The sequence below is a fragment of the Tamandua tetradactyla genome, chromosome 20 (assembly GCF_023851605.1).
Source record: "Tamandua tetradactyla isolate mTamTet1 chromosome 20, mTamTet1.pri, whole genome shotgun sequence".
Taxonomy (NCBI): domain Eukaryota; kingdom Metazoa; phylum Chordata; class Mammalia; order Pilosa; family Myrmecophagidae; genus Tamandua; species Tamandua tetradactyla.
The window spans coordinates 30,289,040-30,433,218 of record NC_135346.1 but is presented as its reverse complement, the minus strand read 5'-3'; the positions used below and the strand labels follow the sequence as shown (position 1 = coordinate 30,433,218).

The following is a 144,179-nucleotide window of genomic DNA, read 5'->3' as shown; positions in this document are numbered from 1 at the left end:
AATAACTTGGCTTTGTTACTCTGCATATAAAGGTAAATCATTTTTGTTGGAAAAGAAAATAAAAGGAAAGAAGAGGAGAGAAGAGGGGCGAACAGAGGGGAGTGAGGGAGCAAGAGAGAGGGAGAAAAAGAGAGAATGAAAGAAGGAAGGGAGGGAGAGAAAGAGAGAGAGAAAGAGAGGAAGAAAGAAAGGGAAAGAGAAGGAAAGAAGGAAGGAAGGAGGAAAGGAGAAAAAGAAAGAACGACGAATGAATGAATGAATTCAGTCATCACAGAAATATGTGATGAAGGAAGCAAAAGCTCTCAGGAATCTCACCCTCTAGAACAGCTGGGAGACATTTCCACCAGAACCATTTCAAAGCAATTGTGTGCAGTTGTTTCCTCACAAGGGGGATTTACTCTGATTGCTTGTTCAAGGAAACCAGGAGGGCCTTCGGGAGAATGACCATGAGAGATGATCAAGTTCATGAAAGGCCATCCAGTCCCCTCCTGTCCCTCTCTGCCCCCCACCCCACCCCAGCCAGGCTTTGTCCAAGGCTTTCCTCCCACTCTGTGCCTGGTAACCACTTCCCACTCATCAGACTCCATGAGAGCTTGGCGATGAGTCAACATTCAACAACTCATTCATTCACTTGTTCCTTCTTTCCTTCATTCTAACATACTGGCTGAGCACCTAATATGCGCCAGTCACTGCAGACTCACAGGAAGACCTTGGAGAAGAAGGTAGACACAGCTCCTGTCCTCATGGATCTTATGTTCCAGGCAGAGAGACAGACACTAACCACAGAATTACCCTAATGCATATTTCAGTCACAATTGTGCTAAGGGCTCCGAAGTGGAAGTGTACATGAGATGAGACAGAACCTGGCCAGGCAAGCTTCCCTGGGGAAATGAGACCCGAGGGATGAGTGGCAGCTAGGTTCAGGGCAGAAAGAAGAGCAGTGTTAGCAGAGGGAACTACAGAGGCCTGGAGAGGTCAGCGTGGCGCAAATGCATCGTTGGGGACACCAGCAGACCATAGGGCAAAATGACAGCTCTCCAGGGAGAACGTTTTGGGGAATTTTGCCACTGACCTTGTAGCCTCTCTTCTGCCTTCTCTTGGAATCCTTCATCCGAAACAGAAGCCACCCCTGCAGGGGCTGGAAGCATGGAATCTGAAGTCAAGCTGATGTAAACCCATCCAACCTGGGCTCAATCATTCACAATGTGTGTAACAAAGGGCGATGAATCTATGCCTCTTTTTCTTCACCTGTAAAAGGGGTATAAAATTGCGAAATGACCTTCCAGGGTTGTGGTAAGGATTAAACCAGGCAACCCATGTAAAGTCATGTAAAGTTGGGCTCACAATATCTGGCAAACCAGCAGTGTTCAGCGCCTGGTGCTGTTTCTGGTGTTGCAGATGTTAACATTAGTAGGTGCTCCAGGGCCTCTGACCCTGGAAACTCAGTCTCTATATGGTCAAATACGGAGCTAACAAAGAGCTATGTAAGATTTCCCAGTCTCTAGATTCCTGTAGACAAGAGACCAGGCAATGACTCTGTTGGAATAACTTTCCTTGAATCCATCAAGCATGTTTTGGAAATGGACTCATGTTTGTCAGGGACACAGGCAGGAAAGTGCAGGACAGCTAAGACTCAGGAAGGTTCCTTAGATGACAGATGGGTTGACATCACACCTCAGTCCTTCCCCACCCCCCACCCCCCACTGCCTCTCCCTCTAAAGGCTGGACTCACGTCCAGAGGATTCCAACCATGCTGTCGGTAATGAGAGCCCACTATGTCCTCTCTGGGCTGAAGAGTCACGGGTTCTGCTTTCCCCAGAAAAGCACCTTTGCTCCAGTGTGAGAATGCCTTTGGACTGATAAAGGCTTGCCGTGTCCAGTTATGGATAGGAATATTGCAAGGGGGTGAAGCTATTTTTTGCCACATGCTCTATCTCTCCAGCAGGCACAGTGACATTGCTCAGGATCCAAATAGCCCCAGCCATAGAAAGGTCATGGAGCTGAGCCTGGAAGGCCTGGCTCTCAGAGAACCAGATTGGGGGCTCAGGGATTATTTGCATCACAAGTTGGGGTCCTAGGACTTTGAGCTGTCATCCCATCCATCCTGCTGCCCCAGTCCCAACCCACTGTCTACAGGACTCTTGTTGAACCAATTCCCCTCTGGGCCCAGAGTCTGGTGGCAACCATTTATTTTTAGCCTATGATTCCCCAAGAATGCGGGTGGGCCCTTGTGATGGAGAGAAAGAGAAGAGGGAGGGGGGAGAGGGACTTCACAGCCTGGCCCAAGCCCTTGGCTCAGCCCAGAGTCAGCCTCCTACAGGGACAGGGCCGAGGCCTCTCTGTTCTTGGCCCACTGCTGCTTAGGACTAGGTTAGATTCAGGTCCTCCTGTTCCCCTTTTCTTCTTCCCTGAAGGCCCTAGGCACCTACAGGCCTTCGGTTCCTCTTTCTGGCCATCCCCGTACTCTTAGTCCTTTGGGTTCTTGGACTCAGCAGAACGAGATTCCTCAACACCTGTCTTCCTCTGAAAAGCTATCCCTGGGCCTGTCTCCTTAGGCTTGCCTGCCACACGGTAGGTGCTTAATAAATAAGGACAGACCGAAGATTGGGTTTCACTGTTGCTCCTTATAGGCAAAAGGCCAGGAATAACAGAAAAACCAATACGATAAATCATAAAAGTTTAGAGGGTGCAAGAGTAGTTCAGTGGTAGGGTTCTCGCCTGCCATGCAGGGGACCCAGGTTTGATTCTCAGTCCATGAACTACCCCCAAAACAAAACAAACAAGGGTGATGCAATGGTGGCTCAGTGGCAGAACTTTTGCCTGCCATGCCAGAGACCTGGGATCAACTCCCAGTGCCTGCCCATGCAAAAAAAGAGAAATAGAATCTACTTATACTTTTGGGTGCATGGATGGTTCAGTGGTAGAATGCTCACCTTCCATGCAGGTGACCTGGGCTCGATTCCCAGACCATGCACCTAAAAAAATAAGCAAGAAAACAAACAAAAATTCAACAAATGGTGCTGTAATAACGGGATACTCACATGGAAAAATAATGAAATGTGACTCTGCCATACAGCATACAAAAAAAAAAAAGATTTAGAAACTCTTACACAATCCTTAAGTCATATTCTCTGGTCACTAGTTCCTGTCTGTTTTCTGAGAAGTTCTCTGGAGCCCCCAAGCCCTCCTCTTCGCCTGTGTGATCCTGGGGGAAAACAAATCTACCCCCTTGCCCTCTTCAGTTCTACCTTCAGCCTTCCTCTACCTTTCTCTCTAGGATGCCCAGCCCAGCTTGCATGAGAGATCAGCAAAAGGGACATGGTTAGACTGAGCTGGCTCAGATCCTGGTTCTCACCCGTGGCAAGGAGCCCTGCCTTCTGCAGGTGCATGTAAAGCTCTCTTCAAGGGTTGATAGGATAGCAAGAGTGCATATAAAATGACTGGCACAAATGTAATAGGCTAGGCCCTTGATATTGGGGCTTGTCTTTATGAAATTTATTCTTGCAAAGAAGAAGTTAAACCTGCTCAAGATTACGCCTTAGAGTTACCCCCAGAGAGCCTCTTTTGTTGCTCAGATGTGGCCTCTCTCTCTAAGCCAGCTCCACAGGAGAACCCACTACCCTCCCCCTATGTGGGACATGACTCCCAGGGGTATAAATCTCCCTGACAACGTGGGAGTAAGAAAGCCTTCTTGACTAAGGGGGAAGAGAAATGAAACAAAATAAAGTTTCAGTGGCTGAGAGATTTCAAATAGAGTTGAGTTGTCATTCCGGAGATTATTCTTATGCAGTACATAGATATTCCTTTTCAGTTTTTGGTGACCTGGAGTAGCTGGCAGAAAATACCTGAAACCATTGAACCGTATTCTAATAGCCTTGATTTTTAAAAAATTTTTATTGATAAAACAACATACAAACACATACATTCTGAGCATACAAACATTCCATATATGTTGTATAATTTATGGCTCACAATATCTTCACATAGTTGTATATTCATCACCATGATAATTTTTTAGAACATTTCATCACTCCAGAAAAAGAAAAAAGAAAAAGCTCATACATACCATACCCCTTACCCCTCCCTCTTATTGACCACTAGTGTTTCCATCTACCCAATGTATATATATTTTTTAATTTTAACATTTGTTCCCCCTATTATTTATTTTTAATCCATATGTTTTAGTCATCTGTCCATACCATAGATAAAAGGAGCATCAGACACAAGGTTTTCACAACCACACAGTCACATTGTGAAAGCTATATCATTATGCAATCATCTTAAAAAACATGGCTACTGGAACACAGCTTTACAGTTCAGGCACTTCCCTCTAACCTAATACACCTTAAAGTTAAAAGGGGCTATCTATATAATGTGTAAGAATAACCTCCAGGATACCCTCTCAACTCTGTTTGAAATCTTTCAGTCATTGACACTTTACTTTGTCTCATTTCTCACTTCCCCCTTTTGGTCAAGAAGCTTTGCTCAATCCCTTGATGGTGAGCTCATTCTAGGATTTCTGTCCCACATTGCCCAGGAGGTTACACACCTGGAGTCGGGCCCCCGTAGAGAGAGAGGGAGGGTGGTGAGTTCGCTTGCCATGTTGGCTGAGTGAGAAAGGCCACATCTGAGCAACAAGAGAGGTTCTCTGGGGGTGACTTTTAGGCCTAATTTTAAGTAGGCTTAGCCTATCCTCTGCAGGGATAAGTTTCATATGAACAAACCCCACGATTGAGGGCTCAGCCACCAATAGCCTCGACTTTTACCTGTGATTGTGTAACTGTATAGCTTTTAAGGTGTCACTATGTGATTGTGAAAACCTTGTGACTGACCATTCCTTTATGCATTGTATGGACTGATGAGTAAGAAAAAAAAGACAAAAAATAAATTGGGGGGGGAGATGGAGGGATGGGATGTTTGGTATGTTCTTTTTCACTTTTATTGTTATTTGGGGTTTTTTTTGGAGTAATGAAAGGTTCAAAAATCGATTTGTGATGATGAATGCACAGCTATATGATGATATTGCGAAAACTGATTGTACACGTTTGATGATTATATAGCATGTGAATATATAATACATCTCAATAAAATTGCACTAAAAATTTAAAAACAAAGTAAACAGGAGTAAGTCGCGCAAAAAAAGTTGGAGAAAGTCATTTCACATGACAGCTTTAGATGTCATGATCTTTGCAATATACCTTTTGAACTTTTGGAGAAAACATGGGACTAGATGCTAATAAAACCATTAAACCATTTTTTTTTAAATAGGTGCTTAGTTAGTAACCTGATGGTTTTATGGTCCTTAAATAAATGGTGTAGGAAAACTAAGCCTTCTTTTTAACATCTTCTTTCGTGCTATTTGTCAATGCCTGACCATTCCTCATATTTGTAGAGTGCTTTCCTATTTTAGAAAGCACCTCCCATTAGCTCCTCTGATCCCACACGCAACCCCTTGAGAAGGCCCGTGTCATTATCACACGATTATTCCCATTACGCAGACAAAGCAACTGCTGGTCCAGAGATAGAGAGGTGTGTCCAAAATCCCACGACACCCACCTTGCCACCATTGTGTCCTGGTGCCTAACGCAGGCCTGGCCACAGTAGGTGTTAAATGCAAAGCAAAACTCTCTGGAAGGAGCAGCCTATCCAATATTGCCCTGTTCCTCATCTGTGAGCTGGGGACTAACGCTGTAGGATATACACAGGAAGTTAAAGTTCTAATTTTACAACAAGGGCCAGAGGGGGTGAGACATTAATAACTCAGACCCTTTCCCCTTCTCCCCAGAACAGGGTCCAGCCTGTCCTTTCAGGAGGGTAACTGCCAGCGCCTCTAACGGGAGCCAGGTGCACGCCTTCCCTGACGACCCCTACACGGGGTCTTTAAACTCCTCACATCCGGGACTCTGGTTTCCCCTCATTTCGCCTGCTGGAAGCCAAGTTCAAGAGAGGAGAGCAGGGCCTGTGTGTTTGTGTTGTGGGAAGGAAATCCCATAGGAAATGGATTAGGAATGCTTTCGTGACTGAGGTAGCTGAGGAAAGCATTTCGATGCTCTGAAAATATCGTTTTAGATTTTGAACTGAGAGCGATGTTAAGCTCTCTGGACTTTCCTTTTTCCAGAGTAGAAACTAAAACTTTCCTCTAATTTTGACACCACAGGGGAAAGATGCCGCTGCATTTGGAAGAGATAGACGTGGGGAAAATTAAAATATGTGCAATCTTTTTTTTAGGTCAAAAATCATTCTATTAATTTAGGGACATAAAAAATGTATTATGTATAAGTTGATTTCCTCTGCAAATGATCACAATCAGTACATTACATTTCAAAGTATAATCCTTCAGACAATAATTATATGACTCTGGTTTACTTTTAGTTAAAATTTTTTTAATGGAGTTACCTCTGCTAAATTATAGGGAATCTCTTCAGCTTGCCTATTGATGAGAAGCAGAAATCACCTACACTTGGCTTAAACAAAGCCTCTAATATTTTCAGGACTTAGAATTTATAAAAATCCTAACACGTCTTTAAGAAAGTTGCTAAGACTGTGTAGGAGGAAAATCTCCAACCCCCTGATGACGGCGCTTCATTCGGGACTGATCTCATCAGTGGAAGCGTACATTGTATTTGCTAGTAACCACTGATCACAGTTTTTCCCTTTGGAATAATTTACAATGCCTTTATTTTTTTGAAATTGGGCTCACTATGTCACAGAAAGAGAAAATGGAGGAAATACTACCAAAAGCTGGCCTTTACGGAGCGCCTACTAGGTGCTATGCACTGCTCTGAGGCTTTTCATATATTGACTTATTTAATCCTTACAGCTCCCCATTTAACAGATGAGAAAACCAAGGTCCCAGGAGCAAAGTGATTTGCCAAAGGTCCCACCATTACCAAGTGGCAGAGTCAGGATTTGAAGCCAGGATGACAGCAAAGCAGTGGACAGCTTGGGGGAGAATGAGGCTCCGGGCAGTTCTCATCCAGTCAAGTCGCCTCCTCAGAGTGACTCAGGGCAAGCGACCCCCCTCTAGCCTCACCATCCCCCAAAGCACACGGAACCCATCCTGTACCAGGTCCCCCCACATCAGGAATGCTTGTGTGACAGGTGGCTGAGGAAAGCATACCTATGCTCCTAAAATACCATCTTAGATTTTGAACTTAGAGCAATTTTAAGCTCTCTAAACATTCATTTTTAAAGCGTTCTTTCTTTCCTCCCTTTTTTAGATTATGAGGTCACAGGGGAAAGAAAAGCCAATTTCCAATCTCTTGCAACTCCACAGCTCTCACCTGGCCCGGCTCTCATTAGTCTGTCTGGAGGGAACCTGGTGAGGAAGCAGAAAAGAAGAGCCGAGTGCGAACCTTCCCCGTTCATTTGTTCCTTCAAAGGATGCTTCGTGCGTGCGTACTCTGTGAGAGGTGTGGGCATGCCCAGCAAAGCTCTGTCCTCATGTGGCTTGCCCTTTAAGGTGAAGACAGACAGACAGAGAGGACACGAGTAAGCAAAGAGGTGGATTAAATTAGGGATTTGGTGATAACAGCTCCAAAGGGAACCCTCTGTTTCACAGAGTTGGGCAATGCCTGTGACACCCCAGCCGCAGGGGGCCTGGGAGGGGGGTGGGCCAGGACACACCCACCACCACCAAGGCCGGAAGGGTGCAGGAGGAAGCCCTCGAGAAAGGGAACGCCGAGGTCTCAGTCTTGCAACACTGGCGATTCCCTGGGCCACAGAGAGGTGGCTTCCCCTTGCTGACCCTCCCACAGCTTCAGATTCAAAACCTCTGTACGGTTTGATTTTGTGACATTATTTCAGGAGAGCAAAGTCTAGGTGGTAGTGTTTGGACAACTAATCTTTGGGGAGATTTCTTTTTCAGGCTTAATTTCTTTAAGGAACCCAAAGTGTCCTTGGAATTATATGGCCACAGACCTACCCGCACCCCTCTACCCCACCCTCAGCCACCACGAGGGGCCGGGGAAGGATGAAGGTGCGGGCAGCTCCGGGGGGGGCTGAAGGCAAGAGCCGCCCCTCCCTGGCCTCCACCTGGGAACACCTGGAGCCCTCTTTGCACCCACGAGACCCTCCAGTCCTCACTGTGGGAGGAGGGAGAGGGGGGCACCAGTTCAGAAGCCTGTTTTCAGGAGCAGAGCAGGCAGAAGCTGTCCGTCTTACAGATGAGCTCCTGACCCCGGATTCACTGCTCTTTTTTGCTCTCTCAGCGTTTCCCATCCTTCTGTCACCCAAGTGCTGCCCTTGGTATTTTCCCCATACCGCCCATTCCCGCTGTATCCTTGTTTATTGAATATATTTTAATTTTCTAATTAAATTTTTTAAGAAATGTAATTATTTTCTCCCCACCCTTAGCTTAAATGCTTTTGTTTAAACACAAAACTTTGCGTCACTGCCATGATGGGAACTCTGGTTTCGCTTACCCTAAACGGAAGGAGGCCCTAAAAATAAATGCTGTCAAATATATGAAATCCCACCTGGCGCCTGCAGCCTGCTGAAGGCCCTGAGCCTGAGGCCTGCTCTCTCCGTGAACAAAAGGGAGGTTCACAAGCCCCAGAAAGACACTCAACACAGCTGGCACCCAGCTGGGCTTCTCCTTGGAGGACTGAAGGAGAATCGAGCAAGGAGCGGGCTTCTCGCTGAGGATAAGTTCCGTCCTGCTCAGCCACCTGCACAGCCAGCAGCAGATTTGTCTCGCCCTTAGGAAGCCCCTCCACCAAAGGGAGAGGATTCACCCTAGCAGCTCGGAGGTCCCCAACCCAGCACCCCCACAGCCACCCACGCTGTCCCTTGCAAGTTCCTTGGTCTCTGCCATCCCCGCTGTCGGGCCTCAGGCTCCCACCTGCCTCTTGGACCCACACACTGGCTCAGCCAGGTGTCAGAGCTCTCCTGTACTGAGGCAACCTCCTCCGCACTCCTTTGTCTCCCCTCCTACCTGCCTTTGAGTCATCCTTCACACCCAGCCCAGGTGCCTTTCTGAAGCCCGGATCTGATGCCCTTACTTCATGGCTCAAATCACCCCACCAGCACCTCCCATCACCCTCAGGACCCTCTTAGCAGGTCTCCCAGGTCCTGCCTGCTCTGCCCTGCCTCCTCCCTCAGTCCTTCCCGCCTCCCGCTCTAAGATCTAAGCCAGGTTGGAGCCCTTCATTTCCTTTCCAGGCTCTCTCTTGACTTGGGAATTTCGTAAACAATGTTCCCTCTGCTTGAAGCCCTGCTTCTCGCTGTCACCCACACATTCCTCCTGTCGCGGCTTAAATGTCACCTCGCCTGGCAGCCTTTTCTGCTGCCCCCTCCCAACACACACTTTGAGGACCCTGTTCTTCCCTGTTTTATACTCTGGTGTGATTGCCCCATGCCCACTTGCAGCTCTAGCGCAGGACCCAGATGGGGCCAGGACTATGTGGGGTCCCATAAATGCTTGTGGATGGACTAGGGGGTGGGAAAGTATTAGTTCTCCGTACATGCCAGTGCCCTCTCCCACTTCCTACCTGCCCTGCCCTTTCTCTTCACTAACTAAATTCTACCAGCCTCAAGATTCCCAGGCAGTTCCCACCACTGAAGCCATCCTCATCACTCTAGCCCACGCAGAATTCTCCTTCCTTTGAAACCCTATAGCATCTGTTTTTGAATGAATTAATGAATGAATGGGACAGTTGATATTATACATTGAGAAAATTATGTCATTTCAAACTCACATGTACTGTAACCACTTCTGCTTTCTAAGACGGAAGGCATAATTCCTATCAGTGGGAAAATGAATCTCTGTATTATCTCCTTCCTTGGACGAACTGATGGGAGAAGAAGAGACAATAGGCTGAAATCGCGATGACTCTCAATTTTTCTTTGCAATAAAAAGTGAGATCCTAAGAAGGACTCTTTCAAAAAAATGTCATTGAATACATAGTAGGTGCACGTGGGGCGAAGGCAAATGGTCTTTCCTTAGCACATCATATCGATGAGTTCTTGGATATGCAAGGAGATAGGTATAAAGTGGGGTGGAAAATCCATTGCCCTGAACGATGAGGGAAACTGCATCTCTGGGAGAATCCCAGGTATGGGCCTAGAAAGTGGACTCGCGAGGGTAGGGAGCCCAAGTGTCCAAATGGAAGACAGGGTCTGCAGAAGGAGGTGGCCAGGGAAACCTTGGGGCTGGCCAGCAAGGACCTCCAGGCCCAGGGCTGGCCAGTATTTCAGATACCGTTGCTTGCCTTGTGGATCATACTTAGCCATCGGTAAATTCTGCTGCACTTAAATCTCTACAGGAAGGGTTTAGGGGGACAAATGAAGAAAAAAGGTAGCTCCAGTTGCCCTGGAACTAAAGCAGCCTCAGCAGGGAGCAGGAAGCTAGGGTCTGATGGTGCAGGGAGGACAGAAGCCCCTGGTAAGCTGCGCAGCCTTGGGAGGGTCTCAGGTTTCCTGCAGGAGGAGGGATGGGGCTCCAGCCATTTTTTTCCACCTCAAAGAGCATATGACCTCAGCTAACATTGGAGTTACAAGGAGCCTTGCTTTATACCATTATCTTTCTGTTTATTAACTCTAAGCATACCTAATTAGACTGTAGGCCCTATGAAGCCAGGGACTGGGTCTCACTTATTCTTCTTGTTCCATGCCCTGCGTAACAGGGAACTCAGCACTGAAACAATCTTGAAGATAATCTATGACCCCTTTTTTGAGAGAAGGATTGTGACCAAATGATTCATATCTACTCCTCATGTACACACAACACAGACACACTCACACTCACACTCACACCACTTGCCTCCCAGAGTAGCCCAAAGGAAGGGCAAAGAGCAACTGCCTGGGCTGCCAGGAGCTCTGGGTCCCAGCCTGGCTCTTCCACCAATGTGCCGCTTTGAGTAGTAACCTTTGGGCAAAGACCTCAACTAACTCAGATTCTGTTTCCCCCACGCCCTTTAATCTACAGCCCAAGGAGGCATAAAGCAATCTTTATGGCTGGTGTACTCGCTGGTTTATAGGAAGTACAAATAAGGCCGTTTCTAAATAATTCCCAAATTGTTCAGATGTGAAGGTTGTAATGGGCAGAGACTGGCATTGGCTGGGGTGCTGGGCCAAGCGAGATTGTCAGAGGCCTTTGCAACTGCTTACTGAGGCCACACTGGTTTGGAACCAGCTCCAAGTCAAATATACTTACAAAGAGAAGGTCCAACCACCCACCTTAAGGGCCTGGCCTGGCAGTCAAGCTGCCTCCACCAAAGAGATAAGGAAGCAAAGACACAGAGAGGTTAACACGATTGTGTGAACATCAAAAGGGTAGTCAAGAATTAACCCCATTAGCCCTATACCTAATTCCTGGCTTCTTTAAGGTGCCAAGGGACTGAATTTCTGCCCCCTCCACGGGAAACATAGTTCTGCAAATGAGACCACTATTGTAATGGAAGTGCAAACTTTTAGGGCTTGTGGACAGACTAAATAGCCATCAGTCCAGCACCCGAGATTCTTGACATTGTTCAGTTTAAATTTTTGGTTTTGACTATCTATGATTGAACCAGAACCCTCGTGGCATGGACCAACTTGACATTTTACTGGGCCCAAATTTAAATCACTGTGCTGGGTAGCACTGTGGCGGAAATGATTACCGGCCAGTAAGTGAGCCGAGCCTGCTGCCCTGTGGTTATATTTCAACATTGCTTTGCTGTTGTTACTTGTCACATATCCTGGAATTTCCAGTAGGTTATTTTTAAAAAAACATTGGTTTTCTATAAAACATGGTTCCTTGAAAACTAAACCCACTGCTTGTGTTGGTGCTGGAAGGAAAGAGCGAGAGAAGTGTAAGTATGTATTGGTTCTTAAGCCAGAAGATAGGATGCTTTGGGTAAATCAAAGAGTGGAAGATCAAACTCAAAAAGGACTCAGATCCTAAAAAGTGACAAAGTCCATCTAATTCTCTAAACAGTAATAAGAAAAGGCAATTTATAAAACCATTTCAAGCAAACAAAAGCAACAACAGTAGCAAAACAAGTCTTCAGTAAACAAGAGAAACTCTAGAGAAGTTGTAAAAGCATTTGATGTGTACTGTGAAGATGGAAGATGGAAGCTCTCAATGAAAATGGGCTTCTGGAGTAAGGCAAAAATTTTCACATTTACAAATTTAGGGCTCTCAGAGGTCTCCAGGTGTAAATTTGGAGAACATCGGAGAACCCACTGGAAAGACTCAGCCCACCCCCATTGTTCTAGTTTGCTGGCCGGAATGTAATATACGAGAAATGGAGTGACCTTTTAAAGGGGGAATTAATAAGTTGCAAGTTTACAGTTCTAAGGCTGAGAAAATGTCCAAATTAAAACAAGTCTATAGAAATGTCCAATCTAAGGCATCCAGGGAAAGATACCTTCGTTCAAGAAGGCTAATGAAATTCAGGGTTTCTCTCTCAAGTGGAAAGACACATGGTGAACACGGTCAGGGTTCCTCTCTCAGCTGGAAGGGCACATGGTGAACATGGTGTCATTTGCTAACTTTCTCTCCTGGGTTCCTGTTTCATGACGCTCCCCAGGAGGCGTTTTCCTTCATTTCCAAAGGTCGCTGGCTGGTGGACTCTTTGCTTCTCGTGGCTATGTCATTCTCTGCTCTCTCAGAATCTCCCACATTCTCCAAAATGTTTCCTTTTTTTATAGGACTCCAGTAAACTAATCAAGATCCATCCAAATGGGTGGAGACACGTCTCCACCTAATGCAGCTTAACAACCACTACATCTCCAGGGAGATGATCTAATTACAGATTCAAACATACAGTATTGAGTAGGGATTATTCTGCCTTTACAAAATGGGATTTTGATTAAAACATGGCTTTTCTAGGGGACATACTTCCTTTCAAACCAGCACACCCATCAACCTGCTCATCCTTCAATTTCACCCCCAATCCCAGCCCACCTCAGTTGGGACATCATGACGGTGTGTCATCTAGTGGTCAAAATGATTACTGCAACTAACTGTACCGGACTTCAATCACTCACTTTTTCAATATCCAGCAAGTTGTTATTGTACCCTTGGTGCTGATGGTGTAGTAGAGAATGAGATGGACGTGGTCTGTCCCTCAGGGGCCTCATATTCTAGAGGATGAACCAGACACAGTATAAATAGGAGCATCAGGACACGTTACAGGGTGCTACGAGAGCACAGAGGAGGGGACACCTAAGCCAGATGCCCTAGAGGAAGTGCCATCAATGCTGGAACCTGAATAAAGAAAAAGCAAAGGAGGGGACAGGAAGAAGTATTCCTGGCAGAGAGAACAGTGTGCCTAAAAGCAAGGCATCAAAAGGCACGACCAGCTTGTGGAGGGTCTTTAAGTTTTATTAGGAACTTTGAATTTCAGCCTTTGGACTATGAGAGCCATTGCTTTTCAGGGGGGAAATAAAGAAAGTCTATGGAATTCAAATTTCTTCCAGATGCTGGGTTACACCTCTTACCTCATAGAGGCTGTACCCTCGCAGCCCAATCTCTGAAGAGTGGAGCAACATTATTCTTTAATGTTTTGTTTTCTTCATAGCCATGAGTTACCCATTCCTCATGCCCCTGGTCTCCCTTTTCCTTTTCTCAGCGAAGCTGGCTGGCTGGGACTGTGCTAACTCCTAAGCCAGTTGTCCTAGAACAAGGTTGGGAATTCCGAACGCCTTTGGTGGGCCAGAGTCCTTGGTGGGAAGACAGCGGCTACTCTAAAGATGAGATCCCGAGACCCTAGTGGACCAGCATCTTCTGGGGCATTTGTTAACGATGTAGCTTCCCAGACTCCATCCCAGACCCACTCAGTCCTCTTCTCAGAGGAAGGGGGCCCTGGGATGGGTGTCAGGACCCCAGAACACCCTGGAACTCACTCAGGTTGGGATCACTCGCGCAGGGGTCAAGAGCACAGGTCTGGGATCAGTTCCCACTCACGGTCCAGCCCTAGCCCTTCTTTATCCTCTACAGGACTAGGCTGTCTGAAGGCCAGCGAGTTCATCTTCCCGAGCCCCTGCTTCCTCTTCTTAAAAATGGAGACAAGAATCATAGAACCTGTACCAAATGGCTATCGAGAGGATTCGATGAGATTATTCGTGTAAAGCATGCGGCATCGAGTCTGGAGGACGCACTCCATGGACATTAATGAATAAAAACCAATCACGTCTGGGATTACATCTCAGTCACACATGGGCATGGGGGCTCACCACAGCAGGTGTGATTCGTCCAGGGACCGGAACCTAAGACGAAACGCCTGGAGGAGCAGGCTGGTTGCTGAGGGGAGGAAAGGATGTCTCCGTGTCTGGGCATGTTACCCAGATGGGAGGGTGAGAGCCAGCCGTCCAGAGAAGCAGTTTGCCTCAGGGAGGTCCAGGAAGAGTAACAGAGGACCCTGAGTGCCCGGCCAAGTAGGTGGAAACAAAATCTCCATGAAACGTTCTGAGAATCTGATACAAGGCTTGGTTCTGACAACTCTGTGTAGCAATCATGACTTTTGCCTCCACAAAACAGCCTAAGAAAGGCTTCTTGAACAAAAGGGGGAAGAGAGAAATGAGACAAAATAAAGTGTCAGTGGCTGAGAGATTTCAACAGAGTTGAGAGGTCATCTTGGAAGTTATTCATATGCATTATATATATATGGTGTATTGGAGTGGCTGGAGAGAAGTATCTGAAACTGTTGGGCTGTGTTCCAGTAGCCTTGATTCCTGAAGACAATTGGATAATGATATAGCTTTTAAAATGTGACTGTAATTGTGAAAACCCTGTGTCTGATGCTCCCTTTATCCAGGGTATGGACAGATGAGTAAAAAAGTAAGGACAACAAATAAACAAATAATAGGAAGGGGGATACAGGGTTTAAAAAAATGGGTGGATTGCAATGCTAGTGGTCAATGAAAGGGAGGCTTTTCTTTGGTCTTTTTTATTTCTTTTTCTGTTGTGATGCAAATGTTCTAAAAATGATGCTGGTGATGAATACACAACTGTGTGATGATATTGTGAACCACTGATTGCATTGGACTGTACAGTGTGTGAAAATATCTCAATAAAAATATTAAACAAACAAACAAAAACCAAGCCTAAGCAAAAAAAGAAATTTGGGGTTCCTTTAACTGAAAAGGTCAGGGGTAGATATGGGCTTCAGTGAGAGCTGAATCCTGTTTCAAGAATGCCATCAGAAACCAATCTGCAATCCATGGCTCTCCTTCTTTCTGTGTTAGCTCTCTCCTCAGACAGGCTTGCTCTTAGCAGCTCTAAGCAGAGCTCTATCTGCGGCAATCCTAGCAGAGACAGAAGATATCTTTCCCACTAGCTCTAGAAAAAATCCTAAGGCTGACTTGGCTTGTCTTGGGTCACACGTCCATCTCTGAACCAGTCACTGTGAGAAAGGCATGGAAGTTTCGACTGGCCAGGCCTGCATCACAGGTCCAGTCTTGGATTCAGGGATTGTGAAACATTCTACTCCCTCTCCCCAGCCAGCCCCCTTCCTCAAAGTAACCTCAGCTAATGAAATATTTTCCTACGTTTGTACATCCTAATCTCTTCAGATGTTTTTTTGTTAACCATTTTGTGAACGGTTTTGTTAACCTTCCTAATCTGTTCACAGGTTTTCTGTTAACCATTTTGTGACTACGTCCAAAACTTAGTCACAAAATGGCTATTTATTCACAAAAGGTACAGAGTGAAAACTCCCCCTCCTTCCTCGGTTCCTCAGCTGCTCAATTTCCCTCCCGCAGAGGCCGGCCAGGGCCACCGGTTTCTAGTGTTTCCTTCCTGCTAGGCTCCGCCAGGAGTCAGCAAACCTGTTCTATAAAGGGCCAGATCGTAAATATTTTAGGCTTTGCAGGCCATACAGTCTATTGCAGCTAAACAACCCTGCAGCACAAAAGCAGCCATTGAGAACATGTAAAATGAATGAGTGTGGCTATGTGCCAATTAAACTTTATTTAGGGACATTGAGATTTTAATTTCATGTTATTTTCATGTGTCATGAAATATTATTTTTGTTTTGATTATTTTCAATGATTTAAAAACCTATAAACCATTCTTAGCTAGTTGGCTATACCAAAACAGATAGGACGCTTGTGGGCTGCAGTTTGCCAACCCCAGGTCTATGCAGGCAAAAAAGAAGTATGCACAAACATCCTTTCCCCTCTTTTCTACACAAATGGGAACAGGCTACGCACGCTGTTCAGTGCCATATTTTCTCACTTTGCCATATTTCCATATTTTTACTGTATCAGCCTATACAGACCCTTATTATTTTTGCCTTAGACATGGTTTTACATTTTATTCCATAGTAATATTTAACCAGTCACTTATTGATGGGTATTTAGATTATTCCCAACCTATTGTTATTATAAACAATGTTTCATTGAATAACCGTGTGCATATTTGTGTGTGTTTAACCAAAGATATTGCTCTGTAATTTGCCTTTTTCATTTATATATCTCAGAATTTCTTCTACATCATTATATAAAGATCTCCTTTCTTCTTGTTAAATGTTGCTTAGTAAGCCAGAAATTGATGTAGCCCAATTTAGCCATTCCCCATTGATGGTTGTCTAAGTGGTTTCCAACTTTTTACCAGTACAAGCAACACACCAATGTACATTCTTGTGTGCACCAACCTGTGCATAGAGCAAACATTCCCTGAGGACTGCCTTAGAAGTAAAATGTTGCTGGGTTAAAGGGTATGCCCACTTAAAATTTTTGGAGCTAAGACAAATTACCTTCTGCTCATTTTACTACATCCATGCCAGCTCTGGATATTAGCCCTCTTCTTGGTGCCAAAAAGCATCTCATTTTCATTTCTCTGACCAATGTAGGTTGAGTATGGGGCCACATCTGGGCCAGGAGCTCTCCTCCTCGATGGCACCAGAATGCTGCCCCAACATCTGTGTGTCTTCCAATGTGCCTAGCATGGAGCTGAGCGTTTTGTAGGTGCTGACGGATGAGAACGGCATCATGGCACTGTAATTTTAGCAGTCCTGAATGATGAATATGTTCTGAGGCCCTGAAAAAAAGTTGCTGTGTCTTCTTAATCCTCCAAGATTTCATTGTAAATGCTAGAGCTTCTGTCTGAGCTGCATTGTCATCTGAGCCTTGAAAAAAATCAGGAATCCTCGGTCGAGGGAATTATTCTCAATAACCAGCCAAAAAACGAGACATCTGGTCAGGCTGGAACCCAGAAGTGTTATGAAACAGGTCCTAGGACCCCAGAAAGCAGGTTTTTCTGCTGAAATCTTCCTGATATCATTACTGAAACTGACCAGAACAAGACCTTAGGGGTCAATAAAGCCACCCCATTGTAGATATGGGGAGGCCAAGGTCCCAGTCTGGGAAGTGATTTGCTCTGGGTCACATGGCTAATTAGGGCTAAAGTTGAGTTTGGCCCGGGTTCTGAGTCCAGGCCAGTGCTCTTTCCTGGAAACACGTGGAATCAAAGGATTCTCCTCCTTGTTCCTGTGCCCCTAACTAGAGACCATGATCTTTCCCAGAAGGCAGCATGGAACAGGGATTAAGGGCCCTGGTTATAGAGCCAGAAAGTCCTGGATTCAAATCCCAACTCTGCCTCTGACATCTAGTTACTTAACTCTCTGTTCCTCAGCGTCTTCATCTTTAATACTTAGGGATAAGAAGTATTATACTTAGGGATAATAAGTATTATTATCCCAGGACTCTATACATCTTTAATATTACCTACCTCACTGGGCTATATCAGGTTTAAATTCACTAAATACATTGCCTGATGTATAGTAAGCCCTCAATAAATCGTAGCTATTATTTTCTTCCCTCTAGCTCTTCTTTTGGATGAATCACTGTGAGGGTGCAAAAATTAATTTATCACAGGGTTCCAACTCCAGCAGTTGGGTGGGTTACATGTCCCTCTTCAGCTTGGCTCAGGTTACTGCCTCCCAAGTGATTCCTCTAACAATCCACCAGTGTCAGCAGAGACACTGTCACATCCTTGCTTATCTCCGCTTCGTAAATTAGAAGGAACTGAGAACAAGAGTCCTTTCGGACTCAGGGGCTCTCTCAAGCTCGTCTGCCCGTTATAATTTTTTGAGGAACATTTTTTTTCTTTTGTCTTTTTCCAATTTTATTAAGATAAATTCACACCTTACACAAACCATCCAAAATATACGATCACTGGCTCATCGCATAGTTGTGCATGCATCCCCATAATCAATTCCAGAATATTTACACTACTCCAGAATGGAAATAAAAGTGAAAAATAAAACCCAAATCCTTCCATACCCCTCTTCTCTCCTTATGGTTGGCCCTTAGTATTGGTGTAGTAAGTTTGTTACTATTGATGAAAAAATTTTTAAATGTTACTGTTAAACTACAGCCCATAGTTTGCAATAGCTATGTTTGTCCCATATATCCCTCTGTTATTATTTTTGTAGTAGTTCATGCAAGAACTTATTTGCATACATGAGTTTCAATCAAATTCACCTACCAGTACATCACTATTACTTATAATCCTAATAACAAGCTACCGTCTCCTCTACTCATTCCCCAAAACTTAATTTCAACCTCATTAACAATTCTGTTTATATTAGGTAACTGCTCCCTTTTCTTTAGCTTCTGTCTATCTCTAGCTACCTTATAGTCTACAACTTCAAGATGAGTTTACATGTTCTAGTTAATTCACATTAGTGAAATCATATAACATCTGTCCTTTTGTGTCTCGCTTATTTCATTCAGCATTATGTCCTTAAGGTTCATCCATGTTTTCATATGTTTCTGGACCTCATTCCTTCTTACAGCTACATAAAATTCCATCATATGTATATACCTCATTTTGTTAATCCACTTGTCTGTGGATGGGCACTTGGATTGTTTCCATCTTTTGGCAATTGTGAATAATGCCGATATGAGCATGCATGTGCAAATGTCTGTTCATGTCCCTGTTTTCAGATCTTCTGGTTATACACTGAGTAGTGGAATTGCTGGGCCATATGGCACCTCAATATTTAATTTTCTGAGGAACCGCCATGCTGCCTTCCACAGTGGCTGTACCATTTTACATTCCCACCAGCAGTGAATAAGTATTCCTATTTTTCCACATGCTCTCCAAAATTTGTCATTTCCTGTTTATTTTTATAGTGGCCATTCTTATAGGTGTGAGATGATATCTTAATGTGGTTTTGATTTGCATTTCCCTAATAGCTAATGAAGATGAGCATCTTTTCATGTGCTTTTTAGCCATTTGCATTTCTTTTTCAGAGAAATACCTATCCATATCTTTTGCCCATTTTATAACAGGGTTGTTTGTCCTTTTATTGTTGTAAAGTAGGATTTCTTTATATAAACTGTCTATCAAGCACTTATCAGAAAAATGGTATTGCCGGTTTGAATTTGTTGTGGACTCCAGAAAAGCCAAGCTCTTTAATCCTCATTCGCTATTGCTAGGTGGGAGCTTTTTTATTGTTTCCATGGAGATGTGACCCACCCAATTGTGAGTGGTAACTTTTGATTAGATGGTTTCCATGGAGATATGGCTCCACCCCTTCAAGTTGGGGTTGCTTACTGGAGCCCTTAAAAAGCAAACCATTTTGAAAAAAGCTTTAAAGCCCACACAGCACAGACCTTTGGAGATGAAGAAGGAAAACGCCCCTGGGAGAGTTTCATGAAACAAAAAGCCAGGAGAAAACTAGCAGACTTCGTCATGTGCCCTTCCAGCTGAGAGGGAAACGCTGAACTTCATCGGCATTTCTTGAGTGAAAGTAACCTCTTGTTGGTGCCTTAATTTGAACATTTACACAGTCTTAGAACTGTAAACTTGCAACTTAATAAATTCCCCTTTTTAAAAGCCATTCTGTTTCTGGCATATGGCAGTCTAACAGCTTGCAAACTAGAACATACGATTGCCAAATATTCTCTCCCATTGAGTTGGCTTCCTCTTCACCTTTTTGACAAAGTCCTTTGAAGCATAGAAGTGTTCAGTCTTGAGGAGTTCTACTTGGGGAACATTTTCAAAAATCCTAATGACTAGGTCCCATGTCCCTCCTTTATCCTGATAAAATTGGTTGGGAGAGGAGCACAGGTTCCCAAAAGATTTCCCAGGTGTTCTTATTATAGTCAGGAGTGAGAACCACTGGTTTACAAACTTCCTCAGAATTGCCTGGAAGGCTGGTGACCTTCCTTTCACTAAGCTTGAGGTAAGGTCTGAAAATCTGCATTTCCTTTTTTTTTTTTTTATATTTTATTGTAAACCTTAACAAACAAACATACAAACATTCTTGACATACAAAAATCCTATATATGGTGTACACTCAGTGGCTCACAATATCATCACATAGTTGTATATCCATCACCATGATCATTTTTTTTGAACATTTGCATCTATCATGAAAAAAGAAAAAAGAAAAAACTCATACATACCATACCACTTACCCGCTCTCTCATTGACCACCAGTATTTCAATCCACTCAATCTATTTTAACCTTTATTCCCCTATTATTTGTCCATTTCTTACCCATATCTTCCACTCATCTGTCCATACCATAGATAAAAGGGGCATCAGACACAAGGTTTTCACAATCACCCAGTCACATTGTAAAAGCTATATGAGAATCTGCATTTCTAAAAGACTCACAGTGATAGCATGTCACTGGTCCAAAGAACACACCTTGTTAACTGTTCTAGTTTGCTAGCTGCTGGAATGCAATAGACCAGAAATGGAATGGCTTTTAAAAAGGGGAATTTAATGAGTTGCTAGTTTACAGTTCTAAGGCCAAGAAAATGTCCCAATTAAAACAAGTCTAAAGAAATGTCCAATCAAAGGCATCTAGGGAAAGATACCTTGGTTCAAGAAGGCCGATGAAGTTCAGGGTTTCTCTCTCAAGTGAGAAGGCACATGGAGAACACAGTCAGGGCTTCTCTCTCAGCTGGAAGGGCACATGGTGAACATGGCATCATCTGCTAGCTTTCTCTCCTGGCTTCCTATTTCATGAAGCTCCCTGGGAGGCGTCTTCCTTCTTCATCTCCAACGGTCACTGGTTGGTGGACTCTCTGTTTCGCGGTGCTGCAGCATTCTCTGCTCTCTCTGAATCTCTCTGAATCTCCAAAATGTTTCCTCTTTTATAGGACTTCAGAAACTAATCAAGACCCACTCAAATGGGTGGAGACATGTCATCCCCTAATCCAGTTTAACAACCATTCTTAACTAAATCACATCAACCAGGGAGATGATCTCATTACAGTTTCAAATATACAGTATTGAATAGGGACTATTCTACCTTTGAGAAATGAGATTTATATTAAAACATGGCTTTTCTTAGGGGGCATACTTCCTTTCAAACCAGCACATTAACCACTGGTGAAAATGAACCTGAGTGGACCTCTATGTGCTTTCCCCTTCCCAACATCCTTTTCCCCTCTGGGAAGTGCTCCTGCCTTGCCTTTGGAGAACTTCCTCATCCCTCAGACCATGGGATTTCCAACTTCAATGGTGGGAATATAAGCCAAGTCTAGTCAAACATCTATACCCCAGCTACAGTGATGGATTGGCTCAGAGAAGGGCATGTCACTAAAGACAGTCCAATGATAATCAGCCCTGGGACTTTTGTTGTAATCTTGGGAAGAGGATCTAAGTTGATAAAAAGTAAGTTGGGAGTTTCTGGAACCATCTTGTCTTTGCATGAGAAGAACCTGGTAGAGGATGAAGCAGGCAAAGGAAAGCAGAAGAGGCTGACAGAGACCAAATCCTGAAGTCATCCTTTTAATCTCTGGAGCCAGCCAAGCCCTAAAATTTTCACTTACATGAGTCAATAAATTCTATTTTTGCTTAAACCAGTTTGAGGTGGGTTTTTGATATGTGCAGCTCCAAGCTCCTTAGAAAATGGGGCCTCTAAAGTCCCTTCCCAAAATGCTCTCCTGGTTACTGCTTTCATCAGCTAATGATGTTCAAAAAGTCTCCAGGTGGCTAGACGGAAGTAACTGAAACTGTTGAACTGTGTTTTAGTGCCTTGATTCTTGAAGAAGACTGTGCAACTACATAGTTTTACAACGTGACCGTGTTGTGAAAACCTTGTGTCTGAAGCTGATCCTTTTATCCTGAGTATGGACAGAGGAGTGGAAAAAAAAAAAGCAAGAATAAATAAATAATAGGGAGACAAAAGATAAAAATTTGGATAGATTGAAATACTCTGGGTCAATGAGAGGGTGGGATAAGGAGTATAGGATGTATGAGGTTTTTTTTTCTTTTTATTTCCTTTTCTGGAGTGATATAAATGTTCTAAAAATGATCATGGTGATGAATACACAACTAGGTGATGATATTGTGCACCATTGTTTGTATAATATGCTTGGGCTGTATGTGTGTGGATATTTCTCAATAAAAATTTTTTTTAAAAAGGCTCCAGGATTACTTAGAGGTCATGTAGTCCCATACCTCCTTGTTCATATAGGGAGACCAGAGGGTAGAAAGCAGAAAGGATTTGCCCTGAGTCATGCATATGGCAAAGTCGGCTGGGATATCAGCTCTGAGCTCTGTCAATAAATACCCCATACCAGTGGGATGATAACAGCCAACAGTGCAGTCCTGGAAAAGAAAACTTAGATCATGTGTTTTACTGACTCAAGATGAGCAGAGGAAGGGCTTGACTTTGATTGTAGGAGGCCAACCATGGGGGGCAGGAAGGAACCAAGGATGATCTCTGCTCTAAGATAGCAGAGGAGGGGCAATTTTCCATGATGAAACTGGGCTGCTTTCAGGAGATGCAATGGATGCTATACAGCCCCCCAAACAAGAGTGATTCACTTTTGCAGACTAGAGAGAGTAAAAGTTAGGGGAGCTGATAATAGTAGGAATAGTTTGTAGCTGAGCTTGGGTACTGGTTCCAACCCACCTACCCTAGTCCTGTTGGAGTGCCTGGGTAAAAAAGCAAGTGTGTGTGTGTGTGTGTGTGTGTGTGTGTGTGTGTGTGTGTGTGTGTGTGTGTGTATAAAGAGCTGTAACACTGGGAGCCCAGGCCTATAGAGTGACCACAGTCATGTAATAGAGGGACCATAGTTGTGTAAGAGACATCTATTCCCTTTTCCAAGTCCCCCTAAGAAACCACTGCAGAACCAGCCACATGGAATGTGCCTTGATCAATGAAGTGGTTTCATCAGTTGGTAGGAACTACAACTGGGGCTGGGCTTATAGGTATTGGTGACAATATTTTTCCAGGCTCCTAGAGATGTAGTACTAGAGGGGGACAGTCTCTAGGCAATCAGGCTACCTATTTTCAACCGCCCTCTCTCACAATGATATAATCCAATCAGTTGAAGGCTTTTAAGGAAGAAAAGAGACTCTTTTCACTGCTTCTTCAGCCATGAAGAGTTCATCCAGACCCTTCATCAGAATTGCCAGCCTCTCAGCCTGCCCTCCGAATTTTGGACTTTTCCATTCCCATGATTATGTGAGACCTTTATAAATCTCATATTGATGCATGTCTCCTGTTGGTTCTGTTCCTCTTGAGAACCCTGACTACCACAATTGGTCTCTGGAGACCCTGTGTCTCAGAGACTGTGGCCCATGACAGACTCCTCAAGGCCCCTACCATGTGACCTCCGTCTAATTTCCCAACCTTATCTCCCATTACTCCCCTTTACACATACACATCCTAGCCAAAGGATAGCATAGTTCAGCTTTTTCAAAATGCATGCTATATTAGTTGCCTTCTGGTTGCAAGAGGCAGAATGCCAACTCAGACTCAACCAAGGAAAGGAAGTTTATTGGCTCATCTGACTGAAATGTACAGGACTGTGTGGCAGCAAGCCCAGTCAGATCCCGCAGCTTAGAATCTCTCTGTTTCTGTCTCTTCACTGTGTGCTAGCTTCGTCCTCAGACCAGCTTTTCCCAAGGAAGTTGTAAAATGATTGCTGAAAGCACCAGACTTAAATCTTGCAACTCAGCAACCCCAGTGGAGGTAGAACTTCTCTCTCCAAACAGTTTGAGCCCACAGCTCAGGACTTGACTCTCACTGAACAGACCAGGGCTAGTGTTCACCCCAAATCAAGTCCCGAGACTAGAGTCATCAAACACAGTGGTTGACTAGGCTTAAGTCACATGCCCCAGGGTGCAGGGGAGGAGACCCCATAAGAGTTGTGGGTGCCATGAGAGTCAGTGCCACTTACCTCCCATGGCTTGAGAGCAGGGGCGGTGAGTCCCTAAAGGACCAAGTAGGTTCTGTGATTAGAAGCAAAAGAGATGGGTGATGGGCACCAACAACATATGCCTTCCATTACACATGCTGTCCCAAGCCTCACAGTAACCCAGAGAAAATGCTATTTGTCCAGTGGAGGACAGAGGGAAATAAAGCTAGTTAGAGCACCTCCAACTGTTCTGAGAGCAAGTCCTGTGTGTCTTCAGGACATCTTACCATCTATGAGAGAGGACAAGAAGAAAGGATAGGGAGCCAAGAGGATGATTTTGAACTTTGCCTGTTGACCTCGTAAGGACCATGACTAGTGGAAGGACAGAAGACTCTGGATCATGGTCCCAGAATCATGGAGTGAGGCCAAGGAGTTGGAGAGGAATTGTACAGCAGACATTATCCAGCAACCCCAGCCCCCTTCTTTCATTGGAAGAGACATGAACTGTGCAGATGTCCACTCCACCTAAGCCCCAGGGGTAAATCATGACTGTCCAAGGCCTTCTGATACTCCCACCCCCTGCCAACAATGGGACTCAGTGTGGACCTGTGATGCAATTCTGGCCAACAACATGTTGAAGGCTTTGGGGAAAGTGTTCCTTCACTGATAAAGGGAAACACACAAGAAAAAACAGACTATCCTCCTATGCTGGAAATTGTTATGTCTGGAACTGCAGCAGATATCTTGTAACCAAGAAGAGAGCCTACATGGGGATGAGTTGACACCCTGAGGATGGCAGAGCAGAGAATTGGAAAGAAACTAATCCCTTAATTATGGCCTCAAAGCATTGGATTAACAAGTCCTGGAGCCGCCCTACTTCAATACTTCTTAAAATATGCTGTTGTAAATTCCTTTATTGTTTAAGTCAATTACAGTGGAGTCTTCTCTTCCTTGAAGCAATAAGAACACTAAATGACCCAAATAGGTCTTGCTTATTGGGAAAGTCTCTGAGGAGAAAAGGAATTTTTCAATGCTAGTGGAATGGTAGAAAGAGGATGAGCTTCGGAGCCTCATGGTCCTAGATTCATCAGTTACCAGATGTGTGTGTCCTTGAACACATTAATTTATCTCTCTAGGCCTCAATTTCGTCATCTGTAAAATGGGAAGAATAACTTGTACTTTATCAGGTTGTTTGAAAGATTGAGACCATGCATAGGGTACTTGACATACAATAATGATGGCCATTTATAGAAAGATTATTTATTATTATTAGATTATTTATTATGATGATGATGGTGATCATCATCATCAATTTATTTGGATTCCAACATTATTGAATTTATGCTGATTTTCAAAATTATATTTAAAACAAGAAGCTAAAACTAAAGTTTTATGGAGTGAGGAAGACTCCATAATATATATCTTGCAAGGAAGCCTTTAGAATTCAATTTAGAAATTGTATTAGTTACAGTTCTCTAGAGAAACAGAATCAACAGGGAACACTCGCAAATATAAAATTTATAAAAGTGTCTCATGACCATGGGAACACAGAGTCTAAAACTGAAGGGCAGGCTGTGAAGCCGACAATTCTGATGGAGGGTCTGGACGAACTCCACAGGAGAGGTTCACCAGCCAAAGCAGGAAGAGAGCCTGTCCCTTCCGAATCCTCCTTAAAAGGATTCCAGTGATTAGATTAAGTATCACTCATTGCAGAAGACACTCCCCTTGGCTGATTACAAATGGAATCTGCTGTGGATTCAGCTGATGTGATCATGATTTATTCTATGAAATGTCCTCATTGTAACAGACAGGCCAGCACTTGCCCAACCAGACAAACAGGTACCACCACTTGGCTAAGTTGACACATGAACCTGACCATGACAGTCTACCCCTTGTCAACTTGGCAGCTAGACATATCACCTTAAACCATACCTAATTTCTAAATAAAAAAAAATAAAACACACATTTTTTCCTTTCACCTAAAAATACTCAACTGTCCTGCATATAACTGGAAACACATTAAATCTCTCCAGAATAGGGTGCAAGTCTTTGGGTAATATTCATTCTTAAACTCGAAATCTTACAACTTAAATAGTATAACAAGAACAAAACAGCATTACAGTCTTCGTTTCTGTAACTGATCACATGGTCGTACTTCATATTTATCACTACCTTCTTCCACTACCCATTCCATTTTCCCTTTACCCTCAGCAATCACTTCAGCTGGCCATGGTTCTTTGCCTGGTAGGGTGACCCAAACCTTCATTTTTGAAGTTTGAGAGCCATTGGTAGTCTTGCCTGGATTGGGTTGTTGCAGTTTTCCATTGATTTTAATCACAGGGCATGGTAGTACTAAAAGATGCCCTAGGGCATCTCCTATATTCCAAGAAAACTCTTCTTTACCTCCATTGTGCAGTTGCATCCCTATTTTCCCTGATAGTCAGGGTCAATCACCCCAGACAATAATGTAAATCTCCTTCTCGGCTTGTTTATCCAGGGGCATAAGTAGCTCAAAGTGACCAGGTGGCAGTCTTAGATTCCAGTTCAATGGAATCATTTTTGTTTCTCCTGGTGGAAGTACTCCCCCTTTTGGAACTAAAACCTGTAGACCAGCAGAGCTCAGGGTTGCAGGGACAGGAAGCAAAAACTTTCCTAGTGGATCACTAGGGGTAATAGTGAGTGGTACCACTCCCATTTTCACCTCGTAGTTCCTGAACCCATGGATCCTCGCTATGGGAGAAACAGCACCATTCAATGGATGCTGATTCAGAGCATATACAGCTTCCTGGAGAATATTACCCCTGTCTTTCAAGGTATTGCCACCTAGTTGGCACTGTAATTGAGTTTTCAAAAGGCCATTCCACAGTCCTATCAATCCAGCTTCTTCTGGATGATGGGGAACATGGTAAGACCAGAGAATTCCATTTGGAATACCATGACGATGCATAAGGCCACAGATGGTAGTTTTGTACCATCTGTAAGCGCACAGATGGTAGTTTTGGCAGAAGCATTGCATGCAGGGAAAGCAAATCCATATCCAGAGTATGTGTCTATTCCAGTTAGAACAAATCACTGCCCCTTCCATGAAGGGAGTGGTCCAATGTAATTAACCTGCCACCATGTAGCTGACTGATCACCTTGGGGAATGGTGCCATATCAGGGGCTAAGTTTGGGTCTCTGCTGCTGGCAGATTGGGCACTCAGAAGTGACTGTAGCCAAGTCAGCCTTGGTGAGTGGAAGTCCATGTTGCTGAGCCCATGCATAACTTCCATCCCTACCACCATGACCACTTTGTTCATGAGCCCATGGGCAATGACAGGAGTTGCTGGGGAAAGAGGCTGACTGGTATCCACAGAATGGGCCATCTTATCCACTTGATTATTAAAACCTTTCTCTGCTGAAGTCACCCTCTGGTGCACATTCACATGGGACACAAATATGTTCATGTTTTTAGCCCACTCAGAAAGGTCTGTCCACATGCTTCTTTCCCAGACCTCTTTGTCACCAATTTTCCAATTATGGTCTTTCCAAGTCCCTGACCATCCAGCCAAACCTCAGCAACAGCCATGAATCAGTATACAAATGCACCTCTGGCCAGTTCTCCTTCCAAGCAAAATGAACAACCAGTGCACTGCTCGAAGTTCTGCTCACTGGGAGGATTTTCCCTTACCACTGTCCTTCAAGGACACCCCAGAAAGGGGTTGTAGTGCTGCAGCTGTCTACTTTCGGGTGGTACCTGCATATCGTGCTGAACCATCTGTAAACCAGGCCCGAGTTTTCTCTTCCCCAGTCAATTCACTGTAAGGAACTCCCCAAGAAGCCATAGCTCTGGTCTGAGAAAGAGAAGGTAATGTGGCAGGAGTGGAGACCATGGGTATTTGGGCCACTTCCTCATGTAACTTACTTGTGCCTTCAGGACCTGCTCTGGCCCTATCTCATATATACCATTTCCTCTTAACAGTAGAGTGCTGCTGCACATGCCCAACTTTATGGCTTGGTGGGTCAGACAACACCCAGCTCATGATAGGCAACTCAGGTCTCATGGTAAGTTGGTGGCCCATGGTTAAGCGTTCAGTCCCTACTAAGGTCCAGTAGCAGGCCAAAAGCTGTTTCTCAAAAGGAGAGTAGTTATCTGCAGCAGATGGTAAGGCTCTGCTCCAAAATCCTAAGGGTCTGCATTGTGATTCTCTTATAGAGGCCCGCCCAAGGCTCCAGACAGCATCTCTATTTGCCACTGACACTTCCAGCACCATTGGATCTGCTGGATCATACGGCCCAAGTGGCAGAGCAGCTTGTATAGCAGCCTGGACCTGTCACAGAGCCTCCTCTTGCTCAGGTCCCCACTCAAAATTAGCACCTTTTCTAGTCACTCAATAAATGGGCCAGAGTAGCACACCCAAATGAGGACTATGTTGTCGCCAAAATCCAAAGAGAACAACTAGGTGTTGTGCCTCTTTTTTGGTCAGAGGAGGGGCCAGATATAGCAACTTATCCTTCACCTTAGAAGGGATATCTCGATATGCTATATACCACTGGACCTAGAAATTTCACTGAGGTGGAAGGCCCCAGTATTTTTGTTGGATTTATCTCCCATCCTCTGACATACAAATGCTTTACCAGTAAGTCTAGAGCAGTTGCTACTTCTTGCTCACTAGGTCCAATCATCATGATATCATCAATATAATGGACAAGTGTAATGTCTTGTGGGAGGAAGAAACGATCAAGGTCCCTGAAGACAAGATTATGACATAGGGCTGGAGAATTGAAATACCCCTGAGGTAGGAGAGTGAAAGTATATTGCTGACCTTGCCAGCTGAAAGCAAACTGTTTTTGGTGGCCCTTACTAATAGCTATTGAGAAAAAAGCATTTGCCAGATCAATAGCTGCATATGAGGTACCAGGGGATGTATTGATTTGCTCAAGCAATGATACCACATCTGGAACAGCAGCTGCATTTGGAGTTACCACCTGGTTGAGCTTACAATAATCCACTGTCATCGTCCAAGACCCATCTGTTTTCTGCACAGGCCAAATAGAAGAGTTGAATGGGGATGTGGTGGGAATCACCACCCCTGCATCCTTCAAGTCCTTAAGAGTGGCAGTAATCTCTGCAATCCCTCCAGGAATCTGGTGTTGCTTCTGATTTACTATTTTGCTAGGTAGGGGAAGTTCTAGAGGCTTCCACTTGGCCTTTCCCACCATAATAGCCCTCACTGCATGAGTTAGAGAGCCAATGTGGGGATTCTGCCAGTTGCTCAGTATGTCCATTCCAATTATACATTCTGGAACTATGGAAATAACTACTGAATGGGCCTGGGGGCCCACTGGACCCACTGTGAGATGGACCTGAGCTAAAACTCCATTGATTACCTCGTCTCCATAAGCCCCCACGCTTATAGGTGGACGAGAGTGATGTTTTGGGTCCCCTGGAATTAACATCACTTGTGAACCAGTGTCTAATAATCCCCAAAATATCTGATCATTTCCTTTCCCCCAATGCACAGTTACCCTGGTAAAAGGTCATCAGTCTTCATGGGGAAAGTTTGGAGGAAGATTAATAGTATAAATTTGTGGCAGTGTGACAGGGTTCTCCTCCAAAGGGACCTGGCCTCTCCTTCATTCAAGGGGCTCTGGGTCTATAAACTGTCTCAAGTCTGGAAATTGATTAAGGGGCCGTGACTTCATGTTTTTGTAATTCAGGTTACACTTCTGTTCACTTGACCTAGAACTCTTGTTTATACAGCTTGAACAAAAATTTAGTAGACTGCCCTTCTATTATATTTCTAGGTACCCCATGATTTACTAGCCAATGCCGCAAATCTCTGTGAGTCATATAATTTTGACTCCTGCTTTGAGTTTTCTGTCTATTATAATAGCCACATCTACCCTGTCTTTGGCAATTAAGTGCTGCCAACTCGGGATTCAGTCATCCCCATTGTGTTTAAGGCTTCCAGCTCAGTGACAGCAGCTCCTACAGTAATATCTGACCTACAGAGAAGTGCAACTACAGAGTTCTTCAGGGATGATGGCACTAGTCTCACAAATTTATTTCTCACTGTTCTGGTAAAAGGTGCATCCTCCAGACATTCCTGGCCTGTAAGAGCATCTTTGCATGATAAATCCACTCTAACATTCCAATCTCTCTAAGCCTCTGGATCCTCTCATCTACATTATACCAGGGTAGTTCTGGCATTTCAACCTCAGTAATGTCGGCCACCTTTTGATCCATGTTTCAACCAACCATCCAAACAAACTGTTAATACGTTTTCTAACCCCTCGAGCTATAACATTGAATGCAGAATCTCTGCTTAGTGGGCCCGTATCAATAAATTCAGCCTGATCCAGCCTTATATTCCTCCCACCATTATCCCACACCCTTAACATCCATTGCCACACATATTCCCCTGATTTCTGTCTATATAAATTGGAAAACTCACACAGTTCTTTTGGAATATAATGTACCTCCTCATGTGTGATACTTTGTACCTCACCTTTAGGGCCCTGTTGGGACTTTAGTCTAGTTAAAGGTCTGGAAGAAATGAGAGGTGTTGGGGGTGGGTCATGAAAAGAATTAGAAATATCTTCCAAGCCATTTGCTTCAGGGCATTCATTTGCAATGTCATCAGGATGAATCACTCCAGGGCTAATCCCTTCTGGAGGAGGTTGGGTGGCCAACTCCTTAAGGCAGGCTGGAGGTGGGGTGACTGTGTCCTCAGGGCAAACTATTACAGGGTTATCTAGAGAAGACTCAGCATGATCTAGGATTTCAACCTCATCCCCAACATCATTATCAATCCATATGTCACCATCCCATTTTTCAGGGTCCCACTCCTTTCCAATCAATGCCCTCACTTTAATGGCAGACAGCATGTAACATTGAGATTTCAGTTTATGTTGTAAAGTTGCTATCCTAACAATAAGATTCTGAGTCTGATTTTCAGAGATCTCAAGTCTACAGCTACAGGAAATAAGATTTTCCTTCAGGATACTCATAGAAACTTCTACATCTGTCTTATGGCACTTAAGCTTCTCATTTGAGGCCTTAAACCCATCCCTTTCACTCCTTAATGTATCCAGTGTATCTAACAACAACCAGCCAACATCTCTATACCTCTATTTCCACAACACTCTGTAAAGGTGTCAAAAACACATCCCCCAGAGCCTGGCTTCATACAAGTGAAGCATTAGGAGAATTGAATGGTGATATTTTGACTATCTCTTTTGCCAACTCACTCCATGGATTGGGAGTGTCATTCTGATTATGGGAATCAGAGTCCTTAGTGCCTTTGAGTCCAGTCAGAGTAGAAAGCCATTTATAAATACTCATTTTTAAGATTCTGTTTCTTAAGAACCACTTCTGGTTCCAAGTTGTATAGTTAGGGTTCTCTAGAGAAACAGAATCAACATGGAACAACACTCGCAAATATAAAATTTATAAAAGTGTCTCATGTGACCGTGGGAACACAGAGTCCAAAATCCGCAGGGCAGGCTGTGAAGCCAACGATTCTGATGGAGGGTCTGGATGAACTCCACAGGAGAGGCTCACCAGCTGAAGCAGGAAGAGAGCCTGTCTCTTCTGAATCCTCCTTAAAAAGTTTCCAGTGATTAGATTAAGTATCACTCATTGCGGAAGACATTCCCCATGGCTGAATACAAATGGAACCAGCTGTGGATGCAGCTGATGTGATCATGATTTAATTCTATGAAATGTCCTCATTGTAACAGACAAGCCAGCACTAGTTCAACCAGACAAACAGGTACCACCACTTGACCAAGTTGACACATCAACCCAACCATGACAGAAATATATGGCAGTATGTGAATACAATCACACCTGTAACAGTGACTGTTATTAAACAAACAGAGAAGCTACAAATGTCAGAGAGGATGTGGAGAAATTGGGACACTTATGCACTGCTGGTGGGAATGTATAATGTTTTAACCACTCTGGAAGAAAGTTTTTTGATTCCTTAGAAAACTAAATATCTAGTTGCCCTATGACCTGGCAATACCACTACTCAGTATATACCCAGAAAGGCTAAAAACAGTGACACAGACAGACATTTGCAAAATGATCTTCATAGCAGCATTATTTACAATTGCCAAAAGATGGAAACAATCCAAGTGCTCATCAACAGAAGATGAGTGGGTAAAGAAAATGTGGTATATATATATACAATGGAATATTATGCAGCAGTAAGATGAAATGATGTCCTGAAGCATATAACAACATGGATGAACTTTGAGGACATAATGATGAGTGAAATAAGCCAGACACAAAAAGACAGATAGTGTATGCTTTCACTTTTATGACCTTGGTAAAGGCAAACTCAGAGGCTTATAATTCAGAATACAGGGGACCTAGAGATACACAGAAGCTAGAGATGGGTGAATGGTTAGATAATGAAGTTGAACTTAAATGCAAGGGAATGGATAGCTCTAAAGACAGTTCATTAGTGGGTTTATAATATTGCCATATTGAAGGGGAACATAATTGAAAGGGGTTCTATAGAGCCATGTATCCCACCAATTAATACTACAAATATAAATTTTTGCATGGACTACTTCCAAGGTATCAAACTTGTATAAAGAGTAAATAATATCAGGGTAGAGGGGGGAAACAACTATTACATGCCATGGTGTGTGTTTAACAGGAAGACAGCAACAGTGCCACAGCAATACAGAGGTAAATAATTGGGGGGAGGAGGAACAGGGAGAGGACAAGAGTTAAGGGGAGATTAGGATTTTCTAATTGGTGAGGGAGTGTTTCTTGGTTATTTTTTTCTTAGGAGTAATGAAAACTGTATAAAACCGAGTGTTGACGATTATGCAACTAAGTGAGGATAATGTGAGACATGGACTGTTGACTTTGGACATTATACATGATGCCCAATGGGTGGAGGTGGCTGAAGGACACAATGGCAAATTGTGGTATATACATATAATAGAAATATCGTGCTGCTACAGAAAGGAAAGAAGTGGTGAGGCATGCAACAAGTTGAATGAACCTGGGGGACATTTTGTGATGCAAATAAGCCAAAAACAAAAGAGCAAATATTGTATGGTTGCATTTAGAAAATCTTTACAAGAAAATTTTGACCTAGACTGTAAGCTCTTATAGCAGTCACATTTAGTTTGGAGCTATAACTGTTATATCTAGATTTAGAGAGGCTGTGCTATATATGTATAACCTGGTATTTCCCTGGAACTTTGGGTACCTGTGTGACACCTAAAGCTGAGAATTGGAGTTCTGCAGGTCTAAAAGTTAGCATTGACACATTCAACAACGGTTAAAGAAATTGAAAAAGGCATCAGGCTTCAATTAGAGATAAGAATGAAGCCAATCGGCACTTCCGGGTCAAGATGGCGGCTTAACAATGTGCACAATTTAGTTCGTCCTCCAGAACAACTACTAAATAACCAGAAAGAGGAAACAGTACAGAACAGCTCCTGGGGCCATATCAGTGACCAGACACACACAGCATACCCCAGTCTGGACCAGCTGGACCGGCTGTGAGCCCCCCCAGAACCGTGCGTTCCCAAAGCTGCAGTGGCCGGCGCCCCTCACCTCCAGGCTGCTTCCCAGAGGGGAAAGGAGAGGAACTTTACCAGCAGCAGGGACTGAGCATAATCAAATGCCAATTGTGGAATTAATTAACAAATTTTGACTATTAAAAATAGGCCCCCAGCTTAGGTGAACCTGGTCAAAGCAGAGGTTGCTCATTTTTGCCCCGGCACCAAGTGGGCAGGGCTGATGGAAAAAGGGGGAAAAAAAGAAGGAAACAGAGGTTTTTGTGGCTGTGTTTCTACAAAGGCTTGACTGCCATTGGATATAGTGGCAGGACTTCTCAGGCTGCAACTGGCCCAGGCATAAGCAGAAGTGAGCTCTTTTGGGGGCTTGTCTGGTGCCTATGCCTTCCCCAGGGGAGGGGTGAAGCCCAACTCAGGTGGAATCCCTCCCTTAAGGAATTCAGACCCCAGGGCTTCGTAATTTGAAGCCATTAAAACCAGCCTACAACCTCTCTGTCTCCACCATGCCCCCAGCTGGGAGAGTCCGCCAAAGTTAAAGGTACCGCATCATCTTATGCTGGTGGGAACTGCAGGCAGACTAGCGCCACATACTGGGCAGGATAAGAAAAACAGAGTCCAGAGACTTCACAGGAAAGTCTTTCAACCTGCTGGGTCTCACCCTCAGGGAAAACCGATGCAGGTGACTCTTTCCTCCTGATAGGAGGCCAGTTTGGTCTGGGAAAATCTGGCTGGGGTCTATAATATCTAAGCAAACCCTGCTCAGGGTGTGTGGGGGGGAGGGAAAGGCACCATACAAGCAGAGCAATAAACAAGAAAACAAGGACTGAAAATATCTCCTCTGTTAAACAGAACTTAAGCTAGAGGTCCAGATAAAGCTGAACTGAATGTCAAAGAACAGATAGACAACAAATTCATCCAGCAAGAAAACCCCAAGTAAAAGAAGTGAAAGCAATCCCCAGAATCAACTAATTAAGGTAATTAAATGCCTAGATGCCAGCAAAATATAACAAATCACACCAGGAAAATTGAAGAGATGGCCCAGTCAAAGGAACAAACCAACAATTCAAATGAGATACAGGAGCTGAAACAATTAATTCAGAATATATGAATAGACATGGAAAACTTCATCAAAAACCAAATCAATGAATTGAGGGAGGATATAAAGAAGGCAAGGAATGAACAAAAAGAAGAAATCGAAAGTCTTAAAAAACAAATCACAGAACTTACGGGAATGAAAGGCAAGGTAGATGAGATGAAAAAAAACAATGGAAACCTACAATGGTAGATTACAAGAGACAGAACATAGGATTAGTGAACTGGAGGACGGAACATCTGAAATCTGGCAAGAAAAAGAAAATATAGGGGGAAAAATATGAGCAGAGACTCAGGGTATTGAAAGACAATATGAAGTGCATGAATATACATGTTGTAGGTGTCCCAGAAGGTGAAGAGAAGGGAAAAGGAGGAGAAAAGCTAATGGAGGAAATTATCACTGAAAATTTCCCAACTCTTATGAAAGACTTAAAATTACAGATCCAAGAAGTGCAGCATACCCCAAAGAGAACAGATCCAAATAGACATACTCCAAGACATTTACTAATCAGAATGTCAGAGGTCAAAGAGAAAGAGAAAATCTTGAAAGCAGCAAGAGAAAAGCAATCCATCACATACAAGGGAAGCCCAATAAGACTATGCACAGATCTCTCAGCAGAAACCATGGAGGCAAGAAGACAGTAGGATGATATACTTAAATTACTAAAAGAGAAAAACTGCCAACCAAGAATTCTATATCCAGCAAAACTGTCCTTCAAAAATGAGGGAGAAATTAAAACATTTTCAGACAAAAAATCACTGAGAGAATTTGTGACCAAGAGACCAGCTCTGCAAGAAACACTAAAGGGAGCACTAGAGACAGATATGAGACAGAAGAGAGGGGTGTGGAGAAGAGTGTAGAAAGGAAGACTAGGAGTAAAGGTAAAAAGAAGGAAAATTAGATATGACATATAAAATCCAGAAGGCAAAATAGTAGATGAAAGTACTACCCGTACACTAATAACACTGAATGTTAATGGATTAAACTCTCCAATCAAAAGACATAGTCTTGCAGAATGGATTAAAAAGAGGAACCATCTATATGCTGTCTCTACTCAAAGGACATGAGGGCAAGGACACAAATGGACATTTACACACCAATGTTTATAGCAGCATTATTTACAATTACCGAGAGATGGAAGCAGCCAAAATGTCCATCAACAGACGGTTGGCTAAACAAACTGTGGCATTTACATAAGATGGAATATTATGCAGTTGTAAGACAGAATAAAGCTATGAAGTATGTAACAACATGAATGGACCTTAGGGACATTGTGCTGAGTGTGATTAGCCAGAAACAAAAGGACAAATACTGTATGGTCTCACTGATATGAACTGACATTAGTGAATAAACTTGGAATATTTCCTTGGTAACAGAGACCATCAGGAGATAGAAATAGGGTAAGATATTGGATAATTGGAGCTGAAGGGATACAGATTGTGCAACAGGACTGAATATAAAAACTCAGAAATGGACAGCACAATATTACCTAACTGTAATACAATTATGTTAAAACACTGAATGAAGTTGCATATGAGAATGATAGAGGGAGGAGGGCTGGGGCATAAATGAAATCACAAAGAAAGGTAGATGATAAAGATTAAGATGGTATAATCTAGGAATGCCTAGAGTGTATAATGATAGTGACTAAATGTACAAATTTAAAAAATGTTTTTGCATGAGGAAGAACAAAAGAATGTCATTACTGCAGTGTGCTGAAAATAGATGGTAATTAATATTTTAAAATTTCAACTTATGTATGAGACTAAAGCAACAAATGTTTATTTCGTACAAATTTATACTTCAACTAGTGCATCTCCTAATATAACTTATGTAGATAGTTGGTTGAACACCTTAAGTACATGGAACTTTGTATAGGACATGAGATTTTGTTGGTTTGTCCAGGTGATGCCCTGATGAATCCCAGAGTGATTTGATAAGTGAGTGGAAAAGTATTTGCAAAGTCCCCTTTGGGGAATGGTGAGAACGGGGGAAAACTCAACTTCCCCAAGTTGAATTCTTGATATTCTCACAAGCAGTGTGGGCAACCAAAGCTATAGGCAGAGCCCCCAGTCTTGGGGTTTGTTCATATGAAACTTAACCCCACAGGGGAGAAGTCAAGCCTACTTAAAACTAGGCCTAAGAGTCACCCCCAAGAGTACCTCTTTTGTTGCTCAGATGTGGCCTCTCTCTCCAGCCAACACAGCAAGCAAACTCACCACCCTCCCCCTGTCTACATGGGACATGACTCCCAGGGGTATGGATCTTCCTGGCAACGTGGGAGAGAAATCCCAGAATGAGCTGAGATTCAGCATCAAGGGATTGAGAAAAACTCTAGAATGAGCTAAGATCCAGCATCAAGGGATTGAGAAAACCTTCTCAACCAAAAGGGGGAAGAGGGAAATGAGACAAAGTGTCAATGGCTGAGAGATTCCAAACAGAGTCGAGAGGTTATCCTGGAGGTTATTCTTACGCATTAAGTAGATATCACCTTGTTATTCAAGATGTAGTGGAGAGGCTGCAGGGAACTGCCTGAAAATGTACAGCTGTGTTCCAGTAGCCATGTTTCTTGATGATGATTGTATAATGATACAGCTTTCACAATGTGACTGTGTGATTGTGAAAACCTTGTGTCTATGCTCCTTTTATCTACCTTGTCAACAGATGAGTAGAACATATGGAATAAAAATAAATAATAGGGGAAACAAGTGTTAAAATAAATTTAGTTTGAAATGCTAGTGATCAATAAAAGGGAGGGGTAAGGGGTATGGTATGTAAATTTTTTTTCTGTTTTTGTTTTATTTTTCTGTTGTCCTTTTATTTATTTTTCTGAATTGATGCCAATGTCCTGGGAAATGATCATGATGATGAATATGCAACTATGTGATGATATTGTGAGTTGCTAAGTGTATGGTAGAGCGCAATGAGCATGTGTCAGGAATGTTTGTGTTTCTTTCTTGTAATTTTTTTTAATTAATAAAAAATTAAAAAAAAAAAAAGAATGAAGCCAATCAGGTTGGGACTAAAGTAAACCAGAATATAGGGGTAAGGAGGACATTGTCTGTATTTTAGAACTTTACCTACTGTCTAAGACCAAAGGAAGAGAGGTTTATTTTGCCCAAAACCTCAATTTTCTGTAGCACATAATTTAACTCAACTTGTCTAAATAGATCATTTAAACAACCCAAACACATGGAGCGCAGAACAGGAATGAGGACTTGTAATTCTGTATTGCTTAATGTAATGCCCAGATATATCCCAGGATATGTTGGGGCAGATAATCAAAAAGTATTGACAAAGTCCCTTGAGGAATGGGAGAAAAAATATGGAACTATCAAGCTTTACCACCAGGGAAAACCCTAATAAAGTCTCAAACATTAGGGACTCTCAAGTCAATAGGTCAAGCCCTTCAATCGTGAGGCTTGCTCTTGTGAAGCTTATTTATGTGGCGGAGAAGCTAAGCCTACCTATAGTTATGCCTAAGAGTTACTTCCAGAAAACCTCTTTTGTTGCTCAGATGTGGCCTCTCTCTCTCTCTAAGCCCAATTCTGCAAGTCAAATTATTACCCTGCCCACTACTTGGGACATGACATCCAGGAATGCAAGTCTTCCTGGCAATGTGCGACATGACTCCCAGGGATGAGCCTGGCCCTGGCACCATGGGATTGACAATGCCATCCTGACCAAAAGAGGGGGGAAGAATTGTAACAAATAAGTTATCAGTGGCTGAGAGAGTTCAAATAGAGTCAAGAGGTTATTCTGGAGGTTACTCTTACACAAGCTTCAGCTAGATATTGCTATTTACCATAGTTTGCCAAACCCCAATCAAAATGAGTCCTGCTAACCCTAAAAATACCTAGGATTCTATATAAGATTATACAGATGCTATATGTGCACTATAATCACTTTCCAGAAACATACAACCTCCTGGACCAGTAAGCCCTGAAATGCAGAGGGGCCAGCCTCTCCAGAACATCAACTAATTCCATCCCTTTATCCCACATTAATGACAGCCTCTTCCAACATGAAAAAGTTAGGATGAATATAGCCCAAATACTTTTAAAGATTAGGAGAAAGATCAAAGGAAAAAGTAGCATTATAACAGAAAAGATAGGATTTAACAAATAAGTATGATTGATGATTCATTATATTGATATTTCTGTTACTCTCCAGTGTCTTGAAGCAACAAGAAGTAAAAACTTAAAGTTGTGGAATTGTAACCCATACAAAACTCTGCAACATGTTCTATAATTACTTACTATAGTGTGCTTTGAAATTTACTGCTTTTTTGTATATACATTATTTTTCACAATGAAAAATAAAACTAAAAGAAAGCAAAAATAATTTCTTTGAAAACATATAAGAAAAATAGTTTAAATTTTGGGTTTTTACAATTACTTTAATTTACATTTTTAATTAAACATGTTCAAATTGTGCATATATTGAATACAATCACATTTTGTTTAATTTATTAAATCATAACTGTCACAATTATATGTAGAAATTTAATCTCAAATTATGTGAAAGTTTATTAAAAGCTATTACTGATTTTACTTAACTGAAGGCAAGAAAAGTAAATTGTAGAAAAAAGTTTTTAAAAAAGAAATATATGGCAGTGACATTACAAAACGAATGGTCATAAGGCAAAATAGGGTCTTAGGGAAAATACACTTAGCTCAGATAGTATATGACTTTCATTATTGCTAGGTCTCTTCACCACAACAAAAAGCAAAGTTAAACAATAGTTCACTATTCAGGTTGGAAGGATTGCTTTTATATGTACTTTACTGAACCAGGAGTTCAGTGATGTCCATTGATTAATAAAATGATGACATCAGAATTTCCTTAGAAACTTTCAGAAATAATCAGTTTCCCAGATTCCATCAGTGGAGAGCATTACTAATAGGTCTGAGAAGGGGTCTGTGTACTAGTTAGGACTCTCTCAGTTGCAAATAGCATAAACCCAACTTGAATTGGCTATAGCAAAAAAAAAAAAAAAAAAAAAAGTTAGTATTGGTTCTTGTAGCTGGATATCCCAGGGAGAAAGCTTCAGGCCTGGTTGGATCCAGGTGCTTACACCATGTCACCAGTTGTGTCTATCTATTTGTCTTTCTCTCTGTATCTCTGTCTCATCTCTTACTGTGATTTACTTCTCTGTTAGCTTCAATCTTAGCCAGCAGCTCCAAGCTGGTTGCTGCCAGCCTAGGGTCTCCAAGAAAGAGTGCATTTCTTTCTTTATAGCTCTGACAAAAGTCCTGACACTGCCTCTCCAAACCAAATTGGCTCCTGGACTGATCACTCTGTCTGTAATTGGCCAGGCATGGGGAACATGCTCACCCCTGGAGTATCAGGGGACTGAGTGGGGTCACCACCCAAACAGTGTAGGTTGTATGTGGGGCAAGGATGACTCTAAAGAAATATAGGGGCTATCCATGGGGGGAGAGGGAATGGATACTAAGCAGGCAAAAACACATCAGGGCTCAGAATCTTTGTTTCTTGTCATCGACCAATTGGTTCTGACTCAGGCAGGTTTGGGTATATCTGCTAGGTAGATCACTGGTTTGGGAACTTCTTGGAGCTGTGGAATCCCTTTCTTCCTAGGAAATCTTAAGTAGAAGCAAGTAAACGAAATAGACCAAAAAATGACCATAATGGAAGGAGGGGTTTCGGAGCCTCCCATCAGACCTAAGCAGCCCATAGTTTACCCCACACTCCTCTGTGCTCTCTTTATAGACCAGTGATTTCATTGCTCACTCAGGCTCTTTGGGCTCTGCTTCCCCTTCTCTGCATTTGGTGTGACAGGGGGCAGGGGGCCTCAAAGAGCTCGTCAAATGCTATCCCCACCTCTGTCCCCTACCCCTACACTAGAAGCCAGTGCCAGATGGGTAAATAGGGACAAAGGACCAGTGGCTGGCTTGGAAGGTGCGTCAGACATGCCACATTAGATGCTTCTGGCTTTGAAAGCCCATCCTGGCCTGAGGCCAAATGGCTTTGTGAGCTCTGCAGAGCTACTGGGCTTGGGGCTGCGTGGGCGCTGATGACCTGCCTGTCTGCCAGTGACGAAGGGGATGGCGGCAGCGCTGCATCGGTTGTAGCAGAGGGAGATGCTACGGGGACACACTGGCTGGGGAGACGTGATGGAGGATGAAGCCAATTTCACACTTTATTAGTCAGTGCAGGGCCAATTGAGGCCATCCTGAAACTGGGCTGAGGCCCCAACTCACCCTCCTCCCTTTGCCAGCAAGAAACTCTTAGTGAAGGAGCAGTATTTTTTTTTCTACTCAAAATCCCACAGCATTCAAACAAGGGGTTTGTATCCCTTTTATTCTGCAAAAGAATGCTGCAGTCTAAGGGGCATGCTGGGAAAACAGAATCAAAGGTAAGCAAATTGGAAGGGCCCTTGAGCCCTGCTGTTCACTCACTCACTCATTCATTCATTCATTCATTCATTCATCCATCATCCTTTCAACAGATACGTATTGGGAGTCAACTACATGCCAGCAATCTGAACTTGGAGCTAAATGTAAAAAACAAAAAGACCCTTTGATGTCTTCATGGAACCCTCATTCATTCATTTGTTCATTCATTCAACAGTTTTTTGCTGTGGATACAGTGTAAACAAGACAGAAATAGTTCCTGCCTTCATGGAATTGATTCAGTGGGAAAGACCCTCAAGCAAAAAGGCAATTTCAATAGAGGGCAGGAAGGACCTGAGTAGAGCTACACACAATAAGAGCACCTGAACCAAGCAAGGAAAACTTCCTGGAGGAAGTGACATGTCACTGAGATTTGAAAAAGGATGTAGTTGGGGTGGGGAGTGGCATGGGGATGGGAGTTCCACCTAGATGGAAGAACATGAACAAAAGAGGGCAGAAGGAGCATGTACAAGATTCAGAGCACAGAATTCAATGAGGGGTAGGGATAAACAGGTGCCAGACCACCATGAAGTCACCGACATAAACCATGGAAGGAGTGACATGGTTGGGTCTGTATTTCTGAAAGCTGACCCTGGTGGTGCCATGTGAAGAACAGATCTGCCTCAGTCAATTCCCAGACTTGAGATAGTCTATAGACCAGAACCCCTTGAATGAGGGGAGGCCGGTCCCCTTGGAGGACCTGCTATGTTGACAAAAATGTATACTGTTAATCTTCCTCCCAGTCTTCCCCAAAAGAAGTCATTGTCTTATTTAGAGATTAAGTGTGGTTTAAGGAGCTATTTATGGGTGCCAAGTTGACAAGAGGTAGACCGTAATGTTTAAATCCATGTGTCAACTTGGTTAGGTTATGGTGTCCAGTTGTTTGGCCAAGAAAGCACGGGCCTGATTGCAACTGTGAAGATAGTTTGTGGATTTAAGTCATCGGTAAGTTGATTGCATCTATGGCTGAGTACATCTACAATCAACAAAGGAGATTGCCTTCAGCAATGAGAAAAGTTTCATCCCATGGTGAAGGTCTTTAAGGGAGAACTGAGGATTTCAGTAGTCAAAAAGAAATTCTATCTCTACTTCAGCTAGCCAGCTTCTCCTGGGGAATTCACTGAAACTTCCATTGGAGTTAACATGCCAATCCCCTAAGTCACATGAGCCTATAGTATTCCTATAGTAAATCTCATATTTACATATATCTCCTGTCTGGAGAACTGTAACTAATACAGATGATAAATGAATAGCAAGAAAATAAGAGGGAGTGATAAATTCTACAATGAAAATAAGACAGGTTGATGTCCTAGAGAGAGTGTCTGAAAGCTGCCCAGACTGAGTGGTCAGGGAAGACATCGTTGAGGAGCTGATGTCATGCTGAGACCTGCATGGCGAGAAGCAGCAGTCTCCGGAAGAGCTGGGGGAGAAGCATACCAAGGAAGGGAGTAGCCAGTAAAAAGGTCCTTAGAGTAACTGACAAGTAGGAAGAAAGCAAGGAAGCAAAGGTGGCTGTAGCGTGCCAGTCAAGGGGGAGGGTAATACAAGATGAGTGGGAAGGCACTTGGGACCCAGACCACACAGGGCTTTTTAGGTCAGAATAAGGAGTCTGGATTCTGTTTAGCTTTAAGAAGAGGAGTGATAGTCTTTAGCTTCCTTTTTCGAAGAATCCCTCTGACTGCTCTATGGGGAGTGGACAAGGGGTGAGGGACAAGGGTGGGAACAGAGAGGCCGGGCAGGAGGCTCCTGCAGTGGTGCAGGAGAATGATGGTGGTGGCTTTGTCGGCCAGATAGAAAGAAGTGGACCAATTTCAGAAAGCTTTTGAAGGTTGACAGGACTCACTGAAGGACTAAATGAGAGGGATTGAGAGGAAGAGAGAAATCAGGGAAGAGTACCAGGTTTGGGGGATGAATAATTGAGTGGATGATGGTGCCACTTACTGAAAGGCGACGACTGAGGGAGAGGTGCTTTGGGGTTGCAGTAGGGTGGAGGGAGGAGAAAATCGAGTGTTTTGCTTGGTCTGACCATGAGCAAATGGGTACCAAACACTTCACATGGGGTCTAGCAGAGAGAAATCTCTTCTTGCCAGATCTCTGTTCACTGAACATCCCTTCCCTGACATTACCCATTTCTACCCCTGGGGCCCTTCCTGGTGCTGATGGCTTCCCTGGATGAGGGCCCAGAGCCCAGGGCAGGGAACAGTCTCACTCTAGAAGCAAGGCCAGACCTGTCCTGGCAGGAGTGAGAGTTGGGAGTAGGAAAGGACCCAGCTCTTTCCTCTAAGATTCACCTTTTTATTCCCCTTAGGGTTCTCTGTACTCTTGTGGCTCCACCCCCCACCCCACCCCCGCTGCTCTTTCGTGTTCAGGGACCTCTAAGACAAGATGAGTTTCCAAAAGAACTTTACTGCCTACTGAGGAGACAAAACAAGCCGACAGCCACCGAGACTCCAACAGCGCAAGTCGAGATAAGTTTCCAAAGCCCAGGTGTCTGATTTTGCAACCCTGATTCTTTGGCCCCAGACTCCTCACCCTCCTTCCTTGCCCTAAGCTTCCTGCCTCTCTCTCCAGTCACCATTTTGCTTTCCTGAAACCATCCCTTCAAAAGCCAGTCTAATGGCCATTCTGGCCCAGAACCGAGATGGCAAGAGGTTTCATTTTTGATCAGTGGCGGAGGCTGCCTGGAGCTTTATGTTGAGAGGGACCCGGATGCCTTCTCAGATTCTGCCTCCAAGAGTAGTACGATCAGCACATGGGAAGAGACATAGCTGCAGGTTGGGTATTCGCTGACTCCCTTAAAGGGTAGCTAATGACATGTGAAAGACTATTGGTAGAGGACATGATATAATTCAAATTTAAGATTAATTTTATTGCAAAATAAGATGTTACATACATAGTTCAATGCATTTAGGAAAACAGAAAGCATATGATCTTCACAATACAAACCACAAAAAGAAAATCTAGGCAAAGTACTTCAGGCTGGAAGTTGTGATTCTCAGGATGAGGGTGAGATATGCATGGCTCCTAAGTGGAATATCATAGCTTGGAATCTCTGGCCTAGAAGGTGGGGACAGCTAAGGTAGAGAAGGAGGGGAGATGAAGAGAATGGACATTGGGGTTTCTTTCTGTTGTCAAAGGGGTGAGAACATGTTCAGTTTCTTTGTGTGTGTGTCTGTGTGTTTGCATGAGTGTCATTGTGTTTGCATTTTAATTTTATGTTTGTTGTTCTGACCCATGGTTTTGGGGGGGCATTGGGAAAGGTATGGGGGTAAAAAAAATTGTAATAAAACATTTAGAAATTTGAATTTAAAAAAATGTAGGCGATAGGTGCACTCACAAAATTCCTACCATGGCGGCAAGGCTACACACAACTGCACTGTCAGCAGATTGTGAGAGATCTCGAGAGACTGAAGTAAAAAAATTCAAGATGGCCTACTCCAGTCACCACAGAGTATTTGAGGACACAGTCTACGTTCACAGGGGAACGTTTAGCCTATTAAGACATCTGCTTGCTTTCAGCTGTGAAAGAGTCCATGCAGTGAGGGGGTATTTTTCAGAATTCCAGGTGGTAAAGAGTCAGGAATGCAGGCATTAGGGGAAAAGCTGAAGATGAGCCTAGAGAAGGGAAAACTCTGGTGTGGCATCACTGCCTGCAAAGTCTGATAGGAATACTGGGGGAAGAGGTAGCAAAACTGGCTTGTGATCAAGGATCAATCATATCTTCAGCACTTAATACATCCCAGCGATGGTGCCACAAGCTTCCATGCTTTATCCCACTTAGACATCCCAACAGCCCTTTGAGGTAAGACTATTTCCTGGTTTACTCAAAAAGAGGAAAGTGAGGTTTCAGAAAGATTAAGTAACTTATTTAATAAGGTCAAACAGCTGTTAAGTGCATAGCTAGCATTTGGACTCTGGCATTTCGCATGCGAAATCTGGGTTCCTAACCACCACCCTGCCAGACCCCCTCCCTCTTCATCCCTCAGTTTTAAGGCTCAGCCCACCTTGGTCCCTAGGACCAATCCTTTCCCCAAATGGGGGCTTGGGGGGTGATTTAAGCAGTTTTAGGCCAGCACCAGAACTTAGCATGAAGTCCCCTAGGCTGCTACCTGGACCCTGACTTGATGCCCAGTTCTCATCTCGAAGATTTGATTAATCGGAGTCCCCAGAGCATTGTCCTTGAACTCCAGTCCTGTAACTGGACCTTGCTGCCCATTTCCTGACCTGACCTTGATCTCTGTCCTTCCTGGACACTAGGAGATGCTTGCCCCAAGTGCCCCACTGGGACTCTGGCTGCCTGCTGGATACCTGCTATGGTCCCCCACATCCCCAAGGAGTGTGCCCTGGAATCACCGTTCCCTCCCAACCTCTCTACACCTTCACCTGGCTCCACTCTTTTTCAGCTGGATCTGTGTCCCCAGCCCTGGCCCCACCCCAGAGGAGAGGTCTGGGGCCCGGTCCCCACTGCCGCACCAGTGTGTCCTGTGAAATGCCTGCAGAACAAGGTCCATTACGGCTGCTCATGTTGAGATTTGTGCTTGTTAGTTGCTGTTGTTGTTTGTTGTTTTTGTTTCTAACTTGCAGCTTTTGAGGACGTCGTATGTGCCAGGCACTGCGTTAAAAATGTCAAATAAATTCCCTAATAATCTTCAAACAGCCCCATGAGTACTGAACAGGAGCTGTGGTTATAGTTATTTGTGCACTGGTCTGTGTCCAGGCCAGAGGCTCTGCTGATGTCCCTGGAAGCCCCGAGACCCCAGAATCAGGACCAGCAACCTTTTCCCTGACCAGAAGCTCCACTCCCACTTCCCATCAGAATATCTGGAAGCATATGGCCCCATTCTGATGTGGCAACAACTGGTAGAGCCAAGCAACTGCAGCACCTTGCAGGAATGTGCACTTGCAGGTCCAACACAGTCCCTACCACTCTCTAATGCCCTTCCTCTCATTTGCACTACTCCCCAGCCCCCTGGGCATTATGACCCCACTCCCACCCTCTCCCTCAGCATACTGATAGCGCCCTGCTGCCACCTGGTGGTCAGAGTTCACATCTCCTAATTGCTCAGCACACAGTGAAGCCCCAAGTGATCCGCCACCATTCATATTCGTTGTCTCATTTAATCCTCTCACCTGCCCTGTGGGAACAGGAATTGTTGCACCCATTCTACAGAAGAGAAAACAGAAAAGGTAAGTCCAGAAAATGCAAATAAGAAAACAGATGAGCACTAACACCCTCTGAATTGTACACTTTAAAAAGGGTGAATTGCATCTCAATAAAATAAATTGAAAAAAAGAGAAAAGCAGTTGTGCGAGATGACATGGATGGATTGTTTAGGGTCCCAGCCCCTTGAGATATTGCTGAGTGGAATCCAGGTCCTTCCTGACCCCCAGCCAAGAGCATTACAGCTCTGACCTGCTCCGGCAGGCCCTCAAATGACTTCCAGGCCTGGTGGAGGAAGTCCAGGGCCCTTGGAGTGGCCAGAGCTCTGCAATGAGTGGGGAGGGCAGGAGAAGCTGGGTCTTCATCAACCCTCTTCACCTAATGAACCCATGATAAGTGAGCTTTTTATTTGCAAATGGTCAAGCAGGCCTTGAACTCAGGTTTTCTGAGGCCAAAGGCTGGGTGGGCACTTTTCACTGCAATGGGCTGCCTCCCCGAGCCTGAGAAGGCGTCTTTCTTGCCTCTGCTTTCCCCAAAGCTAACTTATCCCACAAGGCCCAGTGCCACCTCCTCCAGGAAGCCTCTCTTGGCCACTTCAGCCCTTCCAAATCTCTCCCTTGTCTGAGAGCCTGGTGTGTGGCATCCTTCCAGAGCCAGATGACCACCTAGGGCTCAGCTGTCTTGTCTCCCAACTAGCTTGGAGATTCCATAAAGACAGGGGTTGTGCTTCCATCCCCAATGGGATATTAATCTAGCCCACATCTATTGAGCCTCTATCACGTGAAGCCCGGTGGCAGCTGTTCAGGGAGACTCTGGGATGAGTCAGAGCCCCTGCCCTCATGAAGCAAGCAGTCGCCTGTGGGCACACTGGGCAGACAGCCACAGCCTAATGATCTTCCAAAAATACATTCCTAATCCTGTCCCCCTCTGCTTCAAACCCTTCCGAGGGTCCCCAGGACCCTCAGATGATGCTGACCTCTCTAACACCTCTCACTACAGCCGTCATACCCCTCTACCCACCAGGGCTGTAGCTGTACAGCAGTTCAGTTCCCCGACATGCCGCACATGCTCTCATCTCTGGGCTTTTGCATGGCCCTCCCTGCCACCTTGACCTAACCTCAGCCATTCCCCGGGCTTCATTTTGCAAATCACTTCCTCCTCAGCCCCCAAGTCCCGGTCAGGGGCTGGCCCCTCCCCTGAGCTCCCGTGGCACCTGTTATTGCCCAATCTTAACACCTTCGCTGCATGTAATTGCCTGCTGCCCCGTCTGTCGCCCTCAAACTGTGAGCTCTGAGAGACCAGGCCTCCATCTGTCTCTTTTCTTACTCTATCCCCAACAGCTAAAGCCAGCCCCTGGAGGCACCTAGGATGCACAGGGAACACTTAGTAAGTGAATGAGGTGCCATTTATATATACAGTAAGTGTTCAATGAATAAACAGCACACCTAGACATCAGACTACCCAATAGTTAGAGCCACTCAAATTGCAGAGACGTTTCATCTTTGAAGTCCTTTATTCCCAGCAATTTATGCTGGTCAGTCACTGAGCTAGTGGCTCATCATATTAGCCAAGAATTCATCTTTCTTTGACATTATGAGCTGGTCTCCCCATCCCAAACTGGGTTGGGGCCCTTGGTTAATGAGGTTTTGCTCCATCATGAGGAACAAGGGGCCCCCTTGTGAATCAGTCTAAAGCAATGGCTTTAGGCATTCAGGGGAGAAAGGCACTTTACACAGAAAATTCAGGCCATTCTCCATTTCTCAATATGCATTTCCTCACCCTTCAGTGACTTTAAATCTCTTCCCCTAGTCTACAAGAAACTATAACCCACATGCCACTGAATAAGTTTTTATTTGCCCTTCATGAGATAGACTTGGTTCTGAGTATATTGAGTTGTCTCCCTCATGCCCACAAGAACATCCAATTTGTGTTCAGCTCCCTTTTATTGGCACTTAATAAATACACATTCTGGGACCTGACTGAACTGGTTATCCTGTTTCAAACTGCCTCAAAGCTTCCTGTTCGGCAGAGGCCTTTCGAAACATCTAGTACAAAGCTCAAGCGGGACAAGGGCTAGTTTACAGCTTGAAGCCGTCTCTGACCCCCAGGCCTATCTCAGGCGGCCATTACTGCATCTCCAGGGCACAGGTCCTCAACCCTGACTGCACATTCGAGCCCCTGGGGAGCTTTCTACATTCCTTAGGCCCAGGCCACACCCCTGACCAATGACATCAGAATCTCTGGAGTGGGATCCTGGCTTCAGTAGTAGCTCAAAGCTCCCCAGGTGACTGCAGGGAGCAGCAGCACAGAGAGCAGCTGAGCTGCAGCCCGTGGCTGCTGCACCCAGCAGGTGCTCAGTAAGCACTGGTGGAACCCCAGATGGACTGCCTGCTTTATTTTCTGCTCCCCTATGCTTCCTGTTTTTATGGGAAATCTCAGCAGGAAAGAGAAAGCAAAATGAGTCCAGTGTATCTTGTAAAGCAGATTTGGAGCTGGGAAAGGGATTGTGGGGCCGGAGTTTCTCTTGCAGTATGCAGGGTATTCGTGCTTTAACAAGCCCAGAGCAGGTCAATTAAAAACTGACACCGACACATATATAATTTCTAAAAGCCCTTCAAAAACAAGAGCTAATGGCTTTAGGCACTACAGTTACATAACATCGAAATGCTCTTGGAAATAAATTTGAACTGCCACCTGTTTTTACACACTGAAGCTTAGGTTGGTTTCAAACTTAGTAGTTTACACAAAAGCCTATGCTGGATCTCCTTTTTTCCCTTCTGTGAAGCTTGCGTTGGCTTTTAGCCCAAAGCCACAACAACCCAGAGTTAATGATCCCACAGCAACTGCACCCCAAATCGCTCCAATGGGTCCATCGTCCTTGAATTTTTTTTTGAGGCGCATCAATTTCCCAGTTCTAGAGAGGGATGGCAAATAGGTTTGATCTGGCTTACCAAGTTCAAGAGACTGGCCACCTGGAGTGCAGTAGGGAGATGGGTCCTGAGATGGCCCCTGGGTTTATGGGAAAGGGCACCTCGTTGATGAACAGTGTCTGCCCTGGCCACGGGAGCAGGGAGTGGCACAGGCGAGCTTCCACCTGCAGGCCTGGGCCAGGTGATGGCTGGTGCAACCTACCACCAAAGGTAATTCACATCGGTTTCTCACTTCACAGTTTACAAGGAGCCTCCGCATCTTTAGCCTCAAGTCATTCTCACCCTAGCCTGATGAGGAAGGCCTTTGTGGTGGGAAACCTGAGGTTGTGTACCCATCTAAGTTCCCACAGTCAACCGATATCATGTCCTCTGCTCCTCCAGGCCCTCCACAGCTTCCTGGAGCCACAGGGATTTCCCCCTGGCTTCCCTTCCACCCAGAAACGGGAAACCTACCTATGCCATTACCTAACCTCCTCCACCCAGAAGGCATTTACTCATCCACTTCACCCAGTTTCCTCTATGATTTGCATGCCGCTTTGTCTCTTCAGAGAAAGCAGCTACAGTGCACAGCTGCTGCCAACAGCCTCACGCACCTTCAAAATCCCCTTCGCTAAACCAGCCTCTGCGCTGGCCCACGCACACACCAGAACTGTGACTGGATCACACCCTGCCCAGAGCCCAGCTAAGAGTCTCCTGGGAGCCCCGACACTGCCACAGCAAACCGACAGGCTCCCCTTTGAGAGGGTGCCCAGAGGTTCACTGCCCAGATAACTCGGCTCCCAGCACCGAGAAATAAAAGGTGACTGCTCTGCTATGGTGTGACCTGATGTGGTATCTAGGAAGCGAACTGTCAGGCCAAGCAGCTTGTGACTTCCCTAGCCCCCTTCCCTGAGCCCACACAGCAGACAGGTAATATTCACCTGGGTAACCTATCCCAGGGGCAAGCAAAGGAAAGATTGGCCTTACACTGTGGGCACAGCCGGGCCACTCGGCTGGGTCTTGCCGGCCAGGGTGCTGTGACCCCAGGTGAGAACCACACCCTCCTGTGGACATCATGGGAGCTCCTGGCTGGGGCCTGGGAATACCACCCATGCCAGGTACTCTGGACGGCCCACCCACATCTTCTGGCTGCCTCCTGGGTGCTCTTTCTCCAATCCTGACTTGACCTTCCCTTCCATACCCATCTCTCCTTTGTTCCTTTTCCCTCCCAGGGTTATGGTCCATAAGCCTGCCCCAAGCTGGCGGCACTGTGAGCTCCAAGAGGGCACCCTAAGAGGGCAGACTCCAGCCCCATGGAGCTGGACTTGGGGCCCTGGCCAGGAAGCTGGAAGGCACATATCCCCTTTGTCCGTTCACTTCCACGAGGCTCCACTCCGTATTTCCCTTCTTGTCCTGGGCCTCCAGGACAGTCACTGGCTGGCCTGCCTGCAGACTCACTTCATGGCTGCTTCTGGCCACAAAGGGGTACACTGCCACCACCTGCAACAAACGGGGAGCAACACAGAGGTGGTCAAGGCAGGAAGACAAGACAAACCCAAACCACAGAGGCAGTTCCTCCAGGTCCCTTCCCACCTGCACTCGCCCCACTGCTGGCCACACGTCACCTCCTAGTGCATCCTGTGTGCTAAATAGAAGACAAATTCTATTACTGCTGCCGCTGATACTCACCATGTGGCAGGCACTGTTCTAACACTTTCCCTGGTTTTGGTTTTCACGACAATTCTATAGTTCTATTTGCCCCAGGTTTCAGATAAGGAAACAGAGACTCAGAAACATCAAGGACAAGGACATCATTCAAAATCACAGAGCAGAGCTGGAACAGGAGCCCAGGCCTGTCTGACCTCCGAGTGGGAGCTCTCGAGCCTGCTGCTCCCATCTCACCGAGCAAAGGACTCAGCGCCCTTTCCCCAGAGCCAAGGGTTTCATCTGCCCGGGTCAGTTTCTCACCATAGAACAGAGACAAGGGGTTGGGCCGGCGACTTGGTTACATTTTAGGAAAGGCATCGAATTAAAGAAAAATTTGGATAGGAGGACATTTGTTAGGCCAATACGCAACCACTCTGGGACTCAGTTTCATCATCTGCAAAATAGTAGTAACGACATTCTCCTCTCAGGTAACAGTGGGAATTGAACGAATGAGTGTGTGGATAAGGCTTCACACCATGCCTGAAACATGCTAAGGGCCCAGTAAATGCAGCCTGCCTCTTTATTTTCATCGTTACTGTTACTATTAGCCTAGCCTCAGGAATAATAAGAAGCAAGAAAGGGGGTGGTTCCACACGAGTCCTAGTGAATCTCGAGGACAAGGAGGAAACAGCTGATGTGCTTGGACAGATGAACAGCTGAGACTGAGGCAGAGGCCTCCACCTGAGTTTCTTTCGTAACACAGGAACCCTGGGCACTGCCCCCTTCTCTAAAGATGGGCACAGGAGGAAGGGCCAGCTCTCCCCTTAGTTTCTGCATTTGCACCCTGGCTGATGGGCAGAGGTGGGACTGGGCAGTACATACCTCTGCCCCGCCCCACCCAGAGAGGCAGAGGGTGGCTCGGCGTTCCCTTCCCATCTGAGCCCCCCAGTTCCCAGAGGCACCTCCCACATTAGCTGGAGCTGGGCTGTGGGGGGCGACCTTATTTCATTCCACAAGGAGGCTGGGGTTGGGGTTGTGTCGGGCAGTCGAGCCTTCTAACAGGCTCCTCGTGCAACCATCACTTCCATCTAGTTGTAGAACATTTTCATCACCCCAAAAGGAAACACAATGCTCATTAGCAGTCAATCCTCATCTCCTGCTCCTCTCCACCAGCAGCCACTAATCTACTTTATGTTTCTACGGATATGCTTATTCCAGACATTTCATAAAATGCAATCATATAATATGAGGCCGTGTGTGACTAGCTTCTTTCACTGAACATAACGAGTTCAAGGCTCATCCATGCTGTAGTAATATCAGTACTTCATTCCTTTCTCTGGCTGAAAAATATGCCACTTTGTGGACAGACAACACTTTGCTTATCTACTCATCAGTGGGCAGATGTTTGAGAGGTTTCCACTTTTTGGCTCTTAGGGATTATGCTGATATGAACACTCAGGTACATATTTCCCTCCACCTTCAAGAGACAGACTGACCTCCTCACTCAGGCCACAGGGTCCTGCTGGCCTGGCCCCTGCTCCCCTCCCCCAGCTGCATCTTGCTCCACGCTACCCTGCCTCTTCCCAGCCACACCGGCTCCCTTCGGGTCCACATGCACCCCTTGTCCTCGCCTGCCCCTGGGCCTTTGCATGTGCTGTGCCCTCCCTCTCTGGAGAGCTCTTCCCAGCCTCACCCCAGCACACCTCCTTCATCAAATCAATTCCTACTCAACCTTCATATTGGAGAAAAATCATCATTTTCAGAAAAACCTTTCCTGGACCTCTTCCACAGCTAGGACTGAAGCAGGTATCACTGTTACATTTTTACAATTATTCAGGTGATCATTTTGTTAATCACTGTTTTCCCCACTCCCAAATCATAAATTTGAGGAAGGCAAGAATTTATTTTTGATTGATTGGTTTATTTTTCATTTTTGCTCATGATTCTATCTCGCACCTAGCACAGTGTCAAGCAAATAGTGAAGGAAGGAAGGAAGGAATGGCTCCCACTTGCCCTGCCGGTGGGGTGGGGGAAGGAGAAGTTCTCTGTTGTTGATGAGGTGGGTTGGGGGTAGCACATTGGAATCTGCACCAGGATCCACTTCTCCTGGTCCCACCCTAGCCAGGACGCTGGCGTGGCCCTCCATCAAGCCCCCCGCCCCACCAGGGGCAGCCCCTCCCGGTGAGAAAAGTGCACACCTAACAGCAAAGGAAGATCAAAGCCGCTGTCCAGGTGGCCGAGAGGTGCAAGCCCCACCCTCCCCCAGACTCACCTGGGTCACGGTTGGAACAGAGGGGGCTGGGAGCAGGGGGGGCTCTGGAGTCGGCTGCAAATCCTCCTGCGGCCCCACCTGCCTTCTCAGCTGCTCTTCACCAGAGATGACACGGTACAGCTCCAGCTTCCCAGCCGGCACATACCCCCGATGTCCTAGGGGATATGCGGGAGGTTAGTCCTCATCCCTTTCAGTGACAGGGAAGTCGTGGGTGCAAATACCTCCAACACAGCTGCTACACTAAAGGTGACCTGAAAAGCTCGCCTAAGAGTCCCCTGCTCACACGCCCCACAGCAAACACTCACGGTTTCTAGCTTCTGCACCAGGAGAAGCTCATTCCTTACCGAGCAGCAGGAGGCACATTCCCTCCTGAGGCAGCCTGTTCCACTTTGAACAGCTCTGACAGAGGTAAATCCTTCTTCCTTTCTCTGGTGTGAAAACAGCTTTCCTGGGCTACACCCCTCCCCTCTCGGGGGCACCCAGATCAAGGCTGTTTCCTCTCCCCAGGATGGCCTTTCCCAGGTGGCAGAAATTGCCTTTCTCCTCTCCAAGCACCCCCAATTCCTTTGAAGGCAGCACCTACACCAGGGCCCACGTGGCTGCTATTGTTACGAATGGTTTTCCCTTCCCAAGAGCTTGCTAGGTGCCAGGACGGCATTTAATCACCTCGTTTTCATGTCAGCTCTGGTATCTTCATGTTACCTTTGAGCTATGAGGTGAGAGAGGCATAGTAACTTCCCTGAGATCCTGCAGTTGGGAAATTGTCAGAGCTGGGATTCAAACCCAATCCTCTTGAAGCGCCAGGGGCCTGATTCACTGTTTTCCCAACTTGAGTCATGGCAGTACCTTTTCATGATTTCTGCCTGATTTGCACTGCTTTCTTAATTTTAAAATGGACTCACTTTTCAAAACTTAGTCATGTCTTATATGAATAAATATGTGATCAAAATAAAATCATGTATTTTATGGACTAGTTATATATATATACTTAATACACATTAAAATATCTAAGTAACAATTATATGAAAAACTGTCTGTAGGGGGGATAACCGTCCATGGGTCCCCTAACAATAATCGTGTGGGACACACACTCTGCTTTAGAAAACACACCACTGGGCCCACAGCCCTCTCCTCCTGGGTTCCTGGTGCCACCTTGCCTGCCACCTTGTTACACTAAGGCACCCAAGGGGTGACTGGTGCAGAAGACAGAATAATCACTCCCTTCTCCTGGACCTCAGGCTCCTGTTTCTGCAGCTGGGACCCAAGCATTCCTTCTGTGTGTTTATCTCCAGCTTTCAGGGTCATGCTGAAGTTCTCTCGGTATTGTCTGCCTACCTCGCTAGTTTATGAGGTCCCCAAAGCAGGATCCTCTTCTCGCACAGCATCCAATACACAGTAGATGCTTGGAACAGATGTTGCAATGAAAGACCGAATTCTTCTTTTTGGCATCTCATGCACTACTGAGTCACACTAAGTAGTAGACTGTGCCTCAAGCCCTGCACCTGTCACATGTGCTCATTCCCTTCCTGAACTTGCACAGTGATACTCTGGCCCATAAAACTGAGCTTCTGATGGGCAGCTTCCCCAGAAGGAGGAGGGCCCACCAGCTCCCACACACACCTCCGGTGTCCACCAGCCAGCGGCCACTGTTGCCTTTGGTATCCTTGTTTTGAAGCAGGGCCACGATTTGGCCCCGTGGCAGGGTCAGGTCCAGCGTCCCAGTCCCGCTGATGCTGCTTGTCACCTGGTACAGCTTTCCCAGGCCATACCTGCTCAGGAGGGCCTGCACTTGGCGCTCAGCCCCCGGAAGGAGTGGCTGGAAAGAGGAGGGACAGAGACAGACACAAGTGCTCGTGTTGGTGTGTCAAAGCCAATGTTCACATTTGCCCAGGCACTAAGAGCCAGGAGTCCTGGGCTGGTCCTATCTCTGCCACTGTCGGATGGGTGATCCTGAGCAAGGACCTACCCTGATGGGGCCCCAGTTCCTCACCAGTCGATGGTTGGATCAGATGAGACATGCATGCTTCCTAAGTGACCTCTAACTCTACCTCTAAAAGCACTTCCAGGTCTAAACTTCTGGGATTCTCTAAAATTCTAATTCAAGTTCTAAATTTTCTGTTACAAAACCCCTAGGATTGGGCCCTCCATTCTCCTCATAATACCAAACCAATTTATCCTGCCTACAGGAAAATGCCTCTTAAGGTCTTTCAATCCCATTACATGGTGAGTTTTGTGCAAGCAGCATATTCAGTCAGCATCTCCAGCAGCTGCAGAGGCCCCACACATGGGAAGGAAGAGATGCTAGTTCTTATTCCATTAGCTTTTCATCTACAAGTATTTATTGAGCACCTATCATGTATAAGGCCTCGTGAACGGTGTAGCAAAAACACAGGAGAACGTTTTGCCCTGGTGCAAAATGTCATATTGCTGGGGAGAGTGATTCAGTGGCATTTTCAGCTCATCCAAAAATCTCCTGGCATTTTCTTTGCTTCTTCATTCACTGCTTCCAGCAAAAGCATCAATAGGAAGGGGCCTTTTAGTACAAATCAAGAAGAAACTAAAAACGTTAAATCTATTCCCAGTAGACAGTCAATTCATGTCTTCACCATCTTCTGTATGGTTTTCTATGGGGTGGGGGGTAGGCAGAGGCACCTTCGGGAATATCAGGGCACAGCCTCTGCCATAAACCCCTGTCCATACGGACACCGCGTCACGCTCGAGAACCAGGAGAGCCTGAGGTTTTTAAATAGGTCCTTAAACAGGCAGCTGGGGTAGGGTTTTGCTGAGCACAAAAAGCTGGAGTGTAGGAGACATTTCTTTCTTTCTGCAATCTGGCAGGCCCCGACCTGTGCCAAGAGCAGCGGCGCCCCCTGGAGGGATGCCGGGAAAGCATGTGAAGATGACACCACGCTCTTCTGTGCGGGGGGGCGGGGGGGCCTCACTCCCAGTGGGTTCTATTCCCTTAGTCCAATGGGGGGTACTTGTGGGGGTGGGGGGAGGCAGGGGAGTGTGAGTCTCTTCCCCCAAAGTTGCAATCTACCTGCAATGTGCAGCAGGATGGTGGATGTGTTCATTCGTTCCTTCTTTTTGTTTTTCTGTGTTTTCTGCTCTTTCTAGAACAACATGGATTGCTTTTGAAATAAGAAAAATGTTGTAATTTATTTTGAGTGGAAAGGAGGATCCCGTACTGTCTGGGAGGGGCTGCTCGGTTCTGCATCTTCTGCCCCTGTTGCAGGGCCCACGGCACAGCCCACGACGAGGCTCAGGCAGTGGCTCTGAGCTGGGGTGGCAGGGGGCACGGCCGGGGTCCGAGGGGGGACCAGCCTCCACGCCCTGCCGGACACTCAGACCGGATGGGCTCCAACGCTCCCTCACTCTGCCGGGCTCTGCTGGGCAACTTTCCTCGTCTCTCTTGTGTCTCTAGGGTCCTGTTCTCCCTGTGGGGAATCTTGGGCTCCTTTCTGACCCTTCACTTCACCCCGAGCCACACCTCGCCCATCACCAAACGCACAGGCTCCGTTCTCACAATTCCAGACTCTGCTCCACCGCGGAGCTACAGCAGTACACTTCCCACAGCGACTTCAGTTTCTTCTGCATTCTCCTTTTTATTATTATTAATATTTCTTTCCTTTTTAAAAATTATTCTTTCCTTCCTTTCCTTCCCTTCTTTCTCTTCCTCTCCTCCTTTCTCTCTCTCTCTGTTACTTCGGTTACTTTTAAAACGCATATCACTTAGATACACTCTTCAGATGGACTGGAAGTGACTCTTTTCTCATTTTTAAAGAAAATCAGTTTCTATAAAAGGCATTTTGCTAGTCAAAGCCTTTTTTAACCATCAAGCAGATGAAATACTACCCTTTACCATCAAAAAGCACCATAGCAAAAAGATAGCTTAAATGACCTCTTATTCAAATTTTTTATTCATACGCTGATATTTGAAACAGGTTCAGTTAGATGGAAGCAGGATACATTTTGATGAAAAATTTGAGGAAGCTCCAGGTCGCTGGACATTAATGTCACCTACCCGTTATTATGTCTAATTTCACTTGATTCTATTAAAATGTATGGCTTTTCTTATTCTTGACTTAAGAGTTTCGTCTACTCTTCTGTTCATGCAGAACACGTGTATGGGGGGGGTTGGCCCACCCCCAGCCCCAGCCCACACAGGGAAAGAGCATATTTCCATGGGTGACAGGAAATACCGGGGAAGGAAAGCTTCACCCCACTGGCAGGTGGAGGACTAGGCAGTTTTTTTGGGGGGGGGGGGGGGCTAGGAAGCGGGGAGACACTTACTTGTGTGATAGAAGGTGGAAGCACTTTCTCGAAGTTCTCTCGGAAGGCATGAAGCTGGTCTCTGGTCTGGCCAAGCGTGTCTTCCAGGAGCGTCCTGAAGGCAGGCTCAGACAGGAGGTGATGCGGCAGCTGTGGGGGAGGTGGGGGGGGTGGCGCAAGACACTGTCAGCAGAGCCTTCTTGGAGTGAGGGGGCAGGGAGATCCTGGCAGCCCACATTCTAGCACAGGGAAGCTAAGGTGGTTCTTTTTTTGTCATGATCACCTGTTGTTTTCCTCTGCCTACTGGCCCCTTTCCTCCAAGAACATGTCCGTCCATGAGGTCCAGTAGAACTGCCCTCTTGGTGCCCTGCCAGATGCACCAGCCATGGTGTCCCTGCCCCCCTCGCACAGGGAAAGGTCTAAGAGCCGACAGTGGGCCCAAGCAACGCCAACTGGCATCTTCCCATCTGATTTATATATGAAGACTGAGCACGAGAGGGTCCCTGTTCCTTTGGACTGCGAGCTGTAAAGGTGCATGTTTGGAGCTGCCAGTAGCCATCTCTCCCGCCAGGCAGGAAAAAGCCTGCCTGAGAAAGAAGCCACCTCAGAGAGGGGAACACAGCCAGGGGATGGAGTGAAAGTCAGAACGCTGATTCGCTTCCCAGTTTCCCAGTTATGCAAGTCAGTAAATTCTACTTTACACTTCAGCTGGTTTGGTTTGGGTTTATGCTAGTCACAACCCCAAGACTTCTGACTAATGCTCAGTCCGGAGACCCCAGCTTTGTTAAGAATCATCTGCGTTTTCATCAGACCACCTCGGTGGGAGTGAGACCCCACAGCTACCAGGAATGTGTCCTTTCTGCTTGTCACCCAACTCATCTCATTGTTCTTGGTTCTGAATTAAAATCTTTCTACCTGCCGTGCCGGAGGACCCCGGTTCGATTCCCGGCCCCAGCCCATGTAAAAAACAAACAAACAAACAAAATATAATAAAAAAACAAGAAAATGTTTAAAAATGTTTCCCTTTCTTCCTCCCTTCCATCCTTCCTTCCTTCTCTGTCTTTCCTTCCTTTAAAAAAAAAAAAAAAAAAAAAAAAAATCTTTCTACCCCCAGACAGCTTGAGGTTTCTACCATGTAGGCCTTTCCTGGGCTCCACGGGGCCTAGACTAGGTGAATGGACCATAGGACACAGGCTGGCATCAATCATTGCGGGGCAGGACCAGTCAGGAAACAGGCAACCCCATGCCCTCACTTTCTGCTTTTACAAAGTCACCTTCCCCCATTCTGGCATCCCCAGACACTCCCTGCATGTCCCAGCCTAAGCACAAGGGGGCTGGAGGCCCTTAGAGGGAAAACTAGACAGCTGGAGGAGAGTAAAAAGGTCATGTAATCAGATTTACCCTTCTGCCTTGAGGAAAGATAAATGCTTCATTTTGCAGGACAGTTCAGGTCTAATTCAATGCAAAGAGAGTGTCTGAGCAAATTGTACTAAGTGCTATGAAGGTGAAAAAGAGGAAAAGCCCACAGTCTCAGCCCTCCTCAAGGAGGAGAAACCCTTTCATCAGTCACTCCAGAAGCCCCACTCTGATGAGTGTTCAGCAGAAGGACACCTGAGGGCTCCATCCCAGAGGATAGAAGATAGATTCTGCTACCCAGGTGAGAGGGGATTCTGAGGCCTTCACGGGGAGACTCATTCACATATCACATATTTGGGGAGCTCCATTAAGCATCAGACACTGTGAAAAGCACGGGGATGATGGAGAGGGACATTTCTGGTAGAGAGGAGGCTGTGTAGGGGCACGTGAGCTGGAGGGTAGGGAAAGCAGTGGAGGAGGGCAGGGACAAATTTTAGGGGATTTTTCATGCAAAGAACTAGATGAGCAAAGCTGAGATTGGAAAAACCAAAACAGTTAAGAGTCCATGTGAAGCACAGGAGACAGGGCATAAGGGATATTTAAATTACTCCTGAGGTCAGACCCACAGACCATTCAGCTCGGGTGGTAGCATCATAGAGAGATCTGGAAGCAGCTGGGTGTTCTTTCCTAGATCAACTCCAGTCCTAGATCTACTCCAGTTTACAAAATTGCAAATTGGAAGTCTGTCCAAATTTCTTTGCAAACTATTTTTACTTTCAGCCAGTAGCACCTCTTAGAACCACTGTTTAACCACCGTGGTTCAGAGCCCAGTCTCTGAAGTTGAACAGCCAGCTTTCAAATCTCAGGATTAGCTGTGTGGCCTTATGTAAGCTACTTAACCTGTCTGTTCCTTGGCTTCCTTATTTTTGAAATGAGGATAATAATAATATTTAACTTGCAAAGTTGTGCATATTAAATGAGATAATGCATGGATGGGGCTCCAAACAGGTAGACAGTAAGTGCTCAGGAGGTGACTTCTGGATAGAAATAATGGTACCGACAGCACTTGGAAACATTTACTCCTGACTATGTCGAAGGGACCTTCTGTCTCTGTCACCAACTTCTATTCAACCCAGGGATTGGCCCCTAGGGCTGCTATTTTCTCACCAGAACCACTTCTGCTTCTGAGTCCCAGAGCCTGGAAATGCAGCCTGAAGTCCCAGTTCTATCTCGCTACTGTCGCCTGACTCCTCGAATGGAGGGAATGCAGGCATGAAAGAGACCTCGGAAATCCCCACCACTTCTTTGGAAGCACCTGACAGCCTGTTTGGAAGGCCCCAACCTCTCTCCATCCAGCCTCTGCAAACTGCTGACTGCCAAAAACTGGCTGAAGGGGCTGCAAGGCCTTGCCTGACTGTTCACCAGAGGCACCCAGTCCAGGGGCTTACCTGGGCCAGGCTGCCCTCTGCCCTCTGCAGCACTTGCTTTGCAAAGTCCCACTGGAGCACCACGAAAGTACACAGGACCTGGCGTAGCCACTGCATGGCCAGCTGGTTAAACTGCGGGAGCTCAGCCACCAACAGGGAGTTGAGCGCCTGATACGTGTTCCGGGTCTCCTCTGCCTCATAGGTCATGCTGCCCACTTCCAACAGTTTCTCTCCCACCCGCTCAAAGTCCAGTAGTTTGTCCAGACGTTTCTTGATCAGGTTCTGAGGGCCGGCCAGGGCTTTGGTCAGACTGCACAGAGGCTGCCACACCAGGCCTTCCAGCCGCTGCTTCTGTGGGGAAAGATGAGCCTGGGAGTTACAAAAGGAGGTTGCAGGGGGTGGCGGCCAGGAGAAGGGACATTGATGGAGGCAGGCCTGGGCTCCAGTGCCACTCTCACTGACTAGTTGTACCCTGCGGCTTGTTATTTAATCTCTCTGGGCCTCAATTTCCCCATCTGAAAAATGGAGACGTTCATGTAAGGAGCTTAGCAAGGTGCTTGGCACAGGGTGGGCATTCCGTATATGTCACCTGCTAATACCATTACTGGGCAAAGATCTTGAAAAAGACTTTGCAGAGAATGGAGGTCAAGAACATAATCTTTGGAGTGACATCATCAACAGGGTGACATAAGACATCCCCTGGAAAAGTCTCCCCTTAGAATCAACTAATAAAAGGACAAATCCCACTTGCTTGGAATTCTGGAGGATGGTAGAGACTGGAGAAGATTCCACAAATGTTGAATTAGAGAAAAAGAAAAATCTCTAAGATCCGGTAAGAGACCTGTCTGGACCCCTCATTCCGTCCCTAAGAACCCTCACTCACTCTCACACAGCCTGGGAGTCGCACAGAGGCTACCCAGCCGGGGTCCCTCCTGCCACGGATGCAGACCACAGAGCCACTTACAGCAGACAGAATCCTGTGCATGCCACTTACAGGGCCCCATGTCTGCAGAGGCCCATGCTGGAGCATAAGCCGCTGAGGAGTGCCACATACAAGGTGCCCCCAGGTCCTGCTGCCCCCATCCTTTCCCCACAGAGAGGTCTTACCATGCAAAAATCACCCCCAAGCCTGGGTCTTGCCAGCCAGAAAAAAGTAGGGCACTCCTGGGCTGGCTGCAGGCTGGGGAAGCTGAACCTCTCAGTCCGCAGTCCGAGGTCTTTCCCATGTGGAAGCCTGGGAATCTCCAGATCCACTGTGCCCACAAGCAGGGTCTCGGTCGAGGTACACAGTACCTGCTCTCCATCCCAGAAGCCCTAGACTTGCAGCGTGCAAGCACGGTTCTGGATTGTTGCCCAGTCTGGTCTCTACCTGAGAGAGGCAGGGTTGTGGAGAAGAGGCGACCCAGGCGCGCCATCTGCTGGGAAGACTGGGAAAATGCAGTCTGGCTAGCTGCTTTTGTGTCCAGCTCCGAAAGCCTTCTGGCCCCCGCCTCGAATTAGCTGGGTATTACTGATAAATCAAGTGCCAAAGGAGACTCCGACGCAAATCCAATCAACCTCAAAGTCTTAGAAGAGCAAGAAAAATCAACCTCCATAAGAACCTTATCAAAATAAGCAAATGCAAAGAAACCAACAAAAAAATCACTATGCACATGAAGAAGCAAGAAGAAATGGCTAAGCCATATGACAAAATTAAAAAGCCAGAGGGGACACAGAATTTGGAACAACTAATCAAAGATTCCACACAAATCTTCTAGGTGACTTCAATGAGTTGACTAAAGAGATAAAGGGCATCAAGAAGATACCAGAAGAGCATAAAAAATAATCTGACAGAATAAATAGAAAAATAGTAGACCTTATGGAAATGAAAGTTACAGTAGATTAAATTTAAAAATATACTAGAGACAACACAATATAACAGCAGATTTGAAGTGGCAGAAGAAAGAATAAGTGAAATAGAGGACAGAGCACTAAAGAACACATGGGGGAAAAGATGGGAAATTTGAATTGGATCTCAGGGAAATGATTGACAACATGAAGCGCATACATATAAGAATCACTGGTTTCCCAGAAGAAGAAGAAAAAAGGGCTAGGACAAGTATTTGAGGAAATAATTGGGGGAAACTTTCCAAACCTCATAAAATCATAAATATGCACACCAAAGCCCAACACACTTCAGATAGAATAATTCCAAATAGACCCACTCCAAGACACATCCTGATCAGACTGTCAAATGCCGGAAGGAAGGAGAGTCCTGAAAGTATCAAGAGTAAAGTGATTCGCCAAATACAAAGGACGTCACATAAGACTAAGCTCTGACTACCCTTCGGACACCATAAAGGAGAGACGGCAGTGGTATGATATATTTAAAATTCTGAAAGAGAAAGCCAAGAATTCTTTTTTTTTTAATTTTTTATTAATTAAAAAAAATTACAAGAAGCACAAACATTCCCAACACATACACTCAGCAATTCACAATATCATCACATAGTTGCATATTCGTCATCATGATCATTTATCACACATTTGCATCAATTCAGAAAAAGACATAAAAAGACAACAGAAAAATAAAACTAAAACAGAAAAAAAATTTTTACATACCATACCCCTTACCCCTCGCCTTCACTGATCGCTAGCATTTCAAACCAAATTTATTTTAACATTTGTTCCCCCTATTATTTATTTTTATTCCATATATTCTACTCATCTGTTGACAAGGTAGATAAAAGGAGCATCAGACACAAGGTTTTCACAATCACACAGTCACATCGTGGAAACTATATCATTATACAATCATCATCAAGAAACATGGCTACTGGAACACAGCTCTACATTTTCAGGCAGTTCCCTCCAGCCTCTCCATTACATCTTGAATAACAAGATGATATCTACTTGATGCATAAGAATAACCTCCAGGATAACCTCTCAACTCTGGAATCTCTCAGCCATTGACACTTTGTCTCATTTCCCTCTTCCCCCTTTTGGTGGAGAAGGTTTTCTCAATTCCTTGATGCTAAGCCTCAGCTCATTCTAGGGTTTTTCTCAATCCCTTGATGCTGGGTCTCCGCTCATTCCAAGATCTCTGTCCCACATTGCCAGGAAGGTCCACACCCCTGGGAGTCATGTCCCACGTAGAGAGGGGTAGGGTGGTGAGACTGCTCATTGTGTTGGCTGAAGAGAGGGGCCACATCTGAGCAACAAAAGAGGCTCTCTTGGAGGTGACTCTTAGGCCTAAATTTCAAGTAGACTTGACCTATCCTTTGAGGGGTTAAGTTTCATATGAACAAACCCCAAGACTGGGGGCTCTGCCTATAGCTTTGGTTGTCCACACTGTTTGTGAGAGTATTAAGAATTCAACTTGGGGAAGTTGAATTTCTCCCCGTTCTCACCACTCCCCGAAGGGGGCTTTGCAGATACTTTTCCACTCACTGATCAAATCACTCTGGGATTCATCGGGGCATCACTCTGGACAAACCAACAAAATCTCATGTCCTACCTGAGATTCCAAGTACTTATGGCGTTCAATCAAACTATCTACATAAGTTATATTAGGAAATGCACTAGTCAAAATATTAATTTTGTAACAAATAAACATTTTTTGCTTTAGTCTCACACATAAGGTGACATTTTAAAATATTAATTACCATCTATTTTCAGTACCCTGCAATAATGACATTCCTTTGTTCTTCCTCATGCAAAAACATTTTTTAAATTGTACCTTGTACATTTCACTGCTATTATACACTCTAGGCATTCCTAGATTATACCATCTCAATCTTTAACATCTATCTTTCTGATTTCAATATGTCCCCAGCCCTCCTCCCTCTATCATTCTCACATGCAGCTTCATTCAGTGTTTTAACATAATCATATTACAGTTAGGTAGTATTGTGCTGTCCATTTCTGAATTTTTGTATCCAGTCCTGTTGCACAGTCTGTATCCCTTCAGCTCCAATTACCCAATATCTTACCCTATTTCTATCTCCTGATGGTCTCTGTTACGAACAAAATATTCCAAGTTTATTCACTAATGTCAGTTCATATCATTGAGACCATACAGTATTTGTCCTTTAGTTTTTGGCTAGTCTCACTCAGCATAATGTTCTCAAGGTCCATCCATGTTATTACATGGTTCATAAGTTTATCTTGTCTTAAAGCTGCATAATATTCCATCGTATGTATATACCACAGTTTGTTTAGCCACTCTTCTGTTGATGGAGATTTTGGCTGTTTCCATCTCTTTGCAATTGTAAATAATGCTGCTACAAACATTGGTGTGCAAATGTCCGTTTGTGTCTTTGCCCTTATGTCCTCAGAGTAGATACCTAGCAATGGTATTGCTGGGTCATATGGCAATTCTATATTCAGCTTTTTGAGGAACTGCCAAACTGCCTTCCACAGTGGTTGCACCATTTGACAATCCCACCAACAGTGAATAAGTGTGCCTCTTTCTCCACATCCTCTCCAGCACTTGTCATTTTCTGTTTTGTTGATAATGGCCATTCTGGTGGGTGTGAGATGATATCTCATTGTGGTTTTGATTTGCATTTCTCTAATGGCCAGGGGCCAAGAATCTTTATCCAGCAAGGCTGCCCTTCAAAAATGAGGTAGAGTTTAAAATTTTCATAGTTAAGCAAATGCTGAGAGAATTTGTTAACAGAGACCTGCCCTGTAAGAAATACTAAAGGGAGTGATGTTGGCTAAAAAAATAAAAAATAAAAAAAGACAGAAGACAGAGGTCTAGAGGAGGGTATAGAATTGAAGAGTATCAGTAGGGGCTTTTAAAGGATAAAAGGAGAGAGAATAAAATAGATCTGACCAATACAAGTCAAAGCATAAGATGATCAAATGAAGAACTGCCTTTACAGTAATAACTTTGAGTGTAAAAGACACAGATTGGCAGAATAGACTTTAAAATATTATCCATCTATTTGCTCTTTACACAAGACTCATCTTAGACCCAAAGATACAAATTGGTTGAAAGTAAAAGGATAGAAAAGGATATTCCACGCAAGTGGTAACCAAAAGAAAGATGAGGTAGCTATACTAATATCAGATAAAATAGACTTCAAATGCAAAATTTCATAAGAGACAAAGAAGGCCACGTATATTAACAAAAAGGGACAATTCATCAAGAAGAAATAATCATAAATATTTGTGCACCAAATCAACATACTCCAAAGTACATGAGGCAAACATTGACAAAACTGAATGGAGCCATAGCTGATTCTATAATAGTGGGAGACTTCAACACAACATCCTCTTCAACAAATAGAACAGCCAGACAGAGGATCAATAAGGAAATAGAGAACTGTTTCTAGTTTGCTAGCTGCTGGAATGCAACACACCAGAGATGGACTGGCTTTTAATAAAAGGGGATTTATTTCATTAGTTCTTCAGAGGAAAGGCAGCTAACTTTCATCTGAGGTTCTTTCTGACATGGGAAGGCTCAGGGTGATCTCTGCTGGCCTTCTCTCCAGGACTTTGGGTTCCAACAACTTTCGCTGGGGTGATGCCTTCCTGCATCTCCAAAGGCCTGGGCTGAGCTGCAAGTGCTGAGATGAGGTATGCTGAGCTGTTTGGGCTGTGCTACGTTGTGCTCTCTCATTTAAGCACCAGTCAATTAAGTCAAACGTCACTCATTGCCACAGACACGCCTCCTAGCTGACTGCAGATGTAATCAGCAACAGATGAGGTTCACGTACCATTGGCTCACGTCCACAGCAACAGAACTAGGTGCCTTCACCTGGCCAAGTTGACAACTGACTAACTACCACAAGAACATAAACAATATGATAAATGAATTAGACCTAATAGACATATATAGATTGTTGCCCCCCCAAAACACCAGGATACACATTCTTCTTAAGTGTCCACAGAACATTCTCCAGGATAGATCACATGCTGGGGCACATAATAGGTCTTAATAATTTTAAAAAGGTTGAAATTATCCAAAGCACCTTCACAGATCATAATGGAATGAAGCTGGGAATCAACAACCACTGAAAAACCGGAACTTACACAAATATATGGAGGTTAAACAACAACTCTTAAACAACCAGTGGGTCAAAGAAGAAATTTCGAAAGAAATCAGTAAATATCTGGAAATGAATGAAAACGAGAATACGCTATATCAGAACTTAGGGGATGCAGCGAAATTTATAGCTATAAGCACCCACATTAAAAAGGAAGAAAGGACTGAAACCAATTGAACACTGAAGAAATTAAAGAGCACTAACTAACTCTAAAGCAAGCAGAAGAAAAGAAATAACAAAGATTAAAGTGAAAATAAATGGAGAATAAGAAAACAAGAGAGAATCAACAAAACCAAAAGTTGGTTTTTTGAGAGCAACAAGGTTGACAAACCCTTAGCCAGACTGCCAAAGTTAAAAAGAGAAAAGGCACAAATAAATAAAATCATAAATGAGAGGGGGGTCATTACCATGGACCCTGAAGAAATAAAAAAAAAAATCATAAGCGGATACTATGAACAACTGTATGTGAACAAACCAGACAATACAGATGAAATGGACAATTTCCTAGAAACACACAAGCAACCAGTACTCACTCAAGAAGAAACAGAATGGGCCACGGTGGCTCAGCAGGCAAGAATGCTCGCCTGCCATGCCAGAGGACCCGGGGTTCGCTCCCCGGTGCCTGCCCATGTAAAAATAAATAAATAAATAAGAAACAGAATGTGAGGCATGCAACCAGGTGAATGAATCTTAAGGACAGTATGGTGAAGGAAATGGTAGAAACAAAAAGACAAATATTATCATGCCTCATTCATAGAGACTAATTTTAATACAAAAAATCAGTGAGGACAAACAAACCTATAGGACTGTACAACATAAAGAGTGAATCCTAATGTAAACTATGGACTTTAGTTAATATAATTATAATAATATTGGTTCTTCAATTGTAACATATGAACCAAGCTAATGAAAAATGTCAATAATAGAGAAAATTGTGTATGTATGTAGTAGGGGGTATATGGGAACCCTGTATTTTCTGCATGACTTTTCTGTAAACCTAAACTGCTCTGAATAATAAATTTTATAGTACACTATCTTTGATAGGGTAAGAGCGAATGAAATCACTTGAAATACTGCTTATTAATAAAGTCTATGATTTAAAAAAACAAAAAATAAATAAATTTTAAAAATACATATTTAAAAAAAAAAAAAATCAGTGAGGGCAGTGCAACGGGGACTCAGTGGCAGAATTTTCACCTACCAGGCCGGAAACTTGGGTCTGATTCCCAGCGCCTGCCCATGCGTAAAAAAAATCAGTGAACTGAAGTAAAGAGCATGGATTATTAAGTTAGGGCCTATGGTAAAGGTTCCCACGTTGTAAGCTCTTACAGCATTCACATATATTCAGAGGTGTAACTGTTATTGCTAAATTCTGAGATACCAAGCTATTTGCATATAACCTGGTCATTCCCAGAAACTTCAGATATCTATGTGACTCCTGAGACTCAGAGTTAGAGCTCTGAAGCTGTGAAAGTCAGCATTACCCCACAGAGAAATTGTTTAAAAAGACTTCAACTAGAGATATGAATGAAGCTGATCTGGATAGGACTAAGGAAGATCAGAATACAGGGTAAAGGATGATATGATCCATGTTTTAAAACTTCAACTTCTGTATGAGACCAAAGGAGAGATATTTATTTCGTGAAAAATTATATTTTGGGTAGTGCATTACCTAATTTACCTTGTATGGTCAGTTTAGTTGAACACCAGAAGAACATGGAATCTTGAATAGGGTGTGAGATCTTGTTGGTTTGTCCAGGTTAGTGTAATGCCCCAATACATCTCAGAGTAATATGGGCAGTGAATAGAGAAGTATTTACAAAGTCCCCTCGGGGGACTGGGGAGAAAGGAGGAAATACTAAAATTCCCCATGTGGGGAATACCTGATGTTCTCGCAAGCAGTGGGGACAACCAAATCAATAGGCTGAGCCCTCAATCTTGGGGTTCAACCCTATGAAACATTCTTACACAGGAGAACCTAAGCCTACTTATAATTATGCCTAAGAGTCACCCCAAGAGTACCTCTTTCGTTGCTCAGATGTGGCCTCTCTCTCTGAGCCAACTCATCAGGTAAACTCACTGCCCTCCTCGCTATGTGGGACATGACTCCCAGAGGTGTATATCTCCCTGGCAATGGGGGACAGAACTCCCAGGATGAGCTGGAACCTAACATTAAGAGACTGAGGATGACTTCCTGACCAAAAGGGGGGAGAGAGAAATGAGACAAAATAAAGTTTCAGTGGCTGAGAGATTTCAAACCGAGTCAAGAGGTCATCCTGGAAGTTATGCTTATGCATTAAATACAAATCCCTTTTCAGTTTATGGTGCACTGGAGTGGCTGGAGGTAAGTACCTGAAACTGCTAAGCTGTGTTTCAGCAGCCTTGATTCTCAAAGACGGCTGCATAACTACATAGCTTTTACAAAGTAACTGTGTAATTGTGAAAACCGATGCTCCTTTTATCCAGGGTATGGACAGATGAGTAAAAAAATATGGATAATAAAAAAATAAATAATAGGGGGAATGCACTGACTTGAAAGTATCATATACCCCAGAAAAGTCATGTTTTAATCCTGATCCAAACTTGTGGGGCAGCTATTTCTTCTCATCCTAATTCAACACTGTAGGTTGGAAAGTTTTGATTAGATTTTCTCCACAGAGATGTGATACACCCTATTGTGTGTGTGACCTTTTGATTAGCTGAAGATGTGAATCCACAGGTGGGTCCTGATTAGTTTCCCGGACTCCTTTAAAAGAGAAATATTTTGGAGAAAAGACAGAAATGACAGAAACCTCAGAGCTGACAGAGAAAAAGCTGACAGAAATGACAAAGCTGGCAGAAACTTCAGAGCAGAACTAAAGCAGAGCATCTCCACAGATGCCAACAAGTGGAGAACAGAGATCTGGATGTTTGGAGATGCTTGGAGCCCAGAAGACATCGCCGTGAAATGTTAAGCAAGCCAGAACCTGGAGAGAGCAGAGGGAAGCCAAGAGATGGGAGCCAGCCCCAGAGAAGCAAAATAAGGAATCCCCACAGGAACAGAGGCTGAAAGCAACAGAGCCCAGGAGCAAGGGACAAGCAGATGCCAGCCATGTGCCTTCCCAGCTGACAGAGGTGTTCCTGACCCATCAGACTTCCTTGAATTAAGGTGTATTTCCCTGGATGCCTTAGTTTGGACAATTTTATAGGCTTAGAACTGTAAACTTGTAACTTATTAAATTCCCCTTTTAAAAAGCCATTCCACTTCTGGTATAATTGCATTCCAGCAACTTGCAAACTAACACAGGGGATAAGGGGTAAAATAAATTAAATTAGGTAGATTAAAATACTAACGGTCAATGAGAAGGATGGATAAGGAATATGGGACATATTAGTTTTTTCTTTTTTCTTTTTATTTCTTTTTCTGGAGTGATGTAAATGTTCTAAAAATGATCATGGTGATGAATACACAGTTATGTGATGATATTCTAAGCCACTGATTATACACCATGTATGGACTGTATATGTGTGAAGATTAGTCAATAAAAATATTATTTTTTAAAAAGAAGAAACAGAAGACCTTAACAAATGAATCACAAATAAAGAGATACAATCAGTCATCAAAACCTCCCTACAAAGAAAATCCCAGAGCCAGATGGCTTCACAGTTGATTTTAACAAACAATCCAAGAAGAATCAATAGCAAATCTGCTCAAACTCTTCAAAAAAGATGAAGAAAAGGAAATACTACCTAACTCATTCTATGAAGCTAACATCACTCTAATATCAAAACCTGATAAAGATACTACAAGAAAGGAAAACAAAAGACCAATTTCCCTATTAAATATAGAAGTAAAAACTCTCAACAAAATACTTGCAAAGTGAATCCAAAGACACATTAAAAGAATTATACACCACAGCCAAGAGGGGCTTATTCCAGGCATGCCAGGGTGGTTCAACACAAGAAAATCAACTAATGTAATACAACACATTAACAAATTGAAAGATAAAAATCACATGAGCATCTCAATTGACATTGAAAAGGCATTTAACAAAACTAAGCATCCTTTTTTGATAAAATACCTCAAAAGGAAGGAATCAACGGAAATTCCCTCAATATGATAAAGAGCATATATGAAAAAACAACAGCCAACATCGTACTCCACAGCGAGAGATTGAAAACCTTCAGTGAGAGATTGAAAGCCTTTTTTTCCTCAAGATCAGGAACAAGACAAGGATGCCTACTGTCACCAGTGTTATTCAACATTATGCTAGAAGTTCTAGCTACAGCAATTAGGCTAGAAAAATAAAAATTAAAAAGGCATCTAAACTGGAAAGGAAGAAGTAAATATCTCATTATTTGCATATTACATGATCTTATATTTGGAAAATCCAAGAAATCTATGACAAAGTTATCTCAGCTAATAAATTCAGCAAAGTGGTGGGATACAAGATTAATGCATAAAAACCACTAGTATTTCTAAACACTAGTAATAACCTAATCGAAGAGGCAATTAAAAATTTCCATTCTACAATAGCAACTAAAAGAATCAAGTATCTAGGAATAAACTTAACCAAGGATGTAAAGGACCCTTACATAGAAAACCACAAAACATTGCTAAAAGAAATCTAAGAAGGCCTAAATAGATGGAGAAACATTCTATGTTCATAGATAGGAAGGCTAAATGTCATTAAGATGACAATTCTACCCAAACTGACCTACAGATTCGATGCAATACCAATCAAAATTCAAACAACCTACTTTGAAGACTTAGAAAAGTTTGTTATCAAACTTATTTGGAAAAGAAAAGGACCTCAAATAGCCAAAAACATCCTAAGAAGGAAGAACAAAGTGGGACGACTTACACTTTCTGACTTAAAGCTTATTATAAAGCCACAGTGGTCAAAACAGCATGATATTAACACAACACACAGACACACTGATCTATGGAGTTGAACTGAGGGTTCAGAAATAGACCCTCAGATCTACAGTCAATTGATTTTTGACAAGGGCCCCAAATATACTGAACTGGGACAGAACAGCCTTTTCAATAAATGGTATTGAGAGAATTAGATATTCACATCCAAAGGAATGAAAGAGAACACCTAAGTCATACTCTATATAAAAATTAACTTCAAGCGTATCAAAGACCAAAATATAAGAACTAGTACCATAAAATTTTTAGAGGAAAATATAGGGAGACATTTTCAAGACCTAGGATAGGAGGTAACTTCTTGGACCTTACACCCAAAGCGCAAGCAACAAAAGAAAAAATAGATAAATGGAAACTCCTAAAGATTGTAAACTTCTGTGCTTTAAAGGACTTGGTCAAAAAAGTGAGGAGGCAGCCAATTCAAACGGAGAGAATATTTGGTAACCATATATCTGATAAGGGTTTGATATCCAATATATATAAAGAAATTCTACTATACAACAATAAAAGGACAAACACCCCAATTATGAAATGGGCAAAAGATATGAATAGATACTTCTCTGAAAAAGAAATACAAATGGCTAAAAACACATGGAAAGATGTACATATGCGTTAGCTGTTAGGGGAATGCAAATCAAAACCACAATGAGATATCATCTCACACCTATAAAAATGGCCACTATTAAACAAGCAGGAAATTACAAATGTTGGAGAGGATGTGGAGAAATAGGAACACTTATTCACGGCTGGTGGGAATGTAAAATGGTACAGGTACTGTGGAAGACAGTGGAGCAGTTCTCAGAAAACTAAATACTGAGTTGCACTAGGACTTGGCAATTCCACTACTCGGTATGCACCCAGAAAAGCTGAAAGCAAGGACTCGAACAGACATTTGCACATGCATGCTCATAGCAGAATTATTCACAATTGCCAAAAGATGGAAACAATCCAAGTACCCATCAACAGATGAGTGGATATGTGGTATGTATATACAGATATGATGGAATATTATGCAGCAGTAAGAAGGAATGAGATCCAGAAGCATGTGACAACATGGATAAACCTTAAGGATACAGTGCTGAATGAAATAAGTCAAATGCAAAAGGACAGATATTGTATGATTTCACTAATAGGAACTAACTGGAATATGTAAATTCAGAGTCTTAAAACATAGACTATAGGGTGTTTAGAGATAGACAGAAGCTAAAGAAGGGGAGCTGTCATCCAATATGTACAGAATTGTTAACAAGGTTGAACTTAAAAGTTTGGAAATGGATAGAGGTGATGGTAGCTCATTATTGGGATTATAAGTAATAGTACTGTACTGTAGTTGAATTTGGTTGAAAGTAGTTGTTTAAAATCATGTATGTCACTGATTAACACTACAAATATAAATAAGTTCTTGCATGAACTACTACAAAGGTACAACACTTGTACAAAGAGTTAATAGCAGAGTGATATATTGGGAAAAAATTATCTATTGCAAGCTATAGATTATAGTTAACTGTAATTCCTTAATATTCTTTCATCAACAGTAACAGGTGTACTACACTAATACTAGGGATCAATAATGGGGGGGATAAGAGATATGGGGTGTTTCAGGTTTTCTTTTGGTGTGTTTATTTTTTATTTGTCTCTTTGGAACAAGGAAAAAGGTCTAAAATTGAGTGTAATGATGACTGCACAACTAAGTGATAATACTAAGACACACTGATTATATACTTTGGATGGAATATACAGTAAGTGAAGATATCTCAATAAACTAGGCAAAAAAAAAGGGGGGTTCCCAGGGGAAAAAAAACGAGAGTGAAACCACTGCAGAACTGTTAGCAAGAGGTGTGCACACTCCCCCAAAAAAAGAGGTGTGCACACTCAATCAGGTCTCTGTTTACTGGAGCACCTAAATGCAAAATGGACCTTTCTGTATTGACCACATCTGGGTCCTTGGGGCAGAATACTCTAATGGGGAAGAAAATGGGGGCAGAAAAGCCTCACGGAATGAAAAAGGGAGTGATGCAGGGACCCAGCTGCTGTAAGTCAGGATGGATCCAAGAATTGAAAAATAAGGTGGCACCTAGTAAGAAAGAGAATTGAAACAAATCATAGAAGTTGGGGAGAAAGAATAGTCTCTTCTACAAATGGTGCTGGGAGAACTGGATATCTATATGCAGAAGAATGAAAGAAGACCCCCATCTCATACCATAAAAAAAAAAAAACTAACTTAAAATGGGTCAAAGACCTAATATAAGAACCAGGATTATAAAACTCCTAGAAGAAAATATAGGGAAGCAACTTCAGGATCAAACAACCCAATTCCAAAATGGGCAAAAGCCTGAATTGATATTTCTCCATAGAAGACATACAAATGGCTAAAAAGAACATGAAAAGATGCTCAACATCATTAGCTATCACGGAAATGAAGATCAAAACCACAATGAGATACCATTTCACACTCATTATAATAGCTATTATTTTAAAAAAAACATAAAATTTGAAGTGTTGGAAAGGATGTGGAGAAAGAAGCATGCTCATTCATTACTGGTGGCAATATAAAATGGTGCAGCCACTGTGGAAGACAGTTTGACGTTTTCTCAGAAAGCTAAATACAGAATTACCATATGATCTGGCATCACTCTAGTAGGTATATACCCAAAAGACTTGAGACTTGAACAGATATTTGTACAATGATATTCATAGTGGTGTTAAAAATTGCCACAAGATGTGGAAGCAACTTAAGTGTCCATCGACTGATGAATGGATAAATAAAATGTGATCTATATATACAATGAAATATTATTCCGTTTCAAAAAAGAGTGAAATCTTGATACATGCAACAATATGGATGAACCTTGAAGACATCATGTCGAGTGAAATAAGCCAGACACTAAAGGACAAATATTCCCTGATATCAAATAATTAGAATTAGCAAATGCATAGAGTTAGAATCTAGAATATAGATTACCAGAGGACAGGATGAAAGTAGCGAATGGGGAGTCAATGCTTAATTTGTACAGAAATCTATTGCAAAGTTTTGGAAATGGATGGTGGTGATGGTAGCAACACAAATATAATTAACAGCACGGAATTATGTATGAGGATGTGGTTAAAAGGGGAAAATTTAGGTTGAATATACATTAGTAGAATAAAAATTAAAAGAGAAAACATAGGACTGTACAACACCGTGAGCCCTACTATAAATGAAGGACCATGGTTAATAGAACAATTATAAAAATGTTCTTTCATGAATCATAACAAATGTATCACGCTAATGCACTGTTAATAATTCCTATTATTATGGAGAAAAAAATACACCCTAACATAAACTATGGACTATGGTTAATACTACACTTACTCTTTCATCATCTGTAACAAAGGTACCACACTAATGCAAAGTGTTAATAACAGGGGCAGGGGTATGTGGGAACACTGCATATTTTACATGATTTTTCTGTAAACCTATAACTTCTCTAACTGAAAAAAAAATGTTTAAATAAAAAGCCAGATTAAATCAGAACAAAAAAACATAGTCTTTGGGGCTCAGAACCTAGCTTCCCACAGACCCACTGTATAATCTGGGGGGACCCCCTCTCTGAGCCTCAAGCCCTCATCTGCAAAATGGAGCTACTAATCACATCCACCTGGAAAGCCAAAGCCACGTTATGAGGATGCGATGAGCTAATGGATGTAAAGGACTTAGAACAGCGCTAACAGATAGTGAGATTCAATAAACGTTAGCTGGGGCTACTTTTATCAGTAAAAGGCACCAGTAATGATGTCTGACTGCAGACTACCCAGGGAAAGCCTGGATGTGACAACCATGCAAAGTGTTTGCCTTCTAAACATTATTCTCCTAGGCACTGCTATCTGCCTAACAAAGGAAGGAGAAAGGAAAAGTTGCACTTACCAGCTGCAGGAAGGTCCCGAGCTGAAGGTCTCTCGCCAAGTGGCAGTATTGTGCCACGGGCCCTTCGGAGATGTCCAGATCATATTCATGTGGCCTAAAGCTGAGGGAGGCCTGGCCCCAGGACAAAGAAGAGACACCCAGTCACAGCCTGTCTTTGCCATCTTATGCCTGAATCCCTCTGTACCAGTTTGAAAGGATTGTGTACCCCAGAAAAGCCATGTTTTAAGCCTGATTCATCTTGTGGAGGCAGCCTCTTCTTTTCATTCCTATTCAGCACTGCAGAGTGGAAACTTGATAAGGTTATCTCCATGGATATGTGACACACCCAACTGTGGGTATTAACCTTTGATTAGAGGGAGATGTGACTCCCCCCATTCTTGAATAGTTTACCAGAATCCTTTAAATGAGGAAACATTTGGGAAAGAGCCCCAAGAGAGCCATGAGAACCAAGAAAGCCCATGTAGCCAGAGACCTTTGGAGAATAAGGAAAATGCCCCTGGGTGAGTGTCATGAGACAAGAAGCCTGCAAAGGAAGCTAGCAGACATCGCCAAGTTCACCATGTGCCTTTCCAGTTGAGAAACCCTGAACTCCATCGGCCTTCTTGAACCAAGGTATCTTACCCTGGATGCCTTAGATTGGACATTTCTATAGCCTTGCTTTAATTTGGACATTATCATGAGCTTAGAATTGTAAATTTGCAACTTAATAAATTCCCCCTATTTAAAAGCCATTCCATTCCTGGTATATTACATTCCGGCAGCTTGCAAACTAGAATACTCCCATACCATGCCCTGGAAGAGGCTGTTTAGTCCCTCTACACACCTCTTTACACACCTCTCTACACACCTCCAGGTTGTTTAGAATAGGGGAACACATGTCTATTCTATCCTTGGACAACATGGATGATTAGAAAGTTCCTCCTTAAATTGAGCCAAAGCCTTTATCCCTATTTCAGTGTTTCCCAAACTTCACACATGTGCATACAACCTTAGTGATTTTTCCTATATCTATATTCCATGTGTTCTATTAACATTTATCTTTAAATCAACTAACTTTTCCTATTTAAATCAATGCAAACAAACTTCATGACTCTACATGAAGAGAAAACCAGTAATAGTTGCCATAACTAGATGTGTAATCACTATAAAAACAAATCACTATTTTAAAATTCTTGCTGTATATCTCTGTCTGCTGAAGACTTTCAGCTTGAGGTGTGCTCTGCTGTGATAATGACATACCAGAAAAAGAGGCTTTTTCTTGACTTGGGGATTAAAGAGAGAATCACTTTCTTACTATGTGATTCCATGTTTGACACCATATCTCTCAACTGTTGGGTAAGTCCTTGGTCTAAGGAAATGAAGCCATGATGCCTCCAAATCTCTATCTGACCCTGCAAAGCCAGACTTATCGCTCACGTCACCCTGGTTTCTATCTCTCAAGGCCAAATACCTTCAGTTTCCTGCCTTCTCTTCCATGACAAGGCTCTGAGGGTCTTCTCCTTTCTGCTCACTGTGCTATAAACAGGGCCTCTTGCTGCTCAGTTCCTTGAACTTCGGGGCCAAGAAAGCAGGACCAAGCAGGGTGCTTTGACCCACACAGGGAGAGTGGAACCACAACCTCCCTTCTTTCATATGCTTCTATCAATGCCGGCCAAGATCCCAGGATCCAAAGATCCCATCATCATCTCTGACCCAGGTGGTTTGTGCAAATGGATGTGGCTGAGAACAAAACCACATAAATGGGGCAGAGTGGACAGAGTGTGTCAGCGTCAGGTGATAACAAAAATGAAATGGAGATTTGGGTGCAAGGAGATGCTGGCTGGGCATGCGAACTGGTGGCCCAATGGACTGAGTGCAGTGTAGAGAATGTTTTCATGGGTCTGCATGACATTTAAATGTTTATTAAATTGGTTGCTCACATTTACAAATCAAAAGATGTCATCTAAAAGTCTGAATTTGCAGGTTTTTGTTTTGTTTTGTTTTTCCTTAAAATCAGAACAGCTTGGCCATGTTGGGTCCACATTCTCACTTAGCAACAACCTGGCAGAACCAAGTAATGGCTGCCTTGTTTAGATTTTATACATTTGTTCACTCATTCTTTCATTCTAAATCCAAATATTATTATATGTTTAATTCTACTGAAAAAGTCTCATAAACAGTCTGTTAGACGTTAGGCTCCTATTTGCCTCATTCACATACCTGTTCATTTCACTCGATGATATTATCTGCCTGACCCCTTAGGCACCTGAGTTTGTGACCCTTACTCTAGGTGCTGATCTGGCAGAGTCAGACCCTAGTATGCTTTCACATTGCCCTCAGGGAACCTGCCCCCGAAAACCCAATGGGCTCAGGAGTTGCCCCCGCCCCAGTCTAGGGGACTGTTGGCCAAGGAATGTTGCCAATGGCCCCTCTTCTGGCCTGCAGCCAGAGACTGGATGACCTCATCCATTTGGTTCCTGCAACTGATGCCTTTGCCAAGTTGCCCAATGGACCTCACATGCCTGCTACCCAGTGAGCACATTCCAGAGCCCCACCCATAAACTCACCTCCATGTGGTCCAGGTAAGCAGCCACATTGTTCTTCAGCTCAGTTATACACAGCGACACCCAGTGGAACCTCTCTTCCAGGTCATCAAATTCCTTGTCCTTTGTCTGAAAGGGTCAAAGCCATGCATGTAGGGACTGAGAAGACATACATGGGGATGATGGGCACCAAGCACTCACATCTGAATCTTTCCTAGGGCCAACTTTTCCACAGACCCACCCATCACAGCTGTTCCTCCAGCCCCAAAGCTGAGCACACAGTTAAGCTTGGTAGTTCTGCATCTGGACCATGGAATCAGACACACAAGCCTGTGAGTTCTGGTTCGCTCACCTCCTAACTAGATGATACTGGGCAAACATTTTACACTCTCTAAGCCTCTGTCTTCTCATCTGCAAAATGGGAATAATAAGAACCACCACTTCACTGTGAGGAGGAGTAAGCACTCAATCAACCTGAGCCACTCCTAGTAGATATTCAAGGCTGGTTCCTTGCCCAGACCCAGAGACTAGGTCTCCTACCTATGTAAAGAGGCTCCAGAAGAAGAGTAGCACAAGACCCATTGGAGAAATCCCTACACTGGTTTTCAGAATCAGGTTGGAGTCCCAACTCTGCCTCTTCCTGGCTGTGCAATGCTGGGAAGTCACCTCATTTCCTGGGCTTCTGTTTCCTCATCTCCCAAAGGAGTCTAATAGCACCTACCACCTCCAGTGTTCTACCTCCCCTCCCCTCTTCCCACCACTGCACGGGGTCTTACCCCTTGGGAGAAGCTGGGGCATGCAGAACTCCAACTCCCATGCCATACTCACCTTGGGCACTAGCCCCGCCTCCTGCTTCAGCAGCTGGCTGAGCCGGGTGGTCTTCTTGGAGAGGGTGTGAGCATTGATGCGGGCCAGCCGCTCCCGCAGGCTCAGCTGCTCCACCTTGGTGTACTTGGAGGCTGCACCAACAGAGAAGAGGGAAAGCTCATTGTCCAACACTGGCCCAGGCAAGCAGGCTCCCCTGCCAGGATCACGTCCAATTAGAATAGCAAATGGTGTGGGTAAAGCACAGGGCCAGAGTTCTCCGCCCAAGGTCTGAGTCCATCTGTCAGTGAAGAGCTTTTTGTTAGCTTGTCTTTGGCAAGCAGCCACTTCTTGGGGCCTCAGTTCCCTCATCTGTAAAATGAGGCTAGCCACTTCACAGGATTGCTGATGTACCTTCTAAAGAAGAAGGATTCAAGGGAGAGGTGACTCACCCAAGGTCCCTGGGTCAGTTTTAGCCAGGCCAAGTTGGGAAACTCACTTACCAACTCCTGGCTCAGTGTTCTTTCTACTGATCTGTCACCTCTCGACCCAGATGGAAAAGGAAGGGGTGAGATCCAAAGCTGCAGAAGCCACGTGGTATGGTGGTGAAGAGTTTAAAACTTGGCTCTGCTACCAGCTCTGAGACTTGGAGTAAATGACTTAAAGCTCTCATTTTACTTTCTGCGAAATGGGGCAATGGTACCAACCTCAGGAGATTGTTGTAAAGATTAAATAAGATAATGAATGAAAAGACATGGCATTATAAACAGTAGCTAAATCATCATTATTATATTGTCCTAGTGTGCAACTGAATTTCTCTATACTTCGAATACCACTTTATTTTCCAAACTTTTCTGTGTTAATAACCAAGAGGCAGAATTTTCCCCTGGACATAAGTGGTCTTTACCTCTGCAGCACTGACTTCATTTATCCTCCAAGGTGCTGCAACCCTGCGCTTGGATGACATAGATCTCTATGAATATGTACTGACTGGTGTAAGCCAATCTGCATCATCACATACTGGCCACAGTGATTGGTTCAAAGATGGGCACATAACACAGGCCTAAGCCAATCAACACATGACAATTCCCTAATGCGGTGACTGCTTCAAGGTGAGCACATGACCCAAGTGAAGCTCAGTTTTAATTTTTTATTGTTTAGTTTTTCTTTTTTTACTGTAGTAAAATATACATAAAATTTATCATTTAAATCATTTTTAAGGGTACAATTCAGTGGCAATAAGTACATTCAGAATGATATGTAACCATCACCATCATTTCCAGCACTTTTTCATCATTCCAAACAGAAATACCATATCCATTCAGCAATAACTCTCTCAGATTTCATTTTAATGGCTAAGGGCAGAAAAGTCCTTAGCCTGAGGGGCATGCTGTGCAGATGTGAGGACTGGAACAGCAATAAGTATAGTATTTTACTACTTCAAGGAAGCTAGCCTGAAGATGAAGCTGTCATACAGTAAAGAGCAGAGCCTCGAGAACAAAAGCAAATGGAGCCAGCACCCTGATCAAACCCTACCTAAAACTCACATTACCTCTGAGCTTGTAGTTACATAAGCCACATTTTCTCTATTGGTGAAGCCAGGTTGAGATAAGTGTTCTGTAACTGGATGCATTCTCACTGATGTATTCCCTAAATACCCCAAGTCCTTACCCACTTCTGTGCGCCTCTTGTACTCATTGATGTTGGCGATCACGTCCTGGAGGGCAGAGGTAGCCCTCTGAAGGACAGGGTAGGCACTGGCATCAGGGAGTGTGTTCTCCAGGATTTTCTGCAGCAGCAATGGGTACTTAGTAATCCTCTGCAGAGGTATTACCAATAAAAAACTGAGGCCTGAGGGTCCAGCTTGCGGCCTGAGGGAGAAGGCTGGCGTTAGGTAGGTAAAACCCACCCTTTGGGGCACCAGAGGGCCTGGGCTCTACTCCTAGCTCTGCCATTTAACTTGCTGCATGATCTCAGGCAGGCTGCCCTCCCTCTTGGGTCTTCAGTGTCCTCTTCCATAACTTGAGAGTCTACATGGTAGACAGTCACTGTCTATACTGAGTTTATCCCCTTTCTGGGTCTCGATTCCCCCCTCTAAACCAAATTCATGGTCAGTTCTCTAGCCTCAGCTTATACAATCTTCTCAACAACTCAACACTGCCTTTCTTTAAATACTTGCATCTTTTAATCCCAGAGACGGCCTCTGTGTTCTCACTTCATATTCCACAGGCCACTTTCTCAGCCTCCTCTGGGGCCTCTCTCCAATGTTGGAGTACCCTGGGACTCCTCTCCTCCCTCTCTCTCCATGTACTGGATGAGAGCCTCATTTCATCCAGTCCCATGGTTTTAAATACATCCCAAACCCAGATTACCACCTTTGACTTCTACCCAGAGCTGCAGACTCACATATTCAACTACAAACTTGATATCTCCGTTTAGACAGGTTCCAAACACAACTCTACACATTAGGGATCCATGTGATATTTCAACTAAGGAGATGGCTCTGCTGCTTCTTAAAAAAGAGTTTTTTAAAAACCAGTAACTTAAATTTTAGAGATGCATTTAAAATATTTAAAGGCAAGAAAGTCCATAATATCTGTAATTTACCTTAAATAGTCTGCATAAAAATAGATGAAGTAAACACAGCAAAATGTTAACATTGCTAATTTAGGAGATAGATATGTGAGCGGTCATTATATTATTCTATTAGTCTGAATTTTTTTCATTACAAAAAAATTTTGAAAAAAGGAAGTGCTGGAACTAATGGCATTAAGGTCCCTTCCAGGTGTTGATGACTATTCCCTGTCATATAACTTCAAGAAGTTAACCAGACTTCACAGGAAGAATCCCCCAAATCAGAGAAAAGGCTGCAGCAGTCTTTCCTTTCCTCTGGCTAGTCTTCAGAGAAACTCACTGGGTTTCTCTGAAACCTTTTCTTCCTACAAGAAGACTCACCAGTGCTGCCCAGGATCTGGCCCCATCCTTAGCTTCTTGCTCCTCTTCCTAAAGAAAAATCTCCAGACCAAACGTCCAAAAAAGGTCAACTATGAGGCTAAGAATAGGAAGGCAGATGGGAGCCCCCTTGGAGCTGCAGGGAATGGAAGGAAGGGCAGAGAGCAGCTTCAGGACGTGCCTACGCTGACCGGCTGTTCTCACCAAGCCCTGCTTGGAGTCTGGCCGACTATGGGCAGGGGATGTGGACATAATAACTAGCTATTTTCAAAACTCAGTCCTCCGGGCTTAGCTTCCATGGGCAAGGGCCAAATGCTTCATGGGGACAACTGTCATTCCACAAATCAGAGGGCAGGAGGCCCTCAAACAGATGATTACATTCCTTTTCCACAATCACCAAGGAGTTGTTACAGAATCAAAGCAGCCTCTCACATTTATTGCCTTTTGAGGGTCATTTAGAGAAAACTTTTCATTTAGCCTTTCAAAAAGGCTACAAAAATTGAAAGATAATACCCGGGACAGAGTGTGAGGAAAGCAAGATCTTTTTGGAAAGCAATTTAGCAATTTGGGAAATAAATGTACAAACCCTTTGCTCCATCTATTTCACTTCAGAAATCTACCCAATGAAATACCAGCTCAAATGAGCAAGAATAAAGGCTACTGTATTTATGATGGCAAAAAAATTGGAAACGACCTGAATATCCATTACAAGGAGAATGGCCAAATGAACTATAGTCTATGAGTTGCCCTGGAAGCAACTCTATGCTGACACTTAAAAGAACACAGAAGAATTATTCAGATTGTCATGAAAAGCTATTCATGTCCACGGTTAAGTGAAAAAAATAAGTTCTAGAGCAGCATTATAGGATGAGCCCCTTTAAAAAACTGTGTGTCAGTATATAGAAGAAAATTTGGAAGGAAAATGTTAACTTCCAGGGAGAAGGATGGGGAAACAGGAAAACAAGAGAAGGCAGACTTTTACTTTTTACCTTATATACTTATGTATTGTTTGACCTTTTTTTTCAATGACCATGCATCATTTTTATAAAACAAACACAAAATAGCCAGTAAGGGGAAAGAAAGATTATTTGCCTTCTCCAAGCTGCTGGAGCTGTCATTCTGGAATCAGTGGCACCTTGCTCTAGATTGATCTGCTCCATAAGGTAATATCTTCCACCCTGGACTACGTCACCATTCGGATGGTACTACCTAAGGCAGGGCTTCCTGCGAGGTGTCAGGGCCCAGCCTCCAACTCTTCTGTAACTAAGAAGTTAGGATTCAACACATGATCACAACAACTGAATCATCATATACATATTTCTTTTTACTTTCTAGCGTATTCTCTCTGTGAAACCTGGTGCATCAGGAATTGGTCATTTGAGAGCATCGGGTAGAGATCCCACCACCTTTGATCGGTATCAGTCTGGTGGCGCAAGAAGGGACAAATATTCCTAAGAAGTCTGACTGTCAGAAGCTTGGGAGCCCCAGCTGGACAGGTAAACATGGGTATTGAGGCTTTTGTAGGTTTTTCTCAAGTCTCTCAGCACTCCAGACCCTCAGTGCCTTAAAAAGCTTCAAAGAAAAACAGTTTCCAGTCTAAGTCTGAACATCTGACCACGTAAGCAGTCATCAAGGTAGAAGTGGATCAGGAAGTTAGTGTGGTGGTTCGAGACCCTGGACCTGGGCTTAAGGCCCAGTCCCACTTCCAGCACGACCCCCCTTGCTCTGACCTCTACACCTCTCTGTTTTCAGGGTTCGAGGCCCTGACCTGAGTTTGTCTGTTGATTATACTCCCAGAAAACAAGTAATCCAACAATTCATTGGCATTTAATGAAATTAAGTAAGTGTATGATGCCTGTTTAACTGTTAACTGGTATGTTACTTAGGTATAGTAAATGTACAGTAAATGTTAATGCCTATTTAATTATTTGGTGTGTTCAGTCTAATTATTAATTGGTATGTTACTTAAATATATACATATTGAGCATCTGTCTAAATCTGTTAATTGGCATGCTACTGCAATTGTAATTGTTCAAGTGTTTTAATTGGTTATGGATTAGAGCAATTCTTCAAAATGGAAAGTTCTAATTCTAATAGCATTCTTGTATATAGACTTATGGGCTATATTTCGAAAAACTGGAAAGATTTTAGTTAAAAGCCTATGAAAAAAATTAGTTTATTTCTACAACACAGTCTAGTCTTAATACAATTTAGGAGAATCAGGAGAGAAATAGCCTGAGAATAGCTCTATAGAAAAGAACACTGTATTAGAGTTCTTCTGCCAGAGAGAGCAGAAATGGGATGAGATGATGTATGTTCAATCCTTTATTTGTCTCTCTCAGCAATCAATGTTGATAAGAAAACATAAAATTTTACCTGTAAAAATTAGCAGAGAAAAATGTCCCCCCTGATTCGAATCCGAAGGATCTAGCAGAACTTTTATTAACTCCTTCTTCTGTTCCACTTGCACCTGGTAACCAAGCAACTAAGAAATCAGGAAAGGAGGAAGCCCAAATTGGGGTAATATTCAAGCATACCAGAAAATGAAGAAAAAGTAGGGTTCAAATTAGTGAGTTTTATATTTCTATGTTTCTGGGCTTTTTTTGTGTGTCTCACTTTCTATTTGTATCTGTTCATGCAATGTACATTTTCCTACCTCTGGATAGTAACACCAAATTGAAAAACAAAAGTTCTTAAATGCGCTCTATTCAAATTGCTTAATGATAAATGAACATATAGATATATGCTCACATATAAATACATAAAATATATAAATCATATATATAATTTATATAGAAATTAGTACTCCTGGAGTCTAAAAAAAAGAAAAGAAAGAAAGAAAAAACCTCTAGTTACCAGGGTTCAAAACCTTAGTACTTGTAATTACTATAAATAAACCTGGATATAAGAAAGAAAATTGCAGCCTGGAATTTCTGGAAGGCAGTAGAGGACAGCCTCAGGAAAGGGTAAAGACTTTTCCAATTTTCCAGGTCACAGCTTTAAGTGAAATAGATCCAATAATTGGCAACAATTAAAAGAGCTTAGTTTCTGAGGTGTGCAACCAGGCAAATGAATGTCAAGGACTATATGATGAATGAAATGGCAGAAACAAGAAGACAAATACTATCATGCCTCACTCAGATGAACTAACTATAATATACAAACTCAGTGAACTGAAGTCCAGGGCATGAGTTATCAGGTTGGAGTCTATTGTAAAGGTTCCCAGATTGTAAACTCTTATAGCAATCACAGCTATTCAGGAGTTGTAACTGTTATTTCTAAATTATGAGATACTTAGCTGTTTGTATATAACCTGGTCATTCCCTGAAATTTCGGGTATTTATGTGACACCTGAGACTCAGAGTTAGAGCTCTGAACCTATGAACACCAGTATTACCCCATATAGCAACTGTTTAAAAACTTGAGAAAGAACAGATTTTGACTAGAGATATGAATGAGGCTGATCTGGATAGGACTGAGGTAAATCAGAATACAGGGTAAAGTATGATATGGTCCATATTTTAAAACTTCAACTTCTGGTCAGACCAAGGGGAGAGACATTTATTTAGTGCAAAATTTATATTTTAGGTAGTGCATTACCTAATTTAACTTGTATGATCAGTGTAGTTGAACATCGTAAGTACGTGGAATCTTGAATAGGGTGTAAGATCTTGTTGGTTTGTACAGATTAGTGTGATGCCCCAATATATCCCAGAGTAATCTGGGCAGTGAAAAGAGAAGTACTTCACAAAGCCCCCTTGGGGGACTGGGGAGAAAGGAAGAAATAGTCAACTTCCCCATTTGGGGAATTCCTGATATTCTCACAAGCAGTGGAGACAACCAAATCAATAGGCTGAGTCCTCAATCTTGGGGTTCGCCCCTATGAAACTTATTTCTGCAAAGGAGAAGCTAAGCCTACTTATAATTATGCATAAGAGTCATCCCCAGAGAACCTATTTTGTTCAGATGTGGCCTTTCTCTCTAAGCCAACTCAGCAGGTGAACTCACTTCTCTCCCCGCCTAAGTGGGACATGACTCCTAGGGGTGAGCCAGGACCCAGCATCAGGGGATTCTGAAAGCCTCTTCACCAAAAGGGGGAAAAGAGAAATGAGACAAAATAAAGTTTCAGTAGCTAAGAGATTTCAAACAGAGTTGAGATGTTATCCTGGAGGTTATTCTTATGCATTATATAGATATCCCTTCTTAGCTCATGGTGCCTTGGAGTGGCCGGAGGGAAGTATCTGAGATTATTGAGCTGTGTTCCAGTGGCCTTGATTCTTGAAGACAATTGTCTAATGATATAGTTTTTACAATGTGACTGTGTGATTGTGAAAACCTGTGTCTGGTGCTCCTTTTATTTAGAGTATGGACAGATGAGTTAAAAAAAAAAAAAAGGATAAAAAATAAATAATAGTGGAGGATAAAAGGTAAACAATTGAGTAGCTTGAAATACTAGTGGTCAACGAAAGGGAGGGGTAAGAGATATGGGATGTATAAGTTTTTTTCTTTTTCTTCTTCTGGAGTGATACAGATGTTCTAAAAACGATCACGGTGATGAATGCACAACTATGTGATGATATTGTGAGCCACTGATTGTACACCATGCATGGACTGTATTTGTGTGAAGATTTCGCAATAAAAATATAAAAAGAGCTTAGGAACTCTCATCAACACTACGGCCACCTTAGGGATCTCAAATTCCACTATCATCATTTAAAACTTTTAAAATCAAGTTCAACAGATCAGTCTTCATTCTTTCTGTCTCACTGACCCCTACTCCCAAGGGCTAACCAGCTAAGGCAGCTATGGGGGAAGGGCTGGGTGTGGAAAAATGGGGAGGTGTGGGCTTGGTTTAGAATTCTTTCTACTGGGCTTGCAGATTAGAAATGGTAGGCACAGAAGAAATGCTGCAGAATAGGCCATGTTTGCTCTAAAAAAAAAAATCCCCAATTAAAATTATTTTTCCCAACAATACCTTTGCAATAGTAACTGTAGTAAACAAACTGTTATTAAAATAAAAATAAAGACAGGAGTAATTGAATAACATCTAATTACTAAATTTCAGAATGTAAAAGAAAATATCCATGAGAGCTATGAAAACATCTTCCTGGATTTATGCTTGGGACAAGTTAAAGAATTGTAGTATATTTTCCAGAGCTTGGTAATCAATACGCTTTTGAGATTGCTCATAATTTAGGGGATATTACAAAAGTAGAGATTTTTTTTAACTCTAGTAGGAGGAATAAAAAGCAAATGCAACTGGAAAAAAGGCAGTGAAAAAAGTTTAGCCCAATTCCTGTTTTTATGATGACTTTTGGAAACAAACAGATTTTATTCTACTTAGCTATGCTCTCCCTGAATTTATACAAGCTTACCAATAAAATAAGCTAGCATTGTATTTATTAGATCTATACTAAGGTAAGAAAAAGTTAGTTTGTGTTTAATGAAATTAAGTTGTTACTTTGACAAATTAATTTTTTAAATAATTATGTTTTTGTAAGAAGTTTAAAGATCAAAGAACTTTTTGGAAAGAGCTTTTTGGTAACTTAAAGTATGAGGGTATGTAAAATATACAGGATGTTAAAGAAAATTGTGTAGCTTTAATCCTCGAGAATGTGCAGGAAAAAACCTAAGTGAATAAATAAAAAATTGCAGGTTTGTAAAAATGAAATTTTGTTTATTGCAGTCAATGCTGATTAAAATTTGATAAGCTTGTCTAAGGGAGCGTGGCTTGTGCTAAAATAAAATGGCCGGCTTTAACATGCAGGACAAGACCTGAATGGATATCGAAAGAAAGCTTGTGAACCTGAAATCTGTCTGTCATAGACAATGCTGGCTAAAAATATGATAGGCCTGTTTTTAATCTTTTGAAAGAGCTTTTGTGTCAAATCTGGATACAAAACTGGAGTTTAGCCATCTCTTTGTTAAAATAATGTGGCTTGTTAGTGACAACTATACAGATAGAAAAAATACTCAATATAATCTTTTAGCTAAAACATTTAGTATAGTCTACAGTAGCTAGGAAACTTTTTTTTTTTTAATGATCACTTCACTCAAGTAGCCTTGAAGTCCTTTTAAGCATAAAAAGTCCTTGTTGAAGTAGTTTGCTATTGGTCTTATCTGAAAAACTTTCTATGGCTCCCAGAAACCCTCCCTGGCTCTGCCTGCAGGAATGAAATATCACATGAACTAATATCAGCGCCTTCCTTCCTTTTGAAGGACAAGATCAAAAGCCCAAATAGTCACAAGAGAGGCCCACAAGATAACAGGACATGTTGACCAAACAGTTTTTCCTCTTCTGTTTTCTCTCTCTCTCTTTTGCTTTCTTCTAGATCCTGGCCATTTCTTTGTCTGATTGGGGTTATAAAAGCCCAAACCACCCTTCCCACTCCAAACTGGTCTTTGAAAGTTTTTCCTCTCGTGCCTTGGTGATGCATCTTTGATAAACTAACCTTCTTACCAAGATAATGCAGGATCAGGCAGGCCTGATCAGGACTGTGTTTTCTGATTGCAATATTAGTCTGGTCTTAAGGAAAAGTTATAAAAAGTTCTTAACCATCTGAGTACTCTGTCTAGAAGACAAAGACTTTACATCAGAATAAAATTCTTATTGCTGTTTATGCTGACCTTATCATTCTTTATTTCAGAAGACAATTTTTCTCACTCTTAAAGGAAAACTTTTGCAAAGGATTTGTTCTTTCATATTGTAAAAGAGAGGTGCTAAAATAGTTTAACATATCACATAGGAAATGTTGGGAAGTATTAACAATAACTGAAGGGATTTTCTATCTTTCTGTTAGCTGAAGTTGTAAGGGTAAAATGTTATTCATGTGCTTAAAGACGGTATAAATTCCTAAAGTCTTGATAAATTTCTCACTGTTCATGTTGCATCCTGTTACTTATCAGCATTATAACAGACAACAGTATGATGTTGTTAGTCACAGCTTCAGTTATTCTTAGAAAAAAGGTACAGATCATGGAACAACCAAACTTACTTGTATATCACTACTTTGCTCTAAGGTTTCTCTAAAAGTATATGTGGTCAGCTGTAAGTCAGAACTTCATCCTCAACAAAAAGGGACTTTAAAAGAGAAGGAAGGCAAGTATGTAAATTATGTTCTACCTGTTAATTAATATAGCCCTGGTAAATGTGTAAAAGTGAGATAGGACCAAACTTCTGCTATCGTCTGTGGTTGATGATTCCAACATAAGTCAACTGTCAAATGTTTTTATTCCTGAAAATAGCTTCACTTAGAAGATTCTTATAAGTTCATACAGTAGTCATATTTATTCTTGAGCTTTAACTGTTATTTCTAAGTTCTGAGATGCTTTGCTTTTTGCCTTTTGTGTATAACCCTGAACTTTCAGTTTCTGTGTGACACCTGAGACTCAAGAGTTACAGTTGTCCAGCTCTGAAAGTCAGTATTCTCCATACAGCAACTGTTAAAGAAGTAGAAAAAGAGATCAGACTTCAATTAGAGATGTGAATGATGTTGATCTGATTAGGACTAAAGTAAACCAGAATACAGGATAAAGGATGGCATTGTCTGTATTTTAAAACTTTAACTTCTGTGCATAAGAATAAGATTAAGTTTAGCTTTCACACAAGATGGCTCTTCTACAGTATCACCTGGAGGGCACATCTTACTGACTCCACCTGGGGAGGACACTGAAGCCTATGTTTGACATGCTCCCAGACTTCACCCTATGCACCTCTTCTTTTGGCTGCTTCTTATTTTTACCGTTTTACAATAATAAATTATAATCTTAAGCAAAGCACTTTCAGTGAGTTCTGTGAGTCATTCTACTGAATTATGGAACCCAAGGGGGTGGTGGGGATTCCTGAATATTTAGGCTGTCATTTAGACATGCCAGTGGCCTGGGTCCTTAAACTCATGACCTATGCCTAAAGACCAGCCCGAAGAAGACTGTACTTGCCCTGCAGAGTCTGGCCTAACTGAGGACGTTGAAGTCTGAATTGAATGAGTTGAGTCACTGCCATGTTTGCAGGTGGTATTGGAAGCTGTTCGAAGCACTCTTAAAACTAACAGAAGTTTATATTATCATAACTAGTTGTTAGTCTAAGACCCACCCATTCCCTACTCTTTCATTTTTCTTTACTTCTTGCACAGAATGACTTCTGATACGTTTTTTTCTTAGACTCAAACTTATTCATAATATGTAGGTGCAAACATCTGAGTGCTTCATTATATCTTTTAGTGCAGTTCTAAGTGTTTGCATATCAAAATGCATATTATTTTATTACAAATTATTTTCCTTTTATTTCTCCTACATATCATAGTTATATCACGCTGATTTTTTAAACTATGTATCTAGTAGGTTATATATATCTCAGGATATAGCTCAGGATTATACACTTATTTAATATTTGTTATTACAAAAGGGGGCACTGGGACCGACAGACTTGAGAACTACAGTGTAGCCTCAGAGAAATGTACTGCCTGGCCAGCCAAGGTAACTGTAATAGCTGTGATTTACTGAGTGTCACTTGTGTACAATAAGTCTGTGTCCCGATGAGGTGCCATAATTATTTCACACATAAGGAAACTAGGTTTGGAGATGTGAAAATGGCTCTCCCAGGATGAGAAAGGGACAACGTTGGATCCACTGCCAGGGAACCTGGCTCCAGAGCCCATGAAAAAAGCCCAAGCTAGCCTGGCTGGGAAAGACCAGAGGGCAGAGCACGTGACAAACAGCAGCCTGTTGCCAAGCAGAGCTCACAGGCCCAGCGTTTCCAAAATGTCTGAACTAGATGCCAACTTTGAAAACTTGTGAGATGTCACATAAAAGTTTCTGGCTTCTCTGGAAAATTCAGAGCGTCTGGCCACAGTGGACCACATTCCTACATGGCAACTGAGGGGGGAAGGGGGTCTGGTGTGCCAAAAATGGCTGTAATCATCCTTTGAATGTGACTTCAAAGCTCACTTTGAGTTTGACTTGAAAGCTCCTCTCATTGAGAGTCTATTTCCCCACCCCCTAAGTCAGGGCTGGCCTTACGACTTGATTTTGAATGACCGTGCGCTAGTTCTGAGCCTCTCTCTCTCTCAACTCTGTGACTACTATGTGAACAAGCCTGGGCTTACCTGCTGGAAGGCGCGAGACCATGTGGCCAGAACTGAGTCAGCTCATGTGTCCTGGACACCTAAGAGTACCCCGGCGAGATCAGCAAACCAGATCATGCAGACCCGCGACCAGAAGAATTATTGAGCTGAGCCCAGATATACAGCTAATATGCAGAAGTATGAATTAAATAAATGCTTGTTTAAGATACAGTATTTCGGAGAATAGTTACATCAAAAAAGCCATTTGATATAACAATAATCAGCTCAGACCAAATAACAGCTGCACTGTTAACACAGGGTCTGTGCCCTCCAGTTTGCCAGTCTCTACCACTCTCTATTATCCAGTGTTGGGGGTCTTGCCTTTCTCATTTCTGTTACCTGCCTGACTCCTATAGATACGGATTTAGTGATCCTTGCAAAAGCCTAAGTTTTTAAGGTCCAGGAAGGGACGAATAAAAAAGCGAGAAATGGGTGTAGTTTCAATGGAGGTTGGGGGAGCACTGGGCTAGATATCGGTAGTTGAAAAGGTGACTTCAGGGGAAAGGGATGGAAGTGAAGGACATGGAAGAGAAAAGGGAGAAGAATAGGGCAGTAGTGGGAGACAGTTTCATCTTTAAATACCTAAGTATATACTATCTTTCTCTTGGATATAAAGGGATTGTCTAAATAAGATTTAAAAAAATGAACCACCTCTGTTCATCCTACACTGCTATGATTTCCAGAAAATGACCTGAATCTATCCACATTTAGCGTGTTTATCCCAGGGAAGATACATTCCTTCTTAAAACAGAATGATTCACAGGAAAGGAAATGCAAATGACTCATAAATATATACATAAAGCTCAAGTTCAATCACAATAAGAAAAATGCAAAATAGAATCATAGTGAGATACTACTATTCACCCGTCACATTGGCAGATGTCCTAAAGTTCAGTAACACAGTTTGATGGTAAAGTAGTGGGCAAAGAGGCACTTAGGCATTGCTGGAGGGAATGTAAACTAGTACAACCTTTACTGAGGGAAATTTTGCCATATTTATCAAAATTACTAATATGTATTTCCTTTGGTCTAGCAATATCACCTCTAGAAAATTACTTTACACATATACTTGCACCTGTGTGAAATGATATACTTTGATAGATGAACACTGTAATATTTGTATTTAATAATAAACAGACCAAATGTCCATTAATAGGAACTAGTTAAATAAACTTTGGAACAGCCATGCCCTGGAACAGTATGCAGCTGTTAAAAGGATCATGTACGTATATATAGAGATATTGAAATAGAAAGACTGCCACAATATATTATAAGTGTAAAGGAAAAAAAAGAGATACAAACTTTCATTTGAAAGGCAAGAAAATAAGAGTATACATTTGTATTTGCTTGTGTATGCACAGAGGAACCCTTTGCACATAAATTCAAAAGTAGTTACTTTTGGGATTGGGAATAATAATTCGGTGAATGAAGGGACAGAGTTGAAAAGAAAGTTTTTTACTGTATAAATTTGGATATTTTTGAGTTTTTGAACCATGTAACTATTTCCCATTCAAAAATTTAAATTAAAAAAAATTGTTTCCTACATCTGCCTCCCTTGAGCTTCTATCCACTGGTGCCAGTTCTGGCCCAGAAGCCACCTGGGCCTGGTCAGACTCTCTTCCATGTGCCAGGAGAGCGTCATCTGGGAAGAGGACTCCCCGGGTTACATACACCTGCTTTCCTCCTCTGTTCCTTTCAACACCTGGTTCCCACCACCACACTGCCCTTCTCTGTGGGAGTCAGGATTGCAGTTGACCAAATGTTTCTGCTTTTCTGCCTTCTGAACACATGGTACAGAAGGGATGGAAGTGAAGGACATGGAAGAGAAAAGGGAGAAGAATAGGGCGGTAGTGGGAGACAGTTTCATCTTTAAATACCTAAGTATATACTATCTTTCTCTTGGATATAACTTGGTATATATACATGGTACCCCTGGCCTCCTGGTGGTTGGGTGAAGCCATATAATTAGCTCGGGCCAATGAATTATGAAAAGTAAAGAATATCCTCTCTGGACTGGAGCATTTAATTGCTAGTTTAAGACCCTCCCATGTTCTTTTTCCTTTTGCCACAGCTACTGGCACTATTCCAGAAAGTGGCTGCTGTCAGCCTGGGTTCCAAAGAAAGTATGATGCACAGCAGAGCCCCAAGCCTACCTGTAATGAGTATGGCATTTAAGAAAGATACAAACATTCATTGTTTTAAGCCACTGAGATTCTGGAGTTGTTTGTCTCTGCAGCATAACCTAGTCTAACCTAACTGACCCAGGTACTGATACTGAAACACCCCTGAGCAGCCCCACGTAAGGGTGAAGCTTGGGGTCAATGGCGGGAGGACTGAGCACTCATTGGTCATCTTACACCACAGCCTTAATGATGCCCTGGATCTCCTTCTGCAGCTCTGGTTCCTTCCGGTGCATCTCCAGAAGCGACAAGGCCTGGTTGTAGCTGGCACAGTAGACCTTATAGACTCGCTCTAACTCCTCTTGGTATTCCAGGAATAAGTTACCTGGAAGAGAGAAAGCATCAAGGAGATGTTAAGACTGAAGTGGATTCCCTTTTTCCTTGGAGACGGTAAGTTCTGTGGTTAAGTACTTCAGTTTGGAGGTCAGACTGCTGGGCTTAAGCAGCTATGTGACCTTTGGCAAGTTACCTCATCTCTCAGCCTGTTTTCTCAGCTAAGTTTCATAAAGTTGTTGTCATGATTGATACAATGAGGTAATAAAGCTCAGGATGACATACTGTGAGGACTTAACAAATGGTAGCTATAATTACAGTGATAATGTTGATAATGCCCACATTTGTAGTGTCTATAGTTTACAAACACACCCGTGATGGTTAGCTTCACAGTTTTATCTTCACAGTTGCCATGTGTGGTAAGTACAGCTATTAATTCCTGGTCGGCAAGGGCATGCGGCAGCACAGGGCAGGTGCTGGAGAGTGTGAGCTTTGGAGTCAGAGATGGCAAGGACCAGGGAGGTCTCCAGTGAGCCCTGGTCCAGTCTCGTCACCTGGGGCAGGCCTATGAGCCTTCTGACTCTCCAATAGCAGTACTTACCTCCAAGCGTTATTTCTGAGGATTAACTGAAAAATGCATGTAAAGCACCTGATGCAAATTTCATTCATTGGTTCAGCAAATATTCACTGTGTGCTACTTTACTGCCTATGTGTCAGACACTGTTCTAAACTCTGAAAAAAGCAAAGCCCTTGCCTCACGGGACTTATAGCCTAGTGGGGAAGACAGACAATAAGTAAATATTAAATATATATTTTTAAATTTTAAACTTTATTTTTGTAAACCCAATCAAGAGGTGTTGGAGGGAAAAGGGTAAAAGTTGTACTTACATATCTGGGAACAGCAAGCACTTAGTTGGAGAAAATGGAGACTTTACAGTTGAATCAAAGGTAGTTCCCTGCTATAACGAATGTACTTTTCTTCATTATATGGCCCAATGAATGTGGCCCTAACAGCCACAATATGATACAGTCAGTATTACTTCAAAGTGAGAGAATCAGAGGGAAAAAGAATGCCATATGACATCCCACTTATACTTCCTACTATACAATGCCTTTTGGGTACTTGATAAGTCAAGCATTCTTGTGTCCACCACTCCAGGGCAGGTGGGATGCATGGTCCGCAGGAAGTCCTGCTGACCCTACTGCCTGCAAAAGCCACGGGCCAGACCTGTTGGGACGCATCGGACTGTACCCAGACCAGAATGGTCCAGCCCTCAGCAAAGACCTCCACAGTGAGATTATCCATCCGGGACCAAACCGCTCCCCCAGTGCCATCCAGTCAGTTCTCAGAGGCAGCTCTTGAGGAGGAGCCCCCAGAATGAGGGAGAACACGGCCAGGGGAGATTTTCCCAAACCTGCCGCTAGAGAGAATTTGCTTGGGAAATCAGCCAACAGACACTCCCTAGGGGATGGCTTGAGCTTGGCCAAGAAACTCAGGGCGGTTCCCACATTCTCTCAAGATGGGTGTATTCTCAGGAACGGGACTGGTGCCAAAGAAACCGGATCATAACAAGTCTGGCCAGGGACAAGGCTGTTTCAGTTACTAAAGGGCAGAAGGCGGAAAATTCCCAGAGAGCAGAGTCCTCCAAAGGGGCAGAAGTGCCCAGGACTCCACAGTAAAAGCTGGTTTCCTCCCCTCTTGTCCTACAGTTACAACTTAGTAAAGAAGTTACTCCTAACATAGAAAGAACACTCTACCCTTTAGCTGCTATTAGTCAGACAGGAGAGAGAAAGGGAAACAGGCTGATCAAGAGCTACTTGACAAGAATCCTAATTAACAAGTAATAAATTACAATTATTCTCACAAGATGTTGAAAAAAGGCTACCCCAGGTTAAGCACGCTATGACGTGGCTGGCACAAAGATGGGTTCTATTATCCTCGTTGCAATGAGGATCAGAGACGTGAAGGAGCTTGGAGGTGGCAGAGCCTCATCCGTCAGGCGCTAAAGTTCCTGCTCTAAACCAGTGGGCTTGCACTGCCCAAATACAGCAGTTGCTGGTCACATGTGGCTACTGAGCCCTAGAAACATTGCAAGTCAAAACTGAGATGTGCTCTAAGTGTAAAAGACACACTGGATTTCAAAGACTTCATACAAGAAAAAAGCAAAATATTTCATTAATAGTTTTTATAATGATTACATGTTGAAATATGATTTATATCTATATATTGGGCTAAATAAAATACATCATTAAAACTAATTTCACCTGCCTCTTTATTTTTTTTAACTTGAGTACTCAAAAATTTCAAATTATATTGGACAGCAAGCACTACACTAGACCCTGATGCCTTTCTGGTGACATGAACCTGTCCAGGAACTCTTGGGAATGTCCAAGTTGTATTTGGAATTGTTCATAAGGAAAGAGGACCTGACTCATTTGGGAGAAAAATGTCAACCTTTTCTAATGTCCAAAATTTTTTTTTAAATCCTGTAGCCACTAGATGGATGAAAGGGCCTTCACTGCGCGGCAAAGCCTGGTGGCTGGGAGGCTGGAAAGGAACGGAGGGAGAGCAGGCCTTGACTGGGCATACAGCTCTACCATGGAGAACGCCGTGTGGCTCTTTTGTCTGTAGACTCACAAAGGCCAGGAAACAGGGTTGCTAGACTTAGGGGGAAAATATAGGACAGTCAGTTAAATTAGAATTTCAGATAAAAAATGAATAATGTTTTTTAGTATATCTACCCACGCATAAATATATATATACCCACGCAACACTTGGGATACACTGATACTTAAAAACTTCAGTCACTGTGTAAGGATAAAATTAAGTTTAGCTTTCACACAGGATGAGAGAAACAGAATTCACTAAACAAAGGGTTACAAGACAGCTCAAACCAGTCTTGCAGGTAGGGAAAGGAGAGAGCCTTTGACACAAGCCTAGAATTGGTGCCAAATCCTCATATAGGTAGAAACAAGCTTAAGTAAGTAATGGCCAGGGTCACTAAAATGTAAAGCGTAATCAAAAGCAGGAACCTTTGGTGGGAAATTTGAATTAGTTAGACTGTCCGGATAGGCTGTAACCTCTGGAGTGTCCAATCTGCAGAGAAACAGGGAAAGGACCTGCGTGCTAAGCTTAGGGTATAAAGCCTACTGCATACTATTGCTTGTCACGCCAGCCATCATCTTTTCTAATGGGTGCCCGTTCTTGTAAGATCATGGATAAATTCTTTTCTTCTCCCCAATCGGATAAGCGTTTGTTCTCCCTCAGGTATGGCTTTCTTTCTAACAACTGTTAATCCGAAATTCAAGTTTAATTGGGCATCCTGTGTTTTATCCGGCAACCCTATCAGGGAAGCAGCGAAAGCAGCAAATGCAGATAGCACCAGATGTGCCAGGGAGACACAGTGGCATCCTGACTCTCTGTGGGTCAGGGAGGCAGGCAGAAAATGACAAGCAAGGACCCTCAACAAGAAGTCATGTAGAAACCTGGACCCTTAGCAACAGAAGAACACTGCCTCAGAGTCCCGTAGTCTTAGAAAGCCCTTGGCTTACAGCTATACAATTTCCATGCTAAAAAGAGGTCGTTATTAAAAGAAATAAGGATAAAATGATAAAGGGTGAAAACATTTACCCAGGCACTTTTAAAAAATCTTATTCTTAAAGTAATTTAATTTTGTATTCATCTATCACTCACATTGCTATTTGAATAAAGAACTATATTTTCAAAGGGAAAACACAGGCTTTCATTTCACCCTCAGCTACACAGACACAATTCATATAGCAGCTCAGGGCACTGGCTCCAGAGTTCAAATGCCTGGATTCAAATCCTAGCTCTGGTTCTGTCTCTGGCTGAGTGGCCTTGAACAGGTTACTTCCTCTCTCTGTGCCTCATTTTCCTTAACTGTTTAATGGGATAACATCTCTACATTTCAGGGTGGTTTTGAGGATTAAAGGAGTTGATAAGTGTCTTTTTGAGTTGTAGGATTTTTTATATATATTCTGGATATTAAACCCTTATCAGATATATGGTTTCCAAATATTTTCTCCCATTGAGTAGCCTGTCTTTTCACTTTTCTGACAAATTCCTTAGATGCACCAAAGTTTCTCATTTTAAGGAGGTTCCATTTATCTATTTCTTTCTTTTGTTGCTTGTGCTTTGGGTGTAACATCTTGGCATTTAGTAAACACTCAGAAGTTGGGTGGGTTTTTTGTTTTTTGTTTTAATTAGAGAAGTTGTAGGTTTACAAAACAATCATGCATAAAATACAGGATGTACAACACCTTGCATTGCTGTGGAACATTTACTACAACTGACGATAGCATTTTTAAAATAACTGGATCATTTTTTGACAGTAGTTACCTTTTTAAAAATTCATGAAAGATTATCAAAATTGTATTATCTATCATCCATAATGTCCATTATGTGTATTTTCTTTCATATGCTATCCCATTATTTATATCTTGTATTAATATTGTATTTTGTTATAAATCATGAAAGAACATTCTTATACTTGTACTATTAACTGTAATCCATTAACTACAATGGAGTCACTGTGTTATACAGTCCTATGTTTTACTTTTTAATTTGTATTCTAGTAATATATACACAACCTCAAGTTTCCCCCTTTTAACCACTCCCCCTTTTAACCACATTCACCCTTACAGTTCAGTGCTGTTGATTACACTCACACTAATGTGCTATCATCTCAATCATTCATTTCCACACCTTTACCATCAAACTAAACAGAAATTCTGTATAAGTTAAATATAAATTCTCAATTCTCTAAACCCAATCTATCTCTTGGTAACCTATATTCTAGATTCTACTCCCTGAGTTTGCTTATTATTCACACAAGTGAGATCATACATAATTTGTCCTTTTGTCTCTGGCTTATTTTATTCAACACAATGTCTTCAAGTCTCATCATTCCTTTTTTTTTTTTTTTTTTTTTTTTTTTAAGGAAAGACAGAGAGAAGGAAGGAAGGATAGAAGGAAGGAAGGAAGGAAGAAAGGGAAACATCTTTAAACATTTTCTTGTTTTATTGTATTTTGTTTTTCCGTTTTTTGTTACATGGGCTGGGGCCGGGAATCGAACCGAGGTCCTCCGGCATAGCAGGCAAGCACTTTGCCCGCTGAGCCACCGCGGCCCGCCATCATTCCTTTTTTAAAGCTTAATAATATTCCATTCCACCATATGTATACACCACATTTTGTTTATTCATTCATCAGTTGATGGACACGAGTTGCTTCCATTTTGTGGCAATTGTGAATAATGCCACTATGAACATCAGTGTACAAATATCTGTATGAGTCCCTGCTTTCAATTATTTCAGGTATATATCTAGTAGCAGGATTGCTGGAGTACAGTAAGTCTATACTAAGCTTCCTGAGGAATTGTCCGACGATCTTCTACAGTGGCTGTACCATTTTACATTCCCACCAGCAATAAACGAGCGTTTCTATTTCTCCACATCTTCTCCAACACTTGTAGTTTTCTGTTTTTTAAATAGTGGCCATTCTAATGGGTGTGAAATGATATCTCATTGTGGTTTCCATTTGCATTTCCCTAACCAATAGTGATGCTGAGGATCTTTTCATGTGCTTTATAGACATTTTTATTTCCTCTTTGGAGAAATGCCTATTTAGGTCTTTTGCCCATTTTAAAATTGGGTTGTTCATCTTTTTATTTGAGTTGTAGGATTTCTTTATATAATTCTAGATATTAAACCCTTACCAGATATATGATTTCCAAATATTTTCTCCCATTGACTAGGCTGTTTGTTCACTTTTCTGACAAATTCCTCTGACGCACAAAAGTTTCTAATTTTGAGGAGGTTCCATTTATCTATTTCTTTTGTTGCTTGCGTTTTGGGTGTAACATCTAAGAAACCATTGCCTACTACAAGATTTTGAAGATGCTTCCATATATTTTCTTCTAGGAGTTTTATAGTCCTGGTTCTTATATTTAGGCCTTTGATACATTTTGAATTAATTTTTGTGTAAGGTGTGAAATACGGGTCCTCTTTCATTCTTTTACATATAGATATCCAGTCCTTCTAACAACCACTTGTTAAACAGACCATTCTTACCCAGCTGAAAGGGCTTAGCAGCATTGTCAACAATCAACTGGCCATGGACATGAAGGTCTATTTCTGAACTCTCAATCATATTTCATTGGTTAATATATCTATCCTTATGTCAGTACCATGCTGTTTTAATCATTGTAGCTTTGTAATATGCCATAAAGCCAGGAAGTGTGAGTCTTCAAACTCTGTTCTTCTTTTTCAAGATGTTTTTGACTATTTGGGACCCCTTACCCTTCCAAACAAATTTGATAATTGGCTGTTCTATTTTTGTAAAGTAGTCTATCGGAATTTTGACTGGGATTGTGTTGAATCTGTAAATCAATTTGGGTAGAATTAACATCTTAGTGATATTTGGTCTTCCAACGCACATTTTTTCATTCATTAAGATCTTAGCAATGTTTTATAGTTTTCCATGTTCAAGTTCTTTACAACTTTGGTTAAATTTAGTCCTAAGTATTTGATTATTTTAGTTGCTATTGTAAGTGTTCTTCTTAAATTTCCTCATAGAATGCTCATTACAAGCATATAGAAACTCTACCAATTTTTGCATGTTGATCTTGTATCCCACTCCTTTGCTGAACTCATTTATTAGCTCTAGGATCACTGTTACAGATTTGTCAGGACTTTGGATTTATAGGATCATGATATCTGCAAATAAGGAATGTTTTAGTTTCTCCTTTCCAGTTTGGATGCCTTTTATTTCTTTTTCTTGTCTAACTGCTCTGGCTAGAACTTTCAGTACAATTTCAAATAACAGTGGTGACCTTGGGCATCTTTGTCTTGTACCAGATTTTAGAGAGAAAGTTTCAGTTTTTCATCACTGAGTATGATGTTAGCTGTGGGTTTTTCATGTATATATTTTATCGTATTGGGGAAGTTCCTTATGCCAGTACCATGTTGTTTTTTCCTTTTTTCTTTTTAACTTTTTTCTTTTCTGTTTTTCAAAGTATTTGTATCAAGAAAGTATGTTTTCCAGAGATGGAAAAACAATGGAAACCTACAATGTCAGATTTCAAGAGGCAGAAGATAGGATTAGTGAACTAGAAGATGGAACATCTGAAATCCAACAAGCAAAAGAAAACATAGGGAAAAGAATGGAAAAATATGAGCAGGGACTCAGGGTAATTGAATGACCACATGGAGTGCACGAATGTACATGTTGTGGGTGTCCCAGAAGGAGAAGAGAAGGAAAAAAGGAGGAGAAAAACTAATGGAGGAAATTATCACTGAAAATTTCACAACTCTTATGAAAAACTTAAATTACAGATCCAAGAAGTGCAGCATAACCCTAACAGAATAGATTCAAGTAGATGTACACCAAGACACTTACTAATCAGAATGTCAGATGTCAAAAAGAAAGAAAGAATCTTGAAAGCAGCAAGAGAAAAGCAATCCATCACATACAAGGGAAGCCCAATAAGACCATGTGTAGACTTCTCAGCAGAAACCATGGAGGCACAAAGACAGTAGGATGATATATTTAAATTACTAAAAGAGAAAAACTGCCAACCAGGAATTTTATATCCAGGAAAACTGTCCTTCAAAAATGAAGGAGAAATTAAAACATTTTCAGACAAAAAAATCACTGAGAGAATTTGTGATCAAGAGACCAGCTCTACAAGAAATACTAAAGAGCACTAGAGGCAGATAAAAAAAGACAGGAGAGAGAGGTGTGGAGAAGAGTGTAGAAATGAAGACTATCAGTAGGGGTAAAAAGAAGAAAAATTAGATACGACATATAAAATTCAAAAGACAAAATGGTAGAAGAAAGTACTACCCATACAGTAATAACACTAAATGTTAATGGATTAAACTCCTCAATCAAAAGACATAGACTGGCAGAATGGATTAAAAAAAAGGACCCATCTATACACTGTCTACAGGAAACACATCTTAGACCTAAGGATAAACAGATTGAAAGTGAAAGGTTGGGAAAAGATATTTCATGCAAATAACAATCAGAAAAGAGCAAGAGTAGCTACACTAATATCCAACAAATTAGACTTCAAATGTAAAACAGTTAAAAGAGACAAAGAAGGATACTATGTATTAATAAAAGGAACAATTCAACAAGAAGACATAACAATATTTATGCACTGAGCCAGAATGCTCCCAAATATATAAGGCAAACACTGAAAACACTGAAAAGAGAAATAGACATATCTACCATAATAGTTGGAGACTTCAATTCACCACTCTTATCAATGGACAGAACATCTAGACAGAGGATCAATAAAGAAACAGAGAATTTGAATAATACAATAAATGAGCTAGACTTAACAGAAATTTATAGAACCTTACACCCCACAACAGCAGGATACACCTTTTTCTCAAGTGCTCATGGATCATTCTCAAAGATAGACCATATGCTGGGTCACAAAGCAAGTTTCAATAACTTTTAAAAGACTGAAATCACACAAAACACTTTCTCAAATCATAGAGGAATGAAGTTGGAGAGTGCCAGAAAATTCACAAATATATGGAGGCTCAACAACACACTGTTAAACAACCAGTGGATCAAGGAAGAAATTACAAGATCAATCAGTAAATATCTCGAGGCAAATGAAAATGAAAACACAACATATCAAAATTTATGGGATGCAGCAAAGGCAGTGCTAAGAGGGAAATTTATTGCCCTAAATGCCTATATCAAAAAAGAAGAAAGGGCAAAAATCAAGGAATTAACTGTCTACTTGGAAGAACTAGAGAAAGAACAGCAAACTAATCCCAAAGCAAGCAAAAGGAAAGAAATAAGGAAGATGAGAGCAGAAATAAATGAAATTGAGTACATGAAAACAATTGAGAAATCAACAAAACCCAAAGTTGGTTCTTTGAGAAAATCAGTAAGATTGATGGACCCTTAGCAAAATTGACAAAAAGAAGAAGAGAGAGGATGCAAATAAATAAAATCAGAAATGGACGAGAAGACATAACCACTGACCCCACAGAAATAAAGGAAGCAATGAAAGGATACTATGAACAACTTTATGCTAATAAACTCCGACAATATAGATAAAATGGGCAATTTCTAGAAAGGCATGAACAACCAACATTGACTCAAGAAGAAACAGACGACCTCAACAAACCAATCACAAGTAAAGAAATTGAATCAGTCATTAAGAAGCTCCCCAAAAGAAAAGTCCAGGACCAGACAGCTTCACATGTGAATTCTATCAAACATTCCAGAAAGAATTAGTACCACTCCTACTCAAACTCTTAAAAAAAATTGAAGGGGAGGGAAAGCTATCTAACATATTCTACAAAGCCAACATCACCCTCATACCAAAGCCATACAAAGATATTGCAAAATAAGAAAACCACAGACCAATCTCTCTAATCAATATAGATGCAAAAATCCTCAACAAATACTAACAAATCAAATCCAGCAGCACATTAAAAGAATTATACATCATGACCAAGTAGGATTCATCCCAGGTATGCAAGGATGGTTCAATATAAGAATATCAATTAATGTAATACACCATATCAACAAATCAAAGCAGAAAAACCACATGATTATCTCGATTGATGCAGAAAAGGCATTTGATAAAATTCAACATCCTTTCCTACTGAAAACACTTCAAAGGATAAGAACAGAAGGGAACTTCCTGAAAATGATAAAAGGAATATATGAAAACCCACAGCTAATATCATCCTCAATGGGGAAAAACTGAAAACTTTCCCCCTAAGATCAGGAACAAGACAAGGATGTCCACTATCACCACTTTTATTCAACATTGTGTTGGAAGTTCTAGCCAGAGCAATTAGACAAGAAAAAGAAATACAAGGCATCAAAATTGGAAAGGAAGAAGAAAAACTCTTACTATTTGCAGATGATATGACACTATATGTTGAAAACCCCAAAAAAATCCACAGCAAAACTACTAGAGCTAATAAATGAGTATAGCAAAGTAGCAGGTTACAATATCGACACTCAAAAATCTGTAGTGTTTCTATACACTAGTAAAGAACAATCTGAGGGGGAAATCAAGAAAAAATTCCATTTACAATTGCAACCAAAATAATAAAATATTTAGGAATAAATTTAATTAAAGAGAAAAAAGACCTATACAAAGAAAACTACAAGAAATTATTAAAAGAAATCACAGAAGACCTAAATAGATGGAAGGGCATATTCATGGATTGGAAGACTAAATATAGTTATATGTCAATTCTACCTAAACTGATTTACACATTCAATGCAATACCAATTAAAATTCCCAAAACTTACTTTGCAGAAATAGAAAAACCAATAACCAAATTTATCTGGAAGGGCAGGGTGCCTCAAATAGCTAAAAGTATCCTGAGAAAGAAAAATGAAGTTGGAGATCTCACACTACCTGACTTTAAGCAGTATTATGAAGCTGCAGTGGTCAAAACAGCATGATACTGGCATAAAAATAGATATACTGACCAATGGAATCAAATAGAGTGTTCAGATATAGACCCTCTCATCTATGGAAAATTGATCTTTGATAAGGCAGTCAAGCCAACTCACCTGGGACAGAACAGTCTCTTCAATAAATGCTGCCTAGAGAACTGGATATTCATATGCAAAAAAATGAAAGAGGATTCATATCTCACACCCTATACAAAAATTAACTCAAAATGGATCAAAGACCTAAACATTAGATCTAAGACCATAAAACTGTTAGAAGAAAATGTAGGGAAATATCTTATAAATTTTATACTAGGAGGCGGTTTCCTAGACCTTATACCCAAAGCACGAGCATTGAAGAAAGAAAGAAAGAAAAGGGAACTCCTCAAAATTAAACACTTTTGTACATCAAAGAACTTCATCAAGAAAGTAAAAAGACAGCCTACACAATGGGAGACAATATTTGGAAACGATATATCAGATAAAGGTGTAGTATCCAGAACATATACAGAGATTGTTCAACTCAACAACAAAAAGACAGAGAACCCAATTACAAAATGGGCAAAAGACTAGAACAGACACTTCTCAGAAGAGGAGACACAAATGGCCAAAAGGCACATGAAAAGATGCTCAAATTCCCTGGCTTTTAGGGAAATGCAAATCAAAACTACGAGATATCATTTCACACCCACCAGAAAGGTCTTTATCAATAAAACAGAAAATAACAAGTGCTGGAGAGGATGTGGAGAAAGAAGCACACTTATCCACTGTTGGTGGGAATGTCAAATGGTACAACCACTGTGGAAGGCAGTTTCACAGGTCCTCAGGAAGCTAAGTATAGAATTGCCATATGACCCGGCAATACCATTGCTAGGTATCTACTCAGAGACATGAGGGCAAGGACACAAATGGATATTTGCTTGCCAATGTTTATAGCAGCATTATTTACAATTGTGACGAGATGGAAACAGCCAAAATGCCCATTAACAGACGAGTGGCTAAACAAGCTGTGATACATACCTATGATGGAATATTATGCAGCTGTTAAGACAGAATAAAGTTATGAAGCATGTAACAACGTGGATGAACCTTAAGGTCATTTTGCTGAGTGAGATTAGCCAGAAACCAAAATACTGAATGGTTTCACTGATATGAACTGAAATTAGTGAATAAACTTGGAATATTTCCTTGGTAACAGAGGTCAACAGGAGATAGAAATAGGGTAAGATATTGGGTAATTGGAGCTGAAGGGATACAGATTGTGCAACAGGACTGATTATAAAAACTCAGAAATGGATAGCACAACACTACCTAACTGTAATACAGTTATGTTAGAACACTGAATGAAGCTGAATGTGAGAATGATAGAAGGAGGAGGGCTGGGGCACAAATGAAATCAGAAAGAAAGGTAGACAATAAATACTAAGGCTGTATAATCTAGGAATGCCTAGAGTGTATAATGATAGTGCCTAAATGTACAAATTTTTTAATGTTTTTGCATGAGGAAGAACAAAGGAATGTCATTACTGCTGGGTGTTGAAAACAGATGGTAATTAATATTTTAAATTTTTAACTTATGTGTAAGAACTAAAGTAAAAAAATGTTTATTTGGTACAAAATTTATATTTTGACTAGTGCAGTTCCTAATATAACTTATGCGGACAGTTTAATTGAACACCATAAGTACATGGAACCTTGAATATGGCATGAAATTTTATAGGTTTGTCCAGAGTGATGCCCCCATAAATCCCAGAGTGAGTTGAACAGTGAGTAAAAAAGTCTTTGCAAAGACCCCTTGGGGGAACGGTGAGAAACGGGGAAAATTCAACTTTCTCATGTGGAGAATTTTTGATATTCTCACAAGCACTGCAGACAACCAAAACAATAGGCTGAGCCCCCAATCTTGGGGTTTGTTCATATGAAACTTAACCCCACAAAGAATAGGTCAATCCTGCTTAAAATTAGGCCTAAGAGTCACCCCCAAGAGAACTATTTTTGATGCTCAGATGTGGCCTCTCTTTCCAGCCAACACAGCAAGCAAACTCACCACCTTCCCCTGTCTACATGGGACATGACTCCCAGGGGTGTGGACCTTCCTGGCAATGTGGAACAGAAATCCTAGAATGAGCTGGGACTCAGCATCAGGGGACTGAGAAAACCTTCTGACCAAAAGGGGGAAGACAGAAATGAGACAAAATAGTGTCAATGGCTGAGAGATTCCAGAGTCGAGAGGTTATCCTGGAGGTTATTCTTATGATTAAATAGATATCACCTTGTTAGTCCAGATGTAATGGAGAGGCTGGAGAGAACTGCCTGAAAATGTAAAGCTGTGTTCCAGTAGCCATGTTTCTTGAAGATGATTGTATAATGATATAGCTTTCACGATGTGACTGTGTGATTGTGAAAACCTTGTCTCTGATGCTCCTTTTATCTACCTTATCAACAGACGAGTAAAACATACAGCATAAAAATAAATAATAGGGGGAACAAATGTTAAAATAAATTTAGATCGAAATGCTAGTGATCAATGAAAGGGAGCGGTAAGGGGTATGGTATGTATGAATTTTTTCTGTTGTCTTTTATTTCTTTTTCTGAATTGATGCAAATGTTCTAGGAAATGATCATGATGATGACTATGCAACTATGTGATGATATTGTGAATTACTGATTATATATGTAGAATGGAATGATCATATGTTAAGAATGTGTTCGTTACATTTTTTAAAAAATTTAAAAATTAATAATAAAGAAAAGAGAAAAAATTTTAAAAGAGAAAGTATGTTGATTTTGTCAAATGCCTTTTCTGCATCAATCAAAATTATGAATAGGGATTAAAAGAAAAAGCTGCCTCCACAAAATGGATCAGGATTTAAACATGGCTTTTCTAGGGTACATAATCCTTCCAGACCGGCACACGTTTTTTTTTGTTTTACTGCTGTGCTTGATATACATGAAGTAATGAATGTCAAGCAACTCATTTTTACTGTGTCATTACTTGTACATTTGTTCTTAGGTTGCCTAAAACATTTAAAGGCGAATAAAATGATTGTAGCAAAAATAATGAAAGCAAACAGCAGGTCACTTTACAAATAACAGAATGTGAACTGTTTCTGCCCTTCTCCAGGGTAAACCTAGTAACAACTTTGTCTAAAGGAACACTTCTGTAACTGTCATCAAATGTGTGTGTGTTGGTGATACAAGCGTGGTTCTGTGGTGGAATGCTGGCCAGTCATGTGGGAGACCTGGGTTTGATTCCCAGTCCATTCACCAAAAAATGTGTGCACACTGAGATTGTATATTCCACAGATACACATGGTCCAACATGTAATATCCGTGGGATATCTATTTGTATCACAGCCTTGAAAGTGCTCCAAACTTATAGTGTAGCCACAATAACTACACTTGTGACTGGAACCAATCATCCTTTTTATCTCCCACCAGGACAAACCAATATGTAGTCGGCAGTTTTCTTTACTTAGACATGGTAATAGTTTTAACACTGGCCTTTATGAAGCCACAATATACCAGAAGTACTATGCCAAACATTTTTAACTTGTATAAAAATTCCACATCCCTATACTGGTCACCTCAACTTTAAATGTTAACTGGCTCTAATTCCCCAAATTTAAACACAAAAACCACATGGGAAATACAGAGATTCAAATAGAAGTAACATAAACCTGTCCTAAATCATAAACAAAAAACTATTTACAGGACAGCACAGGTGATAAATGATAAACTGTGTGAATTTTAGAATGATGCAGACAAAAGCTGGAAGGCCGGTTAATTTTGCCCTTCTTTTCCTGCTTCAGCTTCGTCTCCTTGGGTATTCACCGTCCACAATGTCAAGCTGTCTCTCAGTAATTGTACTATTAGTGGGCTGAATTTATATAATTCTTCACTTAATGCATCAAGTTCACAAATGACTTCATCAAAAGTGGTTTTTGCCTGAGGGTAGGCTTTCTCCAGGGAATTCAGAATCTCGTAATGGAATACAGAAAAGTTAAAGGCTAGACCCAGTGTGATAGAATGCATTGGCTATGCTTCCTTTTTGCTGACTTCAAATGCTTCTTCTTGGTATACTTGTTGTGACTAATCCACAACCCCTTTTTTGTCATCACCAGCAACAACCTCGGCCAAGTAACAGCAGTCTCCTTTCATTTTCAAATAGAAGACTTTGTTCTCTGCTTGTGAGGCACTGGAGATCAAGAACTTTTCCAAAAGAGACAATACATCATTGCAGATATCTCTTAGCTCAGTCTCACTTTCCTCTCAGTATTCTCGAGCCATCTGCTGTTTCTTCTCAGCACCTTCCAACTTTTGCTTAATACTTGAGATGCCCTCCAAGATGACCTATAAGCTCCTACAATGTTTTTATAGGTAACTGAAAGAAGATTCTACCCCTTGCTCAGTTACAGATGTTATGCAGGCTGCCATGTCATTTTATCGCTCAGCTTGCTCAGTTAGTTTTCTTTTGTTTGCTATTTGCAAGCAATATCTTTTTCCAACCTTTCAATTTCAACTTATTTGTGTCTTTGAATCTAAGGTGAATTTTTTTGTAAACAGCATATAGTTGGATCATGCTTTGTTATACATTCAGCCAATGTGTCTTTTCATTAGGGAAATTTAATCCATTAACCATTGTGCTGGTTTGAAAGGAAGTATGCCCCCTAGAAAAGCGATGTTTTAATCAAAATCCCATTTCATAAAGGTAAAAAAAACCCTATTTCAATACTGTATGTTTGAAACTGTAATCAGATCATCTCCCTGGATGATGTGATTTAGTCAAGAGTGGTTGTTAAACTGGATTAGGTGATGACATGTCTCCATCCATTTGGGTGTGTCTTGATTGGTTTACTGAAGTCCTATAAAAGAGGAAACATTTTGGAGAAAGAAAGAGATTCAGAGAGAGCAGCACCACAAAGCAGAGAATCCACGAGCCAGCGACCTTTGGAGATGAAGAAGGAAAATGCTTCCTGGGGAGCTTCATGAAACCAGAAGCCAGGAGAGAAAGCTAGCAGATGAAGCTGTGTTCACTATGCGCCTTCTCACTTGAGAGAGAAACTCGGAACTTCAACGCCCTTCTTTAACCAAGGTATCTTTCCCTGGATGCCTTTGATTGGACATTTCTATAGACTTGTTCTAATTGGACATTTACTCAGCCTAAGAACTGTAAACTAGCAACTTATTAAATTCCCCCTTTTAAAAGCCATTCCGTTTCTGGTATATTGCATCCTGGCAGCTACCAGACTAGAACCATGAATTTTATTACGAAAGAGCAGTTTACTTTCACCATTTTACTCTTTGGTCTTTATATATCACATTTTTCTCTTTTTTCGGGGGGAGGGTCCTCTCTTCTTATTTTTATTTTGGGGGGACATCTTTTTAACTTTTTAGTTACCCTTAATGATAATCTTCATTTTTGCACACTTCACACTAAAGCCACTTCTTCCTATCTTTTCCTTTCAGCCTGCAGACTCTCTTTAGCATTTCTTGTAGGACAGATCTCTGGTTGATGAACTCTCTGTTTCTATTTATCTGTGAATATTTAAACTCTCCCTTGTAATTTTTTTGGGGGGAGGGGAGTGGGTGGTAACTGCATGGTCTGGGAATCAAACTCTGGTCTCCTGCATGGAAGGTGAGCATTCCATCACTAAACCACCCACGTACCCTTCTCCCTTATCTTTGAAGGACAGTTTTGCTGGATGAAGAATTTTTGGCTGGCAGTTTTTCTCTTTCAGTACCTTAAATATATCATGCCTTCTTACCTCCATGGTTTCTAATGAGAAATCAACACTTAGTCTTATTGAGGATCCCTTGTATGTGACAGGTCATTTTTCTCTTGCTGCTTCCAGTATTCTCTTTTCATCTTTGACATCTGACATTCTGATTAGTATGTGCCTGGAAGTAGATCTGTTAGGATTTATTCTGTGTGGAGTATACTGCACTTCTTGTACATGTACATTTATGTCTTTCATAAGAGTTGGGAAATTTTTGGCTATTATTTCCTCAAATATTCTTTCTGCCCCTTTCCATGGTCTTCTCCTTTGGGATATCCACAATGAGTATCTTTGTGCACTTCATGCTGTCATTCAATTCCCTGAGACACTGCTCGATTTCTCCCATTCTTTTCTTTATCTGTTTTTCTAAGACTTTGGTTGCCATTTCTTCTAGTTTGCTGGTTCGTTCTTCTGCCTGTTCAAATCTGTTGTATGACTCTGATGTATTTTTTATCTCTTTCATTGTGCCTTTATCGCCATAATTTCTGTTATGTTTCTTTCTATACTTTCAAATTTTTCTGTACACTCATGCAATGGCTTCTTGACGTCCTTTATCTCTTCAGCCATATTCTCCCAAATCTCCTTGAATTGATTTAGGCGATTTGTTTGAACTTCTTTTATTACTTGTTCCAAATTGTTTATATTCTGAAGTTTTTGGTCATATTTTTTAATTTTATTTTTTATTCTTTATACATATATATTACTATTTTTTTGCTTTGATGTTGTTGTTGCTGCTGCTGTTTTGCCTCTGAAGTTTTCATTTGTTTCCTTGACTGAACCACATCTTCCTGTTTCTGGGTGGGGCCTGTGATTTTCTGACAATGTCTAGGTATCTGATCATCTTAATGACTTTACTCTGAAGGTAAGTTTTTTTCTCATGATTGTGGTTTTATTGTTGATTGTCTTTATGCTAAGGCTCTTCTTTGACCTTTAGTCCACCTTGTTGTACAACTTCAGCATAGCCCATATTTAACTGGCCAGATTTTTCTCAGCTGTTCTTCATCTGAATCTTGCCTCAGATAAGCAAGAAAATTTTTAGCATACACAATTTTTAGGATTGCACTTCTTTTTTCAGTTTTTTTTTATTAATTAAAGAAAAAAAGAAATTAACACAACATTTAGAAATCATTCCATTCTACATATGCAATCAGTAATTCTTAACATCATCACATAGATGCATGATCATTTCTTAGTACATTTGCATCGATTTAGGAAAAGAACTAGCAAAACAACAGAAAAAGATATAGAATGTTAATATAGAGAAAAAAATAAAAAAAAAATAATAGTTAAAAAAAAAAAGACACAGACAAACAAAAAAAAAACCTATAGCTCAGATGCAGCTTCATTCAGTGTTTTAACATGATTACTTTACAATTAGGTATTATTGTGCTGTCCATTTTTGAGTTTTTATATCTAGTCCTGTTGCACAGTCTGTATCCCTTCAGCTCCAATTACCCATTATCTTACCCTGTTTCTAACTCCTGCTGGACTCTGTTACCAATGACATATTCCAAGTTTATTCTCGAATGTCGGTTCACATCAGTGGAACCATACAGTATTTGTCCTTTAGTTTTTGGCTAGACTCACTCAGCATAATGTTCTCTAGGTCCATCCATGTTATTACATGCTTCATAAGTTTATTCTGTCTTAAAGCTGCATAATATTCCATCATATGTATATACCACAGTTTGTTTAGCCACTCGTCTGTTGATGGACATTTTGGCTGTTTCCATCTCTTTGCAATTGTAAATAACGCTGCTATAAACATTGGTGGGCAAATGTCCGTTTGTGTCTTTGCCCTTAAGTCCTTTGAGTAGATACCTAGCAATGGTATTGCTGGGTCGTATGGCAATTCTATATTCAGTTTTTTGAGGAACCGCCAAACTGCCTTCCACAGTGCTTGCACCATTTGACATTCCCACCAACAGTGGATAAGTGTGCCTCTTTCTCCGCATCCTCTCCAGCACTTGTCATTTTCTGTTTTGTTGATAATGGCCATTCTGGTGGGTGTGAGATGATATCTCATTGTGGTTTTGATTTGCATTTCTCTAATGGCCAGGGACATTGAGCATCTCTTCATGTGCCTTTTGGCCATTTGTATTTCCTCGTCTGAGAGGTGTCTGTTCAAGTCTTTTTCCCATTTTGTAATTGGGTTGGCTGTCTTTTTGTTGTTGAGTTGAACAATCTCTTTATAAATTCTGGATACTAGACCTTTATCTGATGTGTCGTTTCCAAATATTGTCTCCCATTGTGTAGGCTGTCTTTCTACTTTCTTGATGAAGTTCTTTGATGCACAAAAGTGTTTAATTTTGAGGAGCTCCCATTTATTTCTTTCCTTCTTCAGTGCTCTTGCTTTAGGTTTAAGGTCCATAAAACCGCCTCCAATTGTAAGTTTCATAAGATATCTCCCTACATTTTCCTCTAACTGTTTTATGGTCTTAGACCTAATGTTTAGATCTTTGATCCATTTTGAGTTAACTTCTGTATAGGGTATGAGATATGGGTCTTCTTTCATTCTTTTGCATATGGATATCCAGTTCTCTAGGCACCATTTATTGAAGAGACTGTTCTGTCCCAGGTGAGTTGGCTTGACTGCCTTATCAAAGATCAAATGTCCATAGATGAGAGGGTCTATATCTGAGCACTCTATTCGATTCCATTGGTCGATATATCTATCTTTATGCCAATACCATGCTGTTTTGACCACTGTGGCTTCATAATATGCCTTAAAGTCCGGCAGCGTGAGACCTCCAGCTTCGTTTTTTTTTTCCTCAAGATACTTTTAGCAATTCGGGGCACCCTGCCCTTCCAGATAAATTTGCTTATTGGTTTTTCTATTTCTGAAAAGTAAGTTGTTGGGATTTTGATTGGTATTGCGTTGAATCTGTAAATCAATTTAGGTAGGATTGACATCTTAACTATATTTAGTCTTCTAGTCCATGAACACAGTATGCCCTTCCATCTATTTAGGTCTTCTGTGATTTCTTTTAACAGTTTTTTGTAGTTTTCTTTGTATAGGTTTTTTTGTCTCTTTAGTTAAATTTATTCCTAGGTATTTTATTCTTTTAGTTGCAATTGTAAATGGGATTCATTTCTTGATTTCCCCCTCCGCTTGTTCATTACTAGTGTATAGAAATGCTACAGATTTTTGAATGTTGATCTTGTAACCTGCTACTTTGCTGTACTCATTTATTAGCTCTAGTAGTTTTGTTGTGGATTTTTCCGGGTTTTCGACGTATAGTATCATATCGTCTGCAAACAGTGATAGTTTTACTTCTTCCTTTCCAATTTTGATGCCTTGTATTTCTTTTTCTTGTCTAATTGCTCTGGCTAGAACCTCCAACACAATGTTGAATAATAGTGGTGATAGTGGACATCCTTGTCTTGTTCCTGATCTTAGGGGGAAAGTTTTCAATTTTTCCCCATTGAGGATGATATTAGCTGTGGGTTTTTCATATATTCCCTCTATCATTTTAAGGAAGTTCCCTTGTATTCCTATCTTTTGAAGTGTTTTCAACAGGAAAGGATGTTGAATCTTGTCAAATGCCTTCTCTGCATCAATTGAGATGATCATGTGATTTTTCTGCTTTGATTTGTTGAATTGATTTTCTTATGTTGAACCATCCTTGCATACCTGGGATGAATCCTACTTGGTCATGATGTATAATTCTTTTAATGTGTTGTTGGATTCGATTTGCTAGAATTTTGTTGAGGATTTTTGCATCTATATTCATTAGAGAGATTGGTCTGTAGTTTTCTTTTTTTGTAATATCTTTGCCTGGTTTTGGTATGAGGGTGATGTTGGCTTCATAGAATGAATTAGGCAGTTTTCCCTCCGCTTCGATTTTTTTGAAGAGTTTGAGGAGAGTTGGTACTAATTCTTTCTGGAATGTTTGGTAAAATTCACATGTGAAGCCATCTGGTCCTGGACTTTTCTTTTTAGGAAGCTTTTGAATGACTGATTCAATTTCTTTACTTGTGATTGGTTTCTTGAGGTCATCTATTTCTTCTTGAGTCAAAGTTGGTTGTTCATGTCTTTCCAGGAACCCGTCCATTTCATCTAAATTGTTGTATTTATTAGCGTAAAGTTGTTCATAGTATCCTGTTATGACCTCCTTTATTTCTGTGAGGTCAGTGGTTATGTCTCCTCTTCCATTTCTGATCTTATTTATTTGCATCCTCTCTCTTCTTCTTTTTGTCAATCTTGCTAAGGGCCCATCAATCTTATTGATTTTCTCATAGAACCAACTTCTGGGCTTATTGATTTTCTCTATTGTTTTCCTGTTTTCAATTTCATTTATTTCTGCTCTAATCTTTGTTATTTCTTTCCTTTTGCTTGCTTTGGGGTTAGTTTGCTGTTCTTTCTCCAGTTCTTCCAAGTGGACAGTTAATTCCTGAATTTTTGCCTTTTCTTCTTTTCTGATATAGGCATTTAGGGCAATAAATTTCCCTCTTAGCACTGCCTTTGCTGCATCCCATAGGTTTTGATATGTTGTGTTTTCGTTTTCATTCGCCTCGAGGTATTTACTAATTTCTCTTGCAATTTCTTCTTTGACCCACTCGTTGTTTAAGAGTGTGTTGTTGAGCCTCCACATATTTGTGAATTTTCTGGCACTCTATTATTGATTTCCAACTTCATTCCTTTATGATCTGAGAAAGTGTTGTGTATGATTTCAATCTGTTTAAATTTGTTAAGACTTGCTTTGTGACCCAGCATATGGTCTATCTTTGAGAATGATCCATGAGCACTTGAGAAAAAGGTGTATCCTACTGTTGTGGGATGTAATGTCCTATAAATGTCTGTTAAGTCTAGCTCATTTATAGTAATATTCAGATTCTCTATTTCTTTATTGATCCTCCGTTTAGATGTTCTGTCCATTGATGAGAGTGGTGAATTGAAGTCTCCAACTATTATGGTATATGTGTCTATTTCCCTTTTCAGTGTTTGCAGTGTATTCCTCATGTATTTGGGGGCATTCTGGTTCGGTGCATAAATATTTATGATTGTTATGTCTTCTTGTTTAATTGTTCCTTTTATTAGTATATAGTGTCCTTCTTTGTCTCTTTTAACTGTTTTACATTTGAAATCTAATTTGTTGGATGTTAGTATAGCTACTCCTGCTCTTTTCTGGTTGTTATTTGCATGAAATATCTTTTCCCAACCTTTCACTTTCAACCTATGTTTATGTTTGGGTCTAAGACGTGTTTCCTGTAGACAGCATATAGAAGGATCCTGTTTTTTAATCCATTCTGCCACTCTATGTCTTTTGATTGGGGAATTCAGTCCATTAACATTTAGTGTTATTACTGTTTGGATATTTTCCTCTGCCATTTTGCCTCTTGTATTGTATATATCATATCTAATTTTCCTTCTTTCTACACTCTTCTCCATACCTCTCTCTTCTATCTTTTCATATCTGACTCTAGTGCTCCCTTTAGTATTTCTTGCAGTGCTGGTCTCTTGGTCACAAATTCTCTCAGTGACTTTTTGTCTGAGAATGTTTTAATTTCTCCCTCATTTTTGAAGGACAATTTTGCTGGATATAGGAGTCTTGGTTGGCAGTTTTTCTCTTTTAGTAATTTAAATATATCATCCCACTGTCTTCTAGCTTCCATGGTTTCTGCTGAGAAATCTACACATAGTCTTATTGGGTTTCCCTTGTATGTGATGGATTGTTTTTCTCTTGCTGCTTTCAAGATCCTCTCTTTCTCTTTGACCTCTGACATTCTAACTAGTAAGTGTCTTGGAGAACGCCTATTTGGGTCTATTCTCTTTGGGGTGCGCTGCACTTCTTGGATCTGTAATTTTAGGTCTTTCATAAGAGTTGAGAAATTTTCAGTGATAATTTCTTCCATTAGTTTTTCTCCTCCTTTTCCCTTCTCTTCTCCTTCTGGGACACCCACAACACGTATATTTGTGCGCTTCATATTGTCATTCAGCTCCCTGATCCCCTGTTCAAATTTTTCCATTCTTTTCCCGATAGTTTCTGTTTCTTTTTGGAATTCAGATGTTCCATCCTCCAATTCACTAATTCTAGCTTCTGTCTCTTTAAATCTACCATTGTAGGTATCTATTGTTTTTTCCAGCTTTTCTACTTTGTCCTTCACTCCCATAAGTTCTGTGATTTGGTTTTTCAGTTTTTCTATTTCTTCTTTTTGTTCAGCCCATGTCTTCTTCATGTCCTCCCTCAATTTATCGATTTGGTTTTGAAGAGGTTTTCCATTTCTGTTCGTATATTCAGTATTAGCTGTCTCAGCTCCTGTATCTCATTTGAACTATTGGTTTGTTCCTTTGACTGGGCCATATTTTCAATTTTCTGAGCGTGATCCGTTATCTTCTGCTGGCATCTGGGCATTTAATCAGATTTCCCTGGGTGTAAGACCCCACAGGTTGAAAGGTTTTTCTGTGAAATCTCTGGGCTCTGTTTTTCTTATCCTGCCCAGTAGGTGGCGCTCGTGGCACACGTTTGTCTGCGGGTCCCACCAGTAAAAGATGCTGTGGCCCCTTTTAACTTTGGAAAACTCTCGCTGTAGCGGGGGGTCTCCAGCCAAAGCGGCTTGGGGGAACGCCGGTTCAAATTTCCCAGCCGGCCCGGGGCGCCAAGCGTGGCGGGGGGGTGCCAGCCGCCGCGGCTTGGTGAAGTGTTTATCCACCGTTTCCAGCCAGACCGGGAAGCCACGCGTTTGGAAGGGACCCCAGTCGCCGTTCTCCGCGGCTTGGGGATCTCCGATCCAATTCTCCCAGCTGGTCCGGGGGGCTGCGCGTGGGGGGGGGCGCCAGCCGCCGCGGCTTGAGAGGATTGCCTGTCCAATTCTCCCAGCCGGCCCGGGAAGGAGGGAGGGAGGGACTCCGGCCGCCTGCCGCCCCGGCCCAGGGAAGCGCGCGCCCCTCGGTGGTCTCACCGCAGCAGGTTCTCCCAGCCAGTCAGCCGTTCCAGAATGGGGTACGCTGTCTTCTTGGTCTCTGTCGTGGCTCCAGGAGCTGTTTTGTATCGTTTCTACTTCCCTAGTAGCTGTTCTGGAGGAGGAACTAAGACCCGCGCGTCTTACTAAGCCGCCATCTTCTCCGGAAGTCCAGGATTGCACTTTTTGTGCAATTGTTACGCTTCCAGGAAAAACTTCCTTTCCTCTATTCCTTCTCCAGGAATCTTGATCTGTTTTTTGTTTTGCCGCTATAATTTTTTATACTTCTAACATTGTCTCTAGCTGCTTGCACCTGGAGGCAAAATTTGGGGAGGAGGATGTGATGGTTTGAAGCTGTATGTACCCCAGAAAATATCACGTTCTTAAACCTAATCGATTCCTGTGGAAGTGAACCCATTATCAGTAGGATCGCTATTTAATTGACATGTGACCCACCCTCTTCACAGTGGTTCTTAATTCTCTAACTAGAGTCCTTTATAAGAGGATAAAAAAAACAGAGAGAAGACAAATAAAAAAATCCAGAGAAGCTTAGAGAAAAAAAGCAAGAGAAGCTGAGAGAGAAGAACACACTGAAAATAGGAGGACACCACAGAAACAGAGAGAAAGCCACTGAAACCAGAGGCTGGAAGCAATGAAACCCAGAAAGGGAGAGACCAGTAGACAGTGCCATGTGATAGAGGAGCTGAGGATCACCAGTAGCTGGTCTTCAAGGGAAATGCATCACCTGTTGATTTCTTTTATTTTTTTTTATTTTTTATTGATTAAAAACAATTACAAGAAACAAACATTCCCAACACATACACTCAGCAATTCACAATATCATCACATAGTTGCATATTCATCATCATGATCATTTCCCAGGACATTAGTATCAATTCAGAAAAAGAAATAAAAAGACAACAGAAAAATATAACAAACAGAAAAAAATAATTTTATAGGCCATACCCCTGACTGATCCCTTTCATTGATCACTAGCATTTCAAACTAAATCTATTTTAATATTTGTTCCCCCTATTATTTATTTTTATTCCATATGTTCCTCTCATCTGTTAACAAGGTAGATAAAAGAAGCATAAGACACAAAGTTTTCACAATCACACAGTCACATTGTGAAAGCTATATCATTATACAATCATCATCAAGAAACATGGTTACTGGAACACAGCTCTACATTTTCAGGCAGTTCCCTCCAGCCTCTCCATTACATCTTGGAGCAAGGTGATATCTACTTAATGCATAAGAATAACCTCCAGGATAACCTTTCGACTCTGTTTGGAATCTCTCAGCCATTGACACTTTGTCTCATTTCACTCTTTCCCCTTTTGGTCGAGAAGATTTTCTCAATTCCTTGATGTTGGGTCTCAGCTCATGCTAGAGTTTTTCTCAATCCCTTGATGCTGAATCTCAGCTCATCCTGGGATTTCTATCCCACGCTGCCAGGAAGATCCACACCCCTGGTAGTCATATCCCACGTAGACAGGGGGAGGGTGGTGAGTCTGCTTGCTGTGTTGGCTGGAGAGAGAGGCCACATCTGAGCAACAAAAGAGGTTCTCTTGGGGGTGACTCTTAGGCTTAATTTTAAGTAGGCTTGACCTATCCCCTGTGGGGTTAAGTTTCATATGAACAAACCCCAAGACTGGGGGCTCAGCCTGTAGCTTTGGTTGTCCATACTGCTTGTGAAAATATAAAGAATTCAACATGGGGAAGTTGAGTTTTCCCCCTTCTCACCGTTGAAAGCCCCCTTCGGGGACTTTGCAAATACTTTTCCACTCACTGATCAAATCACTCTGGGATTCATCATGGCATCACCCGGACAAACCAACAAAATCTCATGTCCTATACAAAGTTCCATGTACTTAAGGTGTTCAACCAACTATCTACATAAGTTATATTAGGAGATGCACTAGTCAAAGTATAGATTTGTACCAAATAAACATTTTTTGCTTTAGTCTCACACATTAGTTGAAATTTTAAAATATTAAGTACCATCTATTTTCAGCACACTGCAGTAATGACATTCTTTTGTTCTTCCTCATGCAAAAACATTTTTTTTTAATTTGTACATTTAGTCACTATCATTATACATTCTAGGCATTCCTAGATTACACCATCTCAATCTTTATCGTCTATCTTTCTTTGTGATTTCATTTATGCCCCAGCCCTCCTCCCTCTATCATTCTCATATGCAGCTTCATTCAGTGTTTTAACATAATTGTATTACAGTTAGGTAATATTGTGCTGTCCATTTCTGAGTTTTTATATTCAGTCCTGTTGCACAATCTGTATCCCTTCAGCTCCAATTACCCAATATCTTACCCTATTTCTATCTGCTGATGGTCTCTGTTACCAAGGAAATATTCCAAGTTTATTCACTAATGTCAGTTCCTATCAGTGAAACCATTCAGTATTTGTCCTTTTGTTTCTGGCTAATCACACTCAGCATAATGTCCCTAAGGTCCATTCATGTTGTTACATACTTCATAACTTTATTCTGTCTTACAGCTGTATAATATTCCATCTTATGTAAATGTCACAGTTTGTTTAGCCAACTGTCTGTTGATGGACATTTTGGCTGTTTCCATCTCTTGGTAATTGTTAATAATGCTGCTATAAACATTGGTGTGTAAATGTCCATTTGTGTCCTTGGCCTCGTGTCCTTTGAGTAGAGACAGCATATAGATGGGTCCTGTTTTTTAATTCATTCTGCCCGACTATGTCTTTTGATTGGAGTGTTTAATCCATTAACATTCAGTGTTATTACTGCATGGGTAGTACTTTCTTCTACTATTTTGCCTTCTGGATTTTATATGTCATATCTAATTTTCCTTCTTTTTACCTTTACTCATAGTCTTCCTTTCTACACTCTTCTCCACACCTCTCTCTTCTGTCTTTGTATCTGTCTCTTGTGTTCCCTTTAGTATTTCTTGCAGAGCTGGTCTCTTGGTCACAAAGTCTCTCAGTGATTTTTTGTCTGAAAATGTTTTAATTTCTCCCTCATTTTTGAAGGACAATTTTGCTGGATATAGAATTCTCGGTTGGCACTTTTTCTCTTTTAATAATTTAATATATTATCCCACTGTCTTCTCGCCTCCATGGTTTCTGCTGGGAAATCTACGCATAGTCTTATTGGGCTTCCCTTGTATGTGATGGATTGCTTTTCTCTTGCTGCTTTCAAGATCCTCTCTTTCTCTTTGACCTCTGACATTCTGATTATTAAATGTCTTGGAGTATGTCTATTTGGATCTGTTCTCTTTGGGGTACGCTGCACTTCTTGGATCTGTAATTTTAAGTCTTTCATAAGAGTTGGGAAATTTTCAGTGATAATTTCCTCCATTAGTTTTTCTCCTCCTTTTCCCTTCTCTTCTCCTTCTGGGACACCCACAACATGTATATTCATACACTTCATATTGTCTTTCAATTCCCTGAGTCCCTGCTCATATTTTTCCATTTTTTTCCCTATAGTTTCTGTTTCTTGTTGGATTTCAGATGTTCTGTCCTCCAGTTCAGAAATCCTATGTTCTGTCTCTTGAAATCTACCATTGTAGGTTTCCATTGTTTTTTTTCATCTCTTCTACTGTCTTTCATTCCCATAAGTTCTGTGATTTGTTTTTTCAGACTTTCAGTTTCTTCTTTTTGTTCTTTCCTTGCCTTCTTTCTATCCTCCCTCAGTTCATTGATTTGGTTTTTGATGAGGTTTTCCATGTCTGTTCGTACATTCTGAATTAATTGTTTCAGCTCCTGTATGTCATTTGAATTGTTGGTATTTTCCTTTGACTGGGCCATATCTTCAATTTTCCTAGTGAGATTTGTTATTTTTTGCTGGTGTCTAGGCATTTAATTACCTTAATTAGTTTATTCTGGAGGTTGCTTTCACTTCTTTTATCTAGGGTTTTCTTGCTAGATGAATTTGTTGCCTATCTGTTCTTTGACATTCCGTTCAGCTTTATCTGGACCTTTAGCTTAAGTTTTGTTTAACAGAGGAGAATTTTTCAGTCCTTGTTTTCTTTTTTTCTTGTGCTGCTTGTGTGTTGCCTTTCCCCCACACACACTTAGGAAGGTCTACTTAGATATTATAGACCCCAGCCAGGTTTTCCCCGACCAAACTGGCCTCCTATCAGGAGGAAAGAGTCACCTGCGTCGGTTTTCCCTAAGGGTGAGACCCAGCAGGTTGAAAGACTTTCCTGTGAAGTCTCTGGACTCTGTTTTTCTTATCCTGCCCAGTATGTGGCGCTTGTCTGACTGTAGGTCCCACCAGCATAAGATGATGCGGTACCTTTAACTTTGGCAGACTCTCTCTGCTGGGGGTGTGGTGGAGACAGAGGAGAGGCTGTAGGCTGGTTTTAATGGCTTCAAATTACCAAGCCCTGGTGTCTGAATTCCTTGATGGAGGGATTCCACCTGGGTGGGACTTCACCCCTCCCCTGGGGAAGGCATAGACTCCAGACAAGCCCCCAAAAGAGCTCATGTCAGCCTATGCCTGGGGTAGTTGCAGCCTGAAAAGTCCTGCCACTGTATCCAGATGCAGTCAAGCCTTTGTAGATATGCAGCCACAAAAACCTCTGTTTCCTTCTTTTTCTCCCCCCTTTTTCTGTCAGTCCTGCCCCCTTGGCACCGGGGCAAAAATGAGCAACCTCTGTTTTGATCAGGTTCACCTAAGCTGGGGGCCTATTTTTAGTAGTCAGAATTTGTTAATTAGCTCCACAGTCGGTGTTTGATTGTGTGCAGTCCCTGCTGCTGGTAAAGTCCTTTCTTTTCCCCTCTGGGAAGTGGCCTGTGGGGGAGGTGCGCTGGCCGCCACAGCTTTGGGAACTCACAGTTCTGGGGGGTTGCTCGCAACCAGTCCAGCTGGTCCAGACTGGGGTACGCTGTGTGTCTGGTCACTATCGTGGCTCCGGGAGCTGTTCTGTACTGTTTCTGGTTATTTACTAGTTGTTCTGGAGGACGAACTAAAATGCACACGTTGTTAAGCCGCCATCTTGACCCAGAAGTCCCACCTGTTGATTTCTTGATTTGGACATCTTCACGGCCACAGAACTCTGAGGTTTAAGTTAATAATCCCCACTGTAAAAACCAACCCATTTCTGGTATATTGCATTTCACCAGCTTTAGCAAACTAAAACAGAGGGTTGCTCTGGAAAGGACTTTCCTAAGTCAGTATTTTGCAGCCAAAACAGGGTCAGGGACCCATGAATTGGGATGCAGACCAGCTCCAAAGTGCCTTGGGGAGGGGATCAGGAAGGGTGCCAAAAGCCTTTTTGACAGATTCTCAAATCTGTTCTCCTGAGCTGCTCAGCAAATGCAGCCCCACCGCTAACCTGGGGCCCTGAGTATGTGCTGCATGGGTCTTTAAATCTCCACCTCTCCACCCCTACTCGGACCCTGGTTGAAACAATGGCTGTCACTGCCTTGGTCCAGGGTGGGCTGTAACTCTAGCTCAGAGCTAGGACCCAGAGATCTGAATTCGCTAGTCAAAAGCTATGATCAGTGATCCGCCAACCTACCCCCGATCTTATGAAAGAGGATTTTTATGTCCCTTTCTGTCCCCAGAGCTAACCAGGAATTGGACCCCAAAGCAGCCGAGTGGTAGAGTTGGGGATGAGTGCCGGCAGCCACCTTGCGGGGAGAGCAAGTCACTCTTGTTTACTGTAGTTCATCAGCCTTTTTCCCTCCTGCTCTTCCCTGGATGCTGTACAGTGTTCCGCCAGCCCCTGGAGCCCTAGAACAGTTGTTTCAGATATTTCCTGCCTCTTTAATGGCTGTTTTGATGAAAGGACTGAGCCCTGGAACTCCCTACTCCACCAACTTCCCCAGAAGTCTGTTAGAGGGGGGTTTGTTTTTGTTTATGTCTGTGCATATTTTTAATCCCCATCATCATCATCATCTATGTCTAGGAAAGGGTAGGAGATGGGTGGTGTAAAGGCTTGGGGACATGGGTGCTCTGGCCCCTCCCTCCTCACTGTCACTAGAGGAAACCTGGTACCCATTCATCCTCATCTGGCTCCACCCAAAAACTCTGTGAAGTGACCCCAAAGTAGCGAATGGGAAGTGATTAAAGGAGAAAGGTCTGAGTCATAACCATTCCTCCCTTCTTTATGCCTCAGCCACCCTCTGGTCATCCCAACCATCCCAGAATCGGGAGAGATGCCTCCCTCCATCTCTCACATGGGTATCTGCAAAGCCCCCCACTGGTGTCCCTGTGTTTATTCTCACCACCTCCTCACAATCCACGTTCTATAACAACCATAGGGATCTTTTAAAAACATAAATCAGATCATGTCATTCCTCTGCTCAAAACCATCAATGGCTTCTCATCACACTTAGAATAAAAGCCAAACTCCTTCCACGTTCTACTAGGCCCTCCCGCATCGTCTGATCTCTGCCAGTCTCTTCTATCTCATCCCCCAACATTCCTCTCTCACTAATTCCCCTGAAGCCACACCAACCTTCTTTCTTCCCTTCAAACATTCCAGGCTCATCCTGCTTCAGAGCCTTTGCACAGCTATTCTCTGTACTCCTCCTCCAGACCTTCTCATAGCTGGCGCCTATTCAAAATTCAGGTCTCAGCTCAGGAGGCCTTTCCTCATACCTAAAAGTTATGACAGCTGTTTTATTTTCTTCACTTTACAGATAACTGCCTAATCCCCTCTTGTCTATCTGTTTATTTTCCATCTCTTTCACTGTCAACCCCAAAAGAACAGCAACTTGGACTGTCTTAGTGATGCTGTGACCCCAGTACGTGGAATAGTGACTGGGACACTGCAGGTGCTCAATAAATACTTTTTTTTTTCATTTTTTAAAAATTAGAGCAGTTGTAGGTTTACAGAAAATTCATGCAGGAAACAAAGTTCCTATATACCCCTTCTCACATGCATAGCTTCTCCTATTATTAACATTTTGCATTAGTTTCTGATGAAACAATATTATTACAATTACACTATTAACTATAGCCCATAGTTCACATTAGAGTGCACTCTTTGTGTTGTAGGCTCTACGGGTTTTTTTTTTTTTCAATATATTTTGAATGAATGAATGTGAGACAGAACACAACTAAAGACTCAGCTGTGCCACTAATCATGAGCTATGTGACTACGAGTGGGTCCCTCCCTGTCTCTGGGCCTCAGTCTCTGTAAATGAAATGATGGGATTGGTCTGGATATTACCTGAGAGCCCCACTGATTCTGAAATGCTGCTTCAGAGATTCCAAAAAGAGACTCTCACTGAGCTGCATTACCCAGGAACTCTGGAGACAGTTCAGCAATGACCACATACTAAGGACAGTTCCATGGGAATCCCAGTCTGACAACTCCCTAGGTGTTTTGCTTACCAATTAGATACACTTGTTCCTCTTCCCTGGAATCTGTCTCTTGCAGATCATGTAGAAATCTGCTGTTCACCTTGATGATATCATCAATGTTTGAGAACAGGATGTCCAGATCTTCCTGTGGTAGCTGGAAGGAACAAAGTAGCCATGGGTGGTCACCGGGAATTCACTAGAGTGACTTTATTTGCAGACTTCAGCGAGTGGCCCAGAATATTCACATCATTGGGGTCCCATCACTTTGGGGAAGACTGAGTGTTCCAATGGAATGTTTCAAGTGATTTTGAATTTTTACAAATTAGGTATATTCATTATTCTACAAGAGATGGACTGTTCAGCGTGAGGTTTTATCCTAAATCTGATGCAAACCACCATTTTCCTTCTTTCAGTTTCCCCATCTGTCAAGTGGAGATGGGAGTTGGATTCTTTCCAGCTCTAGCATACTTGACACCTAGTGTCATCACCTCGTGATGCAGTCTAGGCTCCAAGCCCTATTAACTGGGCAAGACAACTGCTAAAAAAGATGCAGGAAAAGAGATGGAAACAGCCAAAATGTCCGTCAACAGACGAGTGGCTAAACAAACTGTGGTATATACATACGATGGAATATTATGCAGCTTTAAGACAGGATAAACTTATGAAGCATGTAATAACATGGATGGACCTAGAGAACATTATGCTGAGTGAGTCTAGCCAAAAACTAAAGGACAAATACTGTATGGTCCCACTGATGTGAACCGACATTCGAGAATAAACTTGGAATATGTCATTGGTAACAGAGTCCAGCAGGAGTTAGAAACAGGTTAAGATAATGGGTAATTGGAGCTGAAGGGATACAGACTGTGCAACAGGACTAGATACAAAAACTCAAAAATGGACAGCACAATAATACCTAATTGTAAAGTAATCATGTTAAAACACTGAATGAAGCTGCATCTGAGCTATAGTTTTTTTTTTGTCTGTTTGTCTTTTTTTTTCTTTTTCCTTTTCTTTTTTTTTACTATTATTATTATTTTTTTTCTCTATATTAACATTCTATATCTTTTTCTGTTGTTTTGCTAGTTCTTTTCCTAAATCGATGCAAATGTACTAAGAAAGGATGATCATGCACCTATGTGATGATGTTAAGAATTACTGATTGCATATGTAGAATGGAATGATTTCTAAATGTTGGGTTAATTTCTTTTTTTTTCTTTAATTAATAAAAAAAAAAAAAGATGCAGGACATCTGCTGTCATGGGCAGAGAAGGATGCCCTGCATGCTGATCTCGTTGAAAAAGCTAGCATCAAACAATGTCTAGAATATACTCCTACTCTTTAGAAATAAACATCAATATATATTTGTTTGTTTAATGCTAGGGAGAAAAATCCTAATTTCTGGAGGGGGGGAACGAGAGGACTTTGACTTTTCATGTTATCTACTTTAGGATTCCATTAACTCAAGAAACACTAACTGAAAATCCATTATTCATGTGTCAGGAACTAGGAAACATTGAATTAAACAAAGCCCTCACCCTAGCAGAACTTATATACTAGGGGATACGTGAATCTTTAAATACAGGGCATATGGGTGGGCCATGATGGCTCAGCAGGCAGAGTTCTCGCCTGCCATGCCCAGGTTCGATTCCTGGTGCCTGCCCATGCAAAAAATAAATAAATAAATAAGTAAATAAATAAATACAGGGCATATACTATTTCTAAAATTAGGGGAAAAAATGTAGAAAAAAAAAAGAATACAAAAAAGTTATCCTAATACTAGGACAACTTCTCTAGGTCACCACGCCCAATTGAGACAATGAGAATGTGGGTCAATTTAAGCAATCTGTTCTAAACTTGCCAAAAGGCTATCTTATCCATCATCTCACTTAATTCTCCACGGTGATTATTCCTGTCCTCACACAGCAGGTGAATAAACTATGGCCCCAAACAGTTAAAGGCCTTGCTGAAAGTTACATGACCAAAAACTGGAAGTACTGAGGCTTAAATTCAGGTCTGTCAGCTTCACATTCACCTTGCCTTCCCTGCATCAAGCCTGTCCCTGGAGGATGTGAGGTCTCAGAAGCGGGGACCCAGGACTGTCCCTGCCAAAACTGGCAGCACGTGGCCCCGCCCACGTACCTGCTGGAGGCGGCTCCGGATGTCAGAAGCACAGAGCTGCAGCGTGTGCACGTAGGAGCCCTCAGTGTCCACCAGCTCCCTGACCGCCAGCCTCTGATGGAGGGACTGTTTGTTCTGGGAGACTGGGCGTTCCCTGTCAGGACTTCCAGTCCTTGAGGTTGGCTCATCAGCCCCACCATCGGCCATGGCAGCAGGTCCTAGGAAAACCAAAAACTCTGTTTCAGAGTGCTCTACAGAGACATGCTCGCTCTAATCCAAAGACAAGTATTCTCAAATGGCCTGACAATACCTCTAGCTGCACACAAAGTCAAGATGAACTATTCATTAGCATCTGCAGGGAGTATCTGAACAGTCTTAAAAGGTAGAAAATAGCTCAGGTAATTGCCAACATTTTTTTTCTTTTTTTTTTATTAATTAAAAAAAATTAACAACAAACAAAACAATAAGATATCATTCCATTCTACATATATAACCAGTAATTCTTAATATCATCACATAGTTGCTGTATTAGTTAGGGTTCTCTAGAGAAACAGAATCAACAGAGAACACTTGCAAATATAAAATTTATAAAAGTGTCTCACGTGACCGTAGGAATGCAGAGTCCAAAATCCGCAGGGCAGGCTGCGAAGCCGATGACTCCAATGGATGGCCTGGATGAACTCCACAGGAGAGGCTCACCAGCCAAAGCAGGAATGGAACCTGTCTCCTCTGAGTCCTCCTTAAAAGGCTTCCCATGATTGGATTTAGCATCACTAATTGCAGAAGACACTCCCCTTTGGCTGATTACAAATGGAATCAGCTGTGGATGTAGCTGACATGATCATGACCTAATCCTATGAAATGTCCTCATTGCAACAGACAGGCCAGCGCTTGCCCAATCAGATGAGCAGGTACCACAACTTGGCCAAGTTGACACCTGTCCCTAACCATGACAGTTGCATATTCATCATTTCTTAGAACATTTGCATCAATTTAGAAAAAGAAATAAAAAGACAACAGAAAAAGAAAACGATAACAGAGAAAAAAAAGATTATACATACCATACCCCTTACCCCTCGCTTTCATTTACCACTAGCATTTCAAACTAAACTTATTTTAATGTTTGTTCCCCCTATTGCTTATTTTTTTCCATATGTTCTACTCTTTTGTTGATATGGTAGATAAAAGGAGCATCAGACATAAGGTTTTCACATTCACAGAGTCTCATTGTGAAAGCTATATCATTGTTCAATCATCATCAAGAAACATGGCTACTGGAACACAGCTCTACATTTTCAGGCAGTTCCCTCCAGCCTCTCCACTACATCTTGAACAACAAGGTGATATCTATTTAATGCGTAAGAATAACCACCAGGATAACCTCTCCACTCTGTTTGGAATCTCTCAGCCATTGACACTTTGTCTCATTTCACTCTTCCCCCTTTTGGTCGAGAAGGTTTTCTCAATCCCTTGATGTTAATTCTCAGCTCATTCTAGGGTTTTTCTCAGTCCCTTGATGCTGAGTGTCAGCTCATTCCAGGATCTCTGTCCCACGTTGCCAGGAAGGTCCACACCCCTGGGAGTCATGTCCCACGCAGAGAGGGGGAGGGTAGTGAGACTGCTTGTCATAATTGCCAACATTTTTAATTCATTTCCCAGGATTCGGGCACTGTGCTAGCCTGGCTTTTCTTCTCTTTCCCCCAGCACCCTTGGCTCTTGAGCCAGATTTCTCTATCCGGTTTGGCTGGGTTTCTCTCACCCTTCTACTCCCTCTTTTTCCCAGTGGTTCCCTTCTTTTCACCTCCACTACCCCGTTCGTGCCACATGACCTATCTTGGGCTAATTCAAGGCCCCCTGGATCACCTTTCTGAATTTGAACACTTCTCCCTCCTGCTACCCAGTTCTGCCCATTCATCCTGGACATTCTTCCAGTCTAAACTTCCTGAAACAAAGCTTGTGATCCTGTGATTCCCTGCTGTGAGACCTCTGAAACCTCCCTGCTGCTCTGTGGTCCAGCGCTAAGCTTTTTCCTCTTCACAGATATCATATTCCAGCAAGAGTTGTGTGCTTTTCTCCATCCACACACCGTCATTTCCTGCCTCTGTGCTTTTGTCCCTGCTGTACTCCCCCTTCCACGTCCCTAGCCTTCGACATTCAGCTTCTCTAATGCCTTTCCTGCCCCTCCCAGCCAGAAGTGTTCTTCTTCTTGGAAACTCTCATAACCCCTTTATCTCTAAATTTTAAAACTACAAGAGCCCTACTGCTTGGTTTCCCTCAGTGGTGACATCTGCAAAACTAACTGCAATATCACAGCCAGGATATTAACAGGTACAGAACATTCCCATCACCACAAAATAGCTTTAATGTTGTTACCCTTTTATAATCACACTCTCTTCCCCCCAACCCCTCCTCAAGTCTTGGCAACCAAGACCAAATGCTTTCCACTTTTACAATTTTGCTATTTCAAGAATATTATATAAATGGAATCATATACTATGTAGCCTTCTGGGATTGGCTTTTTATTCACTCAACACATGCAGATTCATCTGAATTGCTGCAGGCAGTGACAGTTTGTTCCTTTTTGTTACTGAGTATCAGAGATATTTGGTTTAAAAAAAAAAACAAAACCTGAAGCAATTATGGCAAAATTAAAATGAAACAGATCTGGATGGTAAGTACACCAGTACATCTTGCATTATTCTTTACTCTTTCTGAATAATTAAAATATTTTATAATATTTAAAGTGGTAGGCATCACATTCAAACATGTAATAGGGGTATTTATCTATGCCTTATCTTCCCAGCTGGACACTAAGCTCTTGGAGGCAAGATGAGTGCCTGTTCATCTGGTGCCCTCCTTCACGCCTTACAATATGACAGTTAATATGTATTTGCTAAATAAGTGGTTCTTTGGGATGTATTAGTAACAGCTAAAGTTTCTGTCCTGGGCCATGAGCATTGACCTCTGAGTCAGATAACATACGTAAATGGAGTGTTTTAGAGGGCAAGGTTGTTCAGAAGGCAAAGGACCCAGAAAGGGCTGGAATGATCTGCCAGGTGCCCAGCTCTGTCCCAGCTCCCGTGCACAGCCTCTGGGCTGCTGATCTGTCTCTGGCTGAAATCATAGGCATTTACTGCCTTGCCCACTGTGTCTCCAGAAAAATTCCAGCAGAATTTCAGAAGAGCTATTCAGGTCATTCTTCAGAACTGCTGCTAAATAAACTAAAGCATAGGTAATACTTTACAGAAGACTGCCAGATATTTAAAATAGCACTAATTTGCACATAAACGCATCTTAGGTTAATTTCAATCTAGATTGCCAAGCAGACCAGGTAAAACCTCTTGGTAGCAACATTTTGCGAGCCTTTAGTTTACAGTCTAGGTAACTGAAGAAAACACACATTTACTTCTTTAAAAACATTCTGCAGTAAAAAGGAATGAAGCACTGATACAAGCTACATCATGGATGAACCTTGAAAATATTACGCTAACGAAAGAAAGGCAATCACATAGGACCACAGATTGTATGAGTGCATTCAGATGAAATACTTGGGACAGGCAAATCGATAGACATAAAGGAAATAGATTAGTCGTTACCAGGAGCTGAGAATATAAGAGAATTGGGAAATGAGGGAAGGGTTTTGGATAAAGGCCTTATTTTTGAGGTGATAAAAATATTCTAAAATTAACTGTGGTAATTGGTGTACAACTCTGTGAATATACTAAAAACCACTGAATTGTACACTTTAAATGGGTGAATAATACAGTTTGTGGATTATAACTCTATAATGAGTATTATATAATACCAAACACTGATATGTGGAGAAACTGGATTTCTCACACATTGCTGGTGGGGATGTAAAACAGTGCATCCACTCTGGAAAACGTTGCAGCAGTTTCTTAAAAAAACTAAATATACACTTACCTTATGACCCAGCAACGGCAGCCCTGTGCATCTATCCGGAGAAAGAAAGCTTATACCCCCACAAGAAGCTGTACATACATGTTTCTAGCAGCTTTATTTGTAAGAACCAAAAACCAGAAACAACCAAAACATCCTAAACAAACTTTGATACATCCATACCATGGGATATTAGGAATAAAAAGGAATGGACTTTTGATACAAGGCAACAACTTGGATGGCTCTTGAGAGAATTATGCTGCATGAAAAAGCCAATCTCAAAAGGTCACATACCATATGATCCATTTATACAACATTCTTGAAATGACAAGTCAGAGAACAGATTAGTGGTTGCCAGGGGTTCGGGGTACTATTGGGAAGTGAGTTTGATGGTAAAAGGTGACACAAGGTAGATGCGTGTGGGATGGAATAATTCTGCATCTGGACTGGGGTTGTTTACTTCTTTAAAAACATTATATAGTATTCAGCAATAAAAAGGAATGAAGCACTGATACAAGCTACAACATGGATGAACCTTGAAAATATAATGCTAATGAAAGAACTGGAGTTCTGCATCTGGACTGGGGTTGGATTGTGGTTACCCAAATCAACACATGACGAAATAGCAGAGAACCACCACACCCTTTATACCAGTGTCAATGTCCTGGTTTGACACATATTTAAATAAGATACAGCCACTGGGGGAACCTGGGTGAAGGGTACACATATCTCTGTAGTATTCTTGCAACTTTCTGTAGATCTATACTTATTTCAAAATGAAAAGTTGCAAACAAACAATTGTTATATAGTTTAAGTTATACATTACCTTTGTGACACTCTCAGTACAAATGCAGGTTAGAAGTCTGGGAGAGCAGGCTGGGTGCCCTTCTCCCATTTCCTGACCTGGTCTGATAAGGAGACTTATCTCAGAAAGCACACTTGGGAGAATGAGGCTTTCATTAAGGTAAGTCAGGTGCCAACCAGAACTGGAAAAAGAATCTGCACAGTCCAGTCCTAAGAGCTCTTTGATGCCATGTGACCCGAAATTAAGAACGAAAATCAGTCTGGCACATCTTACTCAAATGCCTGTTGAGTGTGCTGCAGTTGATGCCTCTACCTCAGCTGCTGCTTCTGACTCTACCATAGGGTAAAACTGGGTTAATTCTATATACTCTTCTCCTGTGTCCACACTAGCACGGGGGGATTTGGGTGTTTATGCATTAATTCAACAGATATTGGAGCAGCTACCACATGCCAGAAATTTTGCTGGGTTTTGGGAAAATGGCTCCACAATAAGGATGGTGCATTTAAAATATCTGATTATTTGTTCCAAGTTTCATATCATTAAAAACATAGAAACTAAAAATGTTAAGGACATACTGATTAATTCATTCCTGCTAAGACAGAAAAAGTAACAAGAGGAAATAATACTCTGAATCTAATTCTGACCAACCAGAAGAACTGAATGGAGAAATGGAAGTAAGAAGATCCCTAGGAGAGGTCATGAGAAAGTTCAGAAGGCAAATGTGCTTACAGGTAAAGTTGAGCATCCCTCAGCAATCCACCCAAGGCATTAGAAGGGGACAAATTTAAACATTAAAGGGGAGAGGAGGGAAGAAGACTTCTTTTCTGAGATACTAGGTATGAGGGTTCATGGAAGGCTGTCAAAGCTGAAGTACAGTAACAAAGAAACTGTTCAAGAAGAAACACTTAAGTGATAAGAGTGGCCACGGAAGGACCCTGGCTGACGAACCTGGTATATAAAGATAAATGCAAAAATCAGAAGTGAGGGGCTTGTACAAAGTGCTTTTGGAACTCTAAAATCCAGAAAGAGCTGGAATTAACAAATTTAAGAATAACTTCCACCCCCCTTGTTTCAATTTGCTAAAGCTGCCAGAATGCAATATACCAGGAACAGGTTGGCTTTTACAATGGGGATGTGTTAGTTTACAAATTTACAGTTCTAAGACCATGAATACATCCCAATTAAGGCATCAAGGGAAGATAGCTTCTCTGAAGAAAGGCTACTGGTATTCGGGGTTCCTCTGTAATGTGGGAAGGCAAGTGCCCAGCATCTGTTGGTCCCTTTTTGTTGCTGAGCTCTCTCCAAACATCTCTGGATGTTTCTCTCTCTGAGCTTTTTTCCTGCCCTTTATCCTTCCATAAAGTACTCTAGTGAAGCAGAAAGACCCACCTTGAATTGGGTGGGTCACATCTCAATGGAAACAACTTAATCAAAAGGTCCCACCCACAATAGTTCTGTACCCACAAGAATGGATTAAAAGAACATAGCCCATTCTGGGATATATAACAGCTTCAAATCAGCACACCGCTATCCCCACTATACCTGCCAAGTCTATTTTAATAGTTATGTTCAGAGAATATCAGAGACAGACCCACTCTTTGATGGCTTTGTTTTCCTCTTCTTGACTACAAGAGGTACTAAAAAGATTAGGAGCCCAGGCTCTGGAGCCAGAAAATTTGGAGCCAGACTTCAAATTTTGATTCTGCAACCAGCTGGCTAGCTTTCCTAGGATAATCACACAACTTTTCTTTTGAGTTGTTGTAAGATTTAATGGGGCAGGTAACAGTGGCTCAGTGGCAGAATTCTTGCCTGCTATGTCAGAGACCCGGGTTTGATAACTGGTGCCTGCCTATGCAAAAAAAAAAAAAAAAAAAATTAATGAAATAATCCACATAAAATGCTTAACATAGAGCCTGGCACATGGTGGACTCTCAATAATATAGTAGCTATTGTTTTTGTTTCTATTATTGGTAGGCATTGCCATTGATCAGACAATGAAGAAATTGTCTCCGTATACTCGATAGATTTAGATGTACCCAAGCATATCAAACAAATAATGAAAAAAGCTATTCCTAATGGTAATGATGATAAGCAAAAGAGCTGTGCACCAGAGCCTCCCTGAGAATGTAGCTAACACTGAAGTGTATTATCTAGTGTCTAATTTAATCAGGCAAATAGTATATGCTCAATTAATGAATAAATGACGTAGATGAACACTGGCAGAATAATGTTCAAATTGCCAATAACGGGGCAGGATACAGTGGCTCACCAGGCAGAGTTCTCGCCTGCCATGCCAGAGACCCGGGTTCGATTCCCGGTGCCCGCTCATGTGAAAAAAAAAAATCAAATCGCCAATAACATTGTTATAAGTGGAATGAGACTAATATGATTACACACAACTTGGGTTCTTCTTGAAAGTCACCAAAAGTTGGAGGTAGGGTAAGGGATAGCTACTCCCCCACAACCTCAGTTCCAGATTATAATGAAACAAGTCTCTGATCAAATTCTGCCACACATATAGTCATTTCTTAAACTTGTTAGCAAACAGTTCATACAATCAGTTCATTAAGCTTGAGGAAATCTCAGCTCTCTATCTTTGTAGGGGCTCTAACCACAGTTGGCATGAAAGTCCCACTCAAGACAGGCCTAACAATATTCCCAAAGTAGCACTTTGTACCCTTACATGCAACCAGAGTGCTTTAAACTAATGGCTGCTCACACAAACATCAAACCTTAGGGAACTAGGTATTTCTAAGGGGCACAGTTTATAGGGCTTGCTAGATTCTCATATTCCATTCACAGAAGGATCAAGGTTACCTCTAAACTATTTTTGTTAATCCATATCTTGAATACAACTAATTTCATTACTGAAATTCATTTCTCATATCTATTGTTCTGATTAATAATCCTCTAATTTTATCAGTGAAAACCCACTTATCACATTCATCATGCTAATGATAAAAGCTTCTAATGTGTATTGTAAAAGAAGGCAAAAGAAGCTTCTGTATGTGGTCTCTCTTTAAGCCAACTCACTACTCTCCCCCCTATGTAAGACATGACTTCCAGGGGTGTAAATCTCCCTGGCAATGTGGGACAGAAGTCCTGGGATTTGCCAGGACCCACCATTCTGGAATTGAGAAAGCCTTCTTGACCAAAAGGGGGTAGAGAGAAATGAGACAAAATAAAGTTTCAGTGGCTGAGAGATTTCAAACAGAATCAAGAGGTTATCCTGGAGGTTATTCTTATGCATTATATAGATATCCTTTTTTAGTTTATGGTGTATTGGGAGAGGTTAGAAGATAGGACCTCAAACTGTGTTCCAGTAGCCTTGATTCTTGAAGATGGTTGAATAACCATAATACTGTTGCAGTGTGACCGTATGATTATGAAAACCTTGTGTCTGATGCTCCTTTTATCCAGGGTATGGACAGATGAGTAAAAAAAATTATATAAGGATAAAAATAAATAAATAGTAGGAGGGATAAACGGTAAAAAATTGAGTAGATTGAAATACTAGTGGTCAATGAAAGAGAGGGATAAGGGGTAAGGGATGTATGAGTTTTTTCTTTTTATTTCTTTTTCTGGAGTGATGCAAATGTTCTAAAAATAATCATGGTGATAAATATACAACCATGTGATGATATTGTGAGCCACGGATTGTATACTATGAATAGACTGTATATGTGTGAAGATTTCTCAATAAATGTTGCTTTTTTTTTTTTTAAAGAAGGAACTTCTATAGCAGTAGCCTCTGGAATGGATCTTTTTTGATAACCTAGTGGCTGCTTAGTTGGCAGTGTGTCCCTCCCTGGGTGTAAGTTTTGGATAAGGGCAACTACCTGCCTGGGAAACACTGCTTAAGACAATATATACACTCGTATGTATTTATACTGCCATCTGTGCTGACGTGTTTTAAAGCAAATTACAAGTAGCATAAGAAAGCTATTATGAGAAATAGCAGTGAGATTTAATGACAATGTCAGGTTCCCAAACACGTGAGGGGGTTGTTAAGTCTAACATTAAAATTTAACAAACACAAAGTCCTGTGCTCAAAGATGACACTATGAAAAAGCATTCCCAAGCTGTCTCCTTAACTGTATGTACTTAAGCAAGTCACTTGACCTTGATGGGCCTCACTTTCCTCACCTTTAAAATGACCATACGATGAATAAGGAAACTTCTATCTCTGACATTCCTTAAAGCCACAGTTCCAACAAGTCAGCACTGAGATTTGGTACCAAAGAAGTTACAACCATCTTAGGGAACATCATAATTTTTTTTTTGCAGGGGAGGGGCATCATGAGTGTGCTTTTTAAAAAACAGCTTTACTGAGGTCTAACTGATACACAATAAACTGCACGTATTTAAAGTGTTTAATCTGTTAAGTCTTGACATAAGTATAAACCTGTGAAACTATCACCACAACCAAGACATACACATATTCATCACCCCAAAGTGCCCTTGAACCCTTTTGTAATCGAGTCCTTTTGCCTCTCCCCACTACTTCCCCATCCCCAGGCATTCACTGATCTGATTTCTGTCACTTGAACTTAGTTATCATTTTCTTGAATTTTATATAAATGGAATTATACAGTACGTACTCTTTTTGTCTGACTTCTTTCATTCAGCATTATTATTTTGAGATCCATCCATTTTATACCATGTAAAAATAGTTCATTACTTTTTATTGCTGAGTAGTATTCCATTTATTTATCCATTCACTGGATAAACAACCAGTTGTTTGCAATTTGGAGCCATTACAAATAAAGCTGCTGTGTACAATTCATGTGCAAGTCTTTGTAAAAACATATGCTTTTATTTCTCTTGGGTAAACGCCTAAGAGTAGAATGGCTGGATCACATGGTAGGTGCATATTCAACTTTCAAAGGAACAGCCAAACTGTTTTTTAAAATAGTTGCACCATTTAACCTTCCTACCAGCAGTGTATAAGAACTCCAGTTCCAATGCAAAGGTTCTAAAAAATAATCACAGTGATGAATATACTACCATGTGATGATATTGTGAACCACTTATTGTACACCATACACAGAATGTTTATATGTTAAAGAATGTTCATGTTTATATGTTGCTTTGGTTTAATAATAAAACATAAATTAAAAAAAAAAAGAAATAAGAGTCCCAGTTCCTCCATGTCCTCATCAACACTTGGTATGGTCAGTCTTTTTATTTGCAGCCATTCCAATAGGTATGAGGTGGTATCTCATAGTTTTAATTTGCATTTCTCTAATGATTTACGATCTTCAGCATCTTTTCATGTACTTATTTGCCATCTTTTTGAACATCAGGTTTTTTAAATTAATTTAAATTATATGAGGCACTTACTCATTATGTAACAAGACAAAAAAATAAAAAAAAGTATAAAGAAAAAGTTCAATGTCACCCACCACCAATTTCACAAACATACGCTCCAAAACACACACATATAACTAGAGTTTATGGTGCATAAGAATCACGAGAAGCAGTTACGCATATAAATTCTTGGCCCTGCTCTGGAAGATTCTGATTCAGTAGGTCAGGGGTGAGGCATCTTGAAACCCCCTAACTATGTGGTTCTAATGCAAGTGGTCTGCAGGTCAATCCTTGAGAAATTCTGCTCTTCATTTTGTCCTGCTAAGGAATGGCTGAAGGAATGAAAGTGGTTTCAAAGGGAAAAGCACATGGCAGGGTTCACTGTCTGCCTTCAAAGAGGAAGGGCCTCTGCCTGAGAGATGCATGCTCTACATCGTCCTATGCAGCACCAGAAGTTTGGAATTATAAGGTCAAATTAGAAAAAAACTTTCAACACACGCTTGTTCACCCAAAGGAAAAACCCTCTTTTTAAAACACAAGGAGAAGGATGTAATCCACCAGACAGACAGCGTGTGCCTTCACTGAAATTAAATAGCAGCTGTTTGCCCTAAGTCATTTTTCCCTGGCTCTATTTACAAGGCCTAAAAAGGTAGAAAAAGGAGCACAGGACTTTTTAAGAACAGTTCTTTTTATAGATAAAGGGGCCTGCCCAGGCGTTGTCCTGACAATCGCAAAAAGTTCTTAAGCCTGTCAAACAAACAGTAGCCTTTAAGCAGTCAAGGTCGACAAATGCCATTTTGCTTCAGTTTCCAAAGACAACCCCCTCGTTAATTAAATAAAAAGCCATTTATTCGATGTGAAGCAGAATCAACAAAGGCACTGTTTACCAGTGATCCGCCAATCCAAGGGGATGTGAGCCAAATGCCAGCAACTCCTGTACCCTGGCAGAAACTGAGCTGGGCCTCCACTGCCTAGCAGAATTGGGTGTTGGACAGGTCTTGCTTTATCTTCCCTTCTTTCCTCTCATTTAAAAACAAACTACACACAGGAGATGATTCCCAGGGATGAGTCTGGCCCTAGCACCTGGGATCAACAATGCCATCTTGACCAAAAGGGGGAAAAGAAGTGTAAGAAATAAGGTTATCAGTGGCTGAGAGAGTTCAAATAGAGTCGAGAGGCTACTCATTCATGAAAGTTTCAGTTAAACATTGCTACCTATCATAACTTGCCAAGCCCCAACCCAAACCATTCCTGCCAACCCTAAAGAACATGTAGGGCAATATATAAGATTCTACAAAGGTTCCAAGCGCTAGGATGACTTTCCAGAAACCTATAACTTCCAGATGGGTCCCTGGGCCAGATAAGTCCTGAAACCTAGAGGGGCCAGCCTCTCCACAACATCAGCTTAGTTTCATCTCCCTACCCCATATTATTGACAGCACCTTTCAACATGAAAAAGTTAGAATGTCCATGGCCCAAATACCCCTAAAGAATGGGAGAAAGATCAAAGTTGATGGTGGAGTTATACAGAGAAGTTACGGCTTAACAAACAAGTATGATTGCTGAATCATTATATTGATATATCTTTTAGTCTCCAGTATCTTAGAGCAGCTAGAAGTGAAAACCTAAAACTGTGGAATTGTAACTCATATCGAACTCTGAAATTTGTTCTACAACTAACTGTTTCATTGTGCTTTGAAATGCATTGCTTTTTTGTACATGTTATTTTTAACACACAAAAAAAGTTGATTGTGATGAAAAAAAAATATTTATTCTTTCTAGCCTCCAATGTTCTGGAGCACCTAGAAGGAAAAATCTGAGATGATGGTCTATAGCCCATGAGAAACTCTGGGATCTGTCCTGTAACTACTTGTTGAAGAGTGCTTTGAAAATTATTGCTTTTTTCTTTGCTTTGTATATATATATATATATATATATATATATATATATATATATATATATACTATATATATATATATAGTATACAATAAAAAAAGTTAAAACATAAAAATAAAAAAACAGGTCAAAAACAGGTGCCAATTATCACCATTAGCACAAGTATATAAATTCTTATTACTGCAAAAAATAACAATTTTAGTTATTTTTCTAAATTTGTATTTGATGCCTTTGAAATCTACCCTTCAGCAAGTGTTATATGTCTTTCATTCTGGAAATATACTCTGTCATGATTTGGCATACAATAAAACAAGCTATATATTTTTGCTGTGAAGGAAAATAAATAAATAAAAATAAAAACAAAGTACACAGGTGCTGGCCCCATTTGAAAGAGGCAAGTGAGGCAAATTCCAACAAGGAATGTTTTTTTTGTTTGTTTGTTTGTTTTTAACATGGGCAGGCACCGGCCCTGTTGGAATGTTTTAATAGTTCCGAGTTTAAGCACTTGACTCAAGGTCAAGTACTGTACATTATGTACAGTACATTACTGCACCATATTTAGTTTATTGTCACCAAGATAAGAGCTATGTTTGTTACTTATAACAGGTGTGGATTTCATATTTCCATGTTTATAATTTTTTTTAATTATTAAAATTATATTTAAATGCAGCCCAATTTTTTCCAGTTCATCACCCTTTCCTAATTAGCACAGCAGTGCCTGACTGCTGATTAGCACTTTTACTGAGCATCTACTATATGTCAGGCACCAGGCTTTCTATTTCATTCTGACAATAACCTGAAGGATAAAGAAGACAATCGTATCTCCATTTTACACATTAAAAACCTTGGAGAGACCTTGGAGAGGTTAACAATTTGCCCAAAATTGCCCAGCAAGAAAGGGTAGTGAGGCTGCTGTCTGGATTCACAGCTGCTCCTTCACCAGCTGCCTCCTTCAAAGGAGAAAACAAACTGCTCTGAAACCACCCAACCTGAGGGCCAGCAATCAGTCCTTCCCTACACAAAGAATTCTTGAAGTCAAATCTGAACAAGGTTATGTGTGAACAACTCTGAAGGGCATGGACCCAGATTTCTAAGGGGCCAGTCACCCAACGAAGGTTAAGACCCCAGGGCCTCAGAGCCAGGCTGTCATCTTCTCCATTCCCCTGGAGGTTTACTGCATGCATGGAGCACAGTAGAGGGAGGCGAACATTCTGGCTTCTAGTTCCGGCTTTGGCAGTAAGTTTTTGAGGGCCTTTGGCCAAGTCACCTCACATTATGGATCACAGATTTCTGTTCTCTTTTACCCTGGCCTTGAATTCATAATTACATATTTTCCTTGGACAAGGATTCTTTTCCATCATTTGGATTTTTCCATTGTTTTAACGCATGCATTCTTATCTAAAAACAAAACAAACAAACAAACAAAAACCCACCCCATATCCTGTATGGAAGCAGGCGGAGATAAACAGATACAAAGGAAAACAATTCTTTCTAGTCCAGCTAACTTCCCTGGGCCTCAGTTTCCCACTTGTAAAAGGATTCGGCTGGGTCACATGAGTCGGTTCATTGCATTCCCTAAGGCGCAACATACAAAGCTGGCCATCAAGCCAGCCAGACCGACCCGGGAGTCCTCCTGCGCTCACCGGGTCCTGCCTTTCTCTCCGCCACCTCCTTTTTCTGCTGTGACCAGCAGCTGTTTCTCCGCACTCCACCCCGACTCACTCAGCCGGACCCCATTCCCCGGGGCTGACTCACCGCGCGCGCAAGGTGCAGGCGCTCACGTACAGCTCTCGGTACCCTGCCGCTCTGCTCCTGGGGCTCCCGGGCCTCCTGGCGACTGTGCCCAGCGAGGGCGTGGGCGGGCGGGCGCGGCTCTGCCCACGCAGCTGCGTGCGAGCGCCGGGAAGGGGGCCGGCCTCCCGCCTTTGTTAATTGTCTTTCTGGAACCAGGTTGTTTTCTGCTCGCTGCTACCGGGAGTCGGCCCCGGCAAGGGTGCTCTGGCTCGCAGCCAGCGCAAAGCTTTGCAGGTGGGTTTTAGCGCGGCACCCCGGGGCCCCCCACTCGCCGCTTCTTATTCAGCCGCCTTCTCCTTGCCGGGGCTCGATCCTCCGAAAACGAGCGCCGTTGGGTGGGAATGCTGACCCCTGAATCCCTGGAAATCCCTGCACCTGCCGAATCATCGAACTTTTAGGGCTAGGCCTCCGTTCACTTCTCAGAGTCGGCGGCCCGAGACTTGTGTTTCTTATCCCACCTCTCCTTGGGAGCAACCTGTATGTACCATTTTAGCCAAATCTGCCAGTCTCCAGGCCCCTCAGTCTCTGCTCCTGTCTTCTGTGATGTGAAGATATTCATCCATTCTCTCATTCTACTGCTACTACAAGCACGTGGAGCGGGCATGAGGATTAAGCAATCAGCAAGACAGACGAGGTCCTGGCGGCCCTCTCGGGGTTTCTTGCCCTAACGATGGTAGGACATTGAAGACATCACTGAAAGTGTGATAATTGCTATGGAAAGTGTGGAAAGTTTCATATCGGGGCATCGAAACTTTGTCCGTGGGTCAGGAATGAACTGTATTAAATCTTCCTGGTTCTAACATTCATTCTTGTTTGCATTATTAGGGTTTATTAATTATTATCAGTTGTAGTAGTATTGCTTACAATGTGCCAAGCACTGTACTAAACTTGTAATGTTTTGTTTATCTCATTCACAACTTCTCTGAGCTAGGTCTGGTTATTACAAATATCCATATTCCAGAATGAGAAACTGAGGCTTGAGCGAGGAAGTGATTTGTCCATGGTCACCCAGCTACCAAGCTACAAAACAAGAATTGAATTTCAGACTGTCTGAGGCCTCAGGGTGTTTAACCACTACTCTTTACCCATAAAAACATGAAACCAGGATAGTGTTGCATTTTGGATATGATAGATGAGGACAACTGGGTGGCAAGGGGTAGCCTGTAAAAGAATAAACAAGAGAAAGTTGAGAGCTTTCTTAAAGAGCTATCCTACTGATTGAGCTTAACATGTGTGGCCACATCACTAAAATGGATTGGGAAAAGCTACAGGGAGACACATTGCAATTCAATTTTTCCAAAAATCAAAACATTTCAAAAATGGCACTAGTTGCCTGGCAAGAGGGAGCATTGTGTCACTAAAAGAAAGCATTCAAGAAGAGAGGTTGTTGGGGATGCTTCAAAAAAGAGTCATGCAAAAATTAAAGACTAGATTAAGTCATCTCTAAAATTCTTTCCAAGATCTTATCTACTCTATCCCCCACTAACAGGGAAAATGAGCCCTAGAGTATTTAAGAGGCTTGCCCAAAGTCAACCAGGGATGGAAGAGCTGACCCCAAACCAAGTCTAACTCCTAGAACAGTGGTTGATTTGTTTGGGGGGTACAGTCTTGTGAGTGCTCAGAACTTCCATTTATGCTCCCCTAAATGCTGTGTGTCTCTTCAGTTTTTTCCTGAGTGTATGGAGTCATCTGTTTTCCCTGTTTCACTTTATGCTGAATGTTTGTTCAGATATGCATCAACACCCTCTAGGCAATTGCTGCAGTAGGTGTTCTAGTTTGCAAGCTGCCGGAATGCAATATACCAGAAATAGAATGGCTTTTAAAAGGGGAATTTATTCAGCTCCTAGTTTACAGTTCTAAGGTTGTGAAAATGTCCAAATTAAAGCAATTCTATAAAAATGTCCACTCTAAAGCATCCAGGGAAAGGTACCTTGGTTCAAGAAGGCCAGTGATGCTCAGGGTTTCTCTCTCAGCTGCAAAGGCATGTGGCGAAATCTGCTAGCTTTCTCTTCAATGGCTTCCCTGTGGCTCTGTTAGTTCTGATGACTCTCAAGCTTTTCCAAAACGGTTCCCTCTTAAAGGGCTCCAGAAAGCAACCCCACACTGAATGGGTGGAGACACATCTCTGTGGAAACCATCTAATCAAAAGTTACCACCCATAACTGGGTGGGTCACATCTCCATGGAAACAATAAAAAATATACTACTCAGCAATACTGAATAAATATTCAAGGTCATGGCTTTTCTGGCATACAATAGAGTCAAACTGGCACAGAGGGGTTCCAGAGATAACTGGGTCCCTAGTCCCCTGAAGATGTATTTACTTGGTAAGGAGAGAAACTGGATAATATTGCCATTTGAAACTGACATTTCTTTGATTCTATTTTTAGGACTAGAGTCTCTTGAATTAAATTTATCTAATGCACTGGCACTAATTCTTCCAACTCTCATCCTCGTTTTGATGAGCAGCAATCTATCGTCAACTTCATCTACTTGTCAAATTCAGAACAGGCATTCTTTTCTCAACCCTCTGGATAGCTGTTTGTTTTGGGCTGGAAACTTCTAACAAAGTCCTTTAGGATCATTTCCTGGATCATTTACACAGAAGTGGCCATCACCTTACCTCGGGGTACTAATACAAAGATAAAAAGGGACCCTCTTCTCTACCTTCAACAGAGTGATCAATTTTTAAACTTAGTCTCTCTCTTTTTTTTTTTTTTCTGTAAACCTCATATGGGCAGGTTATCTCTTTTGCTCTTCATTGTAGTCCCAGCACTTACTACAGTGACTGGTCGGGAGAGGTACTCAATAAATAAGCCTGGTGCACTCCATTGCCAATCCTTGCCTCGAGAGACATGTACAATGGTTACCCTTCCTGGTGGCTGCCAGAACGTTTAGGTGTATTTCAATTTCTCTTAGTTACCAGTATGCTTTTGCCATTCATAAGTGTATGTGGTATATGGACAGAGCACTGGCCTGGAGTCTGGAAAACTGATTCTGCCATGATTCTGACTCTGTCCTCTGCTGTCTATGCCTATCATTCATTCAGTCAACAAATATCTACTGTATACTTATCACTCACTGTGCCAGTGCAGATCCAAATATAAAGAGGATTTTTTGTCTGCCCTCATAGTCATCTACTGGGAAAGAGAAATCGGTCAACAGTGATTATAATACAGTGCGATAGCTATACCAGAAAGAAGAGTAGGTGCTCCAGGAGTACCTAAAAGGCTGCTCTTATTTGTTCTGAGTATATTATTGAATGGTGTCCTGATTGGTCCTTTTCATTTACCTTCTTCTGAAAACACCTTAATGTTTGCTCAAACTCCAGACACTTACCTGGGCCCTCAAATGTTATACTAACTTCCCTGTTCCCAGCCTCTTCCTGGGAATTGAACATGTAACTGCTCAAATTTAACCAGGTAGTTTTCGGGCCATGCGTGTAGCAAAGGCCATGGGAGTCTGGCTGGAGTAACATGTGATCATGTCCACTAGGTGGCAGCATTGTATAATCATTGAAAACCATAACATGGCATGGGTTCGTGAACATATGTACCCCTTCTGTGGCATATTCTGTTTGTGACCTTTTAAGTGGATGTCTGTTTTTTAAGTGAATGTCTGTTTGTACATCTTTACTTAACCTTGAAGTAGATGAACAGTTTCCTTCCCAGGGCATTTTATAGTCCTGAGATGCATGGACTGGAAAAATGAAGTCAGATTCTTTGGAGTCAGAAAAATTTGAGGCAAGTATAGGATACACCCCTAACTTCTTTAGTATATTTTGGGCAATCAACTGAGATCTATGTGCCTCGGTTGCCCTATCTAAAAATTTCAAACAATGAAATTATTTTCCGTATGAAATCTTTCATATCACATAAGAAAATATAGGTAAGAACGATATCTGTAGACTGTAAAATGTCCTATAAATACAGTGAGTAATTAGTACCTTAGCATGGAAAATCAGTCAGGGCATAAGTCTTGTGAAAACTCAGTATCTCCAAGCTGATTAGAAGAAATGTTCTTAAGAATAGCCTAGAAAATTTGATTTCTGCTTCCTGCAACACATCAAAAAGCCTATGGTGATGATCTTGTCAAAAGGATTCTCGTTTGCATAAAGAAAACCACTGTGATCATGCCATAGTTGTTACGCTTTTCTTATTTTGCGCTTTGGACAATAATTGTGAAGTTCCTGTTTTAGCTGACAGCCTGTCTTCTTCTACCGAAAAGGTTAGAGAAAATCACTTTTGCCTTGAATTCCCTAATAAGAACATTGGTAGGGAATGTTTGTATGAGGTTTTTGGCTAAAACGAAGTGCTTTCACATATCCTGTTATTTCACCTAGAGCAGAAGCTATAGCAATCAATGATAAACTTTGAGACAAGACTATATAAGCTAAGAGGGATGATGGAATACGAAATTCTAAGAAAAAAAAGAACATAATCAAAGCACATGTGTTCTGTATGGGTAAAAAGGATAGATGGTAATTAATTAGAAAGGATCTTAGTCTATCATTTATTTGCCTGGCCTAGAAAATACAGATAAGAAACAGTTTTAGGAGTTCAGAGTCCAATAGGAAGTAAAGAGGATCCGGAAAATCTGGTAGTAGCTAAGATTTAAATAGGTCTTTTGGCTTTAACATTTGACAAAGGAAGAGGCAGAAGAAATCTACATTTATGGAGGCAGAAGTGAGCTGCATTGTTTAGGAAGGATGGTTGGTGCCGACAGGTGGATGGAGGATGGAGTTAAATAACTCCATTAACCGAGAGCACTAGGGTACATAAATCCTTTCAAATTGGCACACAAGAAGAAGCTTTAATTTCTGAAAATTAGTTTTGAAAGCAGTAAAAGAATTAAACATAAGGAATCTCTACTTCTCGTCAAGTGAAATTTAAGGGAGGGAAGATCAAGTTGTAAGAGATTCCCCAAGGCTAGCAGTGCTGAAGCAATATGATGAACTACTGTACACATTGCCTTCTCTCTCTCTCTGTCTTTCATCATATTCATATTTCCTCTCTCCCTTCTAGGAAAATGCAAGGTTTTGATTGATTGCTGGACATTGTT

At 41.9% G+C, this 144,179-nt stretch overlaps 1 protein-coding gene across 4 annotated transcripts; it reads right to left on the bottom strand.

The window, feature by feature from the left end:
- Window positions 1–47,942: 47,942 nt before the first annotated feature.
- Window positions 47,943–139,184, bottom strand: ARHGEF37 (Rho guanine nucleotide exchange factor 37). Of its 4 annotated transcripts, none has more exons than XM_077137387.1 (13): window positions 139,081–139,184; window positions 125,436–125,632; window positions 123,324–123,447; window positions 92,735–92,882; window positions 79,975–80,174; window positions 78,328–78,458; window positions 77,524–77,628; window positions 74,978–75,088; window positions 60,148–60,477; window positions 57,365–57,493; window positions 54,692–54,887; window positions 53,072–53,226; window positions 47,943–50,652 (listed from the first exon to the last, which is right to left on the bottom strand). In XM_077137387.1, the coding sequence occupies exons 2-13, from the start codon at window positions 125,619–125,621 to the stop codon at window positions 50,443–50,445; spliced, it is 2,025 nt and encodes a 674-aa protein (XP_076993502.1). In that variant the 5' UTR covers window positions 125,622–125,632; window positions 139,081–139,184; the 3' UTR covers window positions 47,943–50,442. The 4 variants fall into 4 exon arrangements, with proteins under 4 accessions (XP_076993502.1, XP_076993504.1, XP_076993503.1 ...); XM_077137389.1 differs by lacking the exon at window positions 139,081–139,184 and adding an exon at window positions 138,969–139,073; XM_077137388.1 differs by lacking the exon at window positions 139,081–139,184 and adding an exon at window positions 129,339–129,639.
- Between the last annotated feature and the right edge of the window lie 4,995 nt (window positions 139,185–144,179).

What these genes read in the sequence shown, in the direction of transcription:
- ARHGEF37 (XM_077137387.1), bottom strand. Translation starts at nt 125,621, where the DNA reads ATGGCCGATGGTGGGGCTGATGAGCCAACCTCAAGGACTGGAAGTCCT. An exon ending in TCCGGAGCCGCCTCCAGCAG is followed by an intron (nt 123,448 to 125,435) that starts GTACGTGGGCGG and finishes TGTTCCTTCCAG; the next exon opens with CTACCACAGGAAGATCTGGA. An exon ending in AGGCGGGGCTAGTGCCCAAG is followed by an intron (nt 77,629 to 78,327) that starts GTGAGTATGGCA and finishes TGACCCTTTCAG; the next exon opens with ACAAAGGACAAGGAATTTGA.